Genomic DNA, 121,896 nt, shown 5'->3' on the forward strand with positions numbered 1-121,896 from the left:
AAAGCTCTGGGCCCGGACGGTTTCTCACTACTGTACTAAAAACTATTTCTCATGCTTTTAGGTCCTCATATGGTAGAACTGTTTAATAAACTGAGATCAGCAACACTCTTCCCTAGACATTCCTTAAAAGCCCATATCACAGTATTCCCTAAAGAGGGAAAAGATCCAACGTGCTGCGGTAGTTACAGACCTATCTCGCTCTTGAACTGTGACCTTAAATTATTTACGAAGATAATTGCCCTGCATATTGCACAACATCTGCAACCACTGATTAATTTGGATCAAGTGGGGTTCAACCCAACTAGAGAAGCCCACGATAACACACTCAAAGTGTTAAATCTTATCCACACAGCACGAAAGACACAAACTCCATGTGTAATCATAGGAACTGATGCTGAAAAAGCGGTTGACCACGTAAATTGACGCTTCACATTTGTCGTTTTATGCCACATGGCATAAAACATGGCCTGGGGGAACATATGATCCAATGGATCACCAAGATCTATTCACACCTGACAGCACAAGTAAAACCTAACTGGTTTCTGTCGAACCCCTTCCCCATCATGAATGGGACAAGACAGGGATGCCCATTGTCCCCGCTGCTGTAGCCCTCTCTCTGGAGCCTTTCCTTTGTACTATCCATCTACACCCAGACATTACTGGAGTCAAAGTAGGAGACACACAACATAAAATTTCAGCACACGTGGATGACCTGCTCTTCTCCCTAACTAACCCGTCGGTGTCTCTACCAGTGCTGTGTTTTGGCCTAGGCCAACAAGGCCCAGGCCTAGGGCGGCACTTTGTGGGGGGCGGCAAAAAAGCCGCCCCCCCACCAAAAAAGCACCCGCTCTCCTCCCGCACAGGAGCCGTAAAGCCGATTCTCTCTCTCTCTGAATGGCCCTCTGCTGTGGCCAATTATGGGGAGGGAAACAGCGGGGAGGAAGCTGGGCGGCGGCACGGCAAAACCAATTACAGCCGCTCTCTCTCTTTCTTCTCTCTTCTCCGTTCAGCTGACAGAAACGGGAGGGGGGGCGAGCGGGGGAGTTCTCTGGTAAATGAAGCAGCAGATCTGTGACAGGGAGAGGAGAGATGCGGGCTGTCTGTGTATCTCCCCCGCTCGCCCCCCCTCCCCTTTCTGTCAGCTGAACGGAGAAGAGAGAGAGAGAGCGGCTCTAATTGGTTTTGCCGTGTCGCCGCCCAGCTTCCTCCCGCTGTTTCCCTCCCCATAATTGGCCACAGCAGAGGGCCAATCAGAAGACTCTGGGGAGTAATCTCTAAAGAATGGTGGCCCCTGTGTGTGTCCACAGACATCATGCTACAGCCCCCAGCATGCATGCACTCTGCTGGGGGGAGGGGGGGTTACAGGAGGAGAAAAAGAGAATACTGTGCTGGGGGAAGCCAGATAGGGAGCCACGCTGTACCCCTGTACCCGCACCACCAGAGAGCCACGCTGTACCCGCACCACCAGAGCCACGCTTAACCCGCACCACCAGAGAGCCACGCTGTGCCCGCACCACCAGAGAGCCACGCTGTACCCACACCACCAGAGCCACGCTTAACCCGCACCACCAGAGAGCCACGCTGTACCTGCACCACCAGAGCCACACTTAACCCGCACCACCAGAGAGCCACGCTGTACCCGCACCACCAGAGAGCCATGCTGTACCCACACCACCAGAGAGCCACGCTGTACCCGCACCACCAGAGAGCCACGCTGTACCCGCACCACCAGAGAGCCACGCTGTACCCACACCACCAGAGAGCCACGCTGTACCCGCACCACCAGAGGGCCACGTTGTACCCGCACCACAAGAGCCACGCTGTACCCACACCACAAGAGCCACGCTGTACCCGCACCACCAGAGAGCCACGCTGTACCCGCACCACCAGAGGGCCACGTTGTACCCGCACTACCAGAGCCACGCTGTACCCACACCACAAGAGCCACGCTGTACCCGCACCACAAGAGCCACGCTGTACCCACACCACCAGAGGGCCACGTTGTACCCACACTACCAGAGCCGCGCTGTACCCACACCACCAGAGGGCCACGTTGTACCCGCACTACCAGAGCCACGCTGTACCCACACCACCAGAGGGCCACGTTGTACCCGCACTACCAGAGCCACACTGTACCCACACCACCAGAGGGCCACATTGTACCCGCACTACCAGAGCCACGCTGTACCTGCACCACCAGAGCCACGCTGTACCCGCACCATCAGAGAGCCACGTTGTACCCGCACCACCAGAGCCACGCTGTACCCGCACCACCAGAGAGCCACGTTGTTCTCGCACCACCAGAGAGGGAGCCACGATGTACCCACACCACCAGAGAGGGAGCCACGATGTACCCGCACCACCAGAGAGGGAGCCACGCTGTACCCTCACCACCATAGAGGGAGCCACGCACCACCAGAGAGAGAGCCACGCTGTTCCCGCACCACCAGAACCACGCTGTACCTGCACCACCAGAGAGCCACGCTGTACACGCACCACCAGAGAGCCACGCTGTACACGCACCACCAGAGAGCCACGCTGTACACGCACCACCAGAGACCACACTGTACATGCACCACCAGAGAGCCACGCTGTACACGCACCACCAGAGAGCCATGCTGTAAACGCACCACCAGAGAGCCATGCTGTACCCGCACCACCAGAGGGGGAGAAAGATGAAGCCACTGCTACACTACTGACTAGAGTTGGCCTGGGCAACCCAGAATGAGTGACCGTCCAGCCGGAGGAATCACTTTTGCAGTTTCACCGGGTCTGGTAAGAGAGCCTGTTGGCCATTATACATTACTGTTCCCAGGAACTGAGCCATTAGGAAGTACCTAACCTGATATCCTCTAGGCCAACCCTAGTGACGCCACTGTCCCAGAGCCCACAACAAGTTACGGCACTGAGTTTCGGTACCTGGCCAGACAGGGATGCGCCAGCATGGGCACCCAGGACATCTGCCGCCTGGAGTCCCACAAGCGGCGATGGGCTTTCCGTAGCAGCGGACACCTCTCTCCCCACTGTCAGCCACACACACTCAGTACACAGCCAAGGAGGAGGAGGAGCCACAGAGGAGGGACACGACTTCAGTGCAAGAGCCTCCCAAAGCACCCAGCACATATCCCCTTACCCCCAAATGAAAAGATGCTGTATCGCTCACTGTCCTCCTCCCGCGGTGTCCCTCTGTCCTCCCATGAAGATGACAGGGCGGATCTTAAAAAGGAAGGGGTGTGGCCTTGACAGGAAGGGGTGGGCCATAGTTAAATTAGGGGGTGCGCGAGCTTAGTCAGGCCTAGGGCAGCACAAAACCTAAATACACCACTGGTCTCTACCAAACCTTATCCGGGAATTTGATACCTATGGCCTACTGTCCAACCTGAAGATCAATTTTAGTAAATCAGAATGGGGGGTGGGAGTATCCCCTGTGCTACTTCAGTCCCTGAAACTGAGCTTCAAGTTCAAATGGACAGATGTAGCTCTAAAATATCTTGGAACATATATCCCTTCTGATTTATCTCGGGTCTTCGAACTCAACTTTCCTCCTCTCCTCACTAGAACTTGCATCTTACTAGAGACATCAGGGATTGCATTTGTGCTTTGGTAGATGTAATCTTAAGATGTGTATTTTACCCATATATTTATACCTCTTCCAACTTTACCAATCAAGATGTCTTCTAATTACTTTCAACAGGTTCACTCCTTGTTCCTCAAATTTTATATGGGCACACAAACAACCACGCACTCCCCGATGCCAATTAACTCTACCTAAACAGTATGGGGTCATTGCTCTACCTGACGTACTAAAATACTACCTGGCAGTTCACCTGGGCAGACTCGTAGAACCACCATTTGGCTGGCAAACTCTGGGTACAAATTGAGCAAGCCCACACAGATGTTATACTGAAGGGAGCACCTTGGTGCTATGACACTTTACCGCCTGACCTGAAGGTACACCCCTTAATAGGTCCCACAGTCAATACATGCTCACAAATCTTCACGAAGACTCCTCTCTCAACCATGGACTCTCCCCTACTGCCCATTCTTGGTAACTCCCAGTTCCTCTCTGGCCTGAAAGGCCATCATATTCATACTTTATGACAAAACAACTGCTTTCGAGCGTCGCACTTCCTACTATTGGAGAACTGGCCCTCCATCTCCTCTTTAATGGACCCATCCAGTTCTTTTTACCTACCCTTTTGGAGTGCCTTACAACTCCATCACTTTCTCAATTCCCTACAGAACCCTGGGAGATTTGGTTGCCAACTGTCCACATTTGAGGAACATTGCTCAGATGTGAGTGTATTGACACAAGTACTCTTGAAAACGTATAGCCTACTGAATACTCCTACAGGACAGCCACATTTATCATGGGTAGTTAAAGTGGAGGGCCACCCTGAAAAAAAAATTCACCAAAAATCCTAAAAAAAAATAAAAAAAAAAACATTTGAAAAAATTTTTTTAAATTTACCTAAACCCTTGTTGCTAGGCCGTCTTCCTAATCTGCCTCTTCCTATGCTGCGGCGTGTTCTGCTCCTCAGTGTGCGGCCCCGTTGTCTTCTGGGAACTGTGTTTGTTCCCAGAACACCACGGGGTCATTCACAGAGCGCTGTGCCGCTCGCGCACGTGCAGTAGGAAACTGGCAGTGAAGCCGCAAGGCTCCCCTGCCTGCTTCCCTTACTTAGGATGGCGGTGCCAGGACCCGAGAGCAGAGGGACGGGTCGGCTTCGGGCGGCCCACATCGCGGGCACCCAGGACAGGTAAGTACTTATTTAAAGTTAGCAGCTACAGTGTTAGTAGCTGCTGACTTTTAATTTTTTTTTTTTCAGGGACGGAATCCCACTTTAAATGGGACAAGGAACTGAATCGTACTTTTTCACCTGGCCAAAGACAAAATATTATTAGGTTTTCGCTGAAGTCCTCCATCTGCACAAAAATCCAGGAAACTAATTACAAAATACTGACGCGCAGCTGTTACATAAATGTTATCCCGAGGTAACTGATCATTGCTAGAGATGCCAGGAGGAGGGGGGTACAGTGCTGCACATTTTTTGGTCCTGTTCTTAGATAGTGCCTTACTGGAGGGAAATATGGAACATTATTCAAAAATTCACTGACCAAAACATTCTGGATGATCCGGCATTTTTCTTGCTACACGTTACGTCTATTCCAGCAAAAAAATATAACAAATCAATTCTACGACATCTGCTGAATGCATCTAAATCATACATCCCTCACAAATAGAAAGATGCATCACCCCCGACTGTCAGATGCTGGCTTCATAAAGTAGAAGAGATCTCACACTTTCAGCACAACATAAACAAGAAAAATATTCCAAGCTGTGGAGATTATGAAATTTGTTTGTCCACTCTGAAGAAGGTCTAACCCTGCTTGGCCCTTGACTATTGAACAGCTATTCCATGAATAGTTGCCTTACTATCTCCAACCCAGGATCCCCTCCCTCTCTTACCTTCCCCCTCTGCCCCCCCTCCTTCCTCACCCCCCCCCCATCCTCTTCTTCATTTCCTCTCTTCTCTGCGCTCTAGCCTATCCTCCTTTTTTCTTCTGTTGCATTGCAATTAAGATAATGGAAAATAATGAAGGTGATTCTGGAATTTGCTACCAGTAGCCTATTCTTTAGAGACTACACTGCATAGTTTAATCCCATATGGAATGTACATTGCCATTGTTGCATATATTTCATTTTAAACTTCCTGGTCTATGTTGTTTTTTTTCTATGCAACTGTAATATATTTGTTTTACATTGTTCCTGTGGTAACCTGAACTCGCTTTTTGGTGGTTTAAATAAAACATTCGAAAAAAAAAACAGGGATGGGAATTCCATGAGATGTACAGTATGTCATGGTTGGGTAGAGTCTATAAACATGTAAATGTTCCCTGATTCCACTATAAATCGCTGAAGCAGGTAAACCTTTTTTGTAATGTCTGTAAGAACCTATAAGGTTGCTATATTGCAGGGATATGCAATTAGCAGACCTCCAGCTGTTGCAGAACTACAAGTCTCATGAGGCATAGCAAGACTCTGACAGCCACAAGCATGACACCCAGAGGCAGAGGCATGATGGGACTTGTAGTTTTGCAACAGCTTGAGGTCCGCTAATTGCTTATCCCTGCTATATTGTGATCTTTTTCATTTTAGTGTTGGTGTACTTTATGATAAACCCATATCAAAAATACCGGTATTTAAATATTTTATTTAATATAGATGTACAGTTAATTTTTTAAGGGTTTGGGGTTTTGTTTACGCATATCATCCTGCCAAAGGAATTAATTTATATCTAATGCTGGAGGACTTTGCACAGCACGTGCTTCTTTGATCATAAGTATTAAATGGCAGCAGTTGTACAAGCTGTCTCATGCTAGCTCCATTTTTCAATTGACCATAAATCTGTATTTAACCCAAAATGTTGCCTACTGTTACAATATAAAACATATACACTATATTACCAATTATTGGGACACCTGCCTTTACACACACATGAACTTTAATGGCATTCCAGTCTTAGTCCATAGGGTATAATATTGAGTTGGCCCATCCTTTGCAGATATACCAGCTTCAACTCTTCTGGGAAGGCTGTCCACAAGGTTTAGGAGTGTGTCTAGTGGAATGTTTGACCATTCTTCCAGAAGCGCATTTGCGAGGTCAGGCACTGATGTTGAACGAGAAGGACTGTCTCGCAGTCTCCTCTCTAATTCATCCCAAAGGTGTTCTATCGGGTTGAGGTCAGGATTTTGTGTAGGCCAGTCAAGTTCCTTCACCCCAAACTTGCTCATTCATGTCTTTATGGACCTTGCTTTGTGCACTGGTCCAAATCATTTAGTGGAGGGGGGATTATGGTGTGGGGTTCATTTTCAGGGGTTGGGCTTGGCCCCTTAGTTCCAGTGAAGGAGAACTCTTAAGGCGTCAGCATACCAAGACATTTTGTACAATTTCATGCTCCCAACTTTGTGTGAACAGTTTGGAGATGGCCCCTTCCTGTTCCAACATGACAGTGCACAAAGCAAGGTCCAAAAAGACATGGATGAGTGAGTTTGGGGTGGAGGAACTTGGTCTGCACAGAGTCCTGACCTCAACCCGATAGAACACCTTTGGGATGAATTAGAGCGGAGACTGTGAGCCAGGCCTTCTCTCCAACATCAGTGCCTGACCTCACAAATTCACTTCTGGAAGGATGGTCAAACACTCCTAAACCTTGTGGACAACCTTCCCAGAAGAGTTGAAGCTATTATAGCTGTAAAGGGTGGGCCAACTCATCTTTGAACCCTACAAACTAAGACTGGGATGCCATTAAAGTTCATGTGGATGTACAGGCAGGCGTCCCGTACTTTTGGTAATGTAGTGTATGTCGCCATAAAAAAAAAATTAAATGAACACACAATAAATGTATACATGTGGATCCAATAAACCTAAAAGTACAACTACAAAAAAGCACCCTATTGATGTCAAGAAAAGATTATCTACCAACAAGAAAGGGCAATGCTAGTAAATGTTTATAGAACAGCCTGCTACAAGTGGATTACCTAAATGAATTCTGTGCACCCACACAAAGCATTATATGACTATTTAAGTCCAGAAAATCCTGACATGTACAATATAATGGATAATTACAGTGGAACGCCCTTCTAATGTTTATGGCACACAGTGGCGTATCTAAGGTATGGCAGCCATGGCAAGTGCCATGGGCGCAATGGGGGGAAGGGGCGGCAAAAAGCCGCCCTCTGCATGAAAAAAAAACCCCACCTGTCCTCCCAGACTAGTATAGCCCCCGGCGCTGCGGCCAGCCTGCAGGATCGCGGCGCTAGTGTTCTATCAGATGGCTGTCGGGCTCGGTTTAGGCTGAGGGAGGCTCTGTCAGCAGGGAGGGGCGGGGCAGGGAGCTCCACTGACGCTCTGACCCTGCCCTGCCCTGCCCCGCCCCATATACTCTGTATGTGCTCGGAGCACTGACATCGCCTCTCCCGGACCACGAATATTCCCGCCCCCTACCGCCGTAAGCCCCGCCCCTACCGCTGTAAGCCCCGCCTCTGGACCTCTGAGAGGTGAGCCCGGCTGGTCAGGTAGGTCTTTCTACCTATAGACTCAGTGTTACTAAACCCTCCCTGACAATGCTCTTTATCCCCCTGTATAGCTGTGAATTGCTGAAAGCTTAAATTTTAAAACTGGCTACTTGGTCATCTGCTGTAGTATGTCGCATTCGCAGTCTGGTCATCTCCTGTAGTCGCATTCGCAGTCTGGTCATCTGCTGTAGTCACATTCGCAGTCTGGTCATCTGCTGTAGTCGCATTCGCAGTCTGGTCATCTGCTGTAGTCGCATTCGCAGTCTGGTCATCTGCTGTAGTCGCATTCGCAGTCTGGTCATCTGCTGTAGTCGCATTCGCAGTCTGGTCATCTGCTGTAGTCTCATTCGCAGTCTGGTCATCTGCTGTAGTCACATTCGCAGTCTGGTCATCTGCTGTAGTCACATTCGCAGTCTGGTCATCTGCTGTAGTCGCATTCGCAGTCTGGTCATCTGCTGTAGTCGCATTCGCAGTCTGGTCATCTGCTGTAGTCACATTTGCAGTCTGGTCATCTGCTGTAGTCACATTTGCAGTCTGGTCATCTGCTGTAGTCGCATTCGCAGTCTGGTCATCTGCTGTAGTCACATTCGCAGTCTGGTCATCTGCTGTAGTCGCATTCGCAGCCTGGTCATCTGCTGTAGTCACATTCGCAGTCTGGTCATCTCCTGTAGTCACATTCGCAGTCTGGTCATCTGCTGTAGTATGTCGCATTCGCAGTCTGGTCATCTCCTGTAGTCACATTCGCAGTCTGGTCATCTGCTGTAGTATGTCACATTTGCAGTCTGGTCATCTGCTGTAGTATGTCACATTCGCAGTTTGGTCATCTCCTGTAGTATGTCACATTCGCAGTCTGGTCATCTCCTGTAGTATGTCACATTCGCAGTCTGGTCATCTGCTGTAGTATGTCACATTCGCAGTCTGGTCATCTGCTGTAGTCACATTCGCAGTCTGGTCATCTGTTGTAGTCACATTCGCAGTCTGGTCATCTGCTGTAGTCACATTCGCAGTCTGGTCATCTGCTGTAGTCGCATTCGCAGTCTGGTCATCTGCTGTAGCCGCATTCGCAGTCTGGTCATCTCCTGTAGTATGTCACATTCGCAGTCTGGTCATCTGCTGTAGTCACATTTGCAGTCTGGTCATCTGCTGTAGTCGCATTCGCAGTCTGGTCATCTGCTGTAGTCGCATTCGCAGTCTGGTCATCTCCTGTAGTATGTCACATTCGCAGTCTGGTCATCTGCTGTAGTCACATTTGCAGTCTGGTCATCTGCTGTAGTCGCATTCGCAGTCTGGTCATCTCCTGTAGTATGTCACATTCGCAATCTGGTCATCTGCTATAGTCACATTCGCAGTCTGGTCATCTGCTGTAGTCACATTCGCAGTCTGGTCATCTCCTGTAGTATGTCGCATTTGCATTCTGGTCATCTCCTGTAGTATGTCGCATTTGCAGTCTGGTCATCTCCTGTAGTATGTCGCATTCGCAGACTGGTCATCTCCTGTAGTATGTCGCATTCGCAGTCTGGTCATCTCCTGTAGTATGTCGCATTCGCAGACTGGTCATCTCCTGTAGTATGTCGCATTCGCAGTCTGGTCATCTCCTGTAGTATGTCACATTCGCAGTCTGGTCATCTGCTGTAGTATGTCACATTCGCAGTCTGGTCATCTCTTGTAGTCACATTCGCAGTCTGGTCATCTGCTATAGTATGTCACATTCGCAGTCTGGTCATCTCCTGTAGTCACATTCGCAGTCTGGTCATCTCCTGTAGTATGTCGCATTCGCATTCTGGTCATCTCCTGTAGTATGTCGCATTCGCAGACTGGTCATCTCCTGTAGTATGTCGCATTCGCAGACTGGTCATCTCCTGTAGTATGTCGCATTCGCAGACTGGTCATCTCCTGTAGTATGTCGCATTTGCAGTCTGGTCATCTCCTGTAGTATGTCGCATTCGCAGACTGGTCATCTCCTGTAGTATGTCGCATTCGCAGTCTGGTCATCTCCTGTAGTATGTCGCATTCGCAGTCTGGTCATCTCCTGTAGTATGTCACATTCGCAGTCTGGTCATCTGCTGTAGTATGTCACATTCGCAGTCTGGTCATCTCTTGTAGTCACATTCGCAGTCTGTTCATCTCTTGTAGTCACATTCGCAGTCTGGTCATCTGCTGTAGTCGCATTCGCAGTCTGGTCATCTGCTGTAGTCACATTCGCAGTCTGGTCATCTGCTGTAGTCGTATTCGCAGTCTGGTCATCTGCTGTAGTCACATTCGCAGTCTGGTCATCTGCTGTAGTCGCATTCGCAGTCTGGTCATCTCCTGTAGTATGTCACATTCGCAGTCTGGTCATCTCTTGTAGTCACATTCGCAGTCTGGTCATCTGCTGTAGTCGCATTCGCCGTCTGGTCATCTCCTGTAGTATGTCACATTTGCAGTCTGGTCATCTGCTGTAGTCACATTCGCAGTCTGGTCATCTCCTGTAGTATGTCACATTCGCAGTCTGGTCATCTGCTGTAGTCACATTCGCAGTCTGGTCATCTGCTGTAGTATGTCACATTCGCAGTCTGGTCATCTGCTGTAGTATGTCACATTCGCAGTCTGGTCATCTGCTGTAGTATGTCACATTCGCAGTCTGGTCATCTGCTGTAGTATGTCACATTCGCAGTCTGGTCATCTCCTGTAGTCACATTCGCAGTCTGGTCATCTCCTGTAGTATGTCACATTTGCAGTCTGGTCATCTGCTGTAGTATGTCACATTCGCAGTCTGGTCATCTCCTGTAGTCACATTCGCAGTCTGGTCATCTCCTGTAGTATGTCACATTTGCAGTCTGGTCATCTCCTGTAGTATGTCGCATTCACAGACTGGTCATCTCCTGGAGTATGTTGCATTCGCAGACTAGTCATCTCCTGTAGTATGTCGCATTCGCAGACTGGTCATCTCCTGTAGTATGTCGCATTCACAGCCTGGTCATCTCCTGTAGTATGTCGCATTCGCAGACTGGTCATCTCCTGTAGTATGTCGCATTCGCAGACTGGTCATCTCCTGTAGTATGTCGCATTCGCAGTCTGGTCATCTCCTGTAGTATGTCGCATTCGCATTCTGGTCATCTCCTGTAGTATGTTGCATTCGCAGTCTGGTCATCAGCTGTAGTCACATTCGCAGTCTGGTCATCAGCTGTAGTCACATTCGCAGTCTATTTAAAAGTAGTACCTGCTGTTGCACAAATCACTTTATTACACTTTTATGTCTGATAATTATGGCTATGCATATTAATTTAATCCATATTGAGCACCATATTTGATTGGCTGCTTCTGCTTGGCATATACACATAATCAAATAGTGATCAATATGGATTAAATAAATAGATATCATGAAGTTTAATCAAGTGATTTGTGCAACAAGCTCCTTAAACATTCTACATTCAGTGAAAGTTCATGCAGAGCAAACTTTGCAGTACATGAACTTTCACTGAATGTAGAATGTTTAATGACCAGGGGCGAACTGATCCATTGGGCAGTTTATGTAGTACTAATCCATAATTTGTTAATAGAAGGATTAAAGAGCTTGACTTGTAGTTTTGTTAGCTGTTTTTTTTTTTTTTTTTTTTGACAGGGGCGCAGTTCCAGTGCTTGCCATAGGCGCCATTTTCAGTAGATACGCCTCTGATGGCACAGTGTTGTATTTTGGAATAAAGGATATATTACATTACAGTCTACTGATCCAGCTGTGATAACCTAGTGTATGTCAATGGGGAAAGTTTAATGTGGAAGCCCTTTTTTGCTTTAGATAGAAGCGTTATTTTACTTTATCAGATAAGCATTACTAACAAACCAAGAATGGCAACCATTCATATCAATTTATTACTAGCAAATAAAATGTGCAGAAAATACCCCAGTACTTGATCCAGCTAGTCGGCACAGAAAATCTAATTAATGAGGACTTGTTACTGTGGATACTGTCACCCAAAAAAGCAAGCATAAAGGCTGGTACATACAGGCCAGTAGCAGCGGGTTCAACAGAAACCAGCCAACATTTGGCCAGTGTGTACAGCAGCCTGTCCGACGGAAGCTAGTCTAATGACCGGCTTATGTCGAACGAACATGCTGGAAAACCAGCTTCTGATCAGCGCTCGCAGCCAGTGGCTGTGAGTGTTGATCCGTGTGTTCTGGCAGTCCCTCTGCACTAAAATTGCTTAGTAGAACAACCTGTCAGGTTTATTTCATTCAGCCTGCTAGGCTTACTGTGTTTGTGCATGGATGTGAGCATCCTGATTGAAGAGCTGGCATTTGCCACTTCAAGTCAGAGTTGTCCCTGATGATTAGTGGTGATCCAGAAACCGTAGAATAGGTGGAGGAAGTACAGACCTAAAAAAATGAATAAAGTAGACGCAGGGAAATCCTTGCACTGCAGGTCCTCAGCCATAACTTTCTCTCCAGCAAGGAGACTAGTGAGCAGCACAAGAGTAATCTCACTTTACATCTTTTGAGACTAGCAGTCAGAGAGAGCAGTGCCCTAGATAATCTCACTGCAGATTTATTAGGCTACGGAACAGAAATCTCTGAGCACAATCATGCCAGAAAATATACAGTTTTGTGTTTGGGCAATCTTTAAAGGAAAATGTATTAGGCTCAGTTCACATTATGCGAATTGGATGCATTTTGAACTACATCCAATTCACATGACGTGAACTGGCAGCCTTGTCTATGGAGCCAGTTCACATATTTGCGGGCCGGCCGAGGTCCGTTTTTAAATGAGTCCTGTGCGTTTTTCAGTCCAGTTCAGGTGCGATAGTAAAAATTTGCCCCTGAATCAAACCTGAACCGGTGAACAAAACTTGCACTGGGCTCCTTTTAAAAACCGCATGGAAACCGTGGTCGGACATACACTATCATACCAAAAGTATTGGGACGCCTGGCTTTACACACACATGAACTTTAACGGCATCCCAGTCTTAGTCCGGAGGGTTCAATACTGAGTTGGCCCACCCTTTGCAGCTATAACAGCTTCAGCTCTTCTGGGAAGGCTGCCCACAAGGTTTAGAGGTGTATTAAATATTTGAGCATTTATGAGGTCAGGCACTGATGTGGACCAGAAGGCCTGGCTCGCAGGCTCCACTCTAATTCATCACAAAGGTGTTCTATCGGGTCGAGGTCAGGACTCTCTGTAGGCCAGTCAAGTTCCTCTACCCCAAACTTGCTTATCCATGTCTTTATGGACCTTGCTTTGTGCACTGGTGCGCAGTCATGTTGGAACAGGAAGGGGCCATCCCCAAACTGTTCCCACAAAGTTGGGAGCATGGAATTGTCCAAAATGTCTCGGTATGCTGATGCCTTAATAGTTCCCTTCACTGGAATTAAGGGACCAAGCATAACGTCGGAAAATCATCCCCACTCCATAATCCTCCTTCACCAAAAGATTTTGAACAGTAGGTAATAAAAGAGCATTGCATGCAGGAGGTAGAATCTTTGATTGTAATTCCAAAATGAAGGGGGTCAGGACACAATCCTTAAAAATCTGCCGCAGGTAAGTCCCCACATCTGCCATACGGGGGCATACTGCAATTTAACCATGTAAGTTGGGCTTCATTCTGCCAAGGAGGGGCGTAGTGAGTAAAATCTTTCTCTGAAGTTTGGCTTTACTCCAAACCTTGTGTGTTAAGATATACATCCGGTATAGTTTCTTGGATTTACAAAAATTAAGGGATTCCAGCCCCCCAGGAAGGTCCAGTGAATTGGTAAAATGCAGAATCATGGACAGTGTGGAGTCCTTAGAGAAACAGCGGTCCTCTGAAAGATGTTGTAGGCCACTATGCATATGCTGTAGTTGAGCTGCTAAGTAGTATATACCCAAGGGTTAGGCAGAGCTACCTTTCCCCTATATTTGGAGTGCTGTTGTTCTAGTTGATCGTGGGCTATACTGACTATGACTATGACTATATGGAAGATGCTGAGAGGCATATTCATGAGAGTATTATGTGGAAAATAAAGACGATGTGATATGAATATCATCTTGGTAAGACTGCCTCTGCCAATCAAGGTTAACCATAATCTATTCCAAATGTTAACTTTATTCCAGAAGCATAATACCAGTGGCATAATATTATTGTCACAGTTATCACAGAGATATGGTGAAATCACTACGCCGAGGTATTTGAAGAATGAGGTAACTAGGACACGGCAGAAAGAGGGAAGTTAACTCTGCCATAAAAGCTTGTCAATATAGATTTCGACCAATTATTCAAAAAAAAAAAAAAAAAAAAGGAGCATGCAGCCTGGAAGGTCAGGAGCAGAACCCCCTTGCTCCAAAGCAACCCCCCCCCCATGTTGAGAACATGTGGCCTGGTATGGTCCAGGAGGGGGGGGTCACTCACTCGTCCCCCTCCCTTTTCTGACCTGCCAGGCTGCATGCTCAGATAAGGGTCTGGAATGGATTTTGCGGGCCCCCCCCCCCTCTTTTTTTTTTTTTGGGGCGTGACTTTTTTTGCATTGATACACGTCCCCCAGAGCGGTATTCAGACCCCCATACCCCATTTATGGCCAATTACTTGCATATAACCTTTTTTTAAAAACAATCACTGACCATTGCCCTAGTTACCGCATAGGTATCGCAAGCTTGGAGCAGTACTCAATTACCGCATGCATATATTTATTTCCTTTAGTGAATTGACTTTAATGCTTTTTTATGCGTTATTTACTGACCGTTTTTGGTGTTTCCGTTAAATACCGCATGCGAGTGACATGACATTTTCGCTATCGCATGTGTTAAGTGATCACGTGACCGTCATAACACATGCGATAAGCTTTAGTAAATTGTGGCCAATGTATCAGTTTACATGGATGAGACAAACCACTTAACGGCATGGTTATTATAATGATTAGCTTTTGTTTATTCATTCAAAACCTTTATCCCAAAAGGAATAATTGATAACTGATTATAATAACTGTAACTGATTATAAAGTGTGAGCTGGAGTTTGTCTTCCATTTGTTAATGTATCTAAATCTGCTAATACATTTTACACTACCCTCCCCCTAGACTGACAATGCTGCTATCTGGTGTGCCTCTGGTTCTCATTCCTCCAGAGCTGTGTCTCACTAATACAGGAGGTGTTTTCCTGGGCAGATCACCAGGTGAAAACAGAGGGAAGAAGACAAAGAATAGAAAACGTATGCAGCCACCACATCTAATGATTGGTAATGATTTTTGGCTTGGGGTTCAATACCGTTTTAAAAACTTATATGATCGCCCCTGATGTTAAGATGTTAACCCCTTCCCTGTCAGTATCATTAGTACAATGTCAGTGCGTATTTTTAGCACTGATTACTGTATTAATGTCTCTAGTTCCCAAAAAAGTGTCAAAAATGTCAGTTAAGTGTCTGATCTGTCCGCCACAATGTCACAGTCCCGCTAAAAATCGCTGATCACCACCATTACTAAAAAAATAATAATGATAATAATAAAGTGTATAAATCTATCCCCTATTTTGCAGATGCTATAACTTTTGCGCAAACCAATCAATATACGCTTATTGGGTTTTTTTTTTTACCAAAAATATGTAGAATACATATTGGCTTAAACTGATGAATAAATTGTTTTTTTTAATATATTTTTTTGGGGATATGTATTATAGCAGAAAGTAAAAAATATATGTATTTTTTTCAAAATTTGAAAAATGTATTTTTTTCGTTTATAGCGCAAAAAATAAAAACCGCAGAGGTGATCAAATACCCCGAAAAGAAAGCTCTATTTGTGGGGGAAAAAAGGACGTCACTTTTGTTTGGGTACAACGTTGCAGGGCCGCGCAATTGTCAGTTAAAGAGGAAGTAAACCCTGATGGGTTTTACTTCCTCTTTATTCCCCTGCAAAGTAAAATCATAATGGGCTAGTATGCACCTCATACTAGCCCATTATGTGGCACTTACCTGCAAACAAAACCCACAATGTCCCCACTGGTGGAAGCATCCATCTTCACCCCTCTTCCTTCCGGGGCCGCGGACTCCGGCTCTGTGACTGGCCAGAGTCACTTGACGTCACTCCCACCAGTCACGGCACACGCTGAGGCCATTTCTTCACAGCGAATGCACCAATGACATCATCCGCGCACTACAAGGCAAATATCTCCTAAACGGCACACGTTTAGGAGATATCTTCAGTGCATATGGGTAAGCCTAAATATAGGCGTACTTATATGTAAATATAGGTCAGGGGGGTTTACAACCACTTCAAAGTAAGGCAGTGCCGTATTGCCTAAAAATGGCCTGGTCATTAAGGGGGTAAATCCTTCTGGGGCTGAAGTGGTTAAACCCATCACATATGAAAAAATACCAAGAAGCAAAATAAACCACAAATAAACAAAGAAATAATCATTAATTTAGAACCCAAGCCAGAGCCTACATTGATATAAAAAAAAAAAAAAAATGACCTCTTGCCATCACTAAAGATGGGCGCTGAGCCGCTGACTCTCGGGCTGACTGACATCCAATCCTTGTCTGCGGCTCAATACATCCAATCATTACAGAGCCGTGTGTTTTCCCTCGCTGAGCATCAGTCACGTGACTGTAGCATCACCACTGTGGCCACGCCCGCGGAAGGGAGATTGGTGGTAGAACAAAACAAGCTGGGATAAGGATTTGGTCATCGCTGGAGGTGCAGGGGGCGGAGCAGAGACTGGTAATCATCCCTTCCCTGGATTATGGGACCTGCTGGTGGCCGGGTGTGCGATGTGGGTTATGGGGAGGCTGTGTATCATTGTTATTAAGGTGTGACTGTGAATGGGTGGCTCAGTAATACGGTGATCTGTGTGTGTGGATAGACAAGTGTAGTGGGTCCTTTGTGATGATACATATAGCGGACAGGAGGAGCTGTCAGTGTGTGATGTGTTCTCATAGTACATTGCTTTGGGATCTGTCATCATTGCTGCTGTTTTCTGTATATCAGAGATCAGCAGAACCTTCCAGATGACTTGTCAGTGGTGTCCTCCATGTATTAGGGCTCATTTACATCACAGCCAGTCTGGTGCGTTTTTTAGTGGGCAAGCAGGACTTTAAAAGTGCAGCGCACTGTAAAAGGAAAAAAAATACAGTGCACAGGTGAAAATGGTTAGGATTTATGGGGGGGGCTATTTTTTTTTTTTTCTGATGCACTGTGAAGGTACGGTAAAAGTGCACAGGTGTGAACAGAGCCTAAACGCAGTACAGACGCATAGAAAAATGTATTACAGTGAGACTAGTTTACACCACACTACACTAAACGCAACTTCATAATAAAAAAACATTTAAATGAAATGACACGTAAACGCTCAGTGAATGCAGAGATTGTGGTGTAAATGAGAATACAACATGGCCAGGATATGAATAGGAATTCATCACCTGGGCATATAAAGGAATGGTCTTGGTGTTTAATCACTTGTGTACCAGCCTGTATACATACCTCTCGTTACCAGGCCATGTATTTGTTTTTAGTGCTGTGATAGTTTGACTGACAATTACTTGGACATGCAACACTCTACCCAGATGAATTGTATACCATCTTTTTGTTCTTGTATGTCTTATTTTGTTATCCCCCTTCTTTTTTTTTTTTATAGAGTGTAGAAGGGCTAGAATCTCTTCCAGGTTTTTACTGTTGTGTCCCCTCTGTGGAGATGTTCCTCTCCTGAACATGGAAGAATCGCATTCAGGATAGGAATGTTTTGACCACCGGCCGCAGAAAAACGCAAAAAGCGGCCTCAGTAAATGTAGGCAGCGTGTACATGAAGCCTTAATGTGATTGCATCAGTTTTCTGGTGCAGGGATCTTGTTACTTCCACTGTATGAGTGCAAGTCAGTGTAAAAATGGGGACACGGAACTCCTGGTTCAGGGTCAATCGGGGTCACCTGATTGGCTATCACAGTGACCATTCATACGATCTGTGTTTCTCTGTGAACGGAGAGGAAAGATACATTGTATCACTCTCTCTGGCCAGGTTTACACTGGTACGGGTACGATACAACAGACATACGACTGTGGATCCGACTATGCATTGCAACTTGAAGTCCGACATCCATACGACTTCAATGAACAGGGATATGACTTTGATCCCGACAATGCAGGCACTTTGGGTATGAATCTTTAGGGGGAACCCCCTGCCCAAATTTAAGAAAAAAAATGGCATGGGTTCCACCTCCAAGAGCATACCAGGTCCTTTAGCCTGGTATGAATTTTAAAGGGAACCCCCACACCGAAAAAACGACGTGGGCTCCCCCCAAAATCCATACCAGACTCTTATCCGAGCACACAGCCCGGCAGGTCAGCAAAGGGGGTGGGGACAAGCGAGCGCCCCCCCTCCTGAACCGTACCAGGCTGCATGCCCTCAGCATGGGGGGGTGGATGCTTTGGAGCAGGGGGGCCTTTCCCCCCCACCCCAAAGCACCTTGTCCCCATGTTGATGAGGACAAGGGCATCTTCCCGACAACCCTGGCCGTTGGTTGTCGGGGGGCGGGCGGGGGCTTATCGGAATCTGGAAGCCCCCTTTAACAAGTGGGCCCCCAGATCCCGCCCCCCCACCCTACATTGTACCCTTACCCATTCACCTAAAAAAAAAAAAAGTGTCAAAAATAAAACACAGTACACAGGTTTTTAAAGTAATTTATTAGGACAGCTCCGTCATCTCTTCCGATTTCTTCCCCCCCTCTCCAGCTCTTCTCCCTCCTCCGCTGATGTCTTCTGCCTCTGCCGGTTCTTTTCCCCTCTCCGGGTCTTCTCCACTGATGTCTTCTAGCCCTCTCCAGTTCTTCTCCCTCTGTCCGCCGTCTTCTCCGCTGTCTTCTCCCTCTGTTTTTCCGATGTTGACTCGGTAAGCGGTGTGCCACTACTTATATTGGCATGGGGCAGGGTCACCAAGTGAGGTAATTCGGAGGCCCCGCCCCTTATGTCGTCCCTTCCTGGGCATGATGGGCCTCCGGATGACGTCACTTGGTGACCCTGCCTCATGCCAATATAAGTAGTGGCACACCGCGTACCCAGCATTAGAGCAGGAGAGAGCGTAGAGTCAACATCGGAAGAAGAACAGAGGGAGAAGACCTGTAAGAGCGCGAAGACAGCGGACAAGACCCGGCTGAGGCAGAAGATAGCGGAAAAAGGCAGAAGAACTGGAGAGGGCAAGAAGACATCAGCGGAGAGGGGAGAAGAACCGGCAGAGGCAGAAGACGTCAGCAGAGAAGGGAGAAGAAATGAAGACGCCGGAGCTGTCTTAATAAATTACTTTAAAAACCTGTGTACTGTGTTTTATTTTTGACGCTTTTTTTTTTTTAGGTGATTGGGTAGGGGTACAATGTACCCCATACTCATTCACATAGGGTGGGGGGGCTGGGATCTGGGGGCCCCCTTGTTAAAGGGGGCTTCCAGATTCCGATAAGCCCCCGCCGCAGACCCCGACAACCAATGGCCAGGGTTGTCGGGAAGAGACCCTTGAATTCATCAACATGAAGACAAGGTGCTTTGCCCCCAAACACCCACCCATGTTGAGGGCATGCGGCCTGGTACGGTTCAGGAGGGGGGGCGCTCTCGCTCGTCCCCACCCCCTTCCCTGACCTGCTGGGCTGCGTGCTCGGATAAGGGTCTGGTATGGATTTTGGGGGGACCCCACGCCTTAAAATCCATGCCAGACCGAAGGGCCTGGTATGCTCTTGGAGGGGGAACCCATGATGTTTTTTTTTAAATTTGGCATGGAGTTCCCCTTCAAGATCATCAAAGCACAAGTCGCATGCCAAAGTCGGATCAGTTAAGACTGCGATCCGACTTCTTCAGTGATATTCAGTTAGCTGAAGTAGGATCAAAGTCGGACCAAAGTAGTGCAGGGAGCATTTTCAAAGTCGGACCGACTTGTGTCGGACCAGTTAAGACGGCTCCCATAGGGAAACATTGGGGTTGATTTACTAAAGGCAAATCCACTTTGCACTACAAGTGCACTTGGAAGTGCAGTTGCTTTAAATCTGAGGGGAATATCTGAAATGAAGGGAAGCTCTGCTGATTTTATCATCCAATCATGTACAAGCAAAAATGCTGTTTTTTATTTTCCTTGCATGTCCCCCTCAGATCTTCCAAGTGCACTTGTAGTGTAAAGTGGATTTGCCTTTAGTAAATAAACCCCATTGATTTTCACACGTCATGCGACATGAGCTCCCAATATCTGAGTGTTTGTCATACAAGTGTGAACCAGGCCTTACTCCTTGCAGAGAGATAAAAAAACTGTGTGTAAAGAAAGATAAAAAAAAAATAATAATAAAAATACATAGATTAAGGTTTGATCTAGGTCAGTGCCAGGGTTAGTGTTTGGATCAAGTAAGGGTCAAAGGTCAGGGTCAGTATATTTTGGGCAGGATTTAAAAAAAATAAAAAATAAAAACAAATTTTTTTTAAAGTAGGTTTTTTTTTTTTTTTTTTTGTATCATCTTCAGTGTGTTTTTAGGTAGGATAAAAAAAAAAGCAAAATGTGCACTATTGTTTCTGGGCTGTACTACATGTACAAACAACAAACAATATACACGTATGTGGTATCACTGCAATCGTCAGGAGCAGGAACATTTATTTTGGGTTGTTCTTTGGTGGTAGGTTATGGAAGTAACAAGAAATATACAGCTAAATTTAAAATGTAATTTATCATTTAAAATTATTTTGGGCCAGTTTTCCTAACTGATAAAAAAAAAAAAAAAAAAAAATCAGGAAATAAGCATTTACCACCAAATGAAAGCCCAATTGAAAAAACAAGGTATAATCCACCTGGATGCACAAAGCAGTTGTGATGATATGTACAGTTTTACTAACACATGTCAAAGTTGCAAAATTGTGCTTAGGCATTAACATTTGTTTTCGAAGGGGTTAAATAAGGTGTCAGCTAATGTTTGTTAAACATGGAACCACGCCAATATTTTTTTTCTTGAATAGAGTGTAGAAGGGCTAGAATCTCTGCCAGGTTGTTATTGTTGCCTTTGTCCCCACTGGGGAGATTTTCTCCACCCAACACCGAAAATAAGTGTACGTCTTCACAAAATGAGGGGAGCCCCACCTTTAACAGTTGTCCCCAAAACAGTTCTCTGCATTTTCCCCTCATCTTGTGTTCCAGTTACAGATGTAAAATGTTCACTTTATGTCCTGGTGACATTGGAGAGAGGATACTTGTCCCCAATGGGAGTACAGACCGCTCTATAAACTTGAAATAGGTTCTAATGCTGCACAGAACATTATGTAAGCCCACCCATACAGTAGAGCTGTGCATCTTCACGATTCGATTATTATATCAAGGATTCAATTCCACGATGCATCATGATTACTGCCCAATGCCCATGGTTTTCATCAAAAACCCATCAGTGCAGCCTCACCAGTGCTCATCAAACGCAGCCTCACTGACTGTGCCCGTCGATTGCAGCCTCACTGACTGTGCCCGTCGATTGCAGCCTCACTGACTGTGCCCGTCGATTGCAGCCTCACTGACTGTGCCCGTCGATTGCAGCCTCACTGACTGTGCCCGTCGATTGCAGATTCATGATTGCCTAGATCACACACAGCGGGCATCTCCCGCTGTGTCACAGAGCTTTGATATGAATATCCTGGCACGCCTGTCCTCCTCTCCCTCCTCCTATTCAAGGAGCCGCTGTAACAAAGTCCCGCCTCCTAGACTGTGATAGGCGGCACACTGATCCAGGATCCAGTGCCGGGAAATTGAATCAGTGTGGGGATATTTATATCAAAGCTCCATGACACAGCAGGAGATGCCCGCTGTTTGTAATCCAGGCAATAGTGAGCGACTGCCCTGGGCATTTTAGGTGCAAACTCCTTGACAAGTGGAGAGGAGGAGGGAGGGAAGGAAGGACTCTGACAGAGGTGCGCTGGGATGACTTCGTCAATACAATCGCGATTCAGCCATACTCTGCATCCGGATGCATCGATTATTTTCAACACCCCTACCATACAGTAAGGGTTAGTTGCTTGTTTTTTTGGCTGGATGGGGTGTAAACAGATAAGAGGAATTGGCTTAGCTTATTCCTTTCCTCTCTGATGGCCACCACTCCTATCCTATCAACTACAGCCCCGGAATGTGGGCAGGTCCTCGACTTTTTTATGCACAATGCAGGACCAGCAGTGCAAGAGAAGGTAGCAGTCATACAAGTGACCAGTCATTCATCCTGTAACTAGCAGGAAGGAAGCCTGCTGAAGCAAGGAGTAAGGTAAGTATTTTTCTGCTTTATACCTCATTAGACTACATGAAAAATAGACCCCCCTACTATATGTGGTTGGGGGAGGAGGCCATTTTAAATAGCTAATTGAAGTACCAAAATCAGAATAATAAATCCTCCCCTTCCACTGCTTACTGTGGTGTGTAATGATGGGCCTGGGCGTGTTCAGATTGAACCTGCCAGGAAGCTGGCACTGCACACCGCCAATCATAGGCAGCGTGTGTATGTGCAGCTGCTGGTCAGAAAATGCCTCACTGCCTATGATTGGTGGTGTGCAGTGATGGCTTCCTGGCAGGTTCGATCAGAACATGCCCCCCCCCCCCCCATCACTACTGGTGTGTATGGGGCTTTCATTTTTGGAGCCAGATTCAATCCAATACAAGACTGCAAACCTTCTTAAAGCAGGGCAACTTCAGGGCAGAAGGTCAGCTGCACTTGTCCAAGAATTCTAAATGATCCCCTAAGGCTGGCCATACATTATACAATTTTCTTTTCGATTTACCAAAACCATATAATTTGATGTCAAACCTTAACACTTTCAATTTGTATACAGTCAGGCAGGATCTTCAACTACGTATTTGAAGGTAAATCTAAGGGAAATTGAACAAGAAAATTGTATAATTTATGGCCAGCTCTCAAACCAAAGCCTCTCAAACTGATGCCATCAACACACATCCAAAGCCCATCAACACAGGCCCTAGAAGCAGAATAAATTGCGTAGGGGAAGGCAAGCACATAGGAATGTAAACAGATGTGTTGGATTGCCTGCATATGAAAACAATTGCTTAACATATTGGGTATTGCAGTGAACATCTGAATAAAAGCAATATTTCTGGGGCCATTATTCACAGTTAAAGTAGAACTGAAGATCTTTTCCTAAAAATTGCAGCTCAGCTTATATCACCGGCATGGTCCCAGTTTGCCAGGATGACTGACCCATGCTCAAGAGTTATGACATCTCGCACGAGCCAATGAAAACATGAGGGAAACCCCATGTACTTTGGACATGAGAGGGGAGGTGAGTATAGTGACTTTAGTTCAGTTTTAGTGCTCAACTGATAACATATAGAGGTTTTGAAACATTGGGTACCAAAGTTTGTCCATTTTTCAGAGCCATGCACAGTTTTAAAGGAGTTGTAAAGTCTCAAGGTTTTTCACCTTAATGCATTCTATGCATTAAGGTGAAAAACTTTTTTGTGGTGCAGCTGCCCCCCAGAGCCCCCCTTTTACTTACCTGAAACCGATCGTTTCAGCGATGAGAACCAGCCCAGCAGCTCCAGCTGCTGTCTCTGGTCCTCATTGGATAGATTGATAGCCGCTGCTGTCAATCAAATCCAGTGACACAGGGAGCGAGGCCGAGTTCTGCTGTCTGTGCTAATGAACGCAGCAGCAGGACTCGGGAGCGTGCCCGCATGAGTGCCCCCATAGAATGCGGAGGAGGAGCCAGGAGCGCCGCAGGGGAGCCCCAGAAGAGAAGGATCGGGGCCACTCTGTGCAAAACCCCTGCACAGACGAGGTAAGTATGTTTGTTATTTAAAAAAAAAAAAATAACGAACCATTACAGTCACTTTAAGGCTTCACATGTTTGGCATCCATGTATTCAACGTAAACCCATTTTTATATACTTTAGCAAAAATTGAGTAATATATTGCATTTGTGTGCACAAAAAATAACTTTGGTGTAATTTGCACTGAAAATATGGGTTTGTTAAACCATTGCGCTAATATCATATGTCTTTGAAAAATGCAATTACCACCATTTTATTCTGCAGGGTCTCTGCTTTCAGAAAATTATATATCGTAGGGTAGACATGTTCAAAGTCCGGCCTGCAGGCCAATCGCAGCCCGCGTTCCGGTTTAATATGGCCCCCCTGGTGATTTGAATATATACATTTTTTTGTGGCCCTTAGGGCCACAAAAGATATAAATATCATATTTATCTGCGCTGCCTCGGAGGGGGCGGAACGAGCGCCATCAGAGTACACACAGGAGAATCTCCTGCTTTTTTGGCGACGTCTGTAATAGAAAGTCCCATCTCCTGGGCTGCAATTGGACGACTGCTCTGTCTATCATAGGAGACGGAACTTTGTATTAAAGAGGCCACTGCGTAAACGGGAGATTCTCCTGTATGTAATCTGACGGTGCTCGTCCCGCCCCCCCCCCCCCCGTCTCCTCCAAGGCTGCAGATGGGCATCGATCAGGCTGCACTGATGGCAATGGTGAGGCTGCATTCATGGCAAAGGTAAGGCTGCATTGATTGCAATGGTGAGGCTGCGTTGATTGCAATGGTGGGGCTGCGTTGATTGCAATGGTGGGGCTGCGTTGATTGCAATGGTGGGGCTGCGTTGATTGCAATGGTGGGGCTGCGTTGATTGCAATGGTGGGGCTGCGTTGATTGCAATGGTGGGGCTGCGTTGATTGCAATGGTGGGGCTGCGTTGATTGCAATGGTGGGGCTACGTTGATTGCAATGGTGGGGCTGCGTTGATTGCAATGGTGGGGCTGCGTTGATTGCAATGGTGGGGCTGCGTTGATTGCAATGGTGGGGCTGCGTTGATTGCAATGGTGGGGCTGCGTTGATTGCAATGGTGGGGCTGCGTTGATGGCAATGGTGGGGCTGCGTTGATGGCAATGGTGAGACTGCAGATAGGCACTGACCCTTATTTTGATTTACAGTTTTTTTATTTAAAATTTTATTTTTTCCCTGATATTTCCCTCTTAAAGTGAAGGTGTGTGTTATACGCCAATAAATACGGTATATCCAAATAACACGCTCGAGCTCATCCTTAGTCCTGAGTGGCACTCGGGGTTCATTGGGAGCCACAAAAGAGATCTATCTATCTATCTATCTATCTATCTATCTATCTATCTATCTATCTATCTATCTATCTATCTATCTATCTCTTATCTCCAAATAACATGCCCAAGCTCATCTTTTCACCACACACAGCCACAAAGGCAGGAGAATTCTTGTTGGGCAGTGTATTAGTGCTCGGACAAACACACTTAGACCGAATTTTAATGGTTCAAAGAACGTTGGGCAAAATGGTCGGCCCTCACGCATGTTCACTTCATTAAATCTGGCCCTCTTTGAAAAAAGTTTGTACACCCCTGTCGTGGGCCTTTTACTTAATTTTCAGGCCTAAATTGTGTAAAAAATGGGAAAATCGCTCAGACAGCGAAAGGGTTATGCATTTCAAAATATACAGCACTGTTTTACTAGTGCAGCGTTACTCATGTGCAATTCCTAAGCCTGCTGAAACATGAGTCGATGTGAGTCACCCTAGAGAGGCCATGTTATGACATTCATGGTGGTGATGAGCTGTTCATGTAGATCTGAAGATCTTTGTGCTCGTGCGTGCATTATTCAGTGAGGTAATACATCATTTTTTTATAAATAAATGTTGTCTGATGCACGTGGCAGCACTATATATATATATATATATATATATATATATATAATATACTGCCGTGTACAGAACTTCATTGTTCTGTGCAACTTCCTCACTTTGCTTTCTATAAGGTTTGCTTGGTTGTGTTCAATACCAAAGTATTTGCATAATTTGTACATAATTCATAAAAAAATTTCCTAGCCATTATAATAACTATATTTAGCAGGTGCCAATCCAGATTAAAGTGGTTATAAACCTCAGGCATGAAATATGAACAAAGCATATCCCTCTATAGCGGGTACTCGTTTTACTCCAGAGCACTAAGTGTTGCTTCTGTCTGCTGCCCTGTTCCTCTATTTGCATCGCTTGAATCGCTTTTGACAAGTTTTCCTGACACCAAGAGAAAAAAGGTGACAGGGGAGGGATCTTCAGCAAACAGTGTGTGATTGACATAACAGCTTTCAGCTCTGTTCCTGTGTGCTTTGTGAAAGGGAGGTGTGTCTTGTCCCCGTCAGCTCTTAAAGCTCTCCTCACTGGGATCTGGAGTGTGTAATTTCAGCTCTCAGCCCCCTGTTTTCTGACAGCTCAGACACGCTTTATAAATTCTGGACTTTGAATGGGTGAAGAGAAGGCTGCAGATAATTGGGTATAACTTATGTAGGAGGATTGTTTCATCTCTGTGTATCACTTTGAGGCCAGCCAGTGATACTAAAGTCTTATTTTTTTTCCCCCCTATAAAAATTACAAACATGTTATACCTACCTGCTCTGTGCAGTTGGTTTTGCATAGAGCAACCCAGATCATCCTCTTCTCAGGTCCCTCTTCTGTGCTCCTGGCCTGTTGAGTGCCCCCAATAGCAAACAGCTTGCTATTGGGGGCACCTGAGCCGAGTCACAGCTCCGAAGAAGCTCATGCTCATTGGCGGGCGAAACATGTCAGCATGACATCATCACTGTGGTCAGAGAGCTGCTTATACAGACACCCATGCTGATATTATAGCCGTTGGATATGGATCTACACTAGCTGGGAAACAACAAATTGTCTATTTGGCTGGACTGTCTACATTAATACGGGACTGACAGACACCGTGAAAGCAAAGGTGCCATCTCGCCAACAGTGAGTAAAGATCTTACCTTTTCAAGGTTTGGCAATGATGGTTTTCGTATACCTCCTCCTGTCTTCATTGAGTGGACCTACTGACGCCTATCTGCCCGTACATTCCCCGATCTAAGACACAGTTGAATCTCTCTGGGGAGGATTTCATTGTTTGTATCATCTACCTGAGTGCAGTTCCAGCCTTTTCATTGCACATAGCTGATCCTGCAGCAGTGATCCACCAAGGCTTCAACTTTCTGTGACACCCACCTTGAATTACAGGCACTTCCTGTCCTTGGGGTGATCATTCAATGACAGATCCATGAACAGCAACCTTTACACGGTTTTTCAGCAGTGATTACCTATTTGCAATCTTCATTGTGCAATCTGTGCTTTACATCGTTCAGCTCCATTGAAATTCAATTCCCTTCTTTTCCCCATATCCTGGTGGTGTGAATGAAAGACACTCATGATATAGGTGTGCTGCTAGCAGCTCCATGTATCCACAATGAAAACGTTGTCTTTTTTTATCTTTTGCACTGGTGGTAGTGTGGTTTTTTTTTAACTTAATGTTACTTTTTGCTACATTGTTTTCAATAAAGTAGTTATTTTTCCTTTAACCTTGGTGTCTCTATAGAAGGTTACTTTTTTCTTGCTATGGGGGCACCTGAGCCGAGTCACAGCTCCCTGTATCCATTCAGACACGGAGCTCCGACCTGGCCCTCTCTCCCCTGATTGACTAGCTGACCTTGACTGACAGCAGCGGCAGCCAATGGCGCCGCTGCTGTGTCTCGGCCAATCAGGAGGGAGAATCTCAGACAGCTGAGACGCTCGTGGACATCGCTGGACAGAGAGGGACCTCAGGTAAATGTTAGGGGGCTGCTGCACACAGAAGGCTTTTTATCCTAATGCATAGAATGCATTAAGATAAAAAAACAAAAAAAAAAAAAAAAAAAAACCTTCTGCCTTTACAACCACTTTAAAGCGGAGTTCTGCTTAACAAACAAAAAAAAATTAAAAATCAGCAGCTATAAATACTGCAGCTGCTGACTTTTAATAATCGCACACTTGCCTGTCCCACGGTCCAGTGATGCGGGGAACGAAGCCTCGCTCGTCGCCCCTCCTCTCTGCAGCACCGGCATTGTAACTGTGGCGCCCGGCTGTGCACCCATTGCGCATACGCGAGCCGCGCCACGCGCCGTGACTGGCAATCATCTGGGACCTGTGATGTGGCATGTCAGGGGGGTCACCTCCCTTAAAGAAGAAGTTCCATTTTCGGGTGGAACGCCACTTTAAGTTCTCCTGTTGGTCAGTATTTGAATTGGTCTATTTATGCCTACTCTATCCTCATGTGGCAATGTCTGGTGATAGACATTGTGGAACAGGCTAGGTTCACACTATGCCGGTTTCCCAGTGGCTGTGTTTGTGCAGGTACAGCAGCCTATTCATTTGAATGGTCTGCTGTACCTACAGGAAAAAAAATAAAGCAAAAGGTCCCTGCTCTGCAAGCCTGATGAAGGAGCACGCATGCTCCGAACGCGAAGCACCGCCCGCCTCACCCCGCTCCCGGAAGTGAAGACGCAGGTCAGCACGGCGCTCCACGGAGGATCCATGACCGACATCCTGGCCGCCCGGAGGCTCTGAGGACCCTCGGCACCACCGGAACAGCTACCAGGACCCAGGTCACAGGACTCACATCCCAGGAACCCCCCCCCACTGGCCCGTGACACCCACATCCCCCGAGAGCACGCGGATGAAACTACTTTACATGCTGGTTTTTAGCAACTCAAATGTGAGTGTTTTTATCTATTATAATAAATATTTTTAACATACATGCTGCACTTAGAGGGCGCCGTCCTTCTTTCTTTTTTATTGTTCCAGAGCTTCTTCTAGCTTTTATAGACTGGCTGCCTTCCATTTATTCAGCATCATTTTATCCTTACATGGACTAATACCTGAACTTGTTGTGAAAAATTAACTACCACCATCAAGTACCCCCTCTCAGGAACCCACCACCCCCTTCCCCCCACCATTTTTAGTTATATGTACTCGGCTACCTCCATTGTGCGCCATATTAACCCCTTGATCGTTTATGAATGCCAATATGTACTGTGACATACTGAAGCAAAGCATGATCCCCTCCCTTCGGAGACTGGGCCGCAGGGCAGTATTCCAACATAATGACCCCAAACGCACCTCCAAGATGATCACTGCCTTGCCAAAGAAGCTGAGGGTAAAGGTGATGGACTGGCCGAGCATGTCTCCAAACCTAAACCCTATCGAGCATCTGTGGGGCATACTCAAACGGACGGTGGAGGAGCTCAAGGTCTCTAACATCCACCAGCTCTGTGATGTCGTCATGAAGGAGTGGAAGAGGACTCCAGTGGCAACCTGTGAAGCTCTGGTGACCTCCATGCCCAAGAGGGTTAAGGCAGTGCTGGAAAATATATACACTTTGGGCCCAATTTGGACATTTTCACTTAGGGGTGTACTCCTTTTTGTTGCCAGCGGTTTAGACATTAATGGCTGTGTGTTGAGCTATTTTGAGGGGACAGCAAATTTACACTGTTATACAAGCTGTACACTCACTACTTTACATTGTAGCAAAGTGTCATTTCTTCAGTGTTGTCACATGAAAAGATATAATAAAATATTTACAAAAATGTGAGGGGTGTACTCACTTTTGTGAGATACTGTGTGTGTATATGTATATTTATCTGCAAATACAATCTACATTTGTAGGTTTCAGATTTGGGTCTTGAAATATCCAGGGCAGGGGCGGGCTGGGCCGGGGGGCAGGGATGCTATTGTCCTCCAGGCCGCTCTGATGTGCTGTACGATTTGGCCGCTGTGTCGCCAGCTCACAACTGGGCATGCGCAGTTTCTGAGCTGGCCGAGTGCAGCAGATCCATCCAGCAGTGTGTTCTGTCACTGGACTGAAAGTCCGTATTACAAGAGCGCAGCACAGTCCAGCCCCTCCCTCCTCCACACCAATGGCTGGTAGATCTGTTCTCTCTTTCTCAGCCCACACTCCGTGCAGCCCCGCCCACACTCTGTGCAGCCCCGCCCACACTCCGGGCAGCCTGTGTGCTGTCTGTGAAAAAGATGTGTGGGGTGGGAAAGTTAAAACTGAGCAGTCGGCTGGAATCAGTGAGCATCCATGTAAGTGAACGCCTCCTCCCTCCCTGCTCTCCCAAATTCATCCCTGCAGCTAGAGAGTTTTCTTTCCAGCAGCTTGTGACAGTACCTCACCCTCCTCTGTGGTATGAAGAGGTTCCCACTGACACTGGTATGCTGCAGAGCTGGTAATCTTCCTGCATGGTGCCCCTAGTGCCATTATAGACTTCTTTTAGGTTGCACATTTTTTAATGCATGTTCTGAAAATGCACAAAAAATGTCCTGCATGCTGCATCTTTGGTGCACTTTTAGAAAATGCAGCAAAAATGTGCAACATAAAAGAAGTCTCGGGGACAGCAGCTAAAGAAACCCGCCGGTACACCAGCACTGCAGCCAAACACAGCACACTAGTGTGAGCCCAAAGGCTCGCTTGTCGCAGGCACTGCCACTCCACTGAAAAGCGATCCATGCTTGGGCCACTTTTCTGAGGCATTTAACAGGCAGTGTGAAGCAGTCTCTCTCTCTCTGTGCAGTCAGTGTGAAGCGGTCTCTCTCTCTGTGTAGGCAGTGTGAAGCGGTCTCTCTCTCTCTCTGTGCAGGCAGTGTGAAGCAGTTTCTCTCTCTCTCTGTGTAGGCAGTGTGAAGCAGTTTCTCTCTCTCTCTGTGTAGGCAGTGTGAAGCAGTCTCTCTCTCTCTGTGTAGGCAGTGTGAAGCGGTCTCTCTCTCTCTGTGCAGGCAGTGTGAAGCGGTCTCTCTCTCTGTGCAGGCAGTGTGAAGCGGTCTCTCTCTCTGTGCAGGCAGTGTGAAGCGGTCTCTCTCTCTGTGCAGGCAGTGTGAAGCGGTCTCTCTCTCTCTCTCTGTGCAGGCAGTGTGAAGCGGTCTCTCTCTCTCTCTCTCTGTGTAGGCAGTGTGAAGCGGTCTCTCTCTCTGTGTAGGCAGTGTGAAGCGGTCTCTCTCTCTGTGTAGGCAGTGTGAAGCGGTCTCTCTCTGTGTAGGCAGTGTGAAGGGGTCTCTCTCTCTGTGCAGGCAGTGTGAAGCGGTCTCTCTCTCTCTCTCTCTCTCTCTCTGTGTAGGCAATGTGAAGCAGTCTCTCTCTCTGTGCAGGCAGTGTGAAGCGGTCTCTCTCTCTCTCTGTGTAGGCAGTGTGAAGCGGTCTCTCTCTCTCTGTGTGCAGGCAGTGTGAAGCGGTCTCTCTCTCTCTCTCTCTCTGTGCAGGCAGTGTGAAGTGGTCTCTCTCTCTCTCTCTCTCTCTCTGTGCAGGCAGTGTGAAGCGGTCTCTCTCTCTGTGCAGGCAGTGTGAAGCGGTCTCTCTTTCTCTCTGTGCAGGCAGTGTGAAGCGGTCTCTCTCTCTCTGTGTAGGCAGTGTGAAGCGGTCTCTCTCTGTGTAGGCAGTGTGAAGCGGTCTCTCTCTGTGCAGTCAGTGTGAAGCGGTCTCTCTCTCTCTCTCTGTGTAGGCAGTGTGAAGCGGTCTCTCTATGCAGGCAGTGTGAAGCGGTCTCTCTCTCTGTGCAGTCAGTGTGAAGCGGTCTCTCTCTGCAGGCAGTGTGAAGCGATCTCTCTCTCTGTGTAGGCAGTGTGAAGCGGTCTCTCTCTTTCTCTCTGTGTAGGCAGTGTGAAGCGGTCTCTCTCTCTCTCTCTGTGTAGGCAGTGTGAAGCGGTCTCTCTCTCTCTGTGTAGGCAGTGTGAAGCGGTCTCTCTCTCTCTGTGTGCAGTCAGTGTGAAGCGGTCTCTCTCTCTCTCTGTGTAGGCAGTGTGAAGCGGTCTCTCTCTCTCTCTGTATGCAGTGTGAAGCGGTCTCTCTCTCTCTCTCTCTGTAGGCAGTGTGAAGTGGTCTCTCTCTCTCTGTGTAGGCAGTGTGAAGCGGTCTCTCTCTCTCTCTCTGTGCAGTCAGTGTGAAGCGGTCTCTCTCTCTGTGCAGGCAGTGTGAAGCGGTCTCTCTCTCTCTCTCTGTGCAGGCAGTGTGAAGCGGTCTCTCTCTGTGCAGGCAGTGTGAAGCAGTCTCTCTCTCTCTGTGCAGTCCGTGTGAAGCGGTCTCTCTCTGTGCAATCAGTGTGAAGCGGTCTCTCTCTCTCTGTGCAGGCAGTGTGAAGCGGTCTCTCTCTCTCTCTGTGCAGGCAGTGTGAAGCGGTCTCTCTCTCTCTCTCTGTGCAGGCAGTGTGAAGCGGTCTCTCTCTCTCTCTCTCTGTGCAGGCAGTGTGAAGCGGTGTCTCTCTCTCTCTCTCTCTCTCTGTGCAGGCAGTGTGAAGCGGTCTCTCTCTCTCTCTCTGTGCAGGCAGTGTGAAGTGGTCTCTCTCTCTCTATGCAGGCAGTGTGAAGCGGTCTCTCTCTGTGCAGGCAGTGTGAAGCGGTCTCTCTCTGTGTAGGCAGTGTGAAGCGGTCTCTCTCTGTGTAGGCAGTGTGAAGCGGTCTCTCTCTCTCTCTCTGTGCAGGCAGTGTGAAGCGGTCTCTCTCTCCCTGTGCAGTCAGTGTGAAGCGGTCTCTCTCTCTGTGCAGTCAGTGTGAAGCGGTCTCTCTCTCTCTCTCTGTGCAGTCAGTGTGAAGCGGTCTCTCTCTCTCTCTCTGTGCAGTCAGTGTGAAGCGGTCTCTCTCTCTCTGTGCAGGCAGTGTGAAGCGGTCTCTCTCTCTCTGTGCAGGCAGTGTGAAGCGGTCTCTCTCTCTCTGTGCAGGCAGTGTGAAGCGGTCTCTCTCTCTCTGTGCAGGCAGTGTGAAGCGGTCTCTCTCTCTCTGTGCAGGCAGTGTGAAGCGGTCTCTCTCTCTCTCTGTGCAGGCAGTGTGAAGCGGTCTCTCTCTCTCTCTGTGCAGGCAGTGTGAAGCGGTCTCTCTCTCTCTGTGCAGGCAGTGTGAAGCGGTCTCTCTCTCTGTGCAGGCAGTGTGAAGCGGTCTCTCTCTCTTTGTGCAGTCAGTGTGAAGCGGTCTCTCTCTGTGCAGTCAGTGTGAAGCGGTCTCTCTCTGTGCAGTCAGTGTGAAGCGGTCTCTCTCTCTCTGTGCAGGCAGTGTGAAGCGGTCTCTCTCTGTGCAGGCAGTGTGAAGCGGTCTCTCTCTGTGCAGGCAGTGTGAAGCGGTCTCTCTCTGTGCAGGCAGTGTGAAGCGGTCTCTCTCTGTGCAGGCAGTGTGAAGCGGTCTCTCTCTGTGCAGGCAGTGTGAAGCGGTCTCTCTCTGTGCAGGCAGTGTGAAGCGGTCTCTCTCTCTCTGTGCAGGCAGTGTGAAGCGGTCTCTCTCTCTCTGTGCAGGCAGTGTGAAGCGGTCTCTCTCTCTCTGTGCAGGCAGTGTGAAGCGGTCTCTCTCTCTCTCTCTGTGCAGGCAGTGTGAAGCGGTCTCTCTCTCTCTCTCTCTGTGTAGGCAGTGTGAAGCGGTCTCTCTCTCTCTGTGTAGGCAGTGTGAAGCGGTCTCTCTCTCTCTGTGTAGGCAGTGTGAAGCGGTCTCTCTCTCTCTGTGTAGGCAGTGTGAAGCGGTCTCTCTCTCTCTGTGTAGGCAGTGTGAAGCGGTCTCTCTCTCTCTCTCTGTGTAGGCAGTGTGAAGCGGTCTCTCTCTCTCTGTGCAGGCAGTGTGAAGCGGTCTCTCTCTCTCTCTGTGTAGGCAGTGTGAAGCGGTCTCTCTCTCTCTCTGTGCAGGCAGTGTGAAGCGGTCTCTCTCTCTCTCTCTCTCTGTGCAGGCAGTGTGAAGCTGTCTCTCTCACTCTGTGCAGGCAGTGTGAAGCAGTCTCTCTCTCTCTCTCTGTGCAGTCAGTGTGAAGCGGTATCTCTCTGTGCAGGCAGTGTGAAGCGGTCTCTCTCTCTCTGTGCAGGCAGTGTGAAGCGGTCTCTCTCTCTCTCTGTGCAGGCAGTGTGAAGCGGTCTCTCTCTCTCTCTGAGCAGGCAGTGTGAAGCGGTCTCTCTCTCTCTCTGTGCAGGCAGTGTGAAGCGGTCTCTCTCTCTCTCTGTGCAGGCAGTGTGAAGCGGTCTCTCTCTCTCTCTGTGCAGGCAGTGTGAAGCGGTCTCTCTCTCTCTCTGTGCAGGCAGTGTCAAGTGGTCTCTCCCGCTCTCTGTGCAGGCAATGTGGAGTGCTCGCTCCCTCTCTGGGGCAATGTGGAGCAGTCTCCCTCACTCTCTCCCTCGGCAATGTGGTGTAGATGGATGGTGAGCTGATTCGGTAGTTCAATGGGCCACTTGACTGGACTTGCCCCCCAGGCCTAAGGCTGCCAGCCCTCCCCTGATCCAGGGTATGGCAGTTTTAACATTGATTTATTTTGATCCATGGTCTTTATATATAATGCACAACTCTTCTGACCATGGTACATAATACAAGGTGATGGGTACATGGCATGTTTTATTACTGGGAGATGGTTTATGACTCTTTCTTTTCACAAAGGATTGAATGACTGTACTTTCTATCGTATAGTTGGATATTTTACTGTTTTCTCTTGTAGTTATAAGGCAGCTCATTAAGACAGCTGCCTCAAGCATGCTAAGCTCTAAGCCACTTACTGTTGATCCCACGTGGTTTATGTACAGAGAATAGAACTGTTTATGTAAAAAGAAAGCTTGGTGCAGAATTTTAATCTGGTGTTACCCCCTTCTAATCTTCTGACCAAAACTCTGTATGTTAAATCCAATTTGCAAGAAATTGAAAACAATGATTTTATTCAATTTAATAAAGAGCGTTTTTTCTATATAATGATGAGGGGAAGAGTTCTGTCTTCTGTCATGCTGTTTTTGCTCTGTGAGCCCTTTGGGGACCATTTCATCTGACATCTTGCACCAGTGACTTTGGTCAAAGGAACAGACGGGGAACTCTCCCCAACTGGGAACTTATTGTACCAAAACATGTTAAAGCTGAACTCCAGGTATAATATGTATTGCATACTTGCATTGATCTAGCTTGGACCAATGTAATGCTCTCCATACACGCACAGAATTTTGGCCGAAACTGGTTGTTTTCGGAAAGATCGTTTGACAAGCCATTAGTGGACCCAACTTTACCAATGATTTGGACTGTGGGCCCAGCTAATGTCGATGGATGTGATAAAGTGAGAACTTTTAATGTTTCAACTATAATGTATAAAAGGAGAATGCAATAAGTGTAGCGTTATAGAATTAGAAAACGTCCAATATGAAAGCCGTTAAACCAACAGTTCCAAAAGTATATAATAGGGAAGGGTCATCCATATATATAACAATAGGTAGTCTTCAGGAACTAAAACACTTCAAGCGGGGATATATGACATCCAAGATGAAGACAAACACACCCCCACCGAGAGATGAAAAGGCTTACCAGATGGGATGGACCCAAAGGGGCATATGCCGAGTTGGGTCGGATAAGGCTTGGGTGGTGGGTGGCTGTAAGTGGCCCGGAGAGGTGGTGTTTGTGAATGGTCCCACAAATTGCTGTATCCCTCAAAGCGATGCCAGAATCCAGAAGGGTGTGGATGATCCCACAGATGTAAATGGTCCCACGAGTTGCTGTATCCCTCAAACCAGAACAACCCACACGTTGTTGTATCCCTCGAGGCAATGTTTAGGAGCCAAAAGATGATGGTAACAAGTAGAGAAAAAGAATGAATGGCCACATAGTGTGAATCCGTATAAAAAAAAAAAAAAAAGGAATTTATTTAAAATGTAGATATACACTCACATGTAGATCCGTATAAAAACAGCGCTGTAGAAAAGTGGCGACAGTGGCGTCCTAACTGACGCGTTTCGTCTTCATAGACGTCGTCTGGGGGGTTTCCCCCCACTGTAGCCACCGAGATATAGCTATATATAGGGGGTACATCAGTATTCATGAGAATTAGCTCCACAGATGAAAAAACATCACTTCCGGTTTCGGCCAAAATGGCCGCCCGGCGTGCGCTCCACGCCTCACATTAGTTGCAATGTGGGCACCGGAAGTGAGGAGATGCAAAAGTGACATGGCTAGCCAAAAATCTAATAAATTCATAGCGTGCCAAAAAGTGCAGTGTGTAGAAGTCCCAAGTGAAAGTACGAAGCCGTTCGTTATAAGCACGGCGCGGCAATCTGCGCGCGCATCCAGGTATGGCAAAAGGTACCGCGCATGCGCGATGTGCGCATGCGTAGTGGAAGAGACTGAGTGACGCTAGTGAGGGGGAGGACCTCAGTGAAGGAGGTAGCAACGTCAGCACCCGGCGGCAGAGCATGACGTATAGTGCACATGCGTAGTGAGGAAAATGTGAAACGTCAGTGTGTTAGAATCAGGGCAGTCTAATGCCGGGAAGTGGGAGGCATCACTGCCCAGCACCCTCATGTACATGACCCGGAGGTGCTAGTAGTGACCCGGAAGTGCATGTGGTGGCCCCAAATCGAAAAAATAGAAAGAAACACTGTCCAAATGTGTGTGCACGTGAAAAATGTTTAAATTACGCACATTGGAAGCGTAAAAACATTATAGATAAATCACATGGCAATAAGCGTGGAACACAAACCTGTTCCCGAAAAAACAACAAAAAGTGAATTTTGGAAAAAATTGAGAAAAAGGAGAGTATAGTAATACTAATCTAACGACACATGTAAATGTGCAATCGTGGAGTGGACTCCCATGGAGATGTACATAAAATATTCACTCAATACACATATACAATAAATACACTGCATTTATGTATGTAGTAAATGTATACGTGTAGAGTATAACCTCAAACAGGTGAATACATGTAAAATATAACCTTGGGAAGGTAAAAAATAGATAGTAAACAGGAGAGAGAACAACACATAGAAATAGGCGTCAAGCTTTATTAATAAAGGCATTGACATCTAGTTCTACATTGATACTTAATGGAAAAAGTGTGCGGAGCTCATGGATCCAGAAGATCTACAAAACGGGATACACCCCTGGTCATGGCACCTCCCCTCCAACGGGGGAACATATCTATCTATCTCCACAAATTGTGTCCCCTCCATAACACGATTATGGTGTAGCTTATAGTGTCGGGGGACTGTGTGTTTAGTGTCCCCGTTCTTAATGAGAGCAATGTGTTCCGCTACTCTTATAGCAAAAGAGCGGATGGTGCGGCCTACATATTGTTTCCCACAGTGACATGTAATTAGGTATACAATGTAGCTAGTGGTCCAAGTACAAAACTGTTTAATGGGATACCGTTTCTGGGTGACCGATGATGTAAACTACACAGTTTTCCTTCCGATGCTCGAATTATGTTGACACACAATGCATTTTTTACATGAGTAGAATCCTTCCATCTCATGGAAGAGCGGTTGGCGTATGGGGGGATTAATGATGTTGGGGGCAATTTTGCTTTGTAGTGTGGGGGCTCCCCTAAAGATGACCTTCGTCCTATCGGCAAAACTGTGCCCAAAACTCGGTCATTCATAAGAATATCCCAATGCTTGGAAAGAATGGCTTTAACTTGCCTATGTTGATTAGAAAAAGCAGTCAATAGGGACCACCTGAAGATCTCGCCCTGTTCTTTTTTGGGCCTTTCTACAAGTAGTGATTCCCTATTGGTCTCAAGAGCATGTTGAAACTCACGGTCAACAAGGTGGGGATCATAATCCTTGTCAACAAACTTAGCCTTCAAAAGTGCAGATTGTGCTTTGAAGACATCAGTATTGGAGCAATTTCTTCGTAGTCTAAGGAATTGACTCCGTGGCACTGAATCTAGCCAAGACCGGTGGTGACAGCTGTCTGGTGGTATGAAGCTGTTCCGGTCTGTAGTTTTAAAGTGAGTCTGGAGCTGGAAACTGCCATTGCAAATATCAATCTCTAAGTCCAAGAAGTTAATCTTGTGCTTACTGGCTGTATAAGACAGGGAGATGCCACGATCGTTATCGTTCAGATGTTCAAAAAATGAATCAAGTGATTCGGCACTCCCCTTCCATAGGAGGAGGATGTCGTCAATATACCGTGCCCACATAATGAGGGAAGGGTCCCTATTGGTATAGACGACATCCTCCTCCCACTTCGCCATAAATAGGTTGGCGAGGCTAGGGGCAAATTTAGCGCCCATAGCCACGCAATTGAAGATAGTATTGCTGGTCAAACCAGAAATAACTTCGCTTAGTAGCGAACTCTATTAGTTCCATGATAAAGAAACACTGAAAAGAGGCAATGTTAGGTTCCTTTTCTAAAAAGTACCGGACAGCTTCCAAACCCTTGTCTTGGGGTATGCACGTATACAAGGAAGCCACATCGGCAGTGGCAATGATGTGATCGTCTTATAGCTCTAGACTTTCCAGTAGACGTATGGTGGCCCCCGTGTCCTTCAAATAGGAAGGCATACGCCTCACCAGAGGCTGTAAATAAAAATCGATATACCGGCCTATACGTGAGGTGACAGAGTCTATCCCACTCATGATAGGCCAGCCTGGGGGTTGCACTGGATTCTTGTGCACCTTGGGCAGATAATAAATAGTTGGAACCCTGGGTGCAAAGGGTACCAAAAAATCTCTCTCCTTTTTTATTTAAAATCTTATGGTCATAACCCTTCTTTACAATGGCGGACAACTCTCTTTTGAATACAGTAGTGGGATTGTTAGGCATTATTTTATATGTATCTGGTTCGTTAAGAATCCTATACATCTCGGATACATAGTCCTTCTTGTCCAGAACCACAATGCCGCCACCCTTGTCAGCCGGGCAGATGACAAGGTCTTTGTGTAAACACAAAGACCTCAGACCTGTGTTAGACAAGGGGTGGCGGTGTATACGTTTTTCCGGAAGTTCGGATAGATCTTTAAGGACAAGGTCCCTAAATATACTGATGGCTGGCGCCATGGGTATGGGTGGGGTGAACAATGAAGGATTGGACAGGCCAGAATGGACGGTCCCAGATGTGGCGCTGCTCTCACTTCTCACAGGGTTAGAAATGAGGTAGCGCTGAATATGCAACTTTCGGATATATTTATGAATATCAATGAAAGTGCCAAACCTGTCGAGCTTCTTCGGAGGGGCAAATTTAAGTCCCTTGTCAAGTACAGAGAGCTCTTCTGTGGTGAGTGGCTTGGCACTTAAATTGAAAACACCTTGGCCCCTTAAGTTCTCCTTCTTTTTCCTCCTTTGGATTCTCCAGCCTCCCCTTGTGCCTATCTTAGGTCGGAGCCCCTTTTTCTTGGTCTTTGGTCCTCGTGAAAAACCTGTCCATTGTGTTGGTTAGTGCTAGGTGGATAATAACCATGAGGTGACTGTTCATGTCTGAACCCAGAGTCGTATCTATAATGGTCTCTGTATTCATCATCCCATGTATCTCTGAGGGGTAAGAACCTATTTTGAGTGGCCAGGGAGGGTTGTTCATAATAATGGGGGTTCATGTAGTGGGTATCAGCATAGGCTCCCTGTCGAGATGAGGAAGCATCACGTGGTCCTGAATATGATTCAGAAGGATGCATACCACGGCCTCGTTGACCCCTTCCACCACGTTTCCCTCTAGTGTGACCCCTACCCCTCTGATTACCGTGAGGGTTGTGATAGTATGTTCTGATACGTGAAGGAGATTCATATCTTGAATCATCTCTCTTTATCGTATCAACCGGAGTACCTAAGGGTCGAACTTCTGTGTCAACTGTTCTAGACACCGAGGTACTGGGAGGACCCACCATGGAGGATACAGTGGTGGTAGCAACAGGATTAGCGGCATACAGTTTCTGCCAGCCAAATACATTTCCTGTTCTATAATCCCCCATATCCCTGGAGTACTTCTTTTGTTTTTTGTTTTTCTGCTCTTTGTCTTCCTTCTCCAGATATTTCTGGAGATTGGAAGAGAGAACAGTGTATTCGGGGGAATTTTTATGAGTTAAAAGTTTATCTTTAATCTCCTTGATCTCACTATCTAGCATGGACAGTTTATTACGTTTCTTGGTAATGAGGATACCAAGGAGGTTAATCCCTGCCTCATTAAAGTATTTGTACCAAGAGTCTATATCCGGTTTCCCTTGTGGTGGGTGTACATCCCACCTAAGGCTTCTAGGGACAATATGATCAGAGACATACTGTTCCAGGAACGCCACATCCCACTGTAAATGGAGTTCAGAGGACATGATGTTCTTAAGCCTCAAGAACAAACCACCTAATTCGGTGTCATTACCAGTGACTACAAAGACTCCATCCGTATTAACAGTCCGGGAGGCCCTGTAGCCAAAGACATCCATATTGCTATGGACTGGGATGGGCTGCAGCAGAATGTGATCTCAAAGCACAAAAGAGGATGTATACAAAATAATTCTGCGCTGCACAAAAAAGAGGAGAGCAGCTAACACAATCAACAAGATGTTGAATAAAAGGAGAATGCAATAAGTTTAGCGCTGTAAAATTAGAAAACGTCCAATATGAAAGCCGTTAAACCAACAGTTCCAAAAGTATATAATAGGGAAGGGTCATCCGTATATATAACAATGGGTAGTCTTCAGGAACTAAAACACTTCAAGCGGGGATATATGACATCCAAGATGAAGACAGACACACCCCCACCGAGAGATGAAAAGGCTTACCAGATGGCATGGACCCAAAGGGGCATACGCCGAGTTGGGTCGGATAAGGCTTGGGTGGTGAGTGGCTGCAAGTGGCCCGGAGAAGTGGTGTTTGTGAATGGTCCCACAAATTGCTGTATCCCTCAATGCGATGCCAGAATCCAGAAGGGTGTGGATGGTCCCACAGATGTAGATGGTCCCACAAGTTGCTGTATCCCTCAAACCGGAGCAACCCACACGTTGTATCCCTCGAGGCAATGTTTAGGAGCCAAAAGATGATGGTAACAAATAGAGAAAAAGAAGGAATGGCCACATAATGTGAATCCGTATAAAAAAATGGAATTTATTTAAAATGTAGATATACACTCACATGTAGATCTGTATAAAAACAGCGCTGTAGAAAAGTGGCGACAGTGGGGTCCTACCCGACGCGTTTCGTCTTCATAGACGTCGTCTGGGGGGGTTTCCCCCCACTGTAGCCACCGAGATATATATATATAGGGGGTACATCAATATTCATGAGAATCAGCTCCACAGATGAAAAAACATCACTTCCGGTTTTGGCCAAAATGTATATGTCTATGTTGTAATCGAAAAGAATATTCTGTCTTGTATAATTTTATATATGTTTTTATTGTTAGCCATTGATCACTATGATAATGGAAACGATCATGAAAACAAGTTTATTCTGTCAGTTAGTGGCCAATTCGCTTTTGACCTACCAATAATCTTTCAGTCTGCAAATGGCCGAAATTCTGTGTGTGTATGGCCAGCATAACTATGCATATCTCTACATAAGGGGCCTCTGGGGAAGCAGACAATCACTATAGTCAGTGCTGCTACACATGCATTGAAAAAATTACAAGGCATTTTTTGAATGGCAGCAGTGTGAAGGATAGAAGCCACTCGTCAAAGGGCCAGGAAGATTGCGGTGATCATTGTGTTGGCACTGACTACTAATCCAATAAGATGAATGTGACAGACCTAGCCGGAAAAGAGGCTTTTGGAGGGGACTGAATGCTAGCCTCCTGCAAACTGATTATGGGCCCCGGCATTTGGGGGGACGGTGCTCTTTGTGAGCTATATGCCTGGGGACCCTGGAGGTGGCGTTACTTTACATTTAGGTCCATGTCCCCCAAGACACACAGACTCTGGGGACCCTGGATATGCCATTGTGATGGGAGTCACTAATAGGGGCACAGGGTGAATGAGAACCCCACTATGATCTGTGCTAGTCAGAGACTCAATGCTGTATATGTGTGTGTATATATGTGTGCTGTCTCATTGTGTTGTGTACTGTTTGCTGTGCTAGTTTTGGGTGGGGCTGTATTCAAATGTTCTATTATTTGTCTGCCTTGGATCGCCACGAGAATCTATATAAAAACAGATAGCAACATCATACACCAGATGAAGATAAATGACACATGCGCCCAAGCGTGGGGAATACACATCCATATTGTTAACTTGCAGGAAGGTTGGCATCAGCCACCAAAGTACAAGATGTATGTTCCCAATATAGATGTAAAAGACTGGTGTTAATGATATATCAAAGTAAATGGCCGCCAGCTAAACAATCAAAAAAAATCAAAAACCTAATTTAGTAATAGATACATGGAAAAAAACAGGGTATAACTGTGGACCAAAATAATATATATGTACCTGTCAATCAGATGATAATAAAAATTATATAGATGCGGTAGTCCCAGGGGACTGCTGTCTGCTCTAGGTTTGATAAATTCCCCTAGTGGCTCATTCATACAGGCGCTGAGACAGGTCCTATATGCTGAGCCACTTTTTGCTGCATCTGCATCCACCAAAAAGATTCACCTATAGTAGTGGGTGCACAGATCCGAATGCAAACACTCTGCGTTTGGATACATGCATCCCTTCCTGTCTGCATGTAAAATTTTGACATTCGACTATATCAATGCAGCTTCTGTGTCCCAATTGACTTTGACTGGACAGCACAGGACACCATGCATCCCCACGCTGTACACGGCCATCATACTGGGCATGAATGCATATGCTCCATGTGAGTGAGGCCTAAGTGTCTTCATGTGGACTGAATAGCAGGAAAGAGGAAATATCGGGTAATTAAAAGAGAAGTATGGGAATTTTATTTATGAATCATACTTACCTAGGTAGATGCTGCATCTGTCTGCCACCGGCTCTAAGGCTGAGAACCGAGTAATCAAACAGTCGATCACTCAGTTCTCAGTGCTCCCTGATCAGAGAGCTGGTGGCTGTCAGTTTCTGGCTCTGTGCTTTGGACCCCCCCCCCCCCAGTGCTCACTGAAACACTGGGCTGTGGAGGGGGGCGGGGGTGGCCAGAAGCTTAGCTGGGTGCCGGTCCAGGCATGTGAGTGGATCCCAACCATATCTTTCCCCAGCCTGGACCGACTCTGTGACATCAGCCTTAGCCCGCTGTCAGCTGAAAATGGGTCACAGGAGTGCAAAGCAATCTGCACTTCTGTGATCAACAGGAGAAGTGCAAGCAAACAGGCTTTGGCTGTACTTCTCCTTTTAATAAATCTATCACACAACCTGTCTGCCCCTCTTTGGCATTACTTGCGACAATTGATAAATGTCCCCGTTTATTTTGTGAACACACACTCCAGGGCCCAGGCAGGCTCTTTCTCAGTCCAGGCTTTAGATCCAGGGTCTTTCTCCCTAAAGTTGGAAGGTCATTCAGGCAACCTCTTTCCTAGTCCAGAGGGCCTCCAGGATCCACCTTGAATAGTCCAGGGCCTCCAGACACCTGCTTCCTTAGTCCAGGACCTCCAGACACCCACTCTCCTAATCTGGGACCTCCAGGCAAACCTTCACCTAGTCCAGTATCTCCCTTGTACCCCCCCCATTTAGGGGCCTTTGCCACATCAACCACCATTTCAATGGCCTCCTCTGCACCCTGCTCTCCGAATCCAGGTCCTTTATCAACCCCACTTTTCAAGTCCAGGGCCTCTGGTATACTCCCCTCCTAGTCCAGGGCCTCCGGTGTACTCCCCTCTTAGTCCAGGGCCTCCGGTGTACTCCCCTCTTAGTCCAGGGCCTCCGGTGTACTCCCCTCTTAGTCCAGGGCCTCCGGTATACTCCCCTCCTAGTCCAGGGCCTCCGGTGTACTCCCCTCCTAGTCCAGGGCCTCCGGTGTACTCCCCTCCTAGTCCAGGGCCTCCGGTGTACTCCCCTCCTAGTCCAGGGCCTCCGGTGTACTCCCCTCCTAGTCCAGGGCCTCCGGTGTACTCCCCTCCTAGTCCAGGGCCTCCGGTGTACTCCCCTCCTAGTCCAGGGCCTCCGGTGTACTCCCCTCCTAGTCCAGGGCCTCCGGTGCACCACCCCACTCCAGCACCTCCTCTGCGCTTCCCCAGCCCAGGACCTCCTCTGTATGCCCCAAGTCCAGGGGCTCTTCTGCGTCCCCCCCCCCCCCCCCCAAGTCAGGGCCTTCTCTGCACCCCCCATCCAGTCCAGGGCCTTCTTTGAGGCCTCCCCTTCTCTGGGATGCCTCAGCAGAAAAGACACAGGCTGTCCCTAGGAGGGAGAACTGCCTGTCCATTCCATTACACTTGATCGGGGAGCAGTGACACCCTGAGAGAAGCGGCTCCCAGAGCAGGTGGGGGCGGAACCCCTGGCGGCGCCCCCCTACATGCATCACCCGAGGCAGGCACTGCAAGTGTTATCTTAGGAAATGCAATTCAGATTAGGCAGAAAACATCTTATGGTATGTAAAAATGTTCATATTGTAGAGCTGCACGATTCTGGCTAAAATGAGAATCACAATTTTTTTGCTTAGAAGATAGATCATGATTCTCGTGGCGTAACATCATCTTTCACATTAAAACAAAAAAAAATTGGGCTAACTTTACTGTTTCGTTTTTTTTTTGGTTTTTTTTATTCATTAAAGTGTATTTTTTCCCAAAAAATTGAGTTTGAAAGACCGCTGGGCAAATACAGTGCGACATAAAATATTGCAGCAACTGACATTTTTATTCCCTAGGGGCTCTGCTAAAATATATCTAATGTTTGGGGTTCCAAGTAATTTTCTAGCAAAAAATAATGATTTTAAGTTAAGAAACAAGTGTCAGAAAAAGATTTAGACTTTAATTGGTAAACTTCCTGCATTTACAGTTGAACTTGGCAGACTGCCTGGATTTTTTTCTTTACACACAGAAGTTTCCCTTTGATCTAAGGAAGAGTTATACAATGTTTCTTTTTAAAACTTGGCAGACTGCCTGGATGTTTTCTTTTGACAGCTTAGTGAGCAGATGAGAAGTCTCTCCACTTGTTATATGAAAGATTCGGCAAACTCTGCAACAGAGATCTCAGTGGGGTTGAATCGAGATCACGATTTTTTAACGATTAATTGTGCAGCTCTATCAGATTGTAGGATTTATTTACTAAAAGAATAGTCTTGGCAAAGTGAAAGTTCACTTCAGTCACATGCAAGGGAGATTCAAAAAGAAAAAGTGAACAACATCTAATCCTTTAATAAATCAACCCCAAAACCTGTCTGCTTATGGTTACATTTGGATATTTACTTTTTACTGTTCTACCTTTTTGGTTCAGTTACATTGTAGATTCTCCTGCCCCCAGCTTCCCATGGCAATTTTATACTCGCCTGTCCCTGATCCAGCAGCTTATAGCTGACAAAGCTGCACAGCTGATGGTTAAAACCTTCTAAAGTGGCATCTTCTGTGATTCGAGTTCCATCCTTAAGGCCCATACACACGATAGGACTTTTTGACAACAAACATGCAAATTAGCTGTTTTAAGGCAACATCCTACTGTGTGTACGCTCCATTGGACAAACTTTTCTGGTTTTCATCGGACAAATGTTGGCTGTGCAAACAGATAAACTTTCCGGCAACAAAAGTCCTATGGTGCAAAATCCTATCGTGTGTACACAAGTCCATAGGACTTTAGTCCAAAGTACAAACACTCATGCTCAGAACCAATGCAAAAGATCAGACAACAATACAGAAGTTGACCAAAGGGTGGCAGTAAAGAGCTGGAAAACCACGTGATTTGGTGAAAGTTGGCTGAAAAAGTCCTGCCGTGTGTATGCTTAATTAGATTACGGCTGACGCCCTTTGTACAAAAATCCATGGGAAAGTTTGTACAAAGTCCTATCGTGTGTATGGCCTTTAGTCGGATCATTTGTACAACTTTTGCACACCTAAGAGATCTAGGTCGGTTCCTTATCGTAACAGGGAGACTGCTTAACTAGGAATTATAAAGGCATCCCCATTAAGCAGCCAATTTCTAAGGTTTACATACATTTCCTAACAATATGTAGTAACATATTAAAATACGCTAAAAGCCTTGCAATTTGTATATTGCGTCTGGTAAGGATTTTTTTTACTCAGCAAAGCTAGTGCTTCACTTTAAGATGAGCATGAAACCAGCATCCCACTCTTACATGAGTGGGACAATGATTTATTTATTTATTTTTTTTTGTGATATATCCAGGCTTCTGAATGAACAGTGCACTTTTCCATTATCCTAGGAAACTTGTTTTAATATTCTGTGTATATTTACACAAATTGTTTTATATTATATATACAGTATATCTTATATCCAGCATTGCTTCTTTATATTCTGTTAAATATGAAATATCGAATATGACTACTTCATATTTGCCACACTCAAGGCTATTCTGAAGTCTTCTACCAAGCTGAATTGGTACTTTACTGTTAATAGTCTGCGTTATGTATAGACTTGAATAGCAGATCGTTTTAGGGCTGCAACTAACGATTATTTTCATAATCGATTAGTTGGCCGCTTATTGTTTTGATCGGTTAATAACCTTAAAAAAAGTGTGGTGTATAATTTAGTTGATATGTGAAGTTTAAAAAAAAAAAAGGCAATTTATTCTTAAATGCCTATATGCAGTGGTAAATATAAATAACCAACTGTATGGTTAGGGAGCAAAATCTCTAATCAACTCTGAGAATAACAGACAGAAGAGATATACTGTATATACTATTAGAGGTTGAAGCTGGTAAATATTATCAGACTCAGAGATCAAATTTTTTTATTTAAAGAATTTTCAAACAGAACTTAATATATTATATGCTGGCCATACACAAAACAATGTCTTCCTTAAAAAAATGTAAATTTTAAGAACGATTGTTAGATTTTTTTAGTCGTTAGCGGGGTCAAATCGACGTTTGTTTTCGACCACAGTGACAGGAAAATTTAGAAAAAATAGAAAACTTCTTGGTCAAAGGAATTTTTAGACGGTGTATGTGGTTTTCGTTCAGAAATTACATTCATTTTAAAACAGAATGTTAAAAGCAAGTGAAATTTTCAAACATTCTTTCATTCAGCGAATGTACAAATATTTTTCGTATGAATATTCTCAACTGAAAATTGATCCGTGTGGCCAGGCCCAGCATAAGGCACGGTGCACACCTATGCAGTTTGCTTTTGATCTGTTTCTGCAGTGCTTTTTGCTATGCGTTTTTTTTTTTTTTTTTTGCCCAGTTTGTTGTTGGGCAGATAAAAAAACACAAATTGCTGCATAAACACACTACATGCTTTTCTGCAGCTTCTCCATTAAAGTATATTGAACCAAAAAAAGCATTGTTTTGCTTTGAAAAAAGTCCTTGACCCTTTCCAAATACTCAGCAGCTGAAAAAAAAGCATAGATGTGAACATGTTCCATAGGAAACCATGTTGAATGAACTGTCGTTGGTTTCTGCAAAAAAACGCCAAAAAACACATAGGTGTGAACCAGGCCTATGACGTTTAGTAAAATAATGGGGTTAAAAAAACTAAAATTGACCCTTTATAGTACAAAAAGAGCAAATCGCTACTGTAAGGGGTTAATTTTTTTTACTGTGGAACAGTGAAAGTAATATTTACAGTAGCGATTATTTGCTCTTTTTTTTAATAATAAAGGGCTAATTTTATGGGTTTTTTTACCCCATTATGTTACTGGCCGATTAATCGATTATGAAAACAGTAATCGATTAATTTCATAATTGATTAGTTGTCGATTAATCGAATGGTTGTTTCGGCCTTAGATCGTTTTATAGACACACCGTCAAGTCAAGATTATTAATGCACCCACCTCCCACTAGCAGACAGAGACCATGTAAGTTAAGCAGTAAATGTGAACAAGCAGTGCTAGGCTTTCCTAAAAAGCACAGTGTGGTTTGCAAACTATGGGTCATGTAAGTGCCACACAATATGTGTAAAATTTGTAAAATAAATATTTTATACACGTTTTCATAAAATGTCCATGTAAAGTTTTTGTAAATGTAAAACAAGCTATTATAGTTTCCCTTTTTTAAAATTCATGAACCAGTCATAGTATGAGCCACCCTAAGCTTTGCCAAGACTTAATTTAGAGCTTACAGTATAAATCTTTTAACAAGGCTTTCTCTACTCTTTCATATTTATTTTTAGCATCCAAGAAGATAGCGCTGAGATATTCTACACAGTTATATAAATGTCTGGCATCTTGTAAATACTGGATGATGATAATCCTTGCAATGCTAGAGATGTTCTTTGGTCTCTGTAAGCACAAATCTCTTGTTAGATCTGTTCTCACGATTTTTTTTTTTATCCTCTTTTAGGATTGGAAATGGATCCTGACAATCTGGACCTGGATTCTTTGACCCTAGATCCTGACAAGCTGAACTTTCGGTAACTGTGTGCTTGTTGCTTGCTTTGCTTACTGGAAGCCATGTACTGAAGTGTCTGAAGGAAAAGCTGCGTATTTGCTTGCGGCAGTTATTTCTCTTTCCCTTTTACTTCTTTCAGCCTTTGTATAGGAGGACATTTGCCATGGGCAGAGAGGGATGTTTTTCTTTTTTTTTCTCCAGAAACTACTGCATGAGCATGTTATCACTGCGTTTGGTAAATCTCTTTAGATCAGACAAAGTGCATGCACTTCAGGTTCCAGGTCAGCCCCAGGACCTGCCCGTTAAGACAGTGGGATATTTAGGTTTTGTGTTGCCCTAGGCCAGACTAAACCCCTTAATTTAAATATGACACAGCACTTCCTGTCAAGGCCACACCCCTTCCTGTGTAAGACCTGCCCTGTCACCTGTAAGTCACACCCCTTCCTCTTCAGGCTCCACCTCTTCCTTTCTGTAGATTAAACGTGAGTAGCAAGTGCCTACTTTAAAGCTAAAGTGAATGTGCAATGCAGGCCTCAAAATTTCAAGTCCTGAGCCACTAGCCACCACCACTTCCCCCACCTGTCCCCTACCCTGCCCCACCTCTAAACACGCCCTCGTAAATTATCTCATGAAATGACACTGTTAAATGTTTTATGCAGAATTCAGTTCTAAAAATAAATATTAACAAAAACTTTAACAATATTAACATAAAGCATATCAGTACCTATCAGTGCAGCCTATCGGTACCCATCAGTGCAGCCTCATCATTGACCATCAGTGCAGCCTCATCACTGACCATCAGTGCAGCCCCATCAGGGGCCATCGGTGCAGCCTATCAGTGTAGCATATCAGCGCAGCTTAAGAGTGCCGCCTCAGTGGGCATCAATGCAGCCTCATCAGTGTGGCCTCATCAGGGGCCATCAGTGCAGCCTATCAGTGTAGCATATCAGTGCAGCTTAAGAGTGCCTCATCAGTTTCATAATATCACAGCTTATTAGTGTATATTAATGATGTATTGATTATACCACAGAGCACTTTGCAGTACATTCATTTTCACTGAATGTGGACTGTTTAATGAGTTTGCATTGATTTCAGCATGGAGCACGTTGCATATGCTGAAATCAATGCAAAATCATTAAACAGTCTACATTCAGTGAAAGTTCATGTACTGCAAATTTCTCCAGCATGCTCGTCAGACATAAGCCGCCCAAACAGCTGCCTTCTGACAGACAGACTGACATATACACAGGCCGAATGTTGGACGTGTTTTATTGAACTGGCCGATGTCTCCCGACATTCGGCCCGTGTGTACGGGGCTTTAGTAAAAGGATACTGTGTCCTGGATGAAATCAGATGGGAGCAATTAAATCCTGATGAAGGAGAACTTCCAGCAGTCAGCATTGGATGGGTACGCACACTCAGCTACTGGTCCTGTCCCCCCAACAAGTCAGCAGGAATGTGCCCTGTTCCCCTATTTATTCCTACACTCCGCATCCAATCCACAGCTACAAGTCCCATGATGCCCCTGTAGCCTGTGTCTGGCTGGGCATGCTAGAATGTGTAGTTCCTGAGCAGACACAGGGAGATGGGAAGTGACAGGCAAGACTCACATGACCTTTTTTTTTCCCTGTTCGAGTCCCTTGTTTCTTGCTGCCCTGAGTCATGTCTGCAGTCTGCTGGCTATGTACAGGATTGCACACTGGAGAGGAGGTCAGGGAGCCGCAGCAGGCATCACCGGGGCGGCTTCTTCACATGGCAGAAGATCCGAGGCACGCTGGAGAGGGGGAGGAGCAGGAAGATGGGAAACATTTTGCGGGCAACGCAATGGGCTCCATTACAATGACAGGACCCCGTGCAGTTGACACCCCCCCCATGTGTGGCACCCGGGATGGACTGCTGCTCCCCCGTTGGGCCGCACTACAGCAAGCCGCCGGGGACTGTATGTGTGCTGGAGGACAGGTCGGGGGAAGGGGCGCCCTGTCTATTAAGGGCGCACGGGCACCGCCCCTCCATCCATCGCCTCCTCCCCCTATCCATGCGTCTGGCCCCTTTCAGGATGCCGGATGGATTCCAATGTGGTGTGGGTGTTTTTTTTGAAGCACTGATTAGAGCCAGAAGCTCTAATAGGTTTCAAAACAGGGTGGGCTCAGGGACGCAGAGAATGTGCTCACAGCCCATCCAGGTGTGTTACAACAGCGAATGAATATTTGTTATTGTAATGCTGATCCTCCTCCTGGCCAATCAGGAAGCAGGTTTTGACACTCTTCACCCGATTGTCTGAAAGGACAGGTGATTCTATTGGATACCTAGGAGGAGGGGACAAGCCACATGTTGAAATCCGCCGATGGAGGAGAGGACACAGAGCTGCTGCAAGCCACCCGCCTAGATGGGGTATGTGCCGGACCGACAGGCAAACAGCTGGGGGGGGAGGTGCCACCAGCTGCCACAGGGCCTTTTCGCTCACCCCCCCCCCCCCCAAAGTGCTGCCCTGGGCCTTGTGGGCCTAGGCCAAGACACAACACTGCGTTAAGACCTCAGATCAGCCCCAGGACCTGCCCCTTTAGACCTCAGATCAGCCCCAAAACCTGTATCTTAAGAAACACAGGCTACCACTGAAGGAGTGCAGGAGGGCTCTTTCCATATAGCAAGCCACTTTTGTGGAAATCAGGGAGGTGGGTGGTTCAGATTTTGTAATTGGCAGCCTAGTGAACAGTGAATGGCAGTTTACTTAGTAGAAACTAATTAGCACTGGTTACCCAGCATACATTAAACCACAGAAGATGGGATATTCTTTGTAAAAAAAACAAAAAACCTGGGAACATGTTCTTTTATTCCTCCTGGTTTTTTATTAATAATTTGGTTTTGTTTGAAGAAAGATAGTACACTGCAGTTTTAAGCTATGGTGTGATCTATAGAGTGTACAGTTCTGTCCTGAGGAAAAATATACCCCTTTCATAGGATAGAAGTGTCCCTGTAGTTTTTCTTTTCAACATGGAATGAACTGTATCTTTACAGCAGTGTCAACCTTTTTCCAGTCAGGGCACCCTTGAAAATTATTTTCAGTCTCAAGGCACCCCAGTCTACGTCTTAGATCACATTACTACAGGGAACAAGCCCAAACGGAAACTCAGTTGGATCTGAATGCCTTTTTTTTACCAGGATGCCGCGGCACCCCTGACAACCTTAGGTGGCACCCCGGTTAGGAACTGCTATTTTACAATATTGTCTTAGAAGGTAATCTTTGCATTCTGGCTGCCTATACACTGGGTTTCTTCTGTTCTATTTCAGCCCAATGTAATTCATCTTTAAATTTATCTTGTGATAATATTATCACAAGATAAATTTAAAGCTGAATTCCAACAAAATGAAAAACTATCCTGCGCTACTAAATGTTTTTGCTTCGTGTTCTAGTAAATTACATTTTCTACTTCTTTATCCCTCACTCCTGCAGGCTTCCTCCTCTCCATTCAATTAATGCCCCAAAAGCCACTTCTTTTCAGTGCTCTATTTATTGGTTGTAGCTCTGATGTTATCATCACTTACATTGTAAGTAAGGATTTTGAGGGCCTGCCCGGAGTGTCGGAGGGAAGAAAATATCACTAGCTGTTGGGGGAATGAGAGGTAAGGTAAATAAAAGGGATTTTTACCCTAGGCAAAAATCCCTGCAGTATGAGAGCCCCCACTGCATGGATATTTTTTTTAATTTCAGCTTTAAGCAATGAGATGATCACCACTTGGCAACTATTCAGTAAGACCCAGGGGGCAATTAGTTTGCTGTGTTCAGTAAATATTCGCATATATTATAGTCATATAAAGAATATTTTAGCTTATCAAACAAAAGTTCTCTTATCTGTTGAAGCTCAACTCCAGGAAACGTTTTTTTTCTAACTATCTTTTTTATTGAATTTAAACAAAGTACAATAACATGAAGAGAAAAAAAGATAATCATCGACAATTCACAGTGTACAATAATTATAGCAATGTACAATACATTGCTATTTAGGGTGGCATCTCCAAAAAAGAAAGAATTAGTCTGAATTGAGAAGAGGTAAGGAGGAAACAATAGTTTCGTTAAATAGTGTTCTAGTTTTTGCATGAACAATTCTGGAAATAATATTGCTTGCACAAGAATAAATTCACTGCTAGGGTGGTTGTCTACAAACAAAACTCTACTACAATGTGCAGGCTTCTGCATAACTCTGCTTGGGGCTATCTAGGACAGTAATCACTGCCAATTCATGGGCCTTGAGCTAGTTATATTAATCGGGGCTCCACCCTTTATATTTACTCTGAGAATATCGCTTGATGAAAAGGTAAATGTATAGGAAGAAGTGAATAGAGCATAAAGGGGAATAAATGCAGAAAGAACAAATTGGAAAATACCATTCTAACTGTGTCCTTTTTACTGGGCATGCAGCACAAGTGTCTATTCAGTAAAGAATTACACAGGAGGGCTCACATCATGTTGGGTCTTCCTTGAGATGCCACCGCTCCCAGATTTAATTGAACTGTTCAAGGGTGTCATGGAGATGTAAATTGAGATTCCACATATTTGTATATCGTCCTTTGTGTAAAATATCTATAGATCCTGCCAGCCCCCCTGCTTTCCTAATTCAAACCGATTACACTAAGCATGGTAGCACCTCCATCGCAGTCAGTTTACTGCTTGTCCTCCAATAGTCAGACTTGTGCTGGCATGCCCCCCTGCACAGGTAATCACTTGGAAGATTAATGTACTGCTGTTTCTCTGCCCCGTGCCCCCCCCCCCCCCGGCAGTCTCCACCCCCAGCATTTATAATGGTTTTTTTATATACACAAATACACAAATGTTTTGCATTGCATTCCTATTTTGAAGTGGTTGTAAAGGCAGAAGGTTTTTATATCTTAATGCATTAAGATAAAAAACCTTCTGTGTGTAGCAGCCCCCCTAATAATTACCTGAGCCCATCTCTATCCAGCGATGTGTATGAGTGCCTCGGTCGTCCAGGGCTCTCGCTCACTCCTGATTGGCTCAGCCATTGGCTCCAAAGACAAAAAAAAACTAGACTTTAGTATCGCTTTAAACTGAATGAGGTTTTTTTTTTACAAGTTAAGAGTTCACATATATTTTAGTATTTCTAGTTCTGGCGTAGAGTTCTGTGACAAACGGTGGCTCTACCTTTTTCTGTTTGAGGGCTGTTGGACATCTAGCTGCAGCAAGTGTGGGTGATAGCAATCTTTTGGCATATTTAGAGAAGTCAGACAGGGGGCAAGACTATCATGTAGGATTTAGGAGAATCCATGTATCAAATACTTGAATGAACTGATTCCCAGTAATGTTTGATAAGCAGGCAGTGCCAGTATATGTATTGGAGAGATCCCAGTTCCTTTTCGCAGTGCCAACACCTGTCATTGGCTGTCGGGTAAATAATGTGGAGGAGTTGCAGGGTGTGGTACCAATGGAAAAGAATTTTATATAAGCTTTCCTTAGTAAGGGAGCAGATCAAGTTTTTTCTGCTTGGGAGCAGATGATTTGACATGTTCCCAGAGGTGTTTAACTCCAGGAAACTTGTTTAGGCCTGGAAAGATAAAAAAGATCTGCTTACCCGATACTCCATTCCTCCAACTTTCTGTCCTGATGTCTTCAAGACCAATGCATAGGTTTACAGGGTGGTATGGGAATGCTTTGTGCAATATCTCTTTTTTTTTTATTTTAAAACCAAAAAAAAATGAAAAATTAACGTTTAGTATCACTTTAAGCATTTTTCTTATCTCATAGCTTAAAGTCCAACTTCTGCCCCTCGTGTCATTTTCTCTCTCTCACCCCCTCTGCACCCAACTTTAAAAATATGCAGCATACGTCCCTTAAATCCCAGGAGGAACATGGCTAGTACTGTCCTCTTCCTCTTCTCCAGCATTGGGCAATGGGTGGTCCTCAGTGCTGCACAAAACAGCGTTGTGACTTGTGAGCCCAGGCTGAGTCTTGGAGATGGGGGCAGTGACCACTGGCAAAAGAGAATGAAGACAGTAGCACTGGAGCATGTAAGTAGTGCATTAGCAAACCTTTTTCATTTTTTTTTTTTGTTTTTTTTGTTTTGTATAACAGGAATCCTAAAAAGATTAATTTTAAAAAAGAAGTTGAGCTAAGCTTTACAAATATATACAATGCACTATATATTTTCTTAGAATTCAGTAGAACTTTATTCACATGCAGTGTGGGCTACTGCCCCTGCATACCATAAGTCCTGTTCTATACAATTATAGCCAGTGGTACATTTAGAAAATCTGCCTCTATATGTATTGTATATGTATTGCACTGTGGTAGAGCATACTCATATAACAGTTTGGGTGCACTCTTCACAGAATGCAATGATAGGACTCGTACATTACACTATTACATACATACACTACTAGTACATTTTCTACCATGCTCAAACCACACTTTAAAAACCACATGTCTTTTTGACCCATGGGCTTCAACAGTGGAATATGAACCTTTTTTAAGTTATAATGTCAAACATATGTGCATGACTTTAACAGGATGAATCGCGTCCTCTTCAAACCAACATATCAGCAATGATCCAGCCTACATCTCCTCTTGACTCTTGATAGGTAGAGTTACCAGGGCATCTAGAAATCTCTGCCAGTGACTATCTCCACAGTGTACTTGAGATAGTGTGACTCAGAATGGACCAAAGGTAGTGTGCATTGGTGGAATACATAAGTGACAGCCATAAAATACATAATAGCGTTTTACTGGATGCTTCCAAAAAAGTGAGCTCCAGAGGGCATCCCAAAAGTAAGTGGACCAAATTTGGATCCTATAACTCCCAAAACTTGCTTTATTTCAGTTTAATGTATTTGGAACCTATTATTCATATGTAAAAATGCTGCATACTATTTTTTCTTGTGCTGGAAATGGACTTTCTCATCTTGGTATGAAAGAGCTCCTCAGTCTTCACACCTATTTATCTAGAGAAATTGTTGTAATCTTAGAGAATATAAATCCCAGACTTTAGGTTAAAGCAACCATATCCTGTGAAGTACCCTGCAGAACTAAGTCCTGGCCTTATAGTATAATAAATTATTTTATAGGTAGTGACTGACCATTATAACTGCTAGCAAAAAGTTTTTGGTCTTTTTTGCAATTAGTCTTCATCTCCAATTTTAAATAGGATTTGACTTTTGAATATGTTTATTCCTTCAATCAAGAAACTTTCAGAAAAGATTAGTTTACGTACCATAGACACATTTTTTTTGTTTTGCAGTGATTTATAAAAGTATTCAAAGAAAAACCTACAATGCCATGTTTATGTAAGTTCCCAGCCCTGCAGAGAACTACCAGAAGTGCACAAGACATAATGGATCACATGCATGACCTGCACAAGGCTCTGGAATGTATTGATGAATTGTGTAAGAAGCGTATTAACTGAGGCGTGTGATTAATGTACCAGTACTTGTACTATTCCTATTCAGCTCCCCATTAGAATATTCTGGTGTGGTACAAAGTGTGGGAAGCTGCTCAGATCACAAGAAGAGGCTTAAAAATGTACAAGAGTCTACCAGGAATCTGGGACAAAGTGTTTTACACAATAACTGCTGCTGTTCCAGAATGTGACTGGTTTGGGTGGTTATGATTGAATAGTGTCATAGCAAGCAAGGCAGGTCTCACTCATATTATGAAGGAGGGCTTGTTGGTTCTAAACAGACCTGAGTGTAGTGCTGTGGCAGATGGAAAGGTATAAAGGCTATGGTAGCATAAAAACCATAAAAAGAAAATACATGGTGGTGCCAATTAAGAGGCATTGCCAGTTAATGGGTCCTAAAAAGTTGGTGTTATTTTTATAGATATGTAATGTACTTTCACACATGAAGACCCTCAAGTTGCCCAGACTTTGTGGGCCTATTTACAGTTCTGCGTTTTAAGCTGATTTTAAAACTGCACACACAGCTCACAGAGACTTTTTATTTCATTTAATTTATTTGTAGCTTTTATTTCAGTAATACAGTTTTTACTTTTAGTATAAAGTGTAAAAAAAATCCTTCTTGCTGTAGTTTTCTTCCGATTCCAGAAAAATTAATCTTCTGCAAAAATGAATAGTAAGTAGCTCATGTAATTATCCATTGTATAATTCACTATACATCTGTTTTAATGCATGGAGTTGCACAGAGAAGATCTCTCACCCTGGAAAACGCACACAAAAAATTCAAAACGCACAGAAACATATTTTATAACCCAAAGCATTATACAATGATTTTAAAGCTTTATGGGGCATATTTAGAAGCCGTGCATTCAGTGCAGGTGAATCACTGTAATTTAAATCCCAGCTCCCTCCCCCCCCCCGACATCCCACCACAAGGTGTCAGAGAGTGGAAAGGAGCACCATCTCCCAGGGTAACAAGGAAAGGGTTCAGTCTTGCTCCTTTTTTTTTTTTGTCTCACCTACACAAAACAAACCTTTTCTTAAAGGCATATTAACCACTTTTTTAAAAAAATACACTTTAAAAAAAAAAAAAAACTTTTTTGAATTAAATAAGAAAACAGTAAAGTTAGCCCAATTTTTAATTTTTTTATTTTGTGAAACATAATATTGCGCCGAGTAAATTGATGCCCAACATGTCATGCTTCAAAATTGCGACCGCTCGTGGAATGGCAACAAACTTTGACACTTAAAAATCTCCATAGGCGAAGTTTAAGAATTTATACAGGTTACCAGTTTTGAGTTACAGAGGAGATCTTTTGTTAGAATTATTGCTCACGCTCTAACGATTGCGGCGATACCTCACATGTGTAGTTTGAGCATGTTTACATATGCGTTCGCTTCTGTGCACGAGCACAGCGGTATGGGGCGTTTAAAAATCTTTATTTTATTTTCTTATTTATTTTCATTTTTGTGTTTTTATTTTTACACTGACCCTTTAAAAAAAAAAAATATTGGGATCACTTTTCTGCCTATTGCAAGGAATGTAAACATCCCTTGTAATAGAAAAAAAAAGCATGACAAGACCTCTTTAATGTGAGACTTTGGGGTCAAAAAGACTTGCAATAAAAAAAAGTCCTTTTTTTTTTTTTTTTTTCAATAAAAAAAATTTCCCCTCTAAGACCATTTGACGAAGTGACGTTTAACGTTGCTTCCGTCATCCAATGGTATTGAGTCGAGTGGGGGCCATCATTCCTTCACTTGACTTCATGCCTCCTGAGGGGAAAGGATCTGATCACGGCCAAAGTTAAAATGGCTATAAATAAAATAAAGAGAGAACTTTTAAAAAAATATAAAAACGAAGGAACGCTATCACCTTTTATATGTTGCAAAGAATATAACAGAATATGTAAACAGGAAATCAAGGACGCAAACATTCAAAACAAATGTCAGATTGCAAAAGATAGTAGGACAAACCCCAAGAAATCCTTCAAATATATTATTAGTAAAAAGGTCGGGTCTGAGCATGTAGACCCTTTACAAAATAATCTAGAGTGGGTAACTGGGGACAAAGATGGCAATTTATTAAATACGTTTTTCAGCTCTGTGTATATAAAGGAGCATGGGGGAGCTCATGTCCATAATGAGGGTGGTATTGACTCAGCCCCAAATGATCCACAATGGCTCAAAAGTGATATGGTCCAGAAATATTTAGATATTATATATAATATTTTTAAAGTTGGATAAAGCACCTGGACCAGATGGCATCCACCCCCAGATCCGAAAAGAATTGGGCTCTGTCATTTCAAGGCCATTGTTTCAAATTTTTAAGGACTCGTCAATAACTGGAATGGTACCACTGGATTGGCATAGGGCCAATGTGGTGCCCATATTTAAAAAGGGATCAAAGTCTTTACCAAGTAACTATAGACCTGTTAGTTTAACTTCTATAGTCGGGAAGATACTGGAGAGTTTAATAAAAGACCACATAGACGAGTTCTTGTTGGGAAAAAAATATTTTAAGCAACAAACAGCATGGGTTCATGAAAGTCAGAAGTTGTCAAACAAATCTGATTTATTTTTATGAGGAGGTAAGTAAAACCTTGGACAGAGGGGTGGCTGTGGATGTAGTATACTTGGATTTTGCAAAATCGTTTGACCCAGTTTCCCACACACGGCTCATTTGTAAGGTAAAGCCTACAGGCTTGGAAATATCAGTTTGTAAATGGATAGAAAACTGGCTAAAAGACAGAATTCAGAGAGTAGTGGTTAATGTCTGTTACTCTGAATGGTCTAAGGTTATCAGTGGTGTACCCCAAGGTTCAGTGCTGGGACCCTTACTTTTAAATATCTTTATAAATGATATTGGGTCTGGGATTAAAAGTAAAATTTCTGTCTTTGCAGATGACACTACGCTGGAAAAACATCCTTACAGGATGTCTCCAATTTACAAGCCAACCTCAATGCACTGTCTAATTGGGCAACTAAATGGCAAATGAGGTTTAATGTTGATAAATTAAAGTTATGCACTTGGGGGGCTAAGAATATGCATGCATCATACATACTAGGGGGAGTACAACTGGGGGAATCGATGGTGGAGAAGGATCTGGGGGTTTAGGTAGATCATAAGCTCAATAAAAGCATGCAATGCCAAGCTGCGGTTTCCAAAGCAAGCAAAGTCCTTTCTTGTATTAGGAGAGGTATGGACTTCAGAGAGAGAGAGATCATTTTGCCCTTGTACAAATCATTAGTAAGACCTCATCTGGAATATGCAGTTCAGTTTTGGGCACCAGTTCTCAAGAAGGATATCTCGGAACTGGAGAAAGTGCAGAGAAGGGCAACCAAACTGATATGAGGCTTGGAGGAGCTCAGCTATGAGGAAACATTAGAGGAACTAAATCTATTCCCTCTAGAGTAGAGGATATTAAGTGGGGATATGATCAACATGTACAAATAAAACACTTGGTGTTGAGTTATTCAGGTCATCACAGAGGACTAGGGGGCACTCTTTACGTCTAGAGGAAAAAAGATTTAATCTCCAAATACGGAAAGGTTTCTTTACAGTAAGAGCTGTGAAAATGTGGAATACACTGTCTCCAGAGGTGGTTCAGACAAGCTCAGTCGATTGCTTTAAAAAAGGCCTGGGTTCTTTCCAGGGAAAATCCGGTTGCCTCTCGGGGGATTAGGAAGGATTTTTTTCCCCTGCTGTAGCAAATTGGAGCATGCTTTTCTGTGTTTTTTTGCCTATCTCTGGATCAACTGTGGGTATAGGTTTATGTATATGGGATTGTATTTTTTTTTTGGTTGAACTTGATAGACTTGTCTTTTTTCAACCTGACTAACTATGTAACTATGTATGTCCCTGCCTCTACCGACAGCTCCAGACTTACCGGGACATGGCGGGGGGGGGGGGCACCTCTCCGGCCACGGATAAAAGTGATCTTGCGGTGAATGCGCCGCAGAGACTGCTTTTATCCGAAAGTGTACCGCCCACCGTTTTTAAAAATACTGATGGCAGCTATCTGCTTCCATAACAACGATATTCGACGTACGTATAATGACGGTGGGGCGGTCCGAAAGTGGTTAAAGTCTTGTTTGTTATTTTTAAACAAAAAAAAAAATGTTATACTTACCTGCTCTGTGCAGTGGTTTTGCACAGAGCAGCCCCAATCCTCCTCTTTTCAGGTCGCTCGCCAGTGCTCCTGGCCCCTCTCTCCTGCCGATTGCCCCCAGAGCAAGCAGCTGTCTATTCAGACACTGAGCCATGGCTTGGCCCTGCTCCCTCTCTCTCCTCATTGGCTTACTGACTTGGACAGGAGCAGGCGCCCGCTGGTGTATCTCAGCCAATAAGGAGAGAGTTGAGGACAGCCAAGACTCTTGTGCAACATCGCTGAATTGAGATAGGGCTCAGGTAAGTATTAGGGGGGCTGCTGCATACTGAAGGTTTTTTTATCTTAGTGCATAGAATGCATTAAGATAAAAAAAAAAACTTCTGCCTTTTAGAACCACTTTAATTTATAAATTAACCTTTAAAGTTCAGATTTAAAAACACATCTACCGGAAAGTTACACCTGCGGTGAATATTTGTTGAGTGTCATGTGCACTGCTTTATAAATATACCTTATAGTAAAAGTATAGTAGAAACTAAAATTGTTCAGCTAGGCACAAACCCAGCTTAGTTGAGTAAGAACGCTGAAACCAGTCTGAAAGTCCAGTACTTAGAACAGACAGCCGGGCCATAATTGAGTCCCAGCCAGGCCTAGAAATAAGAAGACGTTAGCCTGTCAGTACTGCCTTCATGAAAACACTTGTTTTATTGTTATTATTTCTAAGTTTTCTTCATGCTGTCTTTATTGGTGCCGCGTGCTGGTGATCTTTGATCTTTTCCATGTTCAGGTAGTTCACTACTTCTCAAAGGTTGCCTACCCCTTCATTAGATGGTGCATCACTTTGTTACTTCAGCAACAAGCTGCTAAAATAGGATCACTTCCTGTAACATGGTATATCTCATGATGCTACAAAACTACTTTGAAATACAGCATGCTTCTTTGATAATATGGCAACATTATGGAAGCATATTAATAGTCTTGCACATAAGGTCATAATGATTTGATTAGAGAAATAAAAAAAATAGGTTACGCTCATCCAGCAATTTTCTTAACTATATGCCACAAGTCTAGAGAGATTATCGTTATGATCGCCCATTTGCTTTGAAACAGCCCTTAACACACAAAATAATGCACCTGCACTTTTTTTTACATCACACCATTCAGAATAAATGACAATGCACATGTATATCGTACATTACCATCTGTTACTGTAACATAAAAAATGTGATTAGAATGCGTTACTACAGTGCCTAGATGTGAATAGAAAAAAAAACTGTATACATGGGAATAAACAATCCTGCCCAGATCAAAAGCCTTATTTGCAATGCATACATTTTAGGCTGATGCACTATTTGCATATATATTTTTTTATGTTTATAAGCTGAGCTTCCATCTTCATGATCTACTTACAGAATAGATTTTCCTTCGTAGAATTCCATTCCCTTTCATCTGGACTGTCATATATTCCTGTAGTCTTTTGTGTCAGCCAGCAGTGATCAAGCTTTTGTATTGTTCACAGGATTTGCTTTTGAGCGTATCCTCAGAATCTCATAATGCTGCATCCTGTTTTCTGGGCAGTGAAATTAAAGGGGCATCTGCAGGGCAAATGTGTTTATCTGTCTTTAAAGTACCAAAATAATTGCTACAGTTCTGTTTCCTCTAGCAAAAGCCTGGCATTCTCCTCCTTACTTTCCCAGTTGTGTTATTTGAGAATTCAGCTTGAAGGCTTAGCAGCAAGAAGCCATTACATTTTAAATTATTAAACTAAAGATTAAAGCAACACAGATGTTGTGGCATTGGTTAATGCCATGCTAAATTATGTTGGTTAAAGACTTCAGACATTCAATGCTTATAGGCCTGAGCATAATTTAATGCAAACTGTTCAGCGAAGGCAAGATATCCATATGTAAGAAGTTCTGTGACAAATTTCTGATCTCTTAATTCAGTATAAAATCTGTGGACCCATTGATACTTATCTTTTTTATATCTTTAAAAAAAAAAAAAAAAAAATAGCACGCAGTGTCCATATTATGCTAAATCAGCATGCTTTGTTAAAAACAACCAGCCAAGAATAGGTGTTTGTAATGAACTAAATTTACTATTGAATTGTCATAATAGTGCACCCTTGGCTGGCTTTTATGGATAACGGTGTGCCCTGTAGCTTTCTTCTATTCTCTCCATTTTAGAGCAGATACACTAATTTGTCAAAAGTATTGGGATGCCTGCCTTTACATGCACATGAACTTTAATGGCGTCTTAGTCTGTAGGGTTCAGCACTGAGTTGGCCCACCCTTTGCAGCTATAATAGCTCCAACTCTTCTGGGAAGACTGTCCACAAGGTTTAGGAGTGTGTCTATGGGAATGTTTGATCATTTTTCCAGGGAGCGCATTTGTGAGGTCAGGCACTAGTGTTGGACAAGAAGGCCTGGCTTGCAGTCTCTGTTGTAATTTATCCCAAAGGTGTTCTATCGGGTTGAGGTCAGGACAGTCAAGTTCCTCCACCCCAAACTCGCTCATTCATGTCTTTATGACCTTGCTTTGTGTACTGGTCCAAATCATTTGGTGGAGGGGGGATTATGGTGTGGGGTTATTTCTCAGGAGTTGGCCTTGGTCCTTTAGTTCCAGTAAAGGGACCTCTTAAGGCATGAGCATACCAAGACATTTTGGACAATATCATGCTCCCAACTTTGCGAGAACAGTTTGGGGATGGCCCCTTCCTGTTCCAACATGACTGCATGCCAGTGCACAAACCAAGGTCTGTAAAGACAGGATGAGGGATTTTGGGGTGGAGGAACTTGACTGGCCTATACAGAGTCCTGACCTCAACCCGATAGAACACCTTTGAGATGAATTAGAGCAGAAATTGTGAACCAGACCTTCTCATCCACGTTAGTGCCTCACCTCACTTCTGGAAGAATGATCAAACATTCCCATACACACTCCTAAACCTTGTGGACAGCCTTCCCAGAAGAGTTGAAGCTGTTATAGCTGTAAAGGGTGGGCCAACTCAATATTGAACCCTACGGACGAAGACTGGGATGCCATTAAAGTTCATGTTCGTGTAAATACTTTTACAATATAGTGTATGTTGACTTGGTGTTGGTGTGCCGCAGCTCAAGTTTAAAGTGGTTGTAAAGTCAGAAGGGTTTTTACCTTACTACATTCTATACAGCAGGTGTAGTGAATTAAAAATCAAGGAGGTCCGGTAACTAAAAAGATTCTGGGCCGAAGTCCAAATCACAAGTCTGTGCCATGAAAGATAGTACGTGTCTACTTTCCTTTTTTTGGTGCAAGCTACGCTCTCTGGCACTTTTCTTACTGTTTCCTCCACACACTCTGGTAATACTCAGTAAATGTAAATGTCCCCTATAGTGTCCCCCTTTACATCAGGTGCCCCTACCAGAGTAATTTTTTACATTGGGTGGCCCCATCCGACTACCCCAATTAATCAGTTGCCTCCATCAGAGTATCTTCTTATATCAGGTGTCCCCATAAGAGTGCCACTTTACATCGGGTATTCCTGTCGGCGTGCCCTCTTTAATCAGGTTTCTTCATCAGAAGGCCCCCTTACATCTGATGTCTCCCATCAGTGTGCCCTCTTACACCATTTGTCCCCATCAGAGTGCCCCTTACATTGGGTGCCATCATCAGAGTGCTCCTTTACATCAGGTGTCTCCATCACATCAGGTGTGCCCATCAGAGTGCCCCTTTACATCAGGTGTACTCATCACAGTGCCACCTTACATCAGGTGTCCCCATCAGAGTGCCCCCTTAACATAAAATGTGGCCATCAGTATGCCCCTTAACATTACATATACCCATCAGAGTGTCCCTTAGCATAAATGTGCCCATCAGAGTGAACCTTAACCTACAATGTGCCCATCAGAATGCCCCTTATTTTATGTTAAGGAGCACTCTGGACACATTTTGTTGTGCCCTTCAGAGTGAACCTTACATTAAGTGTGCCCTTAAGAGAAAATGTGCCCATCAGTGTGCCCCTTATAAGAAAATGTGCCCATCAGCAACTCAAATATTATGTGTTTAGTTTAAACACAAAGTTAGGAATTAAAGCGGAGGTCTGCCCACCGCTGCAAAAATTAAAAGCCAGCAGCTACACATACTGCAGCTGCTGACTTTTAATAATTGGACACTTCCGTCAGCTGTCGGGTACATGCCGCCTCCATTGTGAGTAAGGGAACCCGGCAGTGTAGCCTTTCGGCTTCATGCCGGCAACCCTACTGTGCATGCACGAGGCTTTGCTCCTCTCTCCTACTGGGCCAGCGGCCGGGGAAGTAGCAGGGAGGAGGAGGGAGCCCCAGCGATGACGCAAATACCCACCGCTGAGGCTCCCAGAAGTGGGGACAGGATACCTGTGAAAGACAGGTCCTGTCTCCCCTCCCCCCCGAAAGGTGCCAAATGTGGCACCGGAGGGCGGAAGGAGTACAACAAGCATAAGTTCCACTTTTGGGTGGAACTCCGCTTTAAATGGGTTTCTAGGAGATCAACATGATTTTTTTTTTCTGTACTTGCAGTGTTTCTTAAGATACTATTAAATATTTTTATCTTTTAACTACCTAGTGGACCGAATGAATATAGCACTTGGTCCCGTTCAAATTTTGTTCCTTCGTTTCTAAGCAGCGTGGTCTGACAGGTCTACACCCAACCCCCTTACCTGTCCGACAGTGCTGCTAGGAAGGTGAGAAATTTTAAATTGACAGCTCTGGTCTCTGGCAGCAGGGGCCACTCTTAAGACCAGCACTGCCATTCACATAAGCAGATCACACAGCCAGAAGTGCTATGTCTCTATCAGCAGCTGTACACATCCACAGCCCAGCTGATGTATCGCACAGCACTGCAGTGTTGTGTGAGCTTTGAGTGTTGTGAATGAGCAATCAGCTATGTCAAGCTGTGTTATACATGGCACCTGCTTGTTATTGCCAATCACGTATTCATAAATAGCAAAAACTCACACAGTGCTGTAGCACTCTGTCATCCGTTGGCTGGACTGTGCATTTGTACAAGCAACCCTAATAGACACGCAGAGAACCACAACTCTTTTATGAATGAATGTGTAGCACTGATAGCTCCTTCATAATAGTAAAAGATCATTGAGACTTGCGGCTCTGTGTAATGTATCTGCAGCTGGTTGTACACACACATTGCAGATACTTTACACAGAGCCAAAGCTTTGAAGGATATTTTACTATTACAAATGAACAAGGAGCAGTGATTGTTCATTCATAATAGTGACATATCACACAGTTAGAGACAGGCAGGGGGCTCTGTGCTTGCATATAGGGTTTTTTTAGGGGACAGCTGGGCTACCAATCGGAGATCTGTATATGCACTTAGTTCCCTGGAGAGTAAAATAAATATTTAATGACCCTAGTCTGGAAAATCATAGAACTTGGGATGATGCCCAACAGTTGTATTGATCCATCTCTATGACCAAAGCTTTTTTTTAGCTCAAAAACATTAACCCTGCTAGTATCAATGTAGACCGGTATCTCCAATATGGATGCTATTATCTCTCCCAGTGGACAGCTGCTCAAAGACGACCCTTCTATTTCCCAAGCAATTAAATCATACATTCCAGAGCTTTATGATTCAAAAGTTACATTTGACTATGTTGCTCTGTCTTCTTCCTTTAATTCAGCTGAGTCTCAGGGGTCTTTACCTACCTTGATAAATAAGCTGACAATAATTGTCATATCCAAACTGGGATCTGACTTTGTTGGAATCTTATAGGTAAAACTTATTGCTATCCTCAGCTGTTAGCTAGAGTGTGAACTAGTCGTTTGTCCTCCATAATCCTTAAAGAAGTATAGCCAAAACTTGTTTGGCTGTACTTCTATGGTTTAAAGGAGTGCAATTCGTTTTGCACTCCTGTGACCCATTTTCAGCAGAGAGCAGACCACTCTCTGCCGACGTCACCAATGTCAGTCCAAGCACCGCGTCATCCCGACCACGGAGTCTGGATCTACCAGGTGCCTGGACTGACACCTGGCTCAGCCTGTCAGTGAGCTGCTGAAAGCCTGAGACGGCCGCTTCGCCCCCCTCCACAGCCCAGCGCTCCAACAAGTAGAAGAGCAGAGAGCTGTGACTGACAGTCAGCAGCTCTCTGCTCACGGAGCTCTGAAAATCGAGTGATCAGCCGTATTCGATCTCTCGGTTCTCAGTGTAGAGGCACCAGGGGACAGATGCAGCATCGGACCCATGCTGCATCCACATAGGTAAGTATGAATGTGCAAAAAATATAAATTCCTTTACTTTTTTTTAAAGCGGTTGTAAAGGCAGAAGGTTTTTTTTTATCTTAATGCATTCTATGCATTAGGATAAAAAGCCTTCTGTGTGCATCGGCCCCCCTAATACTTACCTGAGGTCCATCTAGATCCAGCGATGTTGCACGAGAGACTCGGCTGTCCAGGACTCCCCTCCTCATTGGCTGAGACAGCAGCACAGCGTAATTGGCTCCCGCTGCTGTCAATCAATACCAGTGAGCCAATGAGGAGAGAAAGGGTGCTCCGTGTCTAAATGGATGCAGGAAGCAGCGGCTCGGCTTGGGTGCCCCCACAGCAAGCTGCTTGCTGTGGGGGCAAACAACAGGAGGGAGAGGCAAGGAGAGCTGAAGAGGGATCCGAGAAGAGGATGATCTGGGCTGCTCTGTGCAAAACCACTGCACAGAGCTGGTAAGTATAAGTTGTTTGTCATTTTTAGCGGGAAAAAAAACAGACTTTAGTATCACTTTAAATTGATACACACTGATCAGTCAGGTTTCATCCTAAACAGATCTACTGTGATCAATATCTGCAGATTGTTGGAGTCTGTAGATTCAGTTATGAATAATACTGGTAATAGAGCGTGTTCCATTGTGTTGAGGTGTTCGATTGTGTTGATTGGCAGTATCTTTAGCAAGTTTTGCAGCTCTTTCATGTGGGTTAAAATTCCCAGCTTGGACTCGGCTATTAAACGCTCACCCTACCATTCAATAATTCCTTATACCTTTTTATACCTTTTATATATATGTTTTATACATTTTACACATTTTACTTTGAAATGAGGCACCTGACAAGGTTGCCCACTATGTCCCATTATTTTTACCTGCAAGACAATTGAGACACTTCTGAGACCATTTAGATTTCATTGATGGGTACAGTTTGCCTGCTTCTGACCTGTATTTGAACTGATTCAATCAGGTTTTGCATTTCCATAGACTTGAATGGGACCTCACAACTTACTTGAAGCAAACACATACCCTAAAGCAGCCCATAGATTACTTGATTTTACTCCACCACAGGTGAAAGGAAAGAAAATCACTTGATGTGTTGATGGGGACATTCCTCCCACATTGCTATTGTATTCTGTTGGGGGGGATGTGGGGAGCCTTCCTGGCCCAGTATACAATGATTATTTCTAGTGACTATAGTCGCTGGCAGTAATTGCATAAAGAAAAATCTGACCGGTTGGTTGTACCCAAGTCGTTTGATAGATCGACTTGGGTACAATCTGCCTGCCTATCTATTGATCGAAATTCGGCCAGTCCCTGCTGAACCTGCCATATTGTGACCCCTGTATGGCCGGCTAAGGTTATTGTGGGGTGTGGTTTATCATCTGCATGTTTTCTTGTTTTCAAGATGAATTCCAAGTATGAATATTTTATACATAGTTACATTGGTCCAGCTTAGCATAGTGTAACTATGTATATACCATACCTAGCTGATGTCCCTGAAAACTGGAAGTCACTCAAGTAGACACAACTACTCTAGCGATGTCCACTTGCTTCCAGGTCCTGTGCTGAGCAGCTGGCCTGATGCATTGTCAACAAAGGAGGTCAGCTGCTCAGCACAGGCACCATTCAGAATGCTTTACATTCATTCAGAAAATGCTAAATATTCTCTGAATTGTGCCTGTGCTCACAATGCAGGAGGGCCGCTGCTCAACATAGGACCTGGAAGCAAATGGAGAAATAGTGGTGTCTAGTTCAGTGATTTCCAAATTCCAGGCGCATCGACCAGGTATGGTATATACCAGGTATGGTATATGCATAGTTACATTGGTACAAACTGGACCAATGTAAGGCTGGGTTCACACTATTGCGAATTGGATGCGATCCTGTGACCAACTCCCAATGGTGCCAGTTCACACAACTCTGGGATGGCTGCGGAGTGAATTGCACACAAGTCCTGTGTGTCTTCTGGTCCATTTCAGGTCTGAAATCGATCCTGAAACAGTGAACAGGGACGCACTGGACCCCTGCTGTGAGCTCTTCACACGGAGGTGTGAACCCAGCCTAACTGTATAAAATATCCATACTTGGAATTTCTCCTTAACATATGTTAATAGTAAATTTTTTTGGTATAAAGTCCACTTTATGCTGTACTGACTTGACATTGAATTACCCAAACAAATTATTTTAGCATATAAGCCACTTCAACTTGGAAGAGCACTTGAGAGTGCAGTCGCTGTAGATCTGATGGGAAGATCTGAAATGAGGGGAAGCTCTGCTGATTTCTATCATCCGATCATGTACAAGCAAAAATGCTGTTTTTTATTTTCCTTGCATGTCCCCCTCAGATCTACAGCAACTGCACTTCCAAGTGCACTTGTAGTGCAGAGTGGATTTGACTTTAGTAAATAAACCCAAAAAAAACATTGTGGTGCATTAGGTATGTGATTAGGGGACTGGCTTGATGATTGACCCAAACTTGGGAATCCATGTGGCAGCATTAACGGATTACCGTATGCATGTGTGTGGGTTGTGACATTTATTCAGGATGGAAGACCTCATCCAAGTGAAAGTTTGTGTTCTTTATACTAATAAGATGGTGATCAGTGTACTCTTTATACTGGGAATGAACACAGAGTTGTCTGCATTAAAGAAAATGCCTTTCCTCCACTTTGTGTAAATTAATTGGGTTTTCTGGACACTGAAGAATTTGCCTGGGATTTCTATTTCTTAGCTTTTACACAAGCACACACAAAGGGTTTATTTGTCCTGAGATTAGTAAAACCTCTTAGTACAACATAAGTTCTGAATAGTGCAGCTTTCTTTAGGCATGTAAGATTAGTACGCTTTTTAGATTTGCCTATTGTTATTAATTTGCCAGTGACAGGATGGAAAGACGCGGCACTGAGCGCTTGGATCTAGATTTTTTATCCTTGCCCCCATACAGTGCAGAGGACCGTGCACGCTCAGACAGCCTGAGCAGTACTGGCTCGTGTAGTAGGTTCGTGCTGCGTCAGAGAGTGGCGCAGCTTATGACCTGCATGGAAGATGTAAGCTCCGATGATGACCTACACGAAGAGCTCTGCCGATCTATTGACCAAGCTTTTCTAATCTGTGGAAAAAAGATACCTTCAAGAATGCAGGATTTCAGGTCTTCCGATTAATCCACTTTATTTTGTGTGTATTTGCATATGACATGTGAACTAAAAATATTTTTTACATTATGGTTCTGCTTAAAATTGTAGTAGGTGATTCGACTTTTAATATGTTATTTAAGGTTTCTCTTTTGTGCTGCACCTTTACTCTGTAATGCCCTCTCTGTCAATAATTGCCCTATTTTTTTATCCTATACTGTATGGTTGGTCCTTACCAATCAAGATTGTATCTAGCTTTTGTTTCACTGCCTGTCCTCTGTTATTAGAGTGAAGGTTTTCTTGAGCAGGGATCCTTCTGCCTTATGTTTCATGTCATTTTTTTATTTTTATTCTATTTTTTTGTGGTGTTCTGTGTTGTTATTAATATGCATATTTTCCAGAGGTTCCTCTGTATAGCTCTAGAAAATGTGATGGTGCAATGCAAAGAAAAATGGTAATTGTAATCTGAGAATTAAAGCATGCAAAAGCAAAGGGTAGTGATATGTTGTACCCTGTATTAGCCATGTTTCACTTTTTTTGCCTTTATCAATGGGTATTGGTATGCCTATGGGTGGCTTCTTTGTGACCTTTTTTTTGCTAAATATCTTGCATATGCATTTACAAATTAATTTGATATACTTTGATTCTCACCTTGTGCTTATATGTGGTAACACATGGCTTGTCTTCTGTCTTTAGGTTGCACGTTGTTACATGGAATGTGGGGACAGCATCACCACCTAGAGATCTCAGCTCATTATTTCTCCTTGATTCATCTGTTTCAAATATCGATATGTATGTCATTGGGTAAGTGTCATCCTGTGTGATTTACAAAGTTTCTAAGCGTCTTATTCATTTAAGCTAGGCAAAAGAAAATGAACACAGTTCAGTTATTGCTCATAGCAACCAGTTCTGGTTTATTTTTTCAGTGAAAGTTACTTGATTGGTTGCTGTTGGCAACAACTCCACTTTTGTGACCATTTCTTCTATTTCGTTTAAGTTGACCAAATGTGTTAGGAAAAAGTAGATGGTCCAGTAGTTTTAATGTTGACTATGCTATTCAGTTACAGTTTTGTTTTATTCTGTAATCTGCATAATTCCTTATATGACAGCACTATTAAAGTGTTACTAAACCCACAACATTATGATCAGTCCGTATATGCAGTAAAGCGTGCTTTTTATGCTCACTGTGGACCCTACGTTGTTAATCCTCCACATTGTGCAAAAAGGCTGTTTAATCTGGTCTTCTCTAATCCTACCCTTCTTCCCCAGTCCATCTCCTGATAGTACAGAACCTTGGGGGAACTCTGCACATGCTCAGTTTGGTGTCCTAGAGAGGGGGGGTGCATGTGATCAGCACAAGGCCAATCAGCACTGTCCAGGCAGAAAGTCAGGGGTCATGCAGCCTCATAGGACAGTCAGAGAAGAATGAAAACTCCTACTAGCTTTAACCAGTGCTCGGCCAGACACTGATAGAAGTCACAAGACTGCTATATACTGCTGATCAGAAAAGGTATTTAGAAGTTTATATTTAAACAATTGCATTTCCATGTTCTGTGTACTGTGGGAGACCAGATATAGTGAATGCAGGGTCCCGGGTTTAGAAACACTTTAACTGTAGTAAAGTGGCAGTATCTTTCACTATTATATATTCTTACATCTATGTATAGTCTTTTCCCAGCATCTAATTAGTAAACCCTTTGCAGATCACAAACCAAAAGTAATTTCTTAATCGTACATCAAAGGAGGGTTAATTCTTTATGGTGGTGATGTGATATGATATGATGGTGGTTTATGCTCCACCTCCAGGTGATTGGACACTGGCAAAAAGCAGAGCTTGACACACAGCATAACCCTTCCCACTCCTAGCATTGCTTCAGTTTTTTGCTAGTATCTTTTGGTTATGGACCTGTCTCTCCTTCCTGATTTGCTTGCTTTGATGAATGAATTTCTACTTAAAGGCTGAGTTCACCTTTTCAGGCAGAATTTCACTTTTCATAATGAATAGAAGTGTGTTCTAATGTCCTTTCAGCCCAAGCCATCCTGTTGTTCACTTTCCTGTTCCACATATGCTTTAAAATTTCAAGTTTATTTTTATTTTTCAAAAAATGTTTCTGCTTCCATCATTTGCTGTAGATCTGCTCCCATCATGCACTGCCTTAGTGCATCACAGAATAGAGCTGCTTTATTGAAATCTATACAGGGAGATCGGTGCTTGTAACGGCCCACGCCTCCGCACCAATCATCTGAGACTGTCCCCTGTGTCCCCCTCCATGTCCCCCTCCACTCCCCCTCCATGTCCTCCTCTGCTCCCCCTCCGTGTCCACCCTCCTTCGGTTAGACCCCACCCGCTCTCTCTCCTGATTGGCTAACAGACTTTGATCGACAGCAGCGGGAGCCAATGGCGCCGCTGCTGTGTTTCAGCCAATCGGGAGGGAGAGGAGAACAGGACGACCAAGGCACTTGTGTACATCGCTGGATAGAGAGGGGGCTTAGGTAAGTATTAGAGGGGCTGTGGGGGGCTGCTGCACACAGAAGGTTTCTAAAACCGACAGGTGCTGATAGCGAGCATTTGCAGGAGTACTTGTACTCCTGCAAATGCTCCAATGCTTGACCCGATACCTGGCAGGAGGCTAGTACACCCAGCATCCTCAGTGTAGCAGGGGGGCCAGGCAGCCTCACAGGTGAACGGTGCTGCGGTGGGGGCAGTTACAAGCACCGATCTCCCTGTATACCTTTTCTGACAGCTGCTTCTCCTCCTCTCCCTCCCGCGGCTGTCAGGGAGATCGGTGCTTGTAACTGCCCCCACCGCCGCACTGATCATCCCCGATGTCCCGTGTCCTCCCCGGGTCCCTGGGTCCTCCTCCGGTCCCCTCTCGTCCTTGATCTGTCAAGATGGAGAGCAGAGGAAGGAGCTGACACTGTCCAATCCCCCCCCCCCCCCCCCCCCCAAAAAAAAGAGAAAGCAGTGTAAAAAATATATATATATATGTCACATGACATTAAAAAAAGTATTGATAATCAGTATCGACGAGTACTTGAAAAAAAGTATTGGTACTTGATCTTAAAAAAGTGGTATCGGTGCAACCCTAATTAGCAATATTATTGTAATCGAACAGATGTTTTCAGTGCTTGACCCAATGGGGCCATTCTGACAAAAGTCATTCACTCTGAGGGAGATCTATTGGAAAACATGTACAATCCATGTAATGTGCTTAGATACTCGTACCAGATAGTTAGCTGTAAACAGAGCCGCCATAAGGGGGGTACGGCTGATAAAACTGTAAAGGGCCCGAGCGTCTGGAGGGGCCTGACCAGGCTAGGAGAAGGCAGGAGCGGGTAAAGGGGTGCCGTGTTGTGCAGTGCAGAAACTATCTCTGCAGCGTCTGCTCTCTGTTGCATTGAGCTCAGACATTGAGCTCTTTACTGCCACTTCTGGCTACTATTTGCATGTGCACCCCTCATGTGTTGCATGTACTACTGTGTTATGTAGTGTGATCGGCTGCAGCCCCTCTGTGTCTCAGCAACATGTCAGCTTTGTGGAAACAGGAGCTGGGACCAGCTAGGAAGATCTCCTTTATAAGTAGGGGCTGTGAAGGAAAGGGAGGGGGCTGTTTGTGTACAGGGAGGGGCCAGAGCTTTGTGTGTTTACAGATGTGTATAGGTGGGGGGCCTGACATGTATACAGGTGTAAGAGGGGGCTGACATGTATACAGGTGTGAGAGGGGTTGACATGTATACAGGTGTGAGGGGGGTTGACATCTATACAGGTGTGAGGGGGGTTGACATCTATACAGATGTGAGGGGGGCTGACATCTATACAGGTGTGAGGGGGGACTGACATGTATACAGGTGTGAGGGGGGGCTGACATGTATACAGGTGTGAGGGGGGGCTGACATGTATACAGGTGTGAGGGGGGGCCTGACATGTATACAGGTGTGAGGGGGGGCCTGACATGTATACAGGTGTGAGGGGGGCTGAGTGCGTACAGGTGTAAGGAGGGGGGCTGACATATACAGATGTGAGAGGGCTGACATATATACAGGATTTGGGGGGCTGAGTGCGTACAGGTGTGAGGAGGGGGGCTGACATATATACAGGTGTAAGGGGGCTGACATATATACATGATTGGGGGGCTGAGTGCATACAGGTGTGAGGAGGGGGGCTGAGTGCGTACAGGTGTGAGGAGGGGGGCTGAGTGTGTACAGGTGTGAGGAGGGGGGCTGAGTGCGTACAGGTGTGAGGAGGGGGGCTGAGTGCGTACAGGTGTGAGGAGGGGGGCTGAGTGCGTACAGGTGTGAGGAGGGCGGCTGAGTGCGTACAGGTGTGAGGAGGGCGGCTGAGTGCGTACAGGTGTGAGGAGGGCGGCTGAGTGCGTACAGGTGTGAGAGGGCTGACATATATACAGGATTTGGGGGGGGCTGAGTGCGTATGGTGTGAGGAGGGGGGCTGACATATATACAGGTCTAAGGGGTCTGACATATATACATGATTGGGGGGCTGAGTGCATACAGGTGTGGGGAAGGGGGCTGAGTGCGTACAGGTGTGAGGAGGGGGGCTGAGTGCATACAGGTGTGAGGAGGGGGGCTGAGTGCGTACAGGTGTGAGGAGGGGGGGCTGAGTGCGTACAGGTGTGAGGAGGGGGGGCTGAGTGCGTACAGGTGTGAGGAGGGAGAGCTGAATGCGTACAGGTGTGAGGAGGGGGAGCTGAATGCGTACAGGTGTGAGGAGGGGGACCTGAGTGCGTACAGGTGTGAGGAGGGGGGCTGAGTGTGTACAGGTGTGAGGAGGGGGGCTGAGTGCATTTCTTTCTCGAACATCACGGGACACAGAGCCACAGTAATTACTGATGGGTTATATAGGTATCACTGGTGATTGGACACTGGCACACCCTATCAGGAAGTTCAACCCCCTATATAATCCCTCCCCCTTGCAGGGATACCTCAGTTTTTACGCCAGTGTCTTAGGTGATGGACGTGTAAAGATGTCCTGTGCTGAGCTCCAAAGGGAATATCCTAAGATCCTATACTGGGGCAAGCCAGGCGAACCAGATCCATTCAAAGTGTCTTTTCATGGCCGAATTGAATGGTACCCGGGCCTCGTGTCCGAAGAAACGAGGTTTTACCCGTAATGCTTCTCTTTTTAGAGAGCTGGACCCCGCAGATCAGAAAATGGCTTTAAACTTCCTAATTTCTGGCGAGGTGCTTTACGGTCCCAGAACTGTTGGATCCCCCTACTGATGGGGGCCCCAGTCTCTGACGGTTTTTTCAAACGGAGCCCACCGTGAGAGGTGAAGATTGGGTCTGTGTAAACAGCACCCTGCGGCTGGATAAGGTAAGAGGAGATTCCACAGAATTTTTGAGTTCTAGTGGCTTTTCTCCTTTAAGGTAAATGCATGCTATGCCTATTGTGACCACCGGGGGCTGCCAAGAGCACAAACCTACACATGCTGACTCTGTCTCAGGTGTTGTAATCGCTGTTTATGTCCCAGCGTCTCAAGCAGGCTGCAAACAGGTAAGGTGGAAAGGGGGATTTCTCATGTTTGAATGTTCCCCCCCAGGCTAGAGAGGGGCCACAGGGGTCTAGAAAGTGGTTATACCACCCGGGCTCTGCGGCCTAATGGCCACCATCTCTCAAGATAGCCGTTCAGGCAGATCTTGTTACCAGCCTCCCTCCCTCCCCCCCCCCCCCCCATCCCCAGCCTTTCTCCGGAAGCATGACAGGAGAGTCGGCAGCGCGGGAAGCGCTCGTTTTTTTCAAAACTCGAGAGGAGGGGGCGGGATGTCAGCACAGAGTGCTTAGACTCCCACTCAGGCCAGCTGCAGGCTATTAAAGGCACTCTGTACAGGTGCACTCAGCCTTCTGAGAGACACAGAGCTGACGGTCGCATGTAAGGTGGGACACAGGCATTCTCCTAGGCAGCATTTACTGAAGTAACACCAGACTGAGCATTGGGTAGCAAGGCTTTTAGCCAGACTACATCGCTCAGCGGGCAGTGTTCATTTGTATACCTCACACCTTGTTGCTTTGCACTATGGGTAGAAGAGGTTCAAGCACCCCAGGAACCAGAGACACTAGGGGATCTCGTTCAGGTTCTGAGGGCCCCCTGTCGGCAGCATCCTCCCCCCCTAAATATGGGCCAGGGACGGCTAGCCAGGGAGAGCCATCGGGGTCAGGGGCTACACCTGCTTCTGGCACTTCAGCCCCTGTATATATTACACAAGAGGTTTTTTCCTCAACCATTAATGGTCTAGAGGAAAGATTAATGGCCGTGATTACGTCTTCACTCAGTGGAAGAAAACGCACTAGGCTTTCCTCTGTTCCCCAAGACCCTCAGACAGAGGAGCTCTGGGATAAAGGAGATGAATCCCTTTCAGAGGATCGGGATGGGATGGATGATTCCTCTTCGGAGGATTCAGGTGGAGAGGGACCCTCTGCGACTTCCCAAGAGGAGAAAGTCTTAGTGCAGATCCTCACTGGATTGGTCCGCTCCACATTTAAGTTGCCCATACCTGAAACTGCTAAAGAATCCTCTTCTGCTTTGGGGTCACTGAAACCTTTCCAAGCAGCACATGCTTTTCCTGTTCATACTTTACTTGAAAAGCTTATTTATTCTGAGTGGGATCACCCAGACAAACGTTTTTTTCCGCCGAGAAAGTTTTCAACACTTTATCCGATGGAAGAAAAGTTTATTAAAATGTGGGGAATACCGGCTATTGATGCCGCCATTTCCTCCGTAAATAATAGCCTGACTTGTCCTGTAGACAATGCTCAGATGCTCAGGGATCCTGTAAATAAAAGGATGGAATCCCTATTGAAGGATGTTTTCTCCTTAGCAGGATCAGTGGCCCAACCTGCAGTAGCAGCGATTGGAGTCTGTCAATACTTAAGAGACCATGTTAAGCAGGTCATCAAAGTATTACCTGAACAGCAGGCCCAGGGGTTTGCTAACCTTCCAGCGGCCTTATGCTTTGTGGTTGACGCCATTAGAGATTCTATCGTGCAAACCTCCCGTCTTTCACTGGGGTTGGTGCATATACGTAGAATCCTATGGTTGAAAAATTGGTCAGCCGAAGCACCATGTAAGAAGCTACTGGCTGGGTTTCCATTTCGTGGTGCAAGGTTGTTTGGAGAGGACTTGGATAACTATATCAAGAGAATCTCTTGTGGGAAAAGCACTCTCTTACCTGTCAAGAAGAAGAGTAAGCGTCCCTCTTTCAAACGGACTCTTTCCCCAGCGCCGGGGGCTTCAGCCTCCAGGCAGTCTCGACGGCCGCCTCCATCGGGGTCCAGAGACAAGAGTCAACCCCAGGGACAAAAGAAGTCCTGGGGAAAGAAGCCTACTAGGCAAAACATTAAGACCTCTGCATGAGGGGGCGCCCCCGCTCACTCGAGTGGGGGGAAGACTGCGACAGTTCTCAGAGCTCTGGCAGGAGGACTTCCAGGACAGATGGGTAATCTCCACGGTAACCTTAGGGTACAAGCTGGAGTTTCAGGAATTCCCCTCTCCTCGGTTCCTCAGATCAAATGTTCCCAGAGACCCAGAGAAGAAGCAGTCGCTCCTTCTAGCGTTAGAGCGACTTTTGTCGCAGGATGTCATTATGATAGTTCCCGCAAAGGACCAGGGATTGGGCTTCTATTCCAACCTTTTTACGGTCCAAAAGCCAAATGGGGATGTCAGGCCCATTGTGGACTTAAGGGATCTGAACCGATTCCTAAGGATTCAATCCTTCCGCATGGAATCAATTCGAACAGTAGTTCCCACCCTGCAGGGAGGAGAATTTCTGGCATCAATAGACATCAGAGATGCATATCTGCATGTGCCCATTTTTCCTGCTCATCAGAAGTTTCTGCGCTTCGAGGTAGGAGGGCGCCATTTCCAGTTTGCGGCTCTGCCTTTCGGGATAGCCACTGCACCTCGAGTGTTCACAAAGATCTTGGCTCCTCCTCTGGCCAGATTAAGGGCTCAGGGTATAGCTGTCATAGCATACCCTGCTCTTGATAGACCGGTCGGTAGCCTCTTTGAAGGGAAACTTGAGGACCACGGTCATGTATCTAGAACACCTGGGTTGGATCCTCAACTTAGAAAAGTCTTTCCTAAAACCAGTAAGAAGACTGGAGTATTTAGGTCTGATTATAGATACAAGCCAGGAGAAAATATTTCTACCCCAGGCAAAGATCACTGCTTTGAGAGAGCTGATTCTGACAGTAAGGACCAAGAAGGGTCCCTCAGTCCGCCTTTGTATGAGGCTACTAGGGAAGATGGTGTCTTCATTCGAAGCAGTTCCCTATGCTCAGTTTCACTCAAGAATGCTGCAACACAGTATTCTGTCGACCTGGAACAAGAAGGTTCAGGCATTAGACTTTCCGATGCACCTGTCGCATGCGGTGCGTCAGAGCCTCAATTGGTGGCTCATACCCGAAAACCTGCAAAAGGGGAAATCCTTTCTACCGGTTACCTGGACGGTGGTAACAACAGATGCCAGTCTGTCAGGTTGGGGAGCAGTTCTGGAACAGGCTGCGGTCCAAGGGGTATGGTCCAAGACAGAGAGGACCTTACCCATCAACATTCTGGAGATCCGGGCGATACATCTAGCTCTAAAAGCCTGGACTATCAGGCTACAGGGTTGTCCGGTCAGGATCCAGTCCGACAATGCCACAGCAGTGGCTTATGTCAATCATCAGGGAGGCACCCGGAGCCGAGCTGCTCAAAAAGAGGTGAACCAGATCTTAGTCTGGGCAGAGATGCATGTGCCATGCATATCGGCAGTTTTCATCCCGGGAATAGAAAATTGGCAGGCGGACTATCTAAGTCGCCAGCAGTTACTTCCAGGGGAATGGTCTCTGCATCCCGACGTCTTTTGGGCCATATGCCAAAGATGGGGGGTTCCAGATGTAGATCTCTTTGCATCCCGATTCAACAAAAAGATAGACAGATTTGTGGCAAGGACAAAAGATCCTCTTGCATGCGGGACGGATGCGTTGGTGATTCCGTGGCATCGGTTCTCACTGATTTACGCATTCCCGCCTATTCTGCTACTACCACGACTCCTTCGCAGGATCAGGCAGGAAAGGAAGTCGGTACTTCTGGTGGCCCCCGCTTGGCCCAGAAGGACTTGGTATGCAGAAATAGTAAGGATGACGGTGGGTTCCCCGTGGACCCTACCGGTACGCCCAGACCTGTTATCTCAAGGTCCAGTGTTCCATCCTGCCTTACAAACGCTAAATTTGACGGTTTGGCTATTGAGACCCACGTTCTGAAGAGTTGTGGGCTCTCAGGTCCTGTCATATCTACCTTGATTAATGCAAGGAAGCCAGCTTCCAGGATGATTTATCATAGAGTCTGGAAGGCTTATATAACCTGGTGTGAATCCAGAGGTTGGCATCCCAGGAAATATGTCATAGGTAGAATCCTTGATTTTCTACAGATGGGATTAGAGATGAAGCTGGCCTTGAGTACCATCAAGGGCCAGGTTTCTGCTTTATCAGTTTTATTTCAGCGGCCACTTGCTTCGCATTCTTTGGTCCGAAACTTTATGCAGGGGGTGAAGTGTCTTAATCCTCCGGTTAAAGCGCCCCTAAACCCCTGGGACTTGAATTTGGTCCTGGCTGTGTTACAGAAACAGCCTTTTGAACCAATAAGTCAGATTCCTTTGGTCTTGTTGACAAGGAAATTAATTTTTCTGGTGGCCATCTCTTCTGCTAGAAGAGTATCAGAATTAGCAGCCCTTTCCTGTAAGGAGCCTTATTTGATTATACACAAGGATAGAGTGGTACTACGCCCTCATCCTAGTTTTTTACCGAAGGTGGTTTCTGATTTTCATTTAAACCAAGACATTGTTCTACCTTCCTTTTTTCCAGATCCCTGTTCTCCGGAAGAGAGATCTTACTACATCCAACGAATGTAGAGAGCAGTTAAGGCCTATCTAGGGGCAACTACTCAGAACCGCAAGACGGATGTTTTGTTTGTGCTGCCAGAGGGTCCCAATAGAGGACAGCGTCAAAAGCTACCATTTCTAAATGGATTCGACAGTTGATCATTCAAGCTTACGGTTTGAAACAGAAGATTCCTCCGTTTCAGATCAGGGCACATTCCACAAGGGCTATTGGTGCTTCTTGGGCAGTGCATCACTGGGCCTCTATGGCTCAAATCTGCAAGGCCGCAACCTGGTCTTCAGTTCATACATTCACCAGATTCTATCAGGTGGATGTGAGAAGGCATGAGGATATCGCCTTTGGGCGTAGTGTGCTGCAGGCAGCGGTACAGGGTCCTCAGGTCTGATTGCACCCTTCTTGGTCGTGGTTCCCCCCCTCAGGTAGCATTGCTCTGGGACATCCCATCAGTAATTACTGTGGCTCTGTGTCCCGTGATGTTCGAGAAAGAAAATAGGATTTTTTAAAACAGCTTACCTGTAAAATCCTTTTCTTTCGAAGGACATCACGGGACACAGAGGTCCCGCCCCTCTTCTAATACACTATATTGCTTGGCTACAAAACTGAGGTATCCCTGCAAGGGGGAGGGATTATATAGGGGGTTGAACTTCCTGATAGGGTGTGCCAGTGTCCAATCACCAGTGATACCTATATAACCCATCAGTAATTTACTGTGGCTCTGTGTCCCGTGATGTCCTTCGAAAGAAAAGGATTTTACAGGTAAGCTGTTTTAAAAAATCCTATTTTTCGGTGGGATGGCCCATGGGCCCAAACCTAAAGCTCTGTAAGGGGCCCAAAAATTTCTGATGGCTGCCCTGGCTGTAAATATCCTATCTTAAAGCCAGGTACATGCTATCAGTTTTCTTTCATTCATCCCAGCAGGCTGAACCAAAAAAAAAAAAAAAAAAACAGAAGCGCTCAGGAGGAGCCACTGTACTAACAATGCAATTTTAGTACAGCGATCTCCCCGCTGAGCTGTTATGTTCTGACGGGGACTGCCCCCAGCCAGAACACACCGGTCAGCACTCACAGCCTTTGGCTGCCAGCACTGATCTGATACTGATCAGATGCTGGTTTTCCAGCATGCCCTTTTGACAGAAGCTGGCCAGGCTGGTGTTCACACGTGGGCCGAATGTCGGCCGGTTTCTGTTGAACCTGTTGATATTCGTCACGTGTTTACCATACTTTACTCTTGAAGCCCCATGCTGGGGTATTTGTAATTTGACACTTTGAAAAATGACAACAAATAGCTTGATTAACAAATTTGCGCTAATGAATCTTAGTTGAAGCATTGAGAGTTGAGAATTTCAGTCAGATAACTGACAAGAGTGATAGTTATGGCAAATAACACATGTATTATAGCTTAGTAAATTGAGCCTCGTGTCTTTTAGAGCTTGTTCACACCAGATATGTCTTTTGCTGTCTTTTGTGCTTTTCTGTGCAGATAAAGAGCATTAACATGACACTGTGCCAAATACTGATGTACATATATGTGTGTGTGTGTGTGTGAATCCATGATACAACAAAAAAAGAAAAATCCCAGTTCAAATCTACATTGTTAATATTGTCTGTATTTTAGACTGCAAGAAGTGAATTCAAAGATAGTAAACTTCCTATCAGATCTGGCCTTTGATGACCCATGGAGTCTTTTTCTTATGGACATTTTGGCTCCTCTAGGTTATATAAAGGTATGTATCTATATTTAATTCTTTGCTTGAAAAAAATTGGTCATGTTGTCAAATGGTTCCATAAACCACATCTCTATGGCGGGCAGTACTGGTCTGTAAAGACTGCATGCAGTTCACAGGATGATGGTTGATGGAGGACAAACTTCTATTTCCCTTTTTCTTCTATTGGAATGCAGCAGCTCGTGGATTTACTAGAACTAGATGAGGGTGCGCTTCCCTAGGTACCAAAAGGCCACTTATCTAAAACTTACCTTTTATGATTTATAATAAAGGTTATGTAAATTACCATAACAGGTATCCCTACAGGGTAAGGTCAATGCCATTTTATATATGAACCAAAGTTCTATCTCTATGTGGTAATATTTACACTTACCAAGTTTAATTGGTGAATCTTCTCTTGATATACACATATAGACAATATGAGGATTATTATATCCTCTTACATTCAATATAAAGGCTCCAGGCTATTTAGAGGAAACTCAAGATCTACTCACCACCACCAACCGGTATGAAGAGATGGGGGTACATCTATCTCTCCTCCCATCTATTAGCCATGTATAAAAATGTGATGAAAAAGAGAAAGTATACTAGTAAATACGATCTTACTAAAGCTACGGGCTATCTGTCTTCTGCCCCATGAAAATATATATATCTCAGATATGTAATACGTTTACACTCATCCATGCATAAACTATCGGCGCTATATAAATCCTGTATAATAATAATTGTGATCGGTTCTCGATCTAACTACACAACTAAGGATCAGATTATCATACGATTGCTTCGAAAACTGTATTTTTCATCTGATCTTCTGATCGTGTGTAGTAGGCATAAGGTGTAAAAGTAGTTAATGACACTTCTAATATAACATTACTTAAAATAATAATAAAGTCAATATGTTTGCCAAATGCTATCAGGAAATTGACCATACAGTATATTGCTGCATGACTTGTATTAACCATTAGGTTGCTTTGGTAATTTTGTGTCATTTTACTAAATTTGGTTCCATCATTTGATAGGCTACAGTAAAAGACTGATATTTTGACTCATCATGAAATATTTTATTTTTATAATAAACTTAGCATCAGAAAGAACTTTTCACACTACACTAGATTTTATAAAGAACTTAATAATGGCCTATGTGGAATCTTATTAATTCTGCCATTCTAATATTAACACTCTTGTAATAAGTAAAGGAACCTGTTCATAGATTTTTGCAGAAAAAAAAGCAATGGAGCACAGCTTGATTTCTTTAAAGCCTAAATCTTGTCTGTCAGTAACCCTGATCAATATGTTATTTTTATCTGTAAAATGATCATACTGCAATAAACGTGTTAGTCTAAACAAAATGTCTATTTGCAGTGTTTGACATATCGCTTTCATGTATTTCAGCTTTCTTCAATTCGGATGCAGGGGCTGCTACTACTGACCTTTGTAAAGCACAAGCACATTCCCTTTGTACAAGACATTCGTACCAATTACATTCGCACTGGACTGTATGGCTACTGGGTGAGTGATCTGTCAATAATAAATGGTAAAGCCTGGTGCACACAGGCCGAATATCAGCCGGGTCTACAGAAACCGGACGAAATTTGGCCCATGGGTACATCAGCGTGTCCAACAGAAGCCAGCCGAAAGGGCATGCTGAAAGACCAGCATTTGATCGGGGCTGGCAGACAATGGCTGCCGGTGTGGTCTGGCGGGGGCAGTCTCCCTGTCAGAACACGATAGCTCAGCGGGGAGATTGCTGTACTAACATTGCATAGTTGGTACAGCAAGCTTCTCAGTCGTTTTCTTTTTTCGTTCAGCTCACTGGGTTGAATGAAAAAAACTTAGTGTGTACAAAGCTTAAGGCATGCCTTAAAACTGCAGTTTAGTATATTTAATTTTTTTGGTGGGGGATATGGCACCAAACATGTTGGGTATGTGTAACGGTTTGCATACCTTTACCCGCAGGCTGCTACTTCTGTTAAAATTCATCACATCTCTCTCACAGCCACCAGATATTGCCCTGTGAAGGTTAACATCTGCCGCTGCTGCTTAGAGAAGTTGCGCCACTCACCCACCCGCTTCTGCCCTTTCTGCCATTCATAGGCTTCGTATTACACTTCTACAATGTATCTTGTTCTGTGTATGGAGGAGGAGCAGTTTAATGACGGGATCTCCTCTGCTTGTTCATAAAAAGTGATGTGTTTAAAATACAGTGCATCCGGAAAGTATTTACAGTGCTTAACTTTTTCCATATTTTGTTATGTTACAGTCTTATTTCAAAATGGGTTAAATTTGTTATTTTCCTCAAAATTATACAAACAATACCCCATAATGACAACGTGACAGAAGTTTGTTTGAAATCTTTGCAAATTTATGAAAAATAAAAAACGAAAAAATCACATGTACATGTGAATACAAGTATTCACAGCCTTTGCCATGACACTCAAAATTGCGCTCAGGTGCATCCTGTTTCTATTGGTCATCCTTGAGATGTTTCTACAACTTGATTGGAGTCCATCTTTTGTAAATTCAGTTGATTGGACATGATTTGGAAAGGCACACACTTATCTATATAAGGTTCTAGAGTTAACCGTGCATGTCAGAGCACAGACCAATCCATAAAGTCCAAGGAATTGTCTGTAGACCTCCGAGACAGGATTGTATCGAGGCACAGATCTGGGGAAGAGTACAGAAAATTTTCTGCAGCATTAAAGGTCCCAATGAGCACAGTGGCCTTCATCATCTGTAAATGGAAGAAGTTTGGAACCACCAGGACTCTTCCTAGAGCGGGCCACTCGGCCAAACTGAGCAATTGGGGGAGAAGGGTCTTAGTCAGCCTTTCTCTGTAGAGAGAGAATAACCTTACAGAAGAACAACCATCTCTGCAGCACTCCACCAATCAGGCCTGTATGGTAGAGTGGCCAGACGGAAGCCGCTCCTCAGTAAAAGGCACATGACCGCCTGCCTGGAGTTTACCAAAAGGCACCTGAAGGACTCTCAGAACATAAGAAAATTCTCTGGTCTGATGAAACAAAGATTGAGCTCTTTGGCCTGAATGGCAAGCGTCATGTTTGGAGGAAACCAGGAACCGCTCATCACCTGGCCAATACCATCCCTACAGTGAAGCATTGCTGGGGATGTTTTTCAGCGGCAGGAACTTGGAGACTAGTCAGAATCGAGGGAAAGATGAATGCATCAATGCACAGAGACATCCTTAATGAAAACTAGCTCCAGAGCGCTCTGGACCTCAGACTGGGGGAAGGTTCACCTTCCAACAGGACAACGACCCTAAGCACACTGCCAAGATAACAAAGGAGTGGCTACGGGACAACTCTGTGAATGTCCTTGAGTGGCTCAACCAGAGCCCAGACTTGAACCAATTGAACATCTCTGGAGAGATCTAAAAATGGCTGTGCATCCATCGCTCCCCATCCAACCTGATGCAGCTTGAGAGGTCCTGCAAAGAAGAATGGGAGAAACTGCCCAAAAATAGGTGTGCCAAGCTAAAAAACTTTGTTTTTTACCTCAGTATATCATTCTGGCCTGCACGCATCCGGGATCGACGGGGGTAGGTGAGATACCATGCCCCAGTAAATGGGACCATTACTTAGTGATATTATTCAGTGCTAACCATGATGTTCCAAAGACAACAACTGTACCAGCAACAATGCCCAATAGACATGTGCACACTGAAATATTTCATTTCGGAATTTCGTTTTCGTCCAAAAAATACATTTATTTAGTTACTCCCGAAATTCGTTTTTATTTATTTCGGTTTTCATTAAAAATTGCATTCATCCGAAAATCCTAATTAAGGTCGAATCTGTCATTGAATGCTTATGGTGTCTGTCGAATGTTCAAAGAAGATTCGACGGAGCAGCTAAACTGTACGACGCCGTATAGTTTACCTGCTCCGTCGAATCTTCTTAGAACTTTCAACAGACACCATAAGCCAAAGTACTGTGTACTTAGTTCTAGCTATTATACTGCTCCTCCTCTTTGGTTACAATCAGCCAATAACATTCATCATCATCATTATTTTTATTTATCTTTCCTCCCCTACGTCGAATCTTTCCTCCCCTACGTCGAATCTTTCCTCCCCTACGTCGAATCTTTCCTCCCCTACGTCGAATCTTTTCTCCCCTACGTCGAATCTTTTCTCCCCTACGTCGAATCTTTTCTCCCCTACGTCGAATCTTTTCTCCCCTACGTCGAATCTTTTCTCCCCTACGTCGAATCTTTTCTCCCCTACGTCGAATCTTTTCTCCCCTACGTCGAATCTTTTCTCCCCTACGTCGAATCTTTTCTCTCTATGTAGAATAATCTTGGACTAATAGAGCTAAGGTTAGGCACATTCGACCACAGGTTTGATGGACACAGATTGTTATTGTCATCATCATGTCGAATCTCCTATCTATATCGAACTGTTGTAGCAACGAAAACGAAAATAAAGCATTTGTTTATGTCGGATCTTTCGTTTTTCGGACTCTGCACTTTCGTTATCGTTTGTTAAAACGATAATGAAAATACCTGAAATTCGGACGAAAATGCATTCGGACGAAAACGAATGCACATGTCTAATGCCCAATGCTATTCTAATTTTGGAGTTTTAAAGTAACCCAACGTAACATATTATATAAGTAAGTGATCTATTATCTAACTACAAATGGATAAATACATCCATATCTACATGTCGTGGTAATTCACTCATTATTTTACATTTTAATTACTTTGGATGAATTGCTCTTTTCTGTTACATCCCTGAAGTAGGACAAAAACACTGTTTATTCCGAAACGCGTTGGGTGTGAAAAAGAGCCCTCGTATAATTTACTGTTTGGTAACAACACTAAACTTATTGATTCTGTAATATGTTCCGTTGAATTTATGATACACTATGTTTTTAATCTATGTTATGTCTAAATAAAAAATCTTTTTACTCTTCATACTTTGCTACACATACTTATTATCTAAATACTCTTTAGCAAGTGCCGTTAAAGTCCACTTAGAGGAATTTCTTTTTTCTATATACATGTGTATTATTGGATGTGGCACTGCCTCTCTCTGCCTAGGGAAGCAAATCACCCCATATTGAAGCTAAAAGACTTGAGGCTGTAATTGGTGCTTCTGCAATATATTGAGCAAAGGCTGTGAATACTTATGTAAATGTGATTATTTTTTTTTTTTTTTTACCAGTTGCCGACCAGCTGCCGTCGTTATACGCCCCTGGCACGCGCACCGCATGATGTAGAATCTGATGCCGTGCCCGTTGGCTGCGATGTCCGCCGGGCACCCGCAATCGCTCCTGAGAGAGACAGAACAGAGGTCTGTCAATGTAGACAGACAGATCTCCAGTCTTGTTCATACTGGCTATGAACAGCGATCGGTCTCCTGCAGGCAGTCACAGTTAGAAACACTCCCTAGGACATATATTTAACCCTTTGATCGCCCCCTAGTGTTAACCCCTTCCCTGCCAATGGCATTTATACAGTAATCAGTTGCTATTTTTAGCTCAGATCGCTGTATAAATGTCAGTGGTCCCAAAAAAGTGTCAAAAGTGTCCTATCTGTCTGTCTACCGCAATGTCTTGGTCCCGCTAAAGGTCGTAGATCACCGCCATTGCTAGTAAAAAAAATAAAAAAAATAAAAATGCCATAAATCTATTCCCTATTTTGTAGACGCTATACTTTTTGCGCAAACCAATCAATATACGCTTATTGCGTTTTTTGGGGGTTTTTTTCCCCAAAAAATATGTAGAAGAATACATATCGGCCTAAACTGATGAAGAAATTTTGTGTGGTTTTTTTTTTTTTTTTTTTTTTTTTTTTTTTCCCAATGTAGGATATTTATTATAGCAGAAAGTAAAAAATATTTGTTGCCTTTTTTTTTTTTTTGTTTATAGCGCAAAAAATAAAAATCGCAAAGGTGATCAAATAGAACCAAAAGAAAGCTACATTTGTGAGAAAAAAATGACATAAATTTTGTTTCGATACAACGTCGTATAACCGCACAATTGTCAGTTAAAGCAACGCAGTGCCGTAACGCAAAAAATGGCCTGGTGATTAAGGGGGCAAATCCTTCCGGGGCTGAAGTGGTTAATAAATTGGCAAAGATTTCAAACCAATTTCTTTCACGTTGTCATTATGGGGTATTGTTTGTAGGATATTGAGGAAAATAATTCAGGCCATTTTGGAAAGGCTGTAACACAACAAAATGTGGAAAAAGTGAAGCACCGTGAATACTTTCCTAAAGCACTGTACATGGCTGCTACTTTGTAAGACACGATGTAATGCACTTTGTTGCTTTTGGATCTATGTTTTTTTTTGTTGTGTGTATTGCCCACAAGGCACTGTGGTTTTGTTTTTTTCTTTTTTTGTTGTAAAACTGAAAAAAAAACTTTTCAATAAACATGACCTGATTAAAAAAATAAATACATGGCTGCTGATGGACTGAAAAATTTTAAGAGGGAGAGAGAAAAAAAAATCAACAGCTATACTGCCCTATTTGATCACACTGAATATAAAACAATAAAGAAATAATATAAAGCAAGCGATATAATATAACTGCTGTGGTTGACAGTTTGTTAGCATCCAGTCAAGCACTGGGATGAGTACAGGAAGCAGCTGAGCTTGATTATTTACAAGCAAACTATGCCACGGTCCAGTCGATGTCCAGAGGGTCCAGCTCCACTTCGTGTTCCTACAATAAACCATGGGGACAGCACAATAGGTCAGACCTGTTCACCTGCCTGTCAGTTCACAAATGGGGTCATACCAATACAGAAATTGCAAATGGAAAGGCTTCTCTGTGGCTATTGCAATCCTTATCAATGCCAGTCAAAGGGATGGGGTAAAATTGCTACTTTGCCTAGGGCCCCATTCTGCCTTCATCCGTTTTTGGTAGTAGTAGGAAGTATTAGTAGTAAAATCTTCCATCTACATTTCATCATGCAAGTACAGAAAACCTTAATGGACAGAAATATGTGGGCTTTCATTGTTTAATTTTTCGCCCTGAAAATCCTAGTTATTGGCTACCTTGCTCATCTTTTTGCTATTATTACTTTGAGTCACTGGCCAGGAACAAGTACAGAGAATTTTGCCATTTTATAGATTTTTTTTTTACTTGTTACCTGCTTGTTTCAGGTCAGTGTCTGGTATGAAAGGCAGACACAGCCAGGAAAGTAGCATTTTCAGACAGAAGTGGTAGCCCATATGGTACTCTTAAGACAGGTCTACTTCACAATTTACAGATCAAGTCTGGTAGTTGTGGCATGGGAAGAGAATTGAAGAGTCACCTTAGGAGTTTGCTGCCTTAAGAAGGTTTTTTTGACTCATGGGATTGATTATCATTGTACTGTGATTGTAGTATTTCAATAAATGTTTTTATTGCTTTATAAAGGGTAACAAAGGAGGCGTGACTGTGCGTATGTCTGTATACGGACACATGTTGTGCTTCATGAACTGCCATTTGCCTGCACATATGGAGAATACTAACCAAAGGCTGGATGATTTTGAGAGGATGCTGGAGGCCCAGCAGTTTGACGGGGAAAGCATTGGTGGAATTTTGGATCATGAGTAAGTTTAGATGTGCAGCACTTTTTCAGTATTTTTATTGCCAAGGTTCCAAGGTTTAAATGTAGTACAGTTGAACAAGATGAACAAGCAGCCCAGCATGTCATACAAAGTGCAGTACAGTCAGTCAGTCTTCAAACATGATTTAGCTCATGGTTGAGATCTAAAGTTTCTGCAACGGAACTCGTATCTTTTGCTTTTAACAACTTCAATACGGGCACTTTCATCCCCTTCCTGCCCAGGCCAATTTTCAGCTTTCAGCGCTGGCACACTTTGAACAATTGCACAGTCATGCAACAGTGTACCCAAATTAAATTTTTGCCTTTTTTTTTTTTTTTTAAGTCAGAGCTCTATTTTGTTGGTATTTAATCACCACTGGGTTTTTTATTGTTTGCTAAAAAAACGAAAAAAGACAGAAAATTTTGGGAAAAATATAGTTTTTCTTAATTTCTGTTAGAAAAGTAGTTTTTCTCTTTCACTGATTCGCGCTGATGAGGCTGCACTGATGGGCACTGAAGGACATTGATGAGGTGGCACTGATGAGGTGGCACTGATGAGGAGGCAAGAATATGTAGCACTGATAGGCAGCACTGATGGGCACTAAAAGGCAGCACTGACTGGCATCACTGCTGGGCACTGACTGGCATCACTGCTGGGTACTGTTGGGGCTGCACTGATAATCAGGACCGGATTATCTGTGCAGGTTTCCCCTGTGAGGCAATGCCGCTGATCGACTCTCCTTACTCTGTCAGTGTGAGGAGAGGAAAGCCGATAACCTGCATTTCCTTGTTTACATGTGATCAGCTGTGATTGGACACAGCTGATCACATGGTTAAAGAGATGCGTCATTGACTATTTACTGAGATCGGGGATGCGCCATGTTCCAGGTACACCACCACCATTTGCCTATACGTGCAGGCAGGAGATGGTTAAAGTTTTAAAAAATTATTTTTCATTTTTAATCTGCAACCACTGTAATTATCTGTTATATACAATGCAATGTGGCAACCTGGAGTCATTCTGTACACAGATGGTGTACAGAACGCTCCCCAGAAATGTAATTTCCGTCTTTTATGATTTGGCTTACAGGTTTTCCCACAAGTCTGCACTAAGATACAAGTCAGATTTGGGACAACACTTGCAACAGAAATGTCATTTTAGTGATAATACTCCCTATGGGAAATCAAGTCTAAAGGGATGTAGACCCTGCCACTTTCATCATTAGAACCCTGCACGTGCAGCAGCTGATTGATAATTAAAAAATCACTCCCATACGGGTTCACTGTTCACATGGACACAGACATACCACTATTTCTTCAGGATAACAAAAGGTAGAAATCTGCAACAAAGTTTGTTAAAATCCCTGTAGATAGATCACCCAGAGGGGAATTTTTTTATCTCAACAAAAGTGGGGCTACTCTTTAATGTCAAGGTAGTATACTCTTTCAAGGAAGAAAATACATAAGATTGTTAAGAGTAATGCACAGCTGACTTTGTGCAGAATGTGATGCTTTACTGTCCCTATGTATTTAGTTTGATGTCCTTTAATCCTGGTTCATCCTCTATTAAACAGTATGGTGTTTTGGTTCGGGGACCTGAACTTTCGAATTGCCGACTTTGGAATCCACTTTATTAGAGAAGTGGTAAACGGTAACCGATATAGCTTACTTTGGGAAAAGGATCAGGTAAGTTGGTGAGACAGCATTCATATATAAACATTAATTGAGTGTGTGTGTGTGTGTATGTCTGTCAGTCTGTATGTATGTATGTATGCATGCATGTATGGTCAGATTCTCTGTCAGGTTTTAATTTCTGTCTGAGGTTTTGTTGTGGAGAATCAGTGACATGGAACAGCACTATAGCTCTGTCTGTATCCTTATTGAAGACTTCTCCTCACTTCTTGTCCTGGGGACAATGTTGTCACCAACACAAAGAGTAAAAGTAAAGAGAAATATCCCTATAATGCCGCGTACACACGGACGGAATTTCCCACAACAAATGTTCAATGTGAGCTTGTTGTCGGAAATTCCGACCGTGTGTAGGCTCCATCGGACATTTGTTGTCGGAATTTCCAACAAATATTTGAGAGCTGGTTCTCAAATTTTCCAAAAAATCCGTTGTCGGAAATTCCGATCGTGTGTACACAATTCCGATGCACAAAATTTCATGCATGCTCGGAATCAAGCAGAAGAGCCGCACTGGCTAATGAACTTCATTTTTCTCGGCTTGTGTCCGATCGTGTGTACGTGGCATAAGAGTGGGAACTGACAAATTAAAAGGAAAAATGTGCACATTGAGCCTAGCATGTCGGGTATATGAGCTAGGTGGTATGGATTCCCCATCATGCTGATACCATTTGAAATGCTATTTTAAAGTATAACTTAAAGAAAAAAATCCAGGTATAGTTATTTTTACAGATCCAGATTGGACCAATGTAACTATGCATATACCGTATTTGTGGAATCCCTCCAGAAGGAGATCACTGTAGTAGACACCAATACTACAGTGATCTCCACTAGCTTCTGGGTCTTGTGCTGAGCAGCTGCCATGTTGCATTTTGAATACAGGAAGTTGCCTATTTGGCACAGGCGCCGCACAGAGACCGCTTTGTAATTTCTCAATGAATGCCAAGTGTTCTCTGATTGGTAATGTTAAGCTATGTAACAATATCCATATCTGGAATTCTTTAAGATTAAACCTTTTCTAGCTTTAGAGAGCAGTGAGGGATTAGAATCGCTGTCAGGTTTTTTTGTGTACCTGTTAGGGAGATTCATCTACCTATCTGTCCTGGTGATCGAAGAGTCAAAAATAATCCCAGATTTTGAGTGGTCTTCAGAACAGGAATAAAGGGGAAATCTTCCAATGAGTATACTAGTTCTGGTGATCTTGGCGACCTCCATGAATTTCTTTCACTTTGGAGGGATTTCTACTTCCTGTTGTGCCTATAGGACAGGAAGTGAAGGAAAATCTCCTCAATATGACACAGAAAAAGGGTTCATAAACCTCTCTTACTGTAGCCACAATGCAAAAAAGTTTTGCCTTCATTTCTACTTCTTTTTTTTTTTAATCAGAAAAACGAGTTTAGTGTACAAAACCAGTAAATGTACATACAGTTAGAAAACATGTGCAGTAATAAGTGCAGACACAGCTTCATTTACATTCAGTCAGGGTATAGATTTACAAGTGTATGATAGCATAGACTTCTATGAATATATAAGCAGTGTATTTGTGCTGTGCACTTAAATTGGATTGTGTATCTTAAGTGTGATTCATTTCTACTTCTAACAACAGAGAGGTTTATGTCTGAGGAGACCTTCAGTAGGAGGTTGCTTAGGTGACATGAATGCCCTGGGTTTGTAAAAGAGCCAAATGCGGGGCCAGCACTTTTGTGAATGCTCTGGGTGCAGAGGAGCGCCTGAATGGTTGTGCTAAAAATTGGTTGTGTTGGTCTTCCACAGCAAAACACACAAAGTGTATATGTCTACTGATGCCAGAAATTGCACTAACTTTAGAGAAGTTGTGACATAATTTGTTGATTACATCTGAAATTTTGCTACAAAGTAAATTATTGAAAGGTTTTTAATCCCAGTATTGGGTGGATACCCCCATTTGGTTTTGGGACTGTGAGTAGGTTCCAATAGAAACCTTGAAACTATTCTTCCAAAAGAACTGGTGCAACCACTACTTGTGCCTAAAGTTGGTGCAAGGCAGTCAATAAATATGCTTTCTTTTGATCTGAAGCACATTGGAAGTTAAGAAGCGAGGAGGGAAGGTTAAAAATGAAATGACAGATTGGATCCAGAGGTCTGGCATGTCTTGGAAGCAGACTGGCACAAAGGCACCAAACACAGAACACATGCAATCCAGCCCTTTTTTTCCCAGCTACCTTGTGCCTGTGCTCTGCCATTGCTAAGTGGGTGGTCCCCAGTTGGAAACTCGAGTTTATGAAGTATGGAATGGATGAGGTTGTATGTGTCTGGATATAGGAGCCGATATAAGCCAAGCACTGACCCTCTTCCCATGGATGTGTCTCTCTAGAAGATGGGACCAGTAGTGCCCATTGTTCTGTGTGTGTTTTCAGTGGAAAAGGCAGGAGAGAATGTGTCATCTTGGAGGTGAGATACCTTATTCTCCTGAGAAGCTGGACAGGAGGAGGCAAAAACCACAAGTTTAAACTGCTTGCACTAAGAAATTTTAGAAACAAAATGCTACAGGTACCACAATAAACTGAATACAATCCAACTCTTCTTCTACCTGAAGAATAGTATAATGTGCTACACACTGCATATTGTGTCCGTAAAAGCCAGGAACCAATGTAACTATACAGGGAAACCCTGTCTTACTATATCCATGATTCTAATAATAGTAGAGTTTTAGGCTTCAGCTGTCACTGTGGACATAACCTCTAGAGGTTTTTCAGGGACTGAGAGCCATAAAAATAGACCACAGCCCTGGACCTGAATAGCACCCTAAGGCTAAATACAGACATTGCTCTATGTGCCAAGGTGAGACCCTAATACAGCATCCAGTGCCCAAAGCACACAAACTTTTACACACTAAATTACAGGCCAGCTCTGCACAGTGGCCGGTAAACACCAAGGATAACCTGAAAAAAATGCTACTGTAGATGGCCGAGGACATAAGCCATTAAATCCTGATAGAAGTATCAGGGAAAAAACTTAATGTTGAAAAAAGGAAAAAAAAAAGAATACAAGTCCTGTGTCCTGTACTGTACAATTAGGATAGCACAGTTATCTCTAAATATAGGGGTGGGTATTATCACACCATGTTTATGTAAATGTACTTTATAATGTTTTTCTTGTGTTGGCTTAATTGCATTGATTCTTTTTCTTACTACTTTATAGTTAAATATTGCCAAGAAAAAAGAACAGTTTCTGCAAGGTTTTATGGAAGGTCCCCTAAAATTTAAGCCTACGTACAAGTTTGATCTGAACTCGGATGTGTATGACACAAGGTAAAATTAGAGGTGATGTAGACCTCTGAATATAATATAATTACTTTTAATGTTACTCATTTATATTTTTCATTTCTAGATGGAAGAAGTCACTGTTTGGATTTAAGTAAGAGTAAAGCATTTTGTATCACTAAACCTAGTTGTAGCTGTTACTAATATATGAAAATCTATAGAATATTGACATATTCAAACATTTAATTCACTGTATTTGCCATGTAGAATCTAAATCCTATCATGTTTAGGACTGGCATTGATGAAAATGTAATGTTGGTTTAATACATACATCATTTTTTATTTTTTTTTGGTATCTAGTAGTAGAGTCTTATATAATGCTAGCCATTGATTATTACAGAAAGTTTGGAATGTAAGCGATACCCTTTATTGTGTAACTTAAAGAGGAATTACACCTTATCCAAGCACCACAAACCAAAAAGGCTATATCATTCATTTTTAAAATCCGTTCATGTCGCCAAGCTTTATTTTGCTGAGAAATCACATTGCAAAACACCCCTTAGCATTTCTTGCTGTGGCCATCTTGAGTAAGTGTGATTAATGTAGCATTTTCTTCCTGGAATCTATCTGCCCCCTAGCTCAGGCATGGAGGCAGGTGGGTGTGCTTATCTGAGAAAACACCTCCTCCCCTCCTACAAACTCCTGGTATTTGTAATATCATTTGCTTAGGCCTGGAAACCAAAAAGTAATTGAAGAAATGTTAAAACAAGGTTTAAAACAAGTAAATATAATACACCTTCCTATTTATTCACTAATGCTAGCAGCATAAGGATTAAAAATAGTCAATGTTAAATGATCGAGTGAAGTTCTGCTTTAAAGTGGTGTTAAACTCAAAATAACCAATAACTGCCACCCCCTCGGTTTTATCAAGAAAAAAGTGCTCTGTGTCTGTCTGTTTTTGTTTTATTCCAATTTTAAATACCTTCTCTCACAGCATCTCTGTGCTGCCACATGTCCTCCTCCTCTCTGCTTCCCCAATCTAAGGAATGCGGAGGGAGGGGCTGAGATACCCCTCTGACATCAGTCGACCAGCAGAGGAAGGTCAGGTGACCGCACATCTGTGTACTTTATATATCTTGATAAAACAGAGGAAATGGCAGTTATTTATAAATGGTATTTTCAAGCCACAGGGAAGAGCATCAGGAGGGGAGGGGCAGGGAGGAGATCGCCTCGAACTGACAGACATAGAGGGAGGGGTTGAGGGAGAGACTCAAAGCAGAGAGCAGGATGAATGGAGGCACATAAATTGACCAAGGTATCATGGATAAGCAGCCAGGATTGCCGTGGTCAGCACACACACAAAAAAAGAAACGATCTGACAGAGAGTAGATATAAAGAGGTGTGCCACATCCCATGAATCAATAAAAGAACAAAAATTCCCCTGGAATGGGATTTTAAAGGCACTACCATACGAGTCAATACTGCATAAGTAAAAAATATATATACTTTATTACAAACTCAAAGTACAAAGCATGTACAAAAAATTGGTTACAAAAGAAAAATTATGTACAAAATACATATGAAGACAAGATACATGTATACATATGGATACAGATATAGGTAATGGGAAAAAGACCATATATAGGGTTTATGAGTCTCCCTGAACCAAACCAACGCGTTTCAGAAAATCCTTCATCAGGGTTCGTAGAGTGAGAGTTGGCATCTGAGGGGTTACAAGATCAAAAAGATTGATAAACATCACATGAAAAGACCCCTCCTCAAGAAAAAAAAAATATGATAAACAGTAAAAACCAAAAAAGAAAACAAATCAAAACATAAACCTCACTTACTTCCAATGTATAAATACAACATATGTATCCATGGAATAACAACAGCTTCATGAAAGTCTCAACGACAATATACACCTGAAGATTGGCTGGAGAGTATCCAATCATAAATAGTATTGCGGAATGACAAATGTACCCAAGGGGTACCCCTACTGGCGCTAAAAATCTACGCACCCCGGAAACGGGTGCAGCATCTGTGTGCAGGCTGGGGTCCAAACGGCTGTGGACCTGGAAACAAAGGCACAGCAATGTGTAGGATAGAAGAAGGGGAGTAATATAAAGAAAAAACAGGATTAAATGTTAATTTGTAAACATACCTGTCAGCACAAAACCAAGGGTGTGACCTTCAGTTGATAGGATGGGGGAGAGGGCTGTGAACCTGGACTTATACCCAGCAGGCTGTAAGAAAGTGAAAGAGCCTGGTTATGGGGAGCTAAGCTTGGTCAGAGTGGTGCTAAAAAAAAATGCAACATGTAAAAAAGGAAACTGGGCAGATACCCCAAAAGGAGCTTGGGTAGTTTAAACCATAAGTAACCCCAGTACAACCCCAGACCTAAGTGCGCCTAACTTACTTTCCACCACGAAAACTGCCAGCACAGACTCAGCATCCCACTCCAGCTTGGAGGTCAGACTGATTGAGTCAGCACACACAGGGGGACACGGGAACAGGCAGGATCAACCAGGTATTTTACAGCATAGAAAGGGACAAATTAAATGGAACAAGCAATATGCTATAGATCATGCCTTAAAGGAACAAATTTTTTTTTTTTTTTTCCTTTTAGGGTTACAACCGCTTTGTTATTAAAGATGCATGCTTCAAGAACCCCTTAGGCCCCTTCCTCATGCATTCTACAATTGTATACTGCCTGAAGAATGGGCTAAGGAGTTTCCGAATGCCTGCAACTTTAATAGCTTAAGTTAGTTGATAAGGGGTATAACTGAAACTTTTTGGATGTTGCCGCCCCTCTTATTCTTTAGTTTCATATTGGAAAGTAGGGGTGGGTGGATCACAAGAGTAGGAGTATTTCTTGTAGCCAATATATCCTTTGCTTGTATAATGTGGCTGGAGTTGTCTTTTAACTTAGAGAAGAACATTATCCAGGATAATGGTAACCAGTGACCCTAAAATCATTACATTTGTATTTCATGTTTGTAAACTTTTTCAGGTATTGTCATTGAAAGCATATTTATCTAGTCCATTAAATGTCTGCTAGAAGCTAGTTTGAATTGTCTGGCTGCTGAATGCTCTATAGTAATCAGTTTGCCCCAGAAATAAAGTTATTTTTACATTTTTTTTGTCATTGAAGATAAATACAATTATTGGATACATCTCTAGGGAAGTGTATTGTCTCCATATGTCAACTGCAGGGCTTAAATATTTAGAGCAGAGATGACTTATCCACGGTTCTAAATCTAGCTAGCCTTATTCAGCATAAATACCATCTTTTCAACATTCTTGAGTCTGCGTTCCGTTTATTTTTCCTCTTTTATTTTTTTTTTTTAAAGACACCTGGGCTGTAGGACATTGCTAGGTGTTTGAACCAATATTTACTGCCTTTTTATGTTTTCAGCCCAGTAGTCCTTTACGGTTGGCAGCAATAAAAAGAGAAATGCTGTTATGTGTTAAACTAGCAGAGCATCTTGTGGACTTTTAAGGTGATGCCAGATGTACATTCTAAACCCTTACTATGTTTCCATTAAGAAAGCCCTGGCTTGAAACCATACACACTGCATTAAGGCATGTACTTTCTCTGAGTGCGGCTCAAATCAAAGTGATCTCATGCTTTGAGTAGGTCTCTTAGTTTCAAGGCAGCTCATCTGTTTTTGACATGTGCACTGATGTATACAGGTCAATGGAAGGGAATTAATCAAATAAAATAAATGCATGTTATTTGGAACCCCAGTGAGATCTGTAAAAGGACCCTAATTCAGTTACACCTAAGCTACAATAGGATCTGTGTACATTGGCTTTTGATTGTGTCTGACTTTGAACTTGCTTTCCCGACTTAGGAGGCACTTAAATTCAGGTTAGAAGTGCTCATGAAGGAACTCAGAAATATCTCAAACAGACTCACAGGCTGATTACGATGAAAGCATGCTATGTTTGCACATCTATGCAAGCCATTGAGCAGTGATACAAGCTGACAGATAAAATGCTCCTCAGGTGCTCATATATGCAAATATCTAAAAGGCTCCTGTGTCAGAGGGGAGTGCCCCCCCCCCTTTTAAAAGAGCAGCTCCATCCAAAACAAATATTTCCATTCTAGGCATACTGCTGCAGGGCTTGGCTGACCCCCTTTTGTCTTCCCTTTTTTTAGGTGAGACTGGCAAAGTTCTGTTTCCTGGGTCCAACATGATCTGGACCTGTAGTAAGCTAAGCTGAAATGCTAAATTCTTTGTTAATACCTACAACAAAAAGTTTGTTCTTGCTCAACAGTGGTCATCCTATATTATTTCCCACCGGGCTCCTGGACAGCAAGGATGATCAAACAGGAGGTTTGGTCGTGCACCCACTCTGTCCAAAACAAAGTATTCTGTATTGGGTGGAGTTGTTCTTTATTATATACTGATCAGCTGTAACTTTATGATATTCCACCTAATATTGAGTAGGACCCCTTTTTGCTGCCAAAACAGCCCTGATCGATCGAGACATGGTCTCAGCTAGACCTAAGTATACTCTGCTATTTGGCACCAAGCAGTCAGTAGCAGATTCTTTTAAAGTGTTACTAAACCCAGTAATATGAAAATAGTTCATCCGCCCCCAACCCACAGTGCCCACAGCTTATAAATATTCTTCTTACATTAAAATACTGCCACTATATACCTTTTTGTATGCCACGGTTACATGATAAACTGCAGTTTCTCCATTGTTGAGAGTTCAGGAAAGAATGGATGTCAATATCATGTGACCTGGCTATCTCAGGGAACAAGTAACTGTTCTCTCCAGCATAAAAGACACAACTGAGCATGTGCGGGTCGGCTACTCTGCCTGTGTTAGCTGGCTTTCCCCAGATAGACAGTGCAGGAGGGGGAGGATCTATGCATACAGAATAAAACCGCTTTTTTACACAATGCAGAAGATTAACCCCTTAAGTTAGTTCCACAGTGAGTATAACAAGCATGCTATGCTGCATATACAGACTAATTTTACTGTTGTGGGTTTAGTAAAACTTTAAGCCCTGTAAGTTGCAAGGTGGGGCCTCCATCGGTCTTGTTTTTGCAGCACATCCTGCAGATGCTTAATGAACTGAGATCTGGACAATATTGAAGTCAACGACTTCATATACCATTGTTATGTTCCTAAAACCATTCTTGCAGTGTGGCAGGACGCATAATCTTGCCGAAAGGGGCCACAACCATCAGGGAATACTGTTTCCATGAAGGGATGAACTTGTCAGCAAAAATGTTTAGTTAGGTGGCTTGTGTCAAATAAAATCCACATGAATAGCTGGATCCAAGGTCCCCCCCCAGCAGAATATTGCCCAAAGCATCCCATTGCCTCTGCCAGCTTGCCTTCTTCACAGTGTATTTTGGTGCCATCTCCTCCCTAGGAAGGTGACGCACAAGCACCCAGCCATCCACATGATGTAAAAGAAAAGCTAATTCATCAGACCAGGCCACCCTCTTCCATTTCCCTGTGGTCCAGTTCTGATGCTCATGTGCCCATTGTAGGTACTTTTGATTGTGGACATGGGTCAGCATGGGTACCCTGACTGGTCTGTGGCTTCACAGCCCCATACACAACAAACTGAGATGCCCATTTTTTCTGCTTTCAATATATCATCTTTGGGGACAACGAGTTTGCTTGTTGCTTAATATTTCCCAACGACTTTCAGATGCCTTTGTAATGAGATAATCAGTCTTATTCACTTAAAATGTCAGTGGTCATAAAGTTATGGCTGATTGGCTTAAATGATTGGCTTAAATGTCATAGAGCAGGAGTAATGGTGGATTTTCATGCCAGAACTTAATGGGAAGTGAAGACAGGTAATGTGCATGTGTGATGTGCTTGTATGTGGATAAAATTATCAGGCTTTCTTCTAACATACAATCGTGTACCATCAGCAGCTGCCTGTTTGACTCCCATTTGTTCATCATAACATAGACATAACTTTATCACTGTTTAAAACTAACCCATTATTTCTGTGTTTCTTGTGTAAAGGTTGATTAATTATTATACAGTTGGTATGATTGATGATAAAGTTTTTTCACAGAGCTCTCTACCCCGTCACACAGTGAGGCCAATAAGACTATGATACAAATTTTTTAGTAGCCATACATGACCCTGTTTTTATAAGTGAAACAATTAAAGTACAACTAAAGGAAAAACTTTTTTTAGTTTTGGATAGAATGCAGAGGGATTAGAACGCTTGTCAGTTTTAATTGCTGCCTGTGTCCTCGTTATGGAGATTCACTGTCTATATTTATGCTGCTTACCATCATCATTGAAAGGGAAAGTAAAAGAAAATCCCACATTTTAGGTTGTCCTCAGAAAAGTAATAGAGGAGAAATCTTCCAATAGGCACACTAGTTCTGATGATCTGGGGGTTATCAAGGGATTCCCTTAATTTGCCAGGATTTCCTCTCACTTCCTGTTTGGCTATGGGACAGGAAGTAAAGGGAAATCTCCGCAATGGGACACAGATAGCGAAAAAAAATTGACAGCAGTTATAACTCTCCCTTACTCTATCTAAAATGGGGGGAATAAAGTTTTGTTATAGTTCTACTTTAATTCAAGCATCAATTACAGTGAGCAAGTGTAATGGGGCGTACACACGGTCGGACTTTTCGACCAGACTGGTCTGACGGATGCCGACAGACCAAATCCTGCGGACAATCCAATCGCGTGTGGGCTTCACCGGACCTTTAGCGGACTTTTCCAGTCGCTAATCTGACGGACTTTAGATTTGGAACAGGCTTCAAATCTTTGTCGTAACTCCGCCAGACCCAGAAATCCGCTCGTCTGTATGCTAGTCAGACGGACAAAAACAGACGCTAGGGCAGCTATTGGCTACTGGCTATCAACTTCCTTATTTTAGTCCGGTGTACGTCATCGCGTATGAATCCGTCAGACTTTGGTGTGATCGTGTGTAGGCAAGTCCGTTCGTTAGAAAGTCCGTCGAAAGTCTGTTGGACCAGTCTGGTCGAAAAGTCTGCCCGTGTGTACGCAGCATAAGAGCTTGTTTTTGATAAGCATATTCCTGACTCCCGCCAAATGTAGCGTAACCCATAAGCCGATCAGGCTACACTTTCATGTTCATAGGGCATGTCTATAAAAATCGTACTGAACAGAACGCTGTGTGCATTGTTTAGGCTGTGGCTGCCCATTTTTAAGCACTGCTAAGGTGCTCAGACCATACTAGGAACACCAAACAAAAAACACATGCATGCTTTTTTGCATCGAACAATAAAAAAGCACTTCCAAACATCAGTCACTTAGGGAACAATCCCTTTTTATGAGTACAAAAAGGAGCAGTCCCTGTATCTTGCATTCTCTGTATCCATGCTGTGGCTAAATCAGGGATAAAGATTACAGCATTTGCCAGTGGCAGTTTGAGTAAAGCCAGGTACACACAACCAGTGGGTTCCACGAAAAAAATAACTGACAGCTCCGGTCACAGCCGCTGTACTAACCATGCAAGGCTAGTCCAGCGATCTCCCCCGGCTGAGCTGTTGTGTTCTGACAGGGGCACAGCCCCCTCGCCAGAATGTTCCGATCAGCACTGTCTGCCATTGGCTGAGAGAGCGCTGTTCTGGAGTCGGTCGGCTGCTGGTTTTCCAGCATGCATGTCTGACTGAAGTCTGCCAAACTGACATACACACGGGCAGATTGTCGGACATTTTTATTTTTTTCTCCTTGAACCGGCAAATGACTCCCAACATTCTGCCCATGTGTATGGGGCTTAAGTATGGGCAGATCTCTCAGCAGGATTTATTGCAGATCTGAATGATAACTCAGACTCATTTATGTGGCACATGGCCCTATTACTTTCATTCATAAACAATACTCTTTGCGTACCTAAACCTTTACGGGAACCTGTCACATGAATCAATATTACAAACCTAAATTATTGTTGAAGAGCAAACCCTGAAAATACTTTTCATGTCTTACAAATTATTTTTTGAGCAGTTGGGTAGAAGCTCAAAATTGTGTCCAGATAATTCCGGGCTCTGCCATAACTATGACCATTTGACAGTTAAAAAAGTCTTGTTATTTCCTGCTAATGCACTGTTTATGAAATATACATTACAACATTTTCATCTCAAAAAGCCAAAGAATTACTGTTGAGAGGATAATAAATTATGTGATAAAAACTGCCATATGTCCAGTTTATAAAAGCATTTCAGCCTGTACAAAAGGTTTTTTTTTTATATGGGGGCACAAACCACAATACTGTTCTCAAAAATTAAAATAAAATCCTAAATTTTGAGTTGTCTCTGGGACAGTAACAGAAGGGAAATCCTCCAATGGTGACAACCAGAGATTCTCTTTTTCACTTTTTACTCATTTCCTATTAGGCTATGGGACAGGAAGCAAAGGGAAATCTCCTCAATGGGATACAGAAGGCAAAAAAAAAAATGTGACAGGGCTTATAACACTTTTTTGTTAGTTATCCAAAATGAAAAAAAGTTTAGCCTTTTTAGTTCTTTAAGGAGTGAGCTAGCATGCTAGTGTACATGTTAGAAAATCTCTGCAACCCATTAAGAGTGATTTTTTTTCTCCACTGAAAAGGGAACAATTCTTTTCTGCCCATCCTTAAATAAAAAAAAAGCTATGCATGGTGGTTCTTATCTCCTGTTATGATCATGGAAAAATCTTCACGTGTTCAGTTTACAACTGGGTGCCACTAATATTATGTCTGTGAGAATTATCATAAACTTAGTTGCAGTGATCAGAGTTTGTCTAGACCCCTTGATGTATATCCTGAATAATGTGTTTTATTTTCTAGTGGGAAAAAGAGAAAACCAGCCTGGACAGATCGCATTCTTTGGAAGTTAAAGGAGATTTCAGAAAGTGAACAAGAAGAATCTGTTGGCTCTGAATTTGAGCATATCTTAAAAGCTCATTTAGAAAAATATACAAGCCACATGAGCTACGGTATCAGTGACCACAAACCAGTAACTGGAACTTTCACTTTGCAGGTAATTAACAGGAACCCTTTTTTCTAATACCTGTACTGCTCAATTTTATTGAATGCTAACTGGTAGCTACAAACAAAAAAGAAAACTTAGATCTGGTTTATTGGCCAGAATCTCGTGCCCCTATCTCTCTCCAAAGTGATTTTAAATAAGCGTTAGCAATTTTCTCCTGTCAATAATAATATTTTTATTGCCAAACGCTAGCAGATAAACGCACATGAATGCAGAGTTTTATTTATAACAAAATCATTAAAAGCACTATTAAATTTGCTAGTACAGGTACCTAAACCTGCACTGGGGAGGAAGACCATCATATATGCTGTAATGGACACGTTCTAACAAGAAACCTGCTGACAGGAGAAGTGAGCAGAGGGATAAGCTCACCAGTCTTCTGCTGATCCTTCTCTGTCCAGATAGACCTGGGAGTTGCGTGGTGTCCAGGCTTTATTGCCTAAAGCGGACCTTCAGTCATTTTTTCAACTTTCCATCTATTAAATCTTCTGCCCTGCCCTTGTTGTTTTAACTTTGTATAGTAAACATTTTTTCCTGCCAGTAAATACCTTTATAAAGCCCAATTCTTCTTTCTTGTCTGGTAAAAAGCCTAGGCTTATGACTTCATGCATAGCTCTCTCTCTCACTCTCCTGAGAGTTTGCCAGGAAGAGAGGGGGGGGGGTGAGTCATAAGAGGGCCAATCAGAGCTGCAGAGCTGGAGGTGTGCCTCTGTGTGTGTTTGTGTAAATCCAGGAAGTGAATAGGCAGTGGCTTCAGGTGCCCACAGTTAAAATGGCTGCAGCCAGACTTAGTGGAGGGAGATTTCTGCAGCATATTTGGCAAGTATAGAATCACAGTATATATAAAATAATATGCAAAGTGATTGGAGGAAAGCTTCAGAATGACAAAGATGTTTTACTGCAGTTCCTCTTGAACTAAAAGAAAACAACTCAGACAGTGCTCAATGGACTAGATAATCAAGTGGGAGAACTATAGGAGTCAATTCAGCCATGTACTGTATGTAGGCATTGTTTATTTCATAAAATAGCCAACGATACCACTATGATTCCCATGGGCATGGAGGGGTTAACACCGTCCAGAGGACCAGCTGATAGAGCATGGTGGGGCGCCAATGTCCATGCTGTGGAAGATGAAAACCTGGTCCAAGGGATCCATGATGGCTGGAAACCAGACGTGCCTGAGAGATGTCACTACCGCTCGCTGCAGGATCGTGTGTGCCAGCCAGGAGATAGCTGGGGGATCTGGTGTCACTGCTTGTGGAAGTGTCACTGTCGGTCGTGGTGGAGTGGTTGAGCCGAGACGGGGACCAGGGGAGCTGAGCCAAGAAACCAGCATGCCTGGATGAAGTGCGGCACTAACAGGAAGTGTGAGGAGGAGATAAAAGCCCGTGAACCAGCGTGGAACGAAAGCTCGTCTGTTGCTGTGACCACGCATTTCACGCGCATGTGCTTTGTCAAAAGCTTGACTAGAAAAGTGAGGTTACCAAACTGGCTTTTTGCTGTCTGGCAGGGCTGTGTAAATCTCAGGACTGGATAGACAGAAATACAAATCCTTTAGAAGTAAAAACTGTTACTATTTTTTTCTTAACTGTGTATTTTACTGTTAGTGAAATGTGACTCTATGATTTTATTCAAAAACCAAAGGCAAATTTCAAAGTGGAAAAACTGGGTATTTGGAGGAATCTGTCAAAGCTAAAAGAAAGCAAATACATTTATATTGCATTGATCACCGAACCCTTAAAATCGGCTACTAAAACCAGCTACAGCTTTATTTTGCTAGTCATTGGTTTGTCCTTTTAAAAAATCCTTTTTGTCAATCTTTAATATTTTGGTGATTTTGTCAGCAGTCCTGTCCACTTTACTTTGCATTCATTTAGGAGACAGCTGAATGGGAAACATATATTGTTTATCTTTACACGTGACTTTTATGTGCTTTGCAGATGAGGCCTCTTATCCTCGAACCTCCAGTGACTCTAAGAGCGGAGGGAGAATGGAATGCGGACCATGACTCTCTCATTAGCTATTCTGTGAGCAAGGATTTTCCCAGCAGCACCTGGGATTGGATTGGCCTTTATAGGGTATGTAGGGAAATTATTGCATTTTTAAGCTTGAGTGCATGTACAGTGCCTTGAAAAAGTATTCATACCCCTTGAAATTTTGTCATGTTACAACCAAAAAGGTAAATTTATTTTATTGGGATTTTATGTGATAAACCAACACAAAGTGGCACATAATTGTGAAGTGGAAGGAAAATGATAAATGGTTTTCAACATTTTTTACAAATATCTGAAAAGTGTGGCGTTAGATCAAAAGGGTGCTTCTACTAAATACTGAGCAAAGGGTCTGAATACTTAGGACCATGTGATATTTCAGTTTTTCTTTTTTAATAAATCTGCAAAAATGTCAACAATTCTGTGTTTTTCTGTCAATATGGGGTGCTTTGTGTACATTAATGAGGAAAAAAAATGAACTTAAATAATTTTAGCAAATGGCTGCAATATAACAAAGAGTGAAAAATTTAAGGGGGTCTGAATACTTTCCGTCCTCACTGTATATTTTAATCTCTTTTTTCATGCAGCCTGTGGGCTGAACGAAAAAAAGAGATTGATCAGTGGGTATGTCCACCATTAGAATACCTCCCTTCATCCACCCACTTCTAATGATGGGCATACATGCACCATTTATATATGCCGAAGTATGGGGGCATCCGCCCACAAAAGTTAGGAGCAAATCACTCCTCCACCCCTGCTGCCCCCATGATTCGGCATATATGCACTTTTTTTTTAACTGTGATGGTGAAATCACCTCCTACAGAGTTGGAGTAACGGCTTTATGTATCGTGGGAGCAAACGCTGTTGCTGTCAAGATAAATAAATCCGCGCTGCAACTTAATGGCGTACCTGGAAACAAAAAAATGGTTGACAATAAAACATTGCAGAATAGAAGTAAAAAAGGAGCAGAACAATAGAGAGATAGAGAACAATAAAACGACAACTATTTTTTTTTTTTTTTTTTTTTTTTTTTTTTGGGGGGGGTTTTTTTTTTTCTTTAACACTTTTTTTTGTAACTGTAATGGTTCGATTCCAGGTTCGGGTCTCTCAAAATGCAATGGCATCTTGGGAGACCCTGTGTAAGTGTCCTATTCTGTGAAATGCTGTACCCTACGCCAATACTCAACTAGTGTATGGTAGCGTTCAAAACATTCACCAATGCAAAGACCAGGATTGTCAGGACATCGTGGACAATAATAACGGCTGTCACGCCTATATCTATGCTTGCTACAGACACGACATCTTCTTTGGGGGGCTCATTGGGTAGGGGTACTCGGGAGGACATACGGAAAATGCCTCTCATGCAGCCGGCTTACTTCATTTGGATTGGGAAGGTGAGGTGAAGCACCGTCTGGATACAGAAGGGCTCTGACGATCTCTTCCTGGAATGTAAGGAAGGATCCAGTTCATCCTGAAGCTCTGTATAGCACATGAGCGTTCAGCAAAGCCAATTGAAATAAATAAACGGACACTTTTTTGGACCAGCGTCTAGCCTTACGGGCAACTAGGTATGGTGTCAACAACTGGTCGTTGAGGTCCACCCCTCCCATATTTCGGCTATATTCGTGGACACAGAGGGGTTTCTCCACAACACCAGTCGCCATAGGAATTTGGGCCGTCCTGTCTGCATGAAAGGAGGAAAGAACAAAAACATTCCTATTATCCCTCCACTTCACACAGAGCAAGTTATTACACTTCAAGCAGGCTCTCTCCCCCAGCCTAAGACGGGAATCTACAACCCGCTGGGGAAAGCCCCGGCGATTAGATCGCATGGTGCCACATGCGCCAATCTGATGATCAAACAGGTGACTAAAAAGTGGCACGCTCATGTAATAATTGTCCACATACAAGTGGTATCCCTTTCCGAATAAGCGTGACACCAAGTTCCACACTATCTTGCCAGCGCTCCCTATGTAATCTGGGCAGTTCTCCGGCTGTACGTGACTATCTCTTCCCTCGTAAACTATAAACCTACATGTATAGCCTGTGGTCCTGTCACAGAGCTTATACATTTTGACCCCATAACTGGCACGCTTGCTGGGAAGGTACTATTTGAAAGACAAGCGGCCAGAAAATTTAATCAGGGACTCCTCAACGCAGACAACTTGATGGGGAGTATACAAGGCTGCAAAACATTAGTTGAAGTGGTTTACGAGGGGCCGAATTTTGTAGAGCCGATCATATCCAGGGTCTCCACGAGGGCGACAGAGTTTATTGTCATTGAAGTGCATGAACCACAAGATCTGCTTGTATCTTCCCCTGGCCATGGAGGCAGAGAAGGGGGCATATGGTAAACTGGGTCAATGGACCAATATGACCGCAACTTACTCATTTTAACAATGCCCATCTCAAGGGAAAGGCCCAGAAAGGTCTTAAATTCGGAAACTGTAACTGGTTTCCAATCTCTGGCAAGGGAGGACTGGGGATTCGTGGCGATGAATTGACCAGCATACAAATTACTTTGGTCAACAATAGATCTATAGAGATCTTCCGTGAAAAACAGCGAATAAAAATCAAGTCACATAAAATCAACTGTTTCCACCTGAATGCCGGGTTGGCCAGTGAATGGGGGAAGTACGGGTTCTGCAGAAGTGGTGGGCACCCAATTAGGATTGGCAAATTCTACAGGAAGGACACTATGGGCACGACGGGCCTGTCTTTGTCTTCTTGGTGGCAGCGGGACACTACTTGTGCTTGCCACCTCGCCAGCTTGAACTGCATTTATGGGACTCGCCACGTCACCAAGTGTTACTGCAGTGCTGGATGTACGACCAGGATGTACTAGGCCGCTGGTGCTTGCTAGTTCACCAGAAGGATGAGCGGCACTAGCACTTCTCTGCTCCATATGAGAGCCCTGCGGTTCTTGCACCTCAACAACAGAAGAAGAAGAATAGGGTCGGGTACGCCTGACCTTGGCAGGGACCTCAACTCCGTCGTCAGAGCTATCCGTCATGGAGCCGCTGTCATCTACAGGATTGTATTCTGAGCCTGAATCTGACAGATGAGTGACTTCCTCTTCACTATCTGTCATGCTCAGAAACGTGTAGGCCTCTTCGCTACTGTACCTTCGATTTGCCATTTTGGGCTCTAAGTTTACCGGTACAGTAGTGAGACTCACAGGAAAAAAAAGCACCTGACTGTCAGCAACTGTATAAAACGCTACCAAAAAAACTGTTATCAATCGCACGGATCAGGCCTGACTCTGCAAATGCTGCAGTTATGTGTTTAGTGTTTTGTAAGTGACAGTGATCGATCGATACTGCACTTGGGTGGGCTGGGTAGAGGGGAAAAACGCAGGTGCTAGCAGGTATCTGGGCTGATCCCGCTAACACTGCGTTTTTGGGAACCTTAAACTGCTGGGGACACTAGTATAGATCTGATCAGATCGGAAATTGATCCATTCAGATACTATAATACTAAGGGAGGTGTATGCTGCATGCGTGGGTGTTAGCGCTACTGGCACTAACCTGATGCTGCCTGGGGAGACGCAGACCCTATCTGACCCTAAAACCTAACTGATATCACCCGCCGGGCGATCAGGTGGTTAAACCTTTATTGGGTAATAAACGGTGGGTATAAAAAACAAACTAACCAGCGTCACCCATAACACTTATATGGTGATCACTGGTAAAAGGGTTAACTAGGGGGCAATCAGGGGGTTAAAACCTTTTATTAGGTAATATATGGGGGTACCTGACGCTATAAAAATGTGACGGTGAATCTAAATAACTAACAGGCTAACTAGCATCATCAGTGACACTTATACGGTGTTCACTGGTGAAAGGGTTAACTAGGGGGCAATCAGGGGGTTAAAACCTTTATTAGGTAGTATATGGGGGTACCTGATGCTATAAAAAGCTGACGGTGAACCTTAATACTTACCTGGATAACTAGCGTCGCCCGTGACACTAATACAGCGGTCAGAAAAAATATCGCTTAGTGACACTGGCGACAGGGTGAAAGGGTTACCTGGGGGGCAATCAAGGGGTTAAACCTTTATTAGGGTGTAACATAGACTTAAAGGGGCCTACTACTAACTGCCCTAACACTTTTTACAGTCACAAATGTCACCAAAAGCAGTTATCAGTAATGAACACTGCAATCGGTGACACTGTGACAGGGGGTGATTGGGGGGGGTGATTTTATGTGCCTATGTGACCTGGTGTCAGTGTAGTGTTGATGCACTTACTTGGATGTCTGCTTTCCTCAGGCGCCGGAACGAAAAGACCGACACAAGGAGAGATGACATCACTTCCTCTGCTTCTGTTTACAGTTACAGGAGCAGAGGAAGCGTTCCATTCCTCAGGAGCGATCGTGAGGGGGTGGCCATGAACCAGTGGCCTCCCCCTCAGGATGGATCGCTCCCGTAGCGATAACGACCGCCTCGGGCACCGGGGGGGGGCATGGGGGCGCGATCGTGCCCCCCACCCACGGGAGGAGAGTAACTTATATATACGTTACTCTGCCTGCCCGTGCCATTGTAATGTTGTATATGTACATGAGGCGGTCGTTAAGTGGTTAAACATTTTTTAGGACCAGGGCAGGTTTTACTTTAACAGATTGAACTTTCTCAGAAGCAGCCAATCTTAAACTAGCCATACATGATCTTGTTTTTTGTTTCATTCAACCAACAGGTTGAACGAAAATAAAAAGGGACCAATTTCCCACATCCACACATTTGATTTGATGGGGGAATCCTTCCTGGTGAGTTATTGTATTCTGATAGGTAATAAACAACATGATAAGTGCCGGTGGCACTGGTCGTTCTGCAAAAACCTAATCGATATCGATAGATTGACTTGTGTACAACCAACCTGCCTATAGATGGATCAAAATCCATATGGTCCCTGCTGGAGCAGCTGAAATTCGATCCATGCTTTAGGCAACCTAATTATGCATTGTGGAAGAAGGATGCGCAAGGCTGAAAGTGAGGGAAGAAATACACTGTGACAGGTAGAAAAAAAAAATGAGCCGATAAAAACATCTGAATTTTGAAGTTAAGCGGACTAATAAAGTTATTTTGCAATGCATTAGTGTATGTGTGTTCGACAACAACATTTAGATTTGTGTTAGCAGTTTTCTGAAATCTTGCTCTCGATGGAGTGATCTTTTTACCTGCTATTCACTATATTGGATGTTATACTTGTGGGCAGTTACCCTGGTTTTCATGTCAGTGGAAAATTGTTTGAGAAACTACTAACATGGGACTGTCCAAGAGTTACTTGCCTGCTTGTGAACTGAAGATCCAGACAATTTGTAATAATAACAAAGAAATAACAATAGAAAAATTAGTTTGGATTTCCATATCTCTCCCCATAACCTTTTTTCTGCAATTCAGTTTAAATGTAGTGACCATTTTAAATGTCTTATAATATTTTTGCAACTTCTTTCAAAAGAGAATTTGTGCTTAACCACATTTTTTTTTTTTTTTTTAACAGGTTGGATTTAGACATACAAATGATTATGTCACCTATGCATGGGTTAAAGATGATGAAATTTCCTTTAGTAAAGACTGTAACCAGGTGAGTGATACAGTATTTTGCTTGAATGTTGTGTGTATTTTCATATAAATTCAAGATTCATAATTTTCTCTGTAACATCCTGGTAAGTGTGGTAACATCAGTCACTGTTGTTTCCTTATTCAGCTGACCATCCATTCTGAAGCTCAGAGTCCTGATCTCCAGCACGATCAGTCTGAGTGTCAGAGATTTACATAGAAACACATTATGCAGGCAGAGTTGCTTAGAAGAGGAATGGAAACGAATGAGAATGGTGTGTGTAATTAGAACAGTAGGCAGAATGAGAGCATAGTGTGGCTGATAATTTTGTATCAGATTCTGCAAAGCATAGTAGAGACTCCTAAAACAGTAGTTATCCTACATCGCTGATTTATATCACAAATTCTTTAAAAATAATGGGTTTTTACTTCACTTTAGCAAAGTGGGCAGGTCCATAAAAATTATTCTTTTCTGCACATTGGCCAACTGTTCATCCAGAACCACTGGTTATAGGACAAGTGCAGCCCAATATTATAGATCCAATTACGGTAGTACCTTGGATTACGAGCATAATTAGTTCCAGAAGCATACTTGTAATCCAAAGCACTTGTATATCAAAGTGAGTTTCCCCATAGGAATCAGTGGAAACTCAGATAATTTGTTCCAGTGTCACTGCTAGTGTATGCAATACTGCATGTGGCCAGAGGTGGGGGGCGCCGGAGGCACTCAGGAACGGAGTGTTTCCGAGTGTCTCTGAGCGTCATCAGCGCCCCGCACCTCTTGCCACATGCGGTACTGCTCACCCCAGAGGCGCTCGCAAATCGAGTCAGGATTGCGAAATAAATATATATATATATATATATATATATATAAATAGGAAATAGTTTGTTTGTTTTTATACTTGTAATGGTGGTGATCAGCAACTTATAGTGGGACTGCGATAGTGCAGAGGGCAATCTGACACTAACTGATGCTGGCTGGGAGGTACACTAACTGACTCGCACTGACATCACCAGTGACACCGATACTGAGATAATACTGTACTAATGACACTGGCTAGGAAGGAGTTTACATTTAGGGTTGATCAAAGGGTTAACAATGTGTAATGTACATGTGCTGCTTTTTACTAAATATCTGCATAATGCTTCATATATATATATGGTATAATATAATACAAACTATCACCACAACAAGACTGGATGTTTAAAAGAGCATGCATATAAAACCATGACCCTCTTACTATAGGGAACTTGTCCTTCTAAAATGTGATATTTTTAGCTGGCAATTTAGAAGTGTTAAATATTACAGAGGGGACATCCAATTTAATTTACTTTGGTGTGTTCTCGAAACGTTCTCTAAAGTAAGCGTATACATATAAATTGGGTTCTGTGTAGTTATCCTGTTAGTATGATGGGATCAGTTAAAGGTTATCTTAACTGAAGAACAAAAATGTAATATATTGCAGCTTACCAGTACTTGGATTGGTTTTAAATTTTTAAGTTGACACAATTTTTAGAAAATACAGAAAATACCTGTTGATCTTACAAAAATCTCTGTGTCTTTGTTGCTTCCTGTGAGCTGCACTGAAAGCACAAGCAATGTTATCTTCCTTATGTAAACTAATTATCTCCCCACTACCATATAATGAAGATAAACAAAGGCAGACATGTTTGAAGTCCTGCCTGGGTGACAACTATGGCTTCCTCCACAGATACAGTGGAAGAGTGAGAATAGCCCCCCAGGAACAGGAAGTGTGTTATTTTAGGTGCAAATAAAAAAAGAAAAAAACGTAAAAAAAGAAAGCTAATGCAGTCACATCTAAGGACTGGTAAACTGCATTATATACATTTTTTTATTTGTTTTGGGTTTAGAGTCTATGTTGGAGAAAGGTCCAGTAGTTCCATATTTTATTACGTCTATTTCACTCTCTATGTTTAAATATACCATTTTGGAACGTTCACTAGCATCAGTGTATTTTCCAACAAAGAGTTTTATCTGAGGTTTAGAAGGCAATGTATTTATGACAGGTACACTTATGTGTGTTTTGTCATTTTCATAGGATCTTCTTTTAATTTCAGTGTTCATTTATCTCCTAGGTTTACATTAGCGCTGATGAGATTCCTCTTGATGGGGGCGAATTTCTATTGTGCTACTTCTGTCACAATTTGCAGTGTTTGGCTGGTATTAGTGACCCCTTTCAGGTACACCGCTTTACTGTTTGTGGAAATATTAATACTTAATAATGTGTACAGTGACCTTTTCGTAACATGATGGAAAGAACAAAGGAGAGGTGTAATGTAAAGCAGTGAACCGGAAGTAGGCAAGCTGATGGTTTCTTTTGCTGGCACTTTTTTTTACGTATTGTACTTTTTTTTTTTTTCCACATTTGCGGTCTGTGACACATTTGTTGGAAATGCTTCATTATCCCATTATATTCAATAACATTCCCTCCCTTATAACTTTGCTGTGTGTGTGTGTGTATGTGTGTGGTTTTTGAGGTTGATCTGTACACAAGAGAACAAAATAACTGCTAGAATCCTCCCATAGTGACTATAAAGTGCAGCCACTCTAGATTTCTATCTACTACAGTTGAATGGTAGCTATTATGAATGAAGCGGCTGAATTTCAGTCCATGTATGGCCAGCTATAGTCTAAGTGAAAGATAAGAAGAACAGCAATACGCAATCTCAGTGTAGTATATTAACACATTTATTGTGGTAAAAAGACAACTGGAAACTCACATTGTCACAGTTAAAATCAGGCTCATCACGTAGTAAGGGCTTCCGATGGACAGTCTCACAACAACGGGGAACCTCAGACCAGGACAGGAATACTGGGTGGGTGGATACACCTGCAGGGCCAAGAGAACACACCGGGGGCACCAAAATAAGTGAAGCATTAATTGTACTGAGGAATACTAGTAGATTAGCAACTCCCATGGGAAGAAGAAATGGCACTTTTTTTAATGTAATCCGTGAGTGGTCGGCTCATGCATTTGGGATGGGGAGCCTCTACCTACGACTTGCAGCCTGCAAAGTCTGGATGTCAGGTTGATGACAGCTTAGATGAGGAAGTGGAAACCAACAAGATGGCGGAGAGCTTCTTGTGGGATGCAGGGCAGCCAAGAAGTGATGACATTGGGATGGTGGGGGGGGGGCGCAGAACTATGCATTTCAAGGACGCCCAAACCTCTTTCTCAAGCCAAGCTTAACCTAGTCTAAGTGATATCAGAATAGTAGTGGGGGCTTCAAACAATGAGTTGTACCGGTGAGAGAACTGAAACAAAGAAAAAAGGCCCAAAAATGGGACTTATTTCTTGAGAGGTAACACCTTTAAAGTCCCATTTTCTGGCATTTTTTCTTTTGTTTATGTACAATTTACTTGATGTGGTTTTGCTTTTACCCACTGACCTACATATATATCTTTATACACAAGAGAACTAAAAAAAGTTGTACAATCAACACAGCTATGGTCATTTTCAAAAAATTTCAGAATTCTATTTAACAGTTGTCACAAATGCCTGCTGATCTCATTTCCATCTTTTGTATGTTTATATTTCATATAGATCCAGCCTGGTCGGACCTTACCGGGAAAAGATGGGTCGCAGGAAAGCACTGATGATTCCACCAAGTCAGACATGTTTATGGGTTCTGGGTTCTAGGGCTCCATTGACATGTGGAGAGGTCCTGCCAGTAATGCTTGCATATTGAGTCCACTTTTGTTTTCTAGCACCATGGTGCAGTACCGAAGTGGAGCGAATGCTTTGCTGTAATCTCAGCAAAATTGCTGTTTACATACTCGGAGAAAACTGTCCCAGAATGCATTTTTCTAACACTGGATGAAGTAGAACAGATTTGGACTGTAACAAAATTAGTTTGGATTAGTTTTAGTTTTTAAGAGCAAGACTTTATTTTCAGATTTTTATTATTATTTTAAATGATGAATGCTTGATGAGTGGACTGTTTAGCCTTATGTATCTTTAAAGCCATATCATTATCATGATAGCTGGATCACAGCAGTTAAAACCCTATTTTCCTGAATTTTCCAGTTTAGTTTAGAGCGCATTTAGGTTTACAAGCAGGCATCTGGTTCTTATGGTTTACAGAACGTTTTATCATGACACCTTTCTGTAAAATATTAACTTGTGTAGTTATAGAAAATCTCTGCTCCTCAGTATTTTAAATCAGCATGCCTGCAAGGTATCATATATATGTATGCCCAGTTTATTTAAACCTAGCTTGTGCTGCAGTCAATGATACAGGGGGCAGAAGTCCCTAAACCTTCACAGTGCTTTCAGGTAGCTTTTTAAATGTTTTTTTTTTTTTAATGCAAGGCCTCGTACAGACAGCACTGTAGTGTCCTTCAGACAGGACTAAAAACCTATTTGTTTTACAACCAAATGCCAATGAAATTTGAGATAGCAGAAAATAATGATCCTCCCATTACCATGGCAACACACTACCTACAAAAATAACATTGCAGCAATGTTGCACCAGTACCATTGATTATTACTCTAGGCAGATATGTAAAAAACAAAACAAAAAAAAAAAGACAGTTTCAATTTTGCAGTAATTAAAAAGTCCCTAAATATATTTTTAAATATAGCTAGTATATGAATTTTGTCTATATATTGGCTCCTGCAATGATGTGTGCAGCAGGTTTTAGACTGGAGGAAGGAAGGGGCAGTCAGGTTGTGCTGGATTGCAGTGCAGTCAATCTAACATTGGGAACTTGTGGACAGGAATGTCAATCTAATCAGTCTACTGATTCTCCTTTGTCCTTTTTGTAGGCTTGGGACAGCAGGGTAACTTAGCTGGACATACACATATAGATTGTTTTTTTCCTTTCAGCCAGAAGGCTGAATGATAAAAATATCTAAGTGTGAACGAATCTCCCACTGCAGGAGGAACCCAGCAAAATTCGAACAGTGTGTGACCAGTTTAAGCTTTATTTTCTTAACTGCAATAAAGACAGGTGAGATCACTGACTTACCTATGCAGCCTTGCAGGGGTGTCGAGATTGTAAGACTGGTTAAAGAGAATCCCAAATTCTTTTTCTGATAAAACTGATCACACGCAGGATATTCTTATTTGAAATAGCTTTGAAATGTTAATGGACTCAGTTCACTAAGCTATACAGATTTGATTTTGACGGTTATTATTATTTTTAGCAGTCAGTCATTGGGAGTTGAAAATACCTATCACAGAGCTGGAAATAAAAAAAGAGATGGCAAATTACACAAGCTATGTAGTTTAGTGAATTGAGCTTATAGTTTGTATTTACAATTAGTTATGTTAAGTGATAGTGTGCTCAGGCATGTTGTCATCATATTGTAAAGTGTTGTGTGACATATAGAGAACTTCTTTACTTAGCAGCTTCTGTGTACTGAACCATTTGTTTCAGTATACTGTTTTTCGCTTGCGTTTTTTCGGGACATTTGGCAGACATAGGATTTACATGTTGCATGCCCCATTTTAAAATACAGGTGAAAGGTGATTAGAAGTTCATGGTTGTACAGCTCTATGAAAACTGACCTAGCCATGCTGTGCAGATTGGAGATCTCCGGTGATCTGCACAGTCGCATTCAGTAATCAGTGTGGGAAATGACAACTGTTGATAAACATTGTTATGTTAGTCTTGTTAAAAGAGAAGTATGGGCTTTCTTTTTATTTAAAAATCATACTTACCAAGGTGGATGCTGCATCTGTCCCCCCGCCGCCTCTAACATTGAGAACCGAGCAATTCTAATACCGCCGATTGCTCGGTTCCCACAGTTCCCTGAGCAGAGAGCTTGTGACTGTCAGTCAGCAGCACTCTGCTCTGCCCCCCTCCCCTGCACCCAGTGGAGCGCTGGGTTGTGGAGGGGATGGAAGCGGTTAGCTCAGGCTCTCAGCGGCTCACTGAGAGGCTGAGCCGGTCCAGGCATGTGGGCGGATCCTGACAAGCTGAACCGGCCAAGATTCAAACCGTTAATAGGCAGGCTATATGTACCAAGTTGATTGATCGATCAACCTGGTTACAACCAGCCTGCAAGATTCTCCTGCGATTATCACTAGGGATTCCCCTGTCAGCACTGTCTGTGTTAATGGGGGGAATCATGCAAATTTCTTTCCTGCAACCGCAAGAAATTTGCACTGTGTATGGGCCTGCCTTAGTGTTGTTTTTTTGTTTTGTTTTTTTTAAGTACCTTGTTTCACTTTGCACTTACAGCTACGTCTGCCGAGTCTTTTTCTCGCTCTGTCTCTCTTAAAAGTTTTGAGGATGTCAGCTGTAGGTTTAGAAAACAAAGCATGCATTTGGCGGAAAAAAAAAAAGCAACTAAAATCACATTTAAAGCAGTAGGGCAGCCATTTGGTATGGGACCTGGAAGCTAGCAGAGATCACTGTAGTAACAGGGATCCCACAGGTGTAGCACATACATACATTAGTCCAAGCTATGTAAAAATTGCCATACCTAAATTTCATCTTTAATGCAGCTCAAAAAGGTATAAGACCTACCCTAATACATTTATATGCCCCAGTGTGCCCAAATACATACTTTAACTGTTCACTGCTCCCAAATTCAGATCACTTGGCATCGCCTTCCTGATATTCTAGGTAGAGGAGCATGCTTCCTAATGCTTATCATGCGCTGTGCATTAGGGACAGTGCAGACGCAGGTTGGAGGAAGGATTAGGAGGGTGACTTGCTGCTGGTGGGGATCTGTTTCTGTGGACATAAGGAAACTCATCCACAGTGCCAGCCAGGAGCATGCATGCAAAACTGGCTCCATAGGACGATGTAAGGGGATGGAGCCACCTGATTAAAAGAGATATAGTATTTTTAAAGATGTAAGGCAACCACAGGCTTACATAGATTAGCAAACATGGTAAGTGCTGGGTTTACAGCACTATATCATTTTTGCATTTGAGTGTTTAATAACATTATAAATATGTCACAACAATACTTTACATATATGTAAAGACTCACAACTGCCTTAAAGCTATTACACTTGAATTTTTCTATTTTTTATATATGTCTTATAAATTCACAGTGTGCCTAAATTTTTACATAGCGTGATCATCATTTATTATATCGAATTATGTTGTAAAAATCTTTAGATTCCATAAAGGACCAAAAGTTTGAGTGCCTTGCTTAACCAATAGTATATTGTAGTTTTGGGGTTATTGAGGCTTGAAGAGTAACCAATTTTAAATTCAGTGTGCCCCACGTGATTTTAAATGTGAGACTTAAAATGTTTATCTTCTATGAGATGATCTGAAGCAGCTTGGTGGGAAACAAGGTGTCCTAGAGAAAGCAAAGTGCACTCCCAAATCTATGGAACTGGTTTGCTGTTGTATGAAATACTGCTAATACATCACTGGTTCATTGATGTCCAGACTTAATGTATACTTTATTTGTTCTTAGATAAAAGTGCCTGGTCACTGAATTCTGTGTCAGCTTTCCCCAGTCAGGTACATGTTAACAGGATTGTTACGTTTTACATGACTGACCTTCGGAAAATGTTAGTTTCCTGGCTGACTTCAGTATCTGTTAAATCAATGCCATGGAACAAGTATGCAAAGTCAGAGTACCAGATTAGACCCTAGCAAATCCTTTAATTTGATGAATCAGCTTAACAGCCAGGCAGCACTTTCACAAGGAGATGGCAAGCAATGGAAGAAAAAAATTTAGCATAACCCCCTTGTAAATACTTTTTGAGCACTTAATGCAATGGGGCAGCCAGAGTACTTCTGCATAAATTAGTCAGTTATTCCTCTATTTTTCCAATTAAAACATCTAGTGCTAGAGTACTCAGTACAATCAGTATAGCATGATTGGTTATTACTCAGAGATTGTTGGTATAGTGATCACCAGCAAGCATACCAAAAAGTTTGTCTGAGCTACTACTGGTTTCCTCCTTTGGGGGAACCCAAAAGGCCTACTTAGCTATATCTAAATGCATCTCCATGTAGAAGTGTGCAAATCATGTAATGGCGGAAGCATACTGTGCTAGGTGTAAAGGAGGCGTTATGGGGGTTGGAGTTTTATGTAAAGGAGGTAATGGGCTGGGTATGCTAGCTTTATTGGGATATATAGGGTTTGGGGAAGTTAAGTCTGCATTAGCAGGGAAGAAGTTGAAGATTAGGAGCCCAAGTGATTCAAGCTACACTTTGGGGTTGATTTACTAAAGGCAAATCCACTCTGCACTACAAGTGCACTGGGAAGTGCGGTCACTGTAAATCTGAGGAACCCTCATAGCAGAAATATGGAAGGATTTGGGCCTGCCAGAGCCCCCTTGTGAACAGCATTGTTAAAGTCACTGAATGTCTAGGGAATTCTTCATAGGAATATGAGGAAGGCACTCTAGGGTGTAAAGTCAGGACCTTAAATCACTTTATGACCACGCAGGGGTAGTGGAAGATCTGTGCCCCAGGGTTAGGGACAGCTATAAAAAAAAAACAAAAAAAAAAAACACAGGCAATCAAAACTGGCCTTCTCATACCCAAAATGAAGAGTTTTTTCTAGACATCCAAATTCATTTGTGAACGCCCCTCTACGAACCTCATGAATTTGGTATACAATTCCAAGAGCATTTAATTTCCTGTATGAATTCTAGGCACCAGAAAAAACAATGTAGTTCTAGCTTGTGAATTTCTGTTCTATACAGTGGTATAAATGATGCCATCTTCAGCATTTAGATGATTGTGGTGCATGAACTGTATTAAGGAGAATGGAATTAACAACATCAATCTTATGTATTAGTGATGAAGTCTTCTGCTTTTATTGGCTGATTTATACAAGAAAATATTGCGATAATGGAAGTCATTGTTATCCCAGAAGACATATTAGGGCTAGCTTTTACACTATGCACAAGTAAAAAATAATATATATTTATATATAAAAAAATGTATAAATATTGTTTTAGCGCTTATGTTTTTAAATACCTATACCTAGTACTTTCTTTGTGTTTTTATTAGTTTCTGTTGTCAGTATTGTTTTTGAGTTTTTTGGTTTGACAATGAATAATGAAGTCGAACGGTTTTATGTGAGATACTGTATTTTATCCCCAAGGGTTAGCATTCATGTTACAATCAGACTGTACAATCTTTGTGCAATCAATTATAGATTTACCAAAAACTGTGTAATATGGGAACCTGCCTACACTATCCAATCAATGTGTACCCAGTCAGGCAGGCCCTTGTACTATATATGTGTTGGTAGATCTAAAGGAGATTGTACAGTCAAATTGTAATGTGTGTGGTGAGCTTAAAGCTATGGTCTGCTGCATGGAGCACATTGAGATTTTATAGATGTTTATACACACAATATCATGCACTGAGTGAACTTATACATATAATAACATACCCTGTTATTCAAAAAGAGATATTTTACCCTAAATTTGCTTGTACAGTATGTTTTTCCAAAATTGAAGGAAAAAATAAATGGTGGCTTAAAAATGTAATAAACTAAAATGTTATCCTCAAACATTTTCTTCATTGATTGTGAGTCTCTACATTGAAGACCGCTGACTGACAGCAGTGGCGAGCTGCTAGAAGTAGGGTTTGGGGGGGGGGGGGGGGGCTAAATGAGAAGTAGGGCCAAAGCTCCTTTGGCAATACTTCTCGTCTGGGTCACAGGAGTGCACTTAGTTCTGTACTCCCATAACCCAGGAACAGCTGACTGCAGGCTAAAGCTGTAGTCAATAATGTTGGGATCTGCCTAGATGCCTGACTGGCAGCTGAATCCGCTGAGCCAGCAACCCCCACCGCTGTCTGCTCACTGAAGACCAAGAACTGAGCGATCAACAGTCATATGCTCGCTTGGTTCACAGTCTTAGAGCTGGTAGGGGACAGCTGCCTCATCGGACCAATTCTGCATCCATATAGATGAGTATGTAGGTTTGTTTTCTTTCCAATCCCATACTTCTCCTTTAATTCGAATTATGCCAAGCGATGCTGTCAGTAAAAGGTACCAGCTAGTGAAGTCCTCACCTGTTTTTTTGCAACCTTCAAGCCATTAATTACAGAACACCATATGGGTGGATCTGGGAATAATGGTGTCCTACAAATGGGAGAGATGTTACTCCCAGGGCATCAATTAACTGGCAATGACAAAGCATGCTGTATCTAGGCAGCAAGATGGTATGAAACATGACAGGTATTCATGGATGAAAAAGTTCTGGGCAGGTGAGCGATGTTCCCTGTACCTAGCTGTTTGTTTTTTTTATTGCAGGGTACATTAAATAATATAAATGATGTGGTTTAATATATTTTGGAAGCACTTATTCAGAAGTTTAAAAAATCAACAAAAAGAATTCCAGGGTATATAATCCTGTTTGTTGTTATTTAGATAGAAATGACTACATTTTAATTCAGCTAATCAAGGGACCAAATGTTTTTGTAAGGACCAGTCACTGTTTCTGTACTAAATTATTGAAACAAGACAGGAAAAGCTATTAGACAATTGTACCTGCCTTTCTATAATAAAGAAAACTATCCTGATGTGCTGGAGACTGTCGTTCACATCTGGATATTTGAAGTTTTTGCCTTAATCATATAATTTAATTTAAGTTCTATTGAATGTCAGTGAGAAGCTAAAACAAACCGGTACATAAATTACAGAGTGCATGTGTCAAATAAAATACAAAGAACATTGCCAATCTTTGTTGTTAGAAAACATTCACCGAAAAGAGATTTTTGTTTTTGGTGGAGAGTGATGAAGAACCATCTTTCCAGCTCCGGTATGAATGAATACAACCTTGAAGTTCCTCCCATTGCAGAATACACTGCTCTTTCTTTGTTTGCTTATTAAACTTTGATGGAAATCCCCTAACACCAAGACCAGCAGCATGTATAGGGGAGGAACACTAGCATTTGACATTTACGTGAGGACTGCAAAGTGTAAAATGTACCCACAAGCTGCACCCATCATTCTCCAGCACAGCTCCACCAAGAGCAAAATGAATGGTTTGTGGTGAAAGTTTTTTTAATTATAATTCCTGATCAGTATAGTGTGCCACTTGTTTTACTTATGAGAAATATGAGTTCTTTTCTTTTAGAGATTTTTACTTTATTTATTAGTTGTGTGATACTTGTATTTCAGTAGTTATTTTTATTGTCTGCATATGATTGTTTGATTGTTGTCAGTAAAAATCTGACATCCAGTTTAAAAAATACTCATTCACCGGCCACCTAAGCTAGAAGATTGACGCTGGATTCTTTCAGATCAGTCTGCTTGGGCATTTTATTTATAATAATTGTTTTTCTTGATATGATTGTCACATTTCTATCTCTTGTTATTTTACAGATGTATATTTGGAATTTAAAATGCTTTCTTTTTTGCATCTAGTGATATTGTTAAGAATTGACAGGAATAACAATAAAATGCTGCTTGTGACTGCTCTTTTATTTGGATTTTTTTGTATTTCCTTTATTTTTATGTTGTGTTTTTTTTTAAGTTTGATATCTCTGCAAAAACAGAATTTTAATTCTAGTACTCATAAAAAAAAAAAAAAAAAATCGATAGATCCTTGCAGCTGGAATGATTGGATCACCACACGATCAGCAGCGACACTCAGCTCATTTAAATAAATAGCAGGCTGACATTGGCTGCTGCTGTTCATATGTAGCTGCACACAAATCAGTTAGCTGCGGTAGTGCCTGTAATCGGCCATGTGAAAGAGACCTTACACCTCACAAATATTGTATTAAAAAAAAAAAAATTATTTCATAGAACAGTGGTTCTCAACCCTGTCCTCAAGTACCCCCAACAGGCCATGTTTTGGGAATCTCTCTTAGATAAAATAGCTGTCCAAAATACCAAGCCATTGACTCTGATTTAAAGCACCTGTGCAAGATAAAGGAAAATCTGCAAACATGGACTGTTGGGGCTACTTGAGGACTGAGGTTGAGAACCACTGTCATAGAACACATAATAAAAACTGTGTATAGAGGGCACTGCAGTACCCCCAATAGTTAAACACATTTTCCTGGTTAAATCACATCGATCACCAAGTATTGCCTAATTTAAGAGCAACACCTCAACCTGCTAGTATGGTGCCAGGGGGTGCTTGGGTGTCCTATAGCACCCCCAAAATTTCTTTCTAGCACCCTTATAGCACTTCCATCTACAGAGTCCCTGCTGAAAAAAAAAGTGCTACTGACACTATGCATTCCAGCACATTGCCAGCAATTACACTGCCTTGCCTTGCTTGTTGGGCAGAGTGATCTGCTGCATAACAGAATTATCATGGTTCCATTAGCAGCATAGGGGAGAGAGAGCTTTGGGTGAGCAGGGCCTCAGGTAATTAAACCTACTGAACACCAATGCTGGGGGCTTTTGTGCTGGGGGGGATGGGGGTTGCTTGCCCTGACTCTTGGTTGGGATTATTGCTGACCCTGACACAGGGGTTATCATTGCTGGCATAAACACCAATGATGGGGGTTATTATTGCTGCTACTAACATCACAAAATAGGGC

The 121,896-nt window shown here is 43.5% G+C and overlaps 1 protein-coding gene across 4 annotated transcripts; it reads left to right on the plus strand.

Annotated features, from left to right (window-relative positions):
* Positions 1 to 16,174: 16,174 nt before the first annotated feature.
* INPP5K (inositol polyphosphate-5-phosphatase K) lies at positions 16,175 to 120,831 on the plus strand. Of its 4 annotated transcripts, none has more exons than XM_073616639.1 (14): positions 16,175 to 16,736; positions 47,865 to 47,934; positions 69,478 to 69,585; positions 80,292 to 80,400; positions 81,793 to 81,909; positions 87,788 to 87,963; positions 89,534 to 89,645; positions 92,826 to 92,935; positions 93,015 to 93,041; positions 101,685 to 101,877; positions 103,827 to 103,964; positions 109,376 to 109,459; positions 111,532 to 111,636; positions 113,001 to 120,831. In XM_073616639.1, exons 2-14 carry the CDS (start codon positions 47,873 to 47,875, stop codon positions 113,094 to 113,096), a joined length of 1,437 nt encoding a protein of 478 aa, XP_073472740.1. In that variant the 5' UTR covers positions 16,175 to 16,736; positions 47,865 to 47,872; the 3' UTR covers positions 113,097 to 120,831. The 4 variants fall into 4 exon arrangements, with proteins under 4 accessions (XP_073472740.1, XP_073472741.1, XP_073472738.1 ...); XM_073616640.1 differs by lacking the exon at positions 16,175 to 16,736 and adding an exon at positions 16,770 to 16,788; XM_073616637.1 differs by lacking the exons at positions 16,175 to 16,736; positions 47,865 to 47,934 and adding an exon at positions 68,507 to 68,798.
* The last annotated feature ends 1,065 nt before the right edge of the window (positions 120,832 to 121,896 follow it).

Source organism: Aquarana catesbeiana, linkage group LG02, assembly GCF_042186555.1.
Source record: "Aquarana catesbeiana isolate 2022-GZ linkage group LG02, ASM4218655v1, whole genome shotgun sequence".
Lineage (NCBI taxonomy): Eukaryota > Metazoa > Chordata > Amphibia > Anura > Ranidae > Aquarana > Aquarana catesbeiana.

Bases quoted from the DNA above. Each gene is read 5' to 3' on its own strand.
- INPP5K (XM_073616637.1), top strand. From the start codon at position 68,536: ATGGAAAGACGCGGCACTGAGCGCTTGGATCTAGATTTTTTATCCTTG. The intron at 80,401-81,792 runs GTATGTATCTAT...CATGTATTTCAG, and splicing joins CTCCTCTAGGTTATATAAAG to CTTTCTTCAATTCGGATGCA. The intron at 89,646-92,825 runs GTAAGTTGGTGA...ACTACTTTATAG, and splicing joins TACTTTGGGAAAAGGATCAG to TTAAATATTGCCAAGAAAAA.